Source organism: Rissa tridactyla, chromosome 12 (assembly GCF_028500815.1).
Source record: "Rissa tridactyla isolate bRisTri1 chromosome 12, bRisTri1.patW.cur.20221130, whole genome shotgun sequence".
In the NCBI taxonomy this organism is placed as follows: domain Eukaryota; kingdom Metazoa; phylum Chordata; class Aves; order Charadriiformes; family Laridae; genus Rissa; species Rissa tridactyla.
The window spans coordinates 4,431,059-4,541,944 of record NC_071477.1 but is presented as its reverse complement, the minus strand read 5'-3'; the positions used below and the strand labels follow the sequence as shown (position 1 = coordinate 4,541,944).

Sequence of the window (110,886 nt, the reverse complement as noted above, 5' to 3'; positions counted from 1 at the left end):
CTGCGTTTGGGGGGGGGGGGGTGTTGAGATGGGGGGTTCCAAGCCCTGGCACAGGACCCAGGGTGAAGATGGAGGGGGCCAGGACCCCTGGGGAGGGGGGGTGCTGTGATGCTCTTGCTGCTGCTGCGCAGTCGGGAAAGCTCTTACACGGATGCTCGTCTTCCTCAGAGAGCCACCAAACTCAGGTTTCATTAAATTTTGTCCCGAACTCCAGTTGTGACACTAAAAAGCTCGAGGCCGGGAAGCGGCGGCTTTCAGAGCCGTTTGCAGCGAGACCGGAGGAGGAAAAGCCCCGGCCGGGTGTCGGGGCGCAGCTCCCGGCCCGGGGCTCCCAGCAAACCCCGTCTGTCAAAGCCGGGGCTGCCCCGGGAGGGCTGAGGGCACGGGGCTGCTCCAGCCGGGGCTCGCCGGCACCCACGGGACTGCGGGGACCACCAGCACCTGCCAAACCACCGTCCCCCGTGCAGCGTCCCGGAGCGAAACGTCCCCCGCACCCCCCGGGATGGACCCGCACACCCCGCTGTCCCCCCGGCGCGTCCCAGGCTGCTCCCTGAGCGCTTGGCCTGCCTTAGGCTGCTGCTGGCACCCTGCAGGCGGCAGAAATCCTCCTCCTCCTCCTCCTCCTCCTCTCACCAGCTCTGGGGGCCTCAGCTCAGCCGGTCCCAGCCCCCCCCACTCCTGCCTCAGCACAGCCCCGCTTTTCCAGAGAGGGTTAAAAGTGCTTCCGAGCCGCTCCGGCTGCCTCAGGCTGTGTGTAATCGCCTCTCCTCTAACAGGCTGTTCCTCCCTTTCCTTGCAGTGATTACAGCTGTTATTCCTTCCCTTTTTTCATAATGGGAGAAAAATGTACCTCTAGAGAAAAAAAAAAAAACCCACCCAGCCCCCAGAGCGACCGTCCTGTGTAACCACCAGCTTCAAGGAAGATCAAACTCGGTTTGAGAGACTGAACGTGGCTCTCCAGGATATTTTTAGCTGTCTGCACTGGAGCTGCTGCTAGCACAGCCCTGTGGAGGATGAGGAGGATCAAGGACCTTCGGGTCCTGATGGGATGCTGGTGTCCGGCTTCATGGGCGATGGGCTCGTGGGTGGTTGTGATGGGCTCAGGTGATGGTGAGGGGGACATGGGTGACCCTGATCACTCACAGGTGATGGCAATGGGCTCACGGGTGATGGTGCTCATTCACAGGTGATGGCGATGGGTTTGTGTGTGGTGGTGATGTGCTCAGGTGATGGTGATGGAGTCATAGGCAACACTGATCATTTGTGGCTGATGGCAATGGGCTCTTGGGGGATGGTGATGGCCTCGTGGGTGATGTGATCATTCTCAGGTGATGGGTTTGTGCATGGTGGTGATGTGTTTGGGTGATGGTGATCACTCGTGGGTGATGGTGATGTGCTTGGGCGATGGCAATGGGGTCATGGGTGACACTGATCGCTTGTGGGTGGCGGCAATGGGCTCATGGGTGATAGTGATGGGTTCACAGGTGATGGCAATGGGCTCATGGGTGGTTGTGATGTGCTCGGGTGATGGCAATGGAGCCATGGGTGATGCTGATCACTTGTGGGTGATGGTGATGGACTCACAGGTGATGGTGCTGGGCTCACGGTGATCCCTCATGGCTGATGCTGATCCCTCCCAGGCTGTGGTGGGACGCAACCGCCAACACCAACATCCCGACCAACTCAAGACCCTCTTGCAGGACTGACGGCCAGTCCTTCTGCACCGCGTGCTGCCCCATCCCAGGGGCTGGTCGTGCAACCTCTTTCCTCATCGTGCAGCTGATGGTGGTTTTTCACGTGCACACACGTGTGTCCTCCATGTTCCCGTGGCTGCTGAGTGGTGTGTTTCACGCCTCTCCCGCACAAGGAACGAAGTTCCTTGTGCGGGAGAGGCGTGAAACACACCACTCAGAGCGCTTTATGCCAGTGCCGTTCACCCAGGGATCCATCTGGGATTGCTCCGGTGTTTTTGGGGAGACCTGGTTTGGATCCATGGGTGGTGGTAGGGCCTGAGAAGCTCTGGGAGGGGAAAAGCTGCTGGGTACCCACAGTTGCCGCAACATCTGTACGTCAAAGCGCTCCCAAACCCTGTGTCGGTAAAGGGGATGGATCCAGAGTGCTCAAAATCAGGGATGCTCCATAACTGGCGGGATGGGGGAGCAGAGGAAAGGGTCACCTTTACCAGCCCCGTGGAGGGTTGTAGGGAGGGGGAAAAGCGCAAGAGCACGGCAGCGGGGCAGGTGCGAGGGCGACTTTAATGCACAACAGCGAGAGCAAACATGCGGGATGCAGCGATGGGGACCCCGCCGGGCAAGGCTGGGGGGGTCCCTGGGCACAGCTCCAGCATCCCCCCCTCCCCCCCCCCCGGCTCTTTTCTCCACTCTGCCATGGCCGCTCGCTATGGGGTCGGTCTTTTTCATTTCCCCCCTTCCCCTCCCCCCCAGAACGATCCTTCCTCATTTTCCTATACTCTGCAGCAAGAGCTTATTGCTGAGCGCCTTCTGGGCCAGTCTCTCCTCCCGGGACATCTCCAGGAACTCGCGCAGGAGGTGGAAGGTGAGATCCAGCGAGTTGGGTTTGCCGTCTCGCCTCTTGCCGGTTTGCAGCGCCCGCGGGTTGCGGGGGGCCGGGGTGGGCTCTGCCCCATGGGGTTGGCACAGTCTTTGGGGCAGGGGGCCAGCGGCGGGGACCGGGGGTCGCGGGGCTCCCGGCCAAGGCTCCCAGGTGGGCTGGGGGGCCAGGGTCAGCCTGCGGGACAGGCCCCGGGGCCACTGCAGGGGTGAGCAGGTCTCCGAGGGCAGGAAGAGCAGGACGAGGACGGAGGCAGCCGAAATCATCCTGATCCGCATCGCAGCCGCTCCAGGGCCAGACGCCTGCAAAAGCCCCCATCCCCATCCCAACCCCAGACCCCCACATCCCCCCCGCTGCGGTCAGGGGGCTTCACACCATGGGGAGGATCCCCATCCCAGGGATGAGACCCCCCCGGGGATAGATAGACACACACCCCCCCCGGCACGGGACCCCCGGGCATGGGACCCTCCATCCTCCCCTGTCCCTAGGACAGGGCCCCCCTCCTGGGGACAGGACCCCCCCCCCGGGGGCTGGACACCCTCCCACCCAGGGACGGGACACCCCTACTCCCTGGAAGGGACACACACCCCCCGCCCCCCCTCCGGTCCCGGGATGGGACATCCCTCCCCCCTCCCAGGACGGGACCCCGCGGGATCTGGGACCCTCTGGGACGTGGGACACTCGTACCCCCGGACGGGACGCCCCCGGGGATGGGATACCCCCGACCCCGGGCACGGGACCCCCACTCCCCCGGGACCGGACCCCCCTCCCCGGGCTTGGGACCCCCCTCCCCATGCTGGGGGCCCCGGAGGGGGGGGATGAGTGGCTGTCCCGGTCCCCCGGCCGCGCTCACCGCTCACTGCCGCTCCGCCCGACAGGACGCACCGCACCGCGCCGCCCGCCCGGCACCGCGCTATATAGGGGCGGCGGGGGACCCACGTGACCGCGCTATAGCCGGGCGGCGCGGGGCGGCTCCCCCCCTCCCCGACCCCGGCCCCGCACCCCCGCCACGTGACCCGGAGCGGGGCCGGGGCGGCCGGAGCTGTCCGCGGTGCTGAACAGGCGCGGCGGGCGGGGGGTGCGAGTGCGGGGGGACACGGGGGTACGGGGGAATGAGGGATTGAGGGTCGGGGGGGGGACACGGGGTACATGGGGTTGCAAGTCTGGAGTGACACAAGAGTACGTGCGGGTGAGAGTTTGGGGGGGCACAAGGGGGTACACGGGGCTACGTGGGGGGAGGGAGTGAGGGCCTGGGGGGGACACGCGGTATTGTGGGGGTGCAAGTCTGGGGGGGCATGGGAGTACGCGGGTGTACGTGCGGGTCGGGGGTGGTGAGAATCTGGAGGGGCACAGGGTATGTGGGGGTGCGAGGGTGAGAGGCTGGGGGGGGACATGGGGGTACGAGTCTGGGGGGACATAGGGGTACGTGGGGATGAGAGGTTGAGAGTGTGGAGGGGGGCACAAAGGCATACATGGGGTGACAGGACTGAGAGCCTTGGGAGCCATGGGGAATAGTGGGGGTGAGGGGGGTGAGTGTTTTGGGGGCCGTATGGGGGGACCCACGGGGGTGTGGGGTGCGTGCAGGGGTGTGGGGTGTGTGCAGGGGTGTGTGTGCAAGCGGGCACAAATGGTTTGAGGGGTGTTTCCATGTGTCAGAGGGGTGGGGGTGCTGGGGAGATGAGGGGGAGCCCGGGGGGGGTGAGTGTGTGGGTGTCTGTACGTGTGTGTGTGACAGACCCTCCGTGTGGGACAGGGCCATCGGGGGTGCAGCAGGACCAGCCGGCCAAGCCCCCCCCACTCCAGCATCACACAGGGACATTTTTTCAGGCACTGGGACGCGAATCCAGACTGGAAACCCCCACGGAGCACCGTGGTCCCTGTGGGGCCGTGTGTGCCCATGTCAGGGGACACACCGGGGCGCACGCGCGTGTGCGGGGTCTGCCCGGAGCTCTGCAGCGCTTCATTTCACAGGGAAAGTTTTCCCCACCGGTGACGACGGCTCCTTCAGAAGTTGCCCGGTGAAGGCAGAGAGTGCCCGGTTCCCCCGAGTGATTCATCTCCTGGTATCGTGCAGATGAAAACTTCACTTCAGAAGCATAAATGTGCTTCTGGAGCGCAATTTCCCCTCTTTGGCGGAGTACAAAGGGCACGTTCTTCCCCCGGCCTGATCGCCCGGCACAGACACACACCTCTGGATGCGGATCGGGGTCTGAGGGATTCAGCCACGTGACTCATTTGCCTTTTCGTCCCTCCCTGCTGGAGCTTCCATCATTCGGCACTTGGAGCTCAGCAATCACTTCATCTCGCCAAAGTGCTGCTGTCTCTAAAATTAAAATTCCCTCATGAGGAATAAACATTTCAAGAGAAGGGGAAAAAAACGACCCAACCCACATTAAACAGAACTTGAATGAATGGCACCCCTCCACCCCCCCATCCTCCTCCAGGTCAGGAAACTCCTGAAAAACAAGGGCTCTGCTGCTGTCTGGAGGGTCACCGGGAAGGGCTAAGGGGATTTGTGGGGGCGGCGAGCTGGGGGCTCCCCCCCGCCCCCTCAACTGCAAAATAGCTCCCAGCAGAAGCAAAGTGGCCGTTGGGCGGGTGGGGGGAGCATCCGCCTCCCACTTGCTGCGCGCGGTGCATTGTGTAAGTCCTTTTCTTTACTGAATCATCGAGAGCCGCTGTAATTTCCAGTGCTCCACCTGAGCCTGCTTTTCCCTCTGTCTCCCGGAGCCTCACCCCGAGCCGTGGCCATGCCGGGCGCTGAGCCTGTCCCTGCTGCGCTGACAGGAGCCCGCGGCCGGGGGCTGCCGCTGCCCTGCCCGCAGCTCCCAGGGCACCTCCCAGACCTGGTGGGCGCTGATGGCAAATGTGCCCCCCCCAGATCCCAAGAGGAGAAGGAAGATGGTGGATGAAAAGCTGGCCATGAGCCGGCAATGTGTGCTCACAGCTCAGAAAGCCAACTGCACCCTGGGCTGCATCCCCAGCAGCGTGGGCAGCAAGGTGAGGGGGGGGATTCTGCCCCTCTGCTCCGCTCTGGGGAGACCTCCCTGCAGTGCTGCCTCCAGCTCTGGGGCACCAACAGCAGAAGGACACGGAGCTGTTGGAGTGGGGCCAGAGGAGGCCACAGAGATGCTGGGAGGGCTGGAGCCCCTCTGCTGTGAGGACAGGCTGGGAGAGCTGGGGGGGTTCAACCTGGAGAAGAGAAGGCTCCAGGGAGACCTTAGAGCCCCTTCCAGTCCCTAAAGGGGCTCCAGGAAAGCTGGGGAGGGACTCTGGATCAGGGAGGGGAGCCATGGGATGAGGGGTAATAGCTTTAAGCTGGAAGAGGGGAGATTGAGATGAGATATTAGGGAGAAATTCTTTGCTGTGAGGGTGGTGAGCCCCTGGCCCAGGTTGCCCAGGGAGGTGGGGGCTGCCCGATCCCTGGAAACGTTCAAGGCCAGGTTGGACGGGGCTTGGAGCAGCCTGGTCTAGTTGAAGGTGTCCCTGGTCGCTGCAGGGGCCTTTAAAGGTCCCTTCCAACCCAAACCATTCTATGCTTCTATGATTCTAAGCGGCTCCACCAATGACTGAAGCCCCATCCCCAGAGTCCCAGCACAGGGGAATGGAGCTGGTTCCCCCATGCTGCCTGGCTGCTCGTGGGGGCTCCCAGCATGGTTCTGAGCCTCCTCAAAGTCCGGTCAGACTCGGTGGGCGCTGGTGGGCGCTGCCTACTCAGCTGCTCGCCTGCCTGCCTGGCCGCTCTCTGCCGCAGGGCAGAGCTGGTGCAACGCGTGCAAGTAAATCTGGGGCTTATTTTTCCATAGGCCAAGCACGGGGACAGGTGACCCCAGGTGTCAGGAGCCGAGGCACCGACAGCCAGGGAGCCCTCGCTGCAGGGTTGGCCTGCATTTCGGGGCTGCTCTGCCCGCCGGCTGCAACGGCTGTGCCCAGGTGTCCCAGCGGCAGCGATTTTGGCTGCTCCCCTGCACGTGGGGCTGGGCTCTCTCTGCAAAACTCTCCTTGCCCCGTCTCCTGGGGCTGCTCTGCGGAAGCAGCATTCTGGAGGGCGTGGGGCTGCGGGGGGAGAGCTGCCACGGGAGGGGCTGATGCCCGGAGTACCCCCTGTGGGGTTTTGGGGGCCACCTCGGCTTGGGAGGAGTGAGCCAGCGGCTCTGGCCAGGGAGAGCGGTGCCTGCACTGACACCTTCATGGCCAGGAGCCGACGTGGGGAGACAGAGCTCAGTTCATCTGCCACCCCCACGGCCAGCGCTGGGGCTGGTAACACTTCAGACCGTTTTACTTTCGGTCCGTGTGCTTTAGGATTAGTCATTTAATTGTAGGAAAGACAGTGAATCCGACAAGTGCGTCTTCTACTCGTGTTTTATTTAGGAACCTCAACTTGAAAAACTAAAAAGAAAAAAAAAAAAGTTTTTTTTTTTCTGCTCCCTTCATAAACTACTGACACATTCAGCGCTAAAGGGCCCCGCGTGCTGCCTGGGGATTCATTATCGTCACTTTTAGGGATGTCACTGTCTCTTCCTTTACTCAGGAGTGTGAGGAGCGACGTGTTAATGATGCTTTCAGGGATGCCAAATTCGCAGAGGCATGGATCCGGCGGCCTCGCAGCTGGTGGGAGTCAGAGAGGCTCCTAATTAGGCGCTTTTAGCACTCGGAGCCTTCTGTTTCGGTAACAGCGAGTCGCACATGGCAGCCGCTGCTTCACCAACCGTGACAGCTTCGGCGCTAAAGTGTGGCCAAGCTTCCAGCAACTTCTCCTAAGGAACGTGTGGGATTTGCCGGCCGCTTTGCTCCTTGGGGGCTGGCACCTGCCCCAGCCCTTCCCGATGTCACCAATAGCCATACTGGGGTTCACATGTGTACTCGGTGAAATGCTGCAAAGCTCCAGTGTCCCTCTGCTCCCTGCCGTGCATCCCCACCTGCCCGGTGGAGGGAGCGGCCATGGTGCCGGTGGGGGCCAGCGCTGCCCGTCCCGCTCTGGAGAAGGCGTCTCATGGGCTGACGAACCTGAGATTGACCCTTATGTTTCACCATTCTCAGGTTAGACAGTCCTCGAGGTGCCCCTCACTTGGGCAGGCGCCGCACCCCATGCCCTGTTCCCCACATCCCATGCCCCATGCCATGTGCTCGCCCGAACCCCCCAGCCTTTGAGGAATTTGGAAGAGAAAGGAGAGAAGCAGCCCCTTGGCTCTGTCTTCCCACTGTGGCTCTTCAGCTCCTCTCTCTGTCCCAGCTCGACCCCTGGGCTCTCTGTGGAACAGCCCCTTCCCAAAGAGGTGCCGGAGGGAGGCTGTTTTCCCCTGGGGATGCCTTGATGGCTGGGGCCAAGGCTGCGGCAGAGGGAAAGGGGTGTCTGGCAGGGATGAACCCCTGCACCGGGGGACAGTGCGGCGGCAGCACTGGGCTGGCAGCTCACCTCCATGCTTTTCCCCTTGCCGGGATGGCTCACAACAGCACCCAAGAACGTTTCTGGGCTCAGCATCCTGAAGCGGGTGTTGAGAGGGGCAGGAGGAGGGACGTGTCCCTGGGCGTGCAGCCGTGGGTCAGCTGAATGGCCGTACCCTTGGCTTTAACAGACGGTGGTGGGTTTTTTGTCTGTGTGATCTGGTGGCACTGGGACTCTGGTTTTATGGTGGGGCCCACCTGATCCTCCTAACATCCCTGGCCACCCGTCCCTGCGTGCTCCCATGTAGCCTTGGAGTCACTTGATTGAAATTCCCGCTGGAGCCAAACTGCTGCAGCACACGGGCGTCTCCTTCCCATTCAAACAGGACCAGCCAAAGGGCTTTGCTCCTGTAGGGAACTGGTCAAGGCCCTGCAGGTTTTGCAACTGCAGAGTGCAGGCAGGAGGAGGGCTCGTGCCGCGCACACAAGACTTCTCCATCCCCAGCCACTGAGGTGGAGGGCAGGAGGTACCCGGCTTCAGAGAGAGTGGTCGATGCGAACCTTCTGGGGAGGGACTCTTTATGAGGGAGTGTAGCGATAGGATGCGGGGTAAAGGTTTTAAACTGGAAGAGGGGAGATTGAGATGAGATATTAGGGAGAAATTCTTTGCTGTGAGGGGGGTGAGCCCCTGGCCCAGGTTGCCCAGAGAAGCTGTGGCTGCCCCATCCCTGGAGGGGTTCAAGGCCAGGTTGGATGGGGCTTGGAGCAACCTGGTCTGGTGGGAGGTGTCCCTGCCCAGGGCAGGGGGTTGGAACTGGATGATCTTTAAGGTCCCTTCCAACCCGAACCATTCTATGATTCTATGGTCTCCAGTCAAGCCACATGCATGGGCTTAACAAGGTGGGGAAGGAAAAACACGGATGGTGATGGCCACCGTGACCATCAGCTGGACTGTGCCCACCGTGTGCCATGCTCCGGAGCAGCTCGGGCTGTGCATGGTCCTGGGTTTGGTGGTGGAGGAAAACTTCACCCTTTACCTTGATGGGAGCAGGGAGGAGGGTAACCATGTGAGCGCAGGCCCTTCAAAATCCCAGCCCTACTTCTCTCCTGCGGGGATTTATTTTGCTTTTAAAAGAAAGGAGGTGCACGCCTGGGCGTGCTACAACCTCTCGGTGAGCACACGGCAGGGGCCGTATGGAGCGGGAAGGCTGCGTGCCTGCTCCAACAGGCATCGGCTGCATTTCAACACGTGTAATGAGTTGGGGGCAGCCTTGGAGGGGGACCACGTGGAGCGTGCCGGCTCCCCTGGTGCAGAGGGCTGGATCCGGCTGCGTGGGGCAGGGCACTGGGCTCCATGAGCCTGGAGGGGCTGAAATCACCCAGTGCCGGCGTTAAACAGGGATGTCGGAGCTCAGGGCTGCAGTGCCCTGGGCTGGGAGCGTGCAGAACCACGTATGGGCCCGCAGGGGATGGAGAGGGCTGGGCTCAGGAGGGGTCTGGGCTTGGCAAGGGCTGTGGGGTTAACTCTGCTTTAACCATTTTTGAGAGCTGCCTGTTCCTGGAAACACCACTAACGGGGAGTCTGCCTGCACCCCAGGAAACCCTCTAGCACCTCATTACCTTCAAACCGTCTTCGCCTCTAATGCATTTCCCTCCCCGCGATTCCTCGGGCCACCAGCGTCCGAGGCAGGGCAGAGCAGATCTCCTTCCCTGCCGCAGCAGCCGCTCCCATGCGAATGGCAGAGCGTGTCTCTGCGGGGGCTGCCCTGGATTTTGAAATTCGGTAACACAAAAAGCTTCTGCCCATCTCTGCAGGGAACAGTGGGGTTTCCCAATTCGGCTTCCTAACGCTATGGGATGCTGAAAATTGCTTCTCTGGGGAAGGGCATCTCTGGCTGCCGTTTCTGGCAGCCTCGTGGCAGAGTGATTTGCCGTAAGTGCGAAAAATGAATGTTAAAAGCTCATCAATTATAACGAGCGAACTAACTACAAAATCAAAGGGAAGGATTTTTCAAGTTTGGCAGTGACAAGCTCCATGCAAGATGTCAGAGGGCCTAGAAAACTGTCAGAAAAAGGCACAGAGGAATCTGTGATCCATTTTCAGCCCCTTTCTGGATTTCTTGCTTCGTTTGGGTGCTAACACATTCCCACGTGTACAGTACGGGCTGAGCCAGATGCACCTCTAGGTACCCCACATGCAGCCGAGACAATCTATGTGAACGGAGCGACTCTGGATTTGCCCGGGAGCAAAGGAAAAAAATCTTTCGGGCAGGAGCTAAGGGGATTGCAGAGCCACAGCACGGCTTTAGCTTCTTGAATACCTCTGTGGGAAATCTGTGATTTGCTTTTGGGGGGTTTTTAAGCTTTGCGTTATGGCCTTGCAAAGACCAAAAAAAAAAGAAAAAGGCAAAAAGGCAAATAGAATTAGTTTCCCTGAGCAAGGTTAAGTTTTAGTGAGTTTAGGACAGAGCAATGAAGTAGCGGCAGGCTCCTCCCGACCTTCCCCGTGGCGAGAAGGAGCCGAGCAGAAAGGCGGTGAGGACTTCCAAGAATGATTAGAAATCGCTTCTGGAGAAGGGAGAGAAAAAGAAGGTGCAGGGCAGCGCCTGCCTTACCTGCCAACCCGCGCCGTCCCCGGGGAGGCCTGGCAGAGCCCGGCCCCGGCCCCTCTCGCCTGCTCTCCTCCACCCTGCCACCCCCACACCAGCTTTTATGGCCTTTCTTGTCACTCGGCTGAGTTGAGCCGGGCTACAGCGAATTGCCACACTTTCTGCTGGCTTCCTGTTTGTTCATCGTCAGCGCCTGTGGTAAAATTTCCATTACACGCTGGACAGACAGGGCGGCAAAAAGAAGTGAAGCAAAAAAAAAAAAAAAAAACAAACCAAAAAAAAAAACAATAAAAGAAACCCAACTCTGTGTTATAGTGTTTCTCTCGATTCATTTGAAAATGAGAAAGTGCCTGGGTGCTGTTAGGGGGAGGTGAGGAGGGATGCCCTGGCTGCGGGAGCTGCAGAGCATCCTCCAGTGCCCGGGTCCAGCCTGGGCATGAAACTGCTCTGCGTTCCCCCCTCCCTGGTCCCTGAGGGGATGGGGAGGTCCTGTTCCTCAGTTCAACAAGTAGAAGACCCTCTGTTCCACTCCACTCACCCAAAAAGAAGCGCGTTTCCTAAATGCTGCCTCTCAGAACGGAGCCGGAGCACAAGGCAAAGCTCTGGCCTGCTCTGCCCGAGGGCTGCGGCACATGGCTGCAGCCCCCTCAGCCATAAAGCCACCCCAGCTCAGCCGGCAGAGCCTCCACCGAGGCCAAACCCGGGGTGGAGAGCAGTCTCAAGGCTCTAAGAGAGCAAATCTGGAGGGGAGTGATTTATTTTGATCTTTTGTCAGACCTTGGCATGCCCAGAAAAACCGTTTTGGCTGTAGGACAGGGCAAAACAAAAGAGAAGGTGGAAAACAGGCTGCCATGACAATATGGATCCTACCAAAGGATCCAGGCACATCTGAAGCCGCGTCCCTTGGTCCGGAGGGGCACAGCACATTTCTGCGGGGCTGGAGCAGCGTGTGTACACGGCAGGACACACAGCCGCGGGGCAAGCTGTGCTTGCTCCTCGCCACCTCTGCAAATGGTGATTTCCATCTGCTGTTGCAGAGTCTCCGACAGCTCCTGGTCTGTATTTCTCCCTCAGCCCCACCAGTGCTGCCCCTGTCTTACCCCAGCTCTGTGCTGGGCCCTGCTTCAGAGGCTGTAAAACACCGCGTGTGCTGCTTTCCGAGATGAAATGGGGCTGAGCTGGTGAGCGGTGGTAACGGTGGAGGGAGGCTGAAGGACCTGTGTTTGGTTTGCTGCCTTGGATGGGACATCCCTTGCTCAGCGTCCCTTTCCAGGAGACCCTGCGCGGCGGCAGAGGGGTTGGGGAGCTGCAGCCCAGCTCTTCCCGAGCTCTGTGTGTAAACACCGTGTTATCCCAGGGCAAAGCTGCAACACCGGGAGTTCGCTGTGGCCCTGGCATACGCATCTGCAGCGGATCCCTGTGGTGGGAACCAGCTACAAAACCTCCTCAGCTGCAGCACGCGGCGTGCGTGTCCCTCTGCACCAGCAAAGGCAGTGGTGAGTGTGGGAAATGCCACAGGACCAGCACCAGTGGTCGGTGCCGGCCGTTTGGGGGGTATATTCAGCCAGCTGAGTGACATCCCTCAAACATGGCTCAGAGCAGAGGTCCTGGGTGCAGCAGCTCAGGGTCCTGCCATAGTGAGCGGAGGTCTCCATCTCGCCCCCGCCTGGGCTCGCCTGCAGTCCCCATGGGATGGACACCCACAGGGAAGCTCTGAGCCCATCTCCTTCCCTCCATGATTTCATTTTGGGGTTTTTGTTTTCCTCCCCGTTCGTGTCAGAGGGGGTTACTCCAGCCCGGGCTGCTCAGGGGCTAAGTGTACCCGTAACGAACTCGTTAGCGTGGCTCAGTGAGCTGCTTGGAAAGGCTGTGCTGCTCAAACCCCTCTTTTCTCTTATCACAGCTATTGTTTGCATGAGAAAGGAAGGGAGGGGGACACTTGCATGTTCTTTGCTTTTTTCTTTCAGTTTATTAAAAGCAAAGGAGGAATACTCGGGATCCAAGATTTCTTCCTCTGCTCTGGCCGCCTGTGTTTGAACGCCGGTGCTTTTCCCAGAGCACAGCTATGTCCCTGCCAAACTCGGCAGCGGTGGGATGCATGGCAGATCACGGCATGGCAGAGACCTGTGCCCTTGGCATGAGCCGACCTGCTATGGGACCCCCACGTCTGCAGCCTGCACCCGGGGGTGCTCCATGCAAAACCTCCCCATCCCAGCACAGCTTGGGGCACTACAGAGAAAAAATGATGATTAGTTAAATAACGTGACTCTCTCAATAGCGATCACCCAGCTATAGTGTTCAAGCATGCTGCTGCTTTTGCACCTAAGACTCTGCAATTTATCAGTAATACAAAAATATTATTTCCCATTAATTAATGTTAAAACAGGTGTGGCAACAGGGAAGGTAGAGGAAACAGCACAATTTTGCAAACGTATTTGCTGGGCGCTGGGAAATGAAGCAGCATCTGAAAAACTCCTGAAGTCCTTGGTGCCGCCATTCATGGACGTTGCACAGAGTTTCAAGGCGTGTTGTAATTTTACTGGCTAACGAACCGTATAAAACACTAGGGATAGAGCTTAGGAAAGAAAGCCAGATGAGCTTGGACTGGCTGCTAAAAGCTACCAAATGTGTGTGTGCGAAGCGCTGTGATGGCTGTTTACCAAACCGCTGCATCCCCAGCCCGCCGTGGGCAGACCCCCCCCCGAGATGTGCGATGTGGGGAGCAGCCCCCCGCTGGCGGTTGGCACGGTACCACCGTGGTGGCTTGCTTGGCCGTGGCAGAAATTTGTCACCGAGCACTTCAGGTATTGCTCTCCTCCTGCACGAGGCCAGCGAGAGCAGCAGCGCAATCGCACGCTGCTCTGAACCCCACCGAGACACCTGTATCCACAGGGCTTGAGAAGGATTCCTGAAACAGGGAGGAACTTCCCAAAGTGCCGCACCCTTAAAATCCCAAATTCTGGAAGCTTGAGCCGCGGACGCTGTGCTGGACCCCAGGTGCTTTGAATCTTTTGATTGAACACTTTCACAACCCTTTCCCTTCTTGTTGCTGTTATTCAGTCTGTGGGCTAGCGGGGTCAAAGGAATCTTCAGCGTACATTGGTTGAGGTTGAATAAAGTCTTTTAAACGTCTTTGATTTTTTATAAATGTCTCTGTGGCGAGTGAGCTTGACCAAGCCTTGCTTTCAGCAAGAGGCGGCGTGAATGTAACTTAAGGTGTTGGTGAAAAAGTTTCCAGTGGCACCAGGTAAACACCTTAGTGCATAGCGTGTCGGATGTATTGTCTGATCGCTGCCTCTAATCCTCCTCATACAGCAGCTTAAAAATACCCCATTTTCCATTGATGTTTTGATACCCGCTTCTGAAAAACCGCCTCTGTTAGCAGAGTTGTGTTTTGAATGCAAACCCCACCAGCGGGGTTTTTTTGCGGCAAATTTCCTCATTTATAACACACAAAAATTAAGCATTTTTATATTTTTTTTTTTTTTTTTAACAATTGGCCAAGATTGTACCCTGCAGAGCTGTGGGATGGAGCTGCCAAGTCCGGCGAGGTAGCAGCCAGGTTGCTGCTCGTGCTCGTGAGTGCAGCCCACTCCCGCGATGAATTGCCAAGTTCTCAGATGAGCGGTGGGGCGAGCACGCAAGTTTCAGCCCACAGTTTCTGCCTCTTTCGGTACAAATGGGAAACAAGCGGGTAGCAAGCTCGAAAGGAAAATGAGTCGTTTGTTCTGACCTGATTGATCACTGGGTCACTTTCCAGCCCCACCAAGCCCACGGATGGGGTGGCCACCAGCCCTGGAGATGCCTCAGGCAGTTACCTTGGGCTGGTGGCAATGAGATATTTCACCTATTTCAAAGAAAAACCAAGCCCATCTGCTGCAGAAAGAGAAAATACAACCCGAAAGTTCTCCTCTCAGGTGCTCCTGCCTTGAAATGAGTGTTTTTTCTCTTTGATGGTCAAACAGATATTGTTCTCAGGGTTGGTTTTTTGTCTTTTTTTTTTTTTCTTTTTTAACCGCTCTGGTCTATTTTTAGTGACGAGAGGATGGTGTTCGAGAGCCTCTGCTGCTGGTCAGATCAGCTGCGGTTTGGGTCGCTCCGGATGCCAGGCAAGTCAGGCAAAGCCCATCCTGGTGCTGGGTCTGAAGGTGCTGCCGAGACCGGGGGTCCAGGGGCGGTGGGGTGGGACCCCGACTATGGCGAGGCTGAGCCCGCGGCATGTCACGATAGCCATAAATCAAATGTCTTTGGGAGTATTTTTGGCTACTTCCACGGGAGAGTGGGAAGTGCAGCATTGTCAGCGTGTGTAATGAGAAAAAAGGGATTATTTTTGTTTTTCTCCCCCCTTTCTCCAGCACCCCCATGTTTCTGGGGGACGCTGCGGCTGCCCCAAGGGTGGCTGTCCTGCAAGATGTCCCCGTGTCCTGCACGGTCCTGGCCAGGCTGGTCAACAGAGGTGACAAGATGGAGCTGGAGGGTCCGGGGAGCACAGCGCTCGGCCGCGGCAGCCCGGCACCATGCCACGGCTCAACAAACCACCACGTTCGCTCTTTTTTCCACTTATGAGAAAATGGCGTGACCGCCATTTTTAGGCTGGGGAGGAGAGCGGTGCTGCAGCAGCGGTCACCCCGCTGTGATGCACCCTCATGGCCGGGGCTGTCTAAGAGAGCCTTAGATTGATATCATAGCAAAAAAAAGAGTGTTTTTTTTTTTTTGTTCTCGCTCTCACCACCCCAGCCTGCGAGGGGCCAGCATGGCCGGCGCTGGGGAGCACGCCTGCCTCCCGGCCGGGAGGGCAGACAGGCAGAGGCAGGGAGGGGAGCCGCCTGCCTCCCACGCACTGTTTCCGACCTGGCGTGTTTGCTGCCGGCAGCTTGTCGCAAATAAAAGAAATTCAATCTTGTAGCACTGATAATGGCGGGGTCGGGGAGAGGGGCCTGGCGGATCCTCCAGACCAATGCTGAGGGGATCCAAGATGGCGCCATGGCCTGGGGGTGAGGGCAATGGTGGCAGTGACGAGGCCACCCGGGCTCGGGGCCACCAGACACAGCATTTGCTGCTAAACTCACCATCGCCACCTCAAGCAGGGCGCAGAGAAGGAGGGGAGGGGAAGGCGCCATGTTTTCAAGTGGCGGGAGCAGCCCGCCCTGGGGGAAGCGTTGGTTGTGGGTGCATGGCTGGTTTGCTGAGGCAAAATATGGCTGTGCGGTGGCAAAATCTGGGTTTGCTGGGGTGGAATGTGGATGTGCTGGGGGAAAAATGCGCATCTGCCGAGGGAAAATGTGGATCTACTGAGGTAAAGTGCAGATCTGAGGAAAAATGTAGATCTGCTGAGGGAAAGTGCAAACCTTTTGAGGCAAAACAGGGATCTACCGGGGAATATGCAGATCTGCTGAGGAAAAATGTGGATCTGAGGAAAAATGTGGACCTGCTAAGGAAAAATGCAGATGTTCTGAGGGAAATGATGGAAATACTGGGTTAAAAACAAGAATCATCCTGGATGCAAATGTCTCCAGGATCTTCCTCCACACTGGGGGAATCTAAGGTGCTCTGGTGTGGAAGAAGGTCCTGGAGATCTTTGGTTTGTGTGATCTGTGGCCATGCCCATGGGACAGGGTATGAGTCACCTGGACCTTAATGTGGTGGCAAGGGGGGGCCACATCACACTGCTGTGCCATCATGGGTGTGCCAGCCACCGGCCATGGGTGCCGGGGACTGCCTGGGTGCGTGGGTGGCATTCGGCAGCCTGGAAGTGTTGCAAAACAAGACGTGGCCGTCTGAGGCTTTGGTGATGCCTCTTCTTCCCCACATGGTTCACACCCCAATTTTTGTCTTCCCCCGCCATGGCTGAGTATCCCACAGCTGCTATCTATGCCCCTCACAGGCTCACAGGGGCCACGGGATGGTCCATGAGTGCAGGACACCCTCTGATGCTCTCTACATGGTGGGTCACAGCCCCATTGTGCCCAGTTCTTCTCCACCCACACGCCTCCCTGGGCCACTTCCTACATGTTACCCATCAAGGGCTGTTATCAGGAGCACAGAGAGGCTGCATCCTTCATCTTTGAAGGAGTCTGGGTGTGTGGATTAGGAAGAAGGATGCTGGGAGAGGTGATTTACCCCCTCGTCCCACCCAAGGAAGGGTTGTGGGATCTTCACCCCCATGGTGGACCCTGGGGGCAAACCCTGCTTGAGCTTCACACATGGTTCTGTCTCCCTTGAGGAGGCCAAGGGCACTGTTCAAACAAGGTCTGTTGGAAGCTTTATACATGAAGGATGATGGTGGCATCTAGCATGGTCTAGAAAGAAGACAATGGGCTTCTCTAGCACTGAGCTCCTGCACTGGTGGTTGCAGCCCAAAGGAAGGACTCCGCGTGCAGACATGCTCCTGCATGGACCTGGTGATGCCGCTGTCCCTTGTCCCACCGCTGCTCACCTGGTGCCCCAGCCAAAAACCCCTGTGTCTGCCTATCCTCCTGTGTTTGTTCTTATGAGCTCTCCTTCCACCTACGCAAGGAGCTATTTTTAGCAGACACTAATCAAGTGTCAGTGCTGGCTCTGAGCGTGGCTTTCAAGCTGAGGGCTCATGCTTTCGCCGAGTGCTTGCAGGAACTCGGGCGTGTGTTTTCTTTTAAATTTAGTTGAGAATTTATACAACATGCCGCAAAGTGGTGGCAGTTATTTTGGGCTCATCACACCTGAGCCCACACTGAGTTATCACCAGGCGACTCTCCATTTTGACAAGAGCCTGGCAGAACATTCCCCTCCCAGCCCCGCTCTCCTTGCTGCCGGCAGTGCCTGCCTGTCCTAACCCCTCAGGAGCCGGCTCCGGGCCAGGGACGCCCAGCCAAGGGGTGGGTTTGCTCCTCTTGGCCCATTTATCTCCAGCACAAGGATGTTGCATCGATACTTTGAATCACACAGGAAAGGAAAATACTGTGTTCAGCCACAGGGGTTACAGCCTCCTCTGACTAAATCCACCTCATGGGGCTGGCCGGCCCCTCTTCCGCTGAGGTTACTCTGGCCTGCTAACAGCTTCCTGGAGACCGTTATGAGACCTGCTCCTTGCCACGTCTTGAGCAGCTCTGATTCAGCACGCTGGTGTTCGGGCGAGCTGTGTTTCACTTCGGCTGCTGAACTGAAACAGGGACTTGGTGCTTCTTAAGCTGAAGCGTGATGTGATCTGAGATGAACTTCAGCTTCTGCGCAGACATGAAGACCTGCCTCTCCTCTGGTACCAACCCTTCACTTGGGTCTAGAGCACGGTAGTTCCACCCAGGTGCAAGGCAGGCAGAGGAGGGAGCTGGGGAATTGGAGTGGTGGGTTTTTCTTCTGCTCACAGCCCTGCTGCAGGCAGGAGACCTGGGTGTGGATGGGGGTTACCCAGTCCTTGGAGAGAGGCCACAGGGTGCTCTCTGTCTCCCCCAGCTCCCGTGAGGTGACAGCTCCGTAGCACTGGACAGACAGAGTGCATCCCATAGGGCAGGCTCTCCCTGGGGTGTAGGAGCTTCAGCATTCACCAAAGAGAAACAACAACCAACACACAGTGAGAGACATAAGAACTGCTCCACGGAGCAGGGTCATCCTGCTCCTCAACAGCAGGGTCTCGACCTCCTGCCACCGCTCACGGCATGTCCTCCCCCACGGCAACAGTCCCAAAGGGTTGCAAATCCTTCTGGGCACCCCTGGGGTGTAACAAAGAATGACTCCATTCAAGAAAACCAGAGAAAAAATTTATTATTTTTCTTTATAAAATATCTCCAATAAGTTATATAGGCAAATATTTAAATTAAAATAAATTAACTCCGCTCTATGCTGGGACACGCGACTGTCCACAAAGTCAAACTAGGATTTATGTTTCTTTGAAAAAATATGCCCTAGATCTCCAATGTAAGATTTGAAAAAAATATCTATGCTTGGTGAGGAGGAAGGAGAAATCTCTGCAATGGACAGAAGGGGTTAAGGTGCGGTGCTGAAGCTGCCTGGCGCCAGTGGCATCTCCACATCCAGCTAAGTGCTAAGAGCATCTTCATCGTCGCTCCAGTCGGGAGGAGCATCCGTCCCGAAGTACCGATCGCCAAAGTTCCCTGCGGGGGGAGAGAGAGAGATGCAGTCCTGGTGCAGCTCTGCAGGGAGCCCTGGGACCCATCCTCCAGCCTGCCCTCGTCCCAGCCCGCAAGGAAAGGAAAGCAGGTTGATCCAACAGCTTGAACCGCTCTAAAACTCGTGTAGCAGCAAAACTGGAGCAGGCTGGAGGCTGTTTTAGGACCCGGTGGCAGGGGTGTTTCTTGGCACAGCAGAGGTGAGGACAGAAGAACGGAGCGAGCTTGTTTTGGATGAGCTTGTTTAAGGTGACAGCTTAGGCAATGAGGTGGGCACAGGTCTGCTCCAGATGTCCCAGCCCAGCTTCTCCATCTGGGGCCGGAGGAGGCTCATAGCAGGTGGAATGGCTCCTTCTGCCAACAAGGTTATGGCTGCCTGACAGCTCGCAGAGTGTGCATGTTGATCCCAACACCCGCGTGGCAGCAGGACTCAGGAGAGGCAGTGCGTCCCCGGGTGAAATAAGGCCAGACCTAAGCTGCTGTTGACAACCAGGGCTTCACCTCCTCTGGTGAGTGGGACAGAAGCACCGAAAATTCCCCTGCAACAGCTCATCTCTACCCAGATACTCACCGATGCCGGGGATTATCCGGAAAAGGTCATTCACCTTCTTGTCCACAGCTGTGGTGATGATCTTCACCCGGGGGAAAGCATAGGCGACTGAGTGGACACCCATCTCTGCCATAAGCAGGGAGAGGAGGAATATCTTGTCTTCTGGGACATCATGATCCTATAGGAAAGGCACAGAGACAGCTTGGAGATGCATGGGCTGAGGAGCAGGAGAAAGGGTATCTAAAGTACGTTACAGCCCATGCCTCCAGGCAGCAGCACTCTAAGCACTCAAGGGCCTTCTTGGGGCCACTTTCTCTCCTCCCCTCTTTGCGACCAGCTGGAGTTACTGGGCACAGCATCAAGAAACCAGCTAAATCCAGGCTGTTACTACCCAAGGAAGGAGTGACTTTGTCAACGCCTGGTCACAGAGTCACCCCATCTTGGGCTGGCTCCCACGACACCCTTCTTCACAAGGAAGAGACAATTTCAGTGCAAAGCCCCTCAGCATGGCTGCGGTTGGTGTTTTGCACGTTGTTTGGGGACGAACCACCCGCCCTCTGCAGCGTGCCTGACATCCTCCGTACCAGCAGCACCCGCACGGCCATCATGGCTGCTGCGCCCGTGGAGACCGTGCAGTCCATCAGGATGACGTGGTCTTCGCTGATGTCCTTCGGCAGCCGCAGATAGTGGAGCTGGGCAGGGGGAAGAGAGATCAGCTTAGAGGCTGCAGGCTCAAGGCGAACAGAGCAACCCAAGCCCTTCTCTTAGAGAGGTGAAGCATCTTTCATGCCTCTCTAGCTCTGGGACCCCAGCTGTCAGCTTGGAGCCAGGCACCGGTGCAAACACTTGGACAGCAAACCAGCCCCTGCGTGCACAAACATGCTGGCAAAGCCCACTTCAGAAGCTTTCAAACACTCGCTTTCTGAGCACTCGCCCCCTGCCAAGACCAACTCTCGGATCGCTGAAGAGCCCTCAGGAAATACCCGAGTCACCCCCCACGTGCAAGCTAATGCCAAGACGTGCCCTTGGCAGCCCAGGGCCCTGGGTTTTACCTCCGGCTCGCCCGTGTTGCAGTTGGTTTGGATGAGGATGGTCCCGATGCGGACGTCCTTGCATACCGCTCGCAGCGCTGGCTCCATGGTCTCGCCCGCCCGCAGGATGGACACCCCGGTGATCTGCAGCACACAGCGAGGGTGAACGGGGAGGCGCGGTGCAGGAGAGGCAATGGGCCTCAACAACTGGGGACTCTAATGGGCAACCCCAAAGCACATCCCTTCCAGGAGAGGGTTGTGCTGCTCCCAGTTCAGGCTGCCTCCCTCAATGGGAGGGCAACAGCAGCACGGTGACATTGCTGAGGGCAGCCCTGGCCACCCACCGAGCTGCCGCCTGTCCTGACGATACAGGGTATCGTACTCATGATAGCAGGTGCCAAACCCAGGCCTGGTGGAAGCCCTGAGAAGCCAGGGGTGTCCTTCCCCTGCATCCACAGGGATGGAGCCCCATGGGGCAGGGTTAAATAGTACCTTTTGCGTCCACTTACTTGCTTTCCGCTGTATGTCCTCCCTTCGTAGTCCTGTCCCTGAGGGGTCTGGACTGTGCAACTCTACAAAAACCATGTGAGAAGCATTACCAGGGGCTCTGATGTGGCTCTCAGAGGAGCCCTGGTACCCAGCTGCGGGAAACAAACTGGCCCCTTGGAAACAAAGAGTTGTCACCCAGGGCCACACCATTGCCCCATGGTCTAGGGGAGTCTTGCTCCTTTTTAACCTAGAAAGAAGGGGCTGATACACAGGAAAGGCTGGAGGAGCATCACCAGGACTGTCCCCGCTCCCTGGCAGTTACGGGTTAGGAATCGGAGAGGAAACACAGCGCCTGCTGCCCACCCTCCCAGCTACACCCCCCAAACCCACCTGGAACGGGAGCAAGGAGAGCGCGTGCTCAATCAGCAACCGCATCAGCCTCTTAGAGTAGAAAATGAACTCATCTCTGCTGGTCTCCTTGTTTCTAGAGGGGAGGCAAATGCAATGTAAGACCAAAATGTGCCCCGGGAGATGCTGACGGGGGTCAGAGGCTGCATGGAGGAGGGCAGCCCAGGCCCCTGTCTGGCTGCCAGTGGTTTTTTTTGCATGGGTTCCACCTGCTGAGCCTGGAATTGCAGAGGGAGTTTTAAGGTAAAAGGCAGAAAAATTGTTGGCAAGACCATGGAGCACTCACAGCTCCTGTACCCAAGGCCCACCACCATCTATCCTGTCCCACGTCCCCAGATCACAAGGACAGGGCACAAGTGGGATTTGGGAGGCCAAAGCAAACCGAGTCCACCCCAGCCGGCAGCCAAGCCCCATCCCACCCCAGGAGACGACAGTGGTGGTGGGCTTTACCTGATGATGGTGTGCATGCCCCTCACCTGAGGGGTGCTCTTCAGCACACTGAGGGTCTGCGGAAGCGGGTGGCACTGGTGGGCAGAGGCCAGGGCGGCCCTGAAAACCAAACACACGGTCAGAAGGTCTCTGGGCAAGGCTGCCCGAGGGCTGGTGCACAGCACACGGCCGGAGCCATCCTCCCAGATGTCATTTCACCCTGCGAATGCACACTGAGGCCATCCAGCTGAGCCCTGCCCGGGCCCCTGCGATGGCAAAGGGACCTGCTCCCATGAACGGGGCAGGGGGACCTCGCAGCCCAAGGACCTGCCCTTCCTGCTGGGCCGCTGACCCGTGGTTGGCCCATCTTGGTTTCCATTGGTTGGGAAGCAAGTGGAAAATAAATTCAAACCCTTCTCCTGCTCGGGAGTCTTATCTGATGGTGGATCCTGAACTCATGGGGTGAGGAGGAGCTGTTGTAGTTGTCTCTGTCCTATAAGTGCCAGATGTCACCAGGAACAGGACAGGCAGCCAGGCCTGCGGCACTGGCACACGGCTCAATGCGGAGCCAGGCTGCAACGAGACCGTTTCAGAGAGCACCTGGCCCATTCAAGGATAGTCAGATCGACACCAAATTGGGAACAGCTTCAAGACTTTACAGCTGGACATGACTGGCTTTGTGTGACTCATCTCCACATAACTAATAGGGTTGGGAGCTATTCTTGGATCAAGGGAACACCATTCATGGGGAAGCACACAATGGAGCCCCATTAGTCACCTCTCTCTTTGAGAGCGGCAGTAATGAGATGAAGGTCACATCTATTTGGCTTCCACAAGGCTGGGCAGGATGGACAAGCGACTTTGTCTGGGAGGAGGGCTGGGGTCCGAAAGCCACGCGTCAGATCACACACGTGCCAGCAGCTGCATGTCGGTCAGAGGGATGTTGGGCAGGAGGAAAAGAGAGCAAACAAACAAAAGCACCAGGTGATTAAGATTTCAAATCAAGCAGAAACCTGGATTAAATGCACGCACACACACAGAGGCACGCAAGCGGAGAAGAAGACAGAGAAGATGACTGGGTAGGAATGGAGGAGGGCAGAGCTAGATGACTTGAGGCCTCCATCCACATAGCCATCTCCTGGTCTTGGCCAACCAACACCAAACGAGACATTCCCAAGGCCTGTGGGTACTTAAGGGCTCCTTCTTGCTTTTGCCAGCTCTGGTCCTGTGTAGCAGCAAAGACCCCCTAGGCAGGGAATGCTCCCGAGAGCCGAGACAGCTCATGGCTGTGCAGAGCACGTGGGATGGGTTGTGGTCCATTCACAGACTTGCCCGGTGCCGGCAGAGCCCGGCTGGGTGGTGGCCAAGCCCAGCATGCTCCTGCTGCCCACAGACCCCACTGCCGGTTTGGGACAAGCAGCCCTCAAGGCCCTGGACCTGCCATCAGTGAAGCGAGCTCACTCTTGTTAGTCACGGCAACGCAGGTTAGCTGCCTTCGGAGATGCTCCCATGCCAGGGTTGTGCTACTGGCAGCACCCAGCAGCTCTGCCCCTACAGCCCCCGCTCCTTCCTCCTGCCAGACCTGGCCTGGGGACGGATTCTGGGGGCAGAGTTGCCATCCAGCCCTGTCTGAACCCCTCCTGGCCGCGGGGATGCAGACCCACATGGCGGGTGAGGACCTGAGCCCTGCCTTTGGTGACACTGGTGCCTGCAGAGGGGCTGCCTGCTTGCCTGCTTCTAGGGGGGCAAAGACCAGCCCCCCAACGCAGAGCCACACCCCAACTCTTGGCCCCAGCTGGGTTTGCTAAGGTGACAAACTGCTGTCCCCCAAATGAGAGGAGCCATCAGGGTCGTAGCCCACAGAGCAGTCTCCTACCCACCACGGCCCAGCCAGGGGCACAGGTCTGAGCTTGCCATGGGCACCTCTCCCCTCCATCACTGCCAGCCCCATGCCACAGCATCCCGCCACGCCAGCGGGATGGGCAGACCCTCTCCCGCCCTGGTCTCTGCGGTGCTGCAGGTGAGATGCAGTGTGACCCAGCTCCTGCCCCCTGCCACAGATGCCAGCGAGCTCTCCTACCCCCAAGAGCAGCCCCATGTGCCTGGGAACACCTCCCCTGCACCCCGAGCTGTCAACAGCCCCCCGGGAAATGCCGTCAGCGTTTTGTCACTGAGCTTTCCGCACTTTCCTGCGCAGGGTCTGGTGCTCAGTGCGGGAACGGGGAAGTCTGGATGCAACCCTGCTCGGGCTCATGTCCCTGACAGCCCAGGGAAGCTGCTCAATGCTGTGGGGGTCCCCACGGTGCTTTCTGGGGAGACAGCGGCAGGTCCCATTTTTGGGATTGGGATAAAGATGGTCTCTCCAGTCCCCCCACCCCGGTTTGCCCTGCACAGCCCCAGCAAAGCAGGACGCCGTGAGCTGTCTGGGTTAGTAACGCGGCTCACACTGCACAGCCCTCGTCCCCATTCCCCGGCGTTAGTGTCACAACCCAAACACTGCCGTTAGCGTTTGTCTCCTCACATATCCCAGCGCAGCTTCCTCTGGTCACCAGGTGGGAGGGATGTTCAGGGGAGACAAGACAGGAAACACGAGAGTTTAAGGGCAGAGGGACAAACAAGACATGAAACAAAGGAAAAAGCGCTGTCATTAGTCAAAGGGGGAAAAAAAAGCCCTAATTGATCTATGGCTTTTGGACCTGCCCAGTGCCCGGGCCACCGCCATAAAGACCCCGGTGCTCCTCCCTTGGTGACCAAGTCACGTCACAGCTGCTCTTCATGGCACCAGCTCCACTCCTGGCTCCATGGGAGGAATGTTCCATCCGCTCTCACTGCCCTGAAGTCACAGCAGGGACACCGTAACATCTCCGTCCCAAGTGGTACCACACTGCAACACCAGCAACAGCTCTCGAAGCCCGGAGGGGAATGCCCAGCCCTCGCCCGGGGCTCTGCTGCAATCCCAGAGCAGGTGCAGGTGCTCAAGGCCAAGCTTTCAAAACCTTCATCCAACCTACACCGCACCCAGGCAAACTGCTGTGGGCTCACAGGCGTGCCCATCTCCTGCCACACTGGAGAGAGGATCTGCTCAAGCCTTGGAGACCCTGGAAAGCTGAGAGTACTGGGAACACGTGGAGAAACCCATCTCTGCACTTAACATCACCGTCCGCTGGGAAGACCTTCCTTCCCCCGAGCTGATCGGGACCTGCCCTGGGATCGCCATCCCTTGGAGAGGGGCTGCAGGTTGTGGCAATGGGAAAAGCTCAGTCTCTCCGGCAGCTGCCCCGCTACAGCCGTGTCACTGGCAGTGACAGCCCTTGCCCAGCCCTGCCGGGAAGGATGGAGGGAGCGGGTCTCTGCCGCCAGGACCCGCAGGCAGGCAGGCTGCGAGAGCACTGCTTCCTGTCCCTCCCCCTGCCAGGCAGGACCGCGACGGAAAATTCAGACGGGCAGCACGTCAAGAAAACGTCTCACTTTGCAAACTTATTTTTTTCCCCCCAGAACAAAAGCTTTGAAAGAATTAAAAAAAAAAAAAAAAAAAAAAGAAAGAAGAAGAAGAAAGAAAGAAAGAAAAAGAGAGAGAAAGGGGTGACCATCTCTCAGGAAGGCTTCAGGGAACATCCTCGGCTCTTTGTTGAGCATGCTATCAAGCAGGAAGCAGACAAGAGGCATCCAGCTACAAAGGAGCTAATGCAGTCAAGGCATTTCAAACATGTACAGCGGCTGGCTTTCATGGCTGACATTTCAAACAAGGGCTATTAAACTGCGCTATGGGTTGATATTTAAAGACACAATTGGCAAAGGGCATGCCAAGCTGATCGAGACCTTGGGGGTGGGGAATATTGATTGGTGAGGGGAATCAGCTGAAAAGAGCACCGGCTCCGAGAGCGGGGCTGGTTGCTGAAATAGCCTGACAGAAGGGACGGAAACCAGGCTCGGCTGAGAGCGCTGTGTCCGGCTCCTGCTGCTGGGCTCCAGGAAGAATTACTCACCTGGGCATGGATGGAAAGGAAGCACCTGTACGTAATTACATCTCCAACACGTGCACAATTAAACATGTGGGAAGCTGGACAAGAAATACCCCAACTGCAAGGACACTAAGGTCTGACCTGCGCTCTGAGGGAACACAGAGGAAGGCAACGATGCTACTCGGCAGCCGGCAGTTACAAGAGGGGAAAAAAAGGCTTGGAGGTCCAGGGAATGGCACCGCTTTCTTTAAACTCCTCAGAATTCACCCATTCGATCAGCTGAGAGTCGGGGAGAGGCACTCCCTGCCTGTGCCAGCCACTCTCTGGGTCAGGAGAGGCAGCCCAGGGCCAGCCCGGAGCACAAGGACCCGAGAAGCACCTCGGACTGGGGCCAGATCTAAGCATCCAGGTTTTATTCTACCAGCTACAAAGGCCTCGCTGCGTCCCCACGGCCACCAAAAGGCAGGCGGTGACATCAGAACAACAACTGTGACATTTAGATGAAGCCATTCAAGACGGGAGGACAGGGAATTGTTTTAGATGAAAAGCCCCATATTTGCCGAGCGCATCTCACGCAACAGGCGTCTCTCCATCCACCTCGCTCCTCTTGTGAGCGCAGAGCTGCGGAGAAGCTGACGGGAAACTGCAGCAGCAGTAAAAGCACTGGGACTCCAGGAGTGTAAACAGATTTTTTTTTGGCAGGAAATTTTTTCCAGACTTTCTGGCGAAGGCATAAATGGAAACCGCGAGCCTTAAACCGAACATGTAAATGTCTGTGGCTGGGGTTATCACAGAGTTACTTCTGGAGGTCAGAGTTACCTTTCCAAACTTGTACTAATACTTTCTTGACATATTATTAAATACCTGATTTTTAAGGTGCATAAAAAGATCACCTGTACTGGGTGCCGCTTTGATTAAAGAGGAGAATCGCTGGAGAGAAAGGAAATTTTATATGTGTGCATATATGTATATAAACACATACACATGGGCATATATACGCATATACACACACATGCATTACTCTCTAATGTTATTCCTGCAAATTTTTAAAGCAACAGACTTCTCTCCACGCTAAAGAGCACCTTCCCACCTGACCTCCAGACACACAGGGAAGCTTACGCTGTCTGTATGGAAATGTCAGGCCCCATGGTGTTAAACAAGCAAACAGAAATAAAACAAAACATCTAGCTGCCAAGTCTAGGAAATGAATGGCTTAAACAGAAATAAGTAAAGCAGAGTCTTTTTCCTGTTTATCTTAGGTATTTTAAAAGCTTGTTGTATGCCAAATGTAAATTTTAGGGTTACTTGAGCTAAGTGTCTTCATGCAGCGATGGAAACCTAAATGGAAACCCATTTATAGTAATGCATCCCCTCTGCTTCCTACAAAAATACCTGGAAACTTAGCTGGCTGCTTAATGGAAGCAAGAGAGCTGAAGTCCCACCTGGATCCACACGCTGAAGAGGTTAAATAAGTCAATGTCTACTTTAGAGCATCCACCTGCAGATACTGAGAAATCAGGAATCCTGCTGGATTAGGGCATAAGTATTTTCTTGGTCCCCAAGTAGTTGCTGCGTAGCCTTTAGGTACTGCAGGGAAGCGGGTACCTCTCGCCATGCCGAAGCTGCTGCGCTCCTCCCGGGTGCCATCAGGCTCGCGGCTGAGAGCCTCTGCGGCAGCGAGGGACCCAGGGCTCCCACCACCCTTGAGCCGCTTTGTTTCATTTAATAATTGATGTTTAATGATGTTTAATCATCAGGGATGGAGAGCGGCTCTGAACAATCTTAAGGATGAAGTGAAATAAAAGCGAGTCCCAGGACACAAAGCCTTTTGCAGAGATGGGGGGGGCGGTCCCCAGCTAACAAACCTGGCCCTGCCCCAGCTTCTGCGCTCAAGCTGGGCGAGTCCATCCTTGGGGAACAGCCCTGTCCCAAAGCCAAGGACAAGGTGGCCTTTCGTCAGCTTCGAGCGTGACGAGGCTGTCCGTTACGCGAGCTGTTGGTCTCGACTGCAGGTCAGGGTTAGGGCCAAGCAGTGCCTGGCATTGGAAATGCCTCGGGCTGCACAGACAGGACAGAGTTAGGGGCTCTTACCTGACACTGAGTTCACGCTGCGGCAGCAACACAAAGACACAATGCAACCGGTATTAAGCATTGTCAACACCAGGGTCGTTTCAAGACAAAAGAAAAGGAAAAATAGGAAATATTTTCCTGCATTCACATGTAGCCTTTCCCCCTTTCTTCCCCTCCCCAGGTAAATAAATGAAAGCCCCCGCCCAAGCCAACCCCTCGCCGAGCTCACAGCAGTGCCCTGGGGAGGAGCTGCTGTGTTTGCTCGCCTCAGCGTCCAGCCACGAGCTTCCCTGGCCACATCCCAGGGGCTGGGAGAAACAGCCATTTCCCTGCTCCTGGCCTGCGCCCACAGCTGTGTGCCCTCCTCAGCCCGGCGCTGACGGTGCCAGGGCTCTGATCCTTGCTCCTGTTGGTTTAGAAACTAACTTCCCAACCTGCCAGAGCTTAGTGCTGTAAATCCAGGCAGTCAGAAAGCCCCGACTGCTGCCCTGCGGAGAACGGGGTGCTCCGGGAAGGGGAACCTGCCAACACGCCTTTGCACCAGAGCAGTCGCTCCCGAGCGGCCACGGGAGGCACAACGCCATCGTGTGCCAGCTCACAGCCAGGGGCCAAGCGGCTCCTGCCCTCTGGGAGCTCTGCAAGGCCTGCAGGAATTGAGCCTTTTGCTTTCAAGAACAGCCATCTCCAGGTCATGCTCCTTCCACCTTCCAGGACATCGCTCTGAGCATCTCCACAACTTAAAACATCAAAGCTACAGCCGTGGGGCGGGAGGAGGTTGCGCTGCTCAGGGAGCAGCAACACACAACAGGGGCATTAGATCGAAGGGTTCCAGGTTCAAACCACTGGTCAGGACTGGCCCAGCACACACAGAAGACTGGTTAAACCAAATGATGGGGAAGTGATGGAGTATGTGCCTGGATGGGGGCTCAGGCTGGGCCTCAAACGTGACAAGACTTTGGGTTTTGAAACCCATGGGTTGCAGCCAACATGGAAGTGGAAAAGTGGGCTCTTGACTGGAAAGACTGTGCAGCAGTGGCTGCAAGGGCGTGAAGAGAAGCCAGAGCCAGAGAGTTGAAGTATTGCAGGGTTTGAGGTGATGCCGGCCCCAAGAGGGCTGCAGACGGGGCGGCCACATCACTCAGATCACTGGAGGACAGTTGGTTTGTCCCCAGATGACTTGGTCTCCCAGGGAGGGACAGAAGCTGCTGCTGGACCACAGCCTGCAGAGGAGCCTTGCGCTAACCAGAGCGGAGGGACAAGGCAGTCTCCTTCGCTGAAACGGAGGGAGCGGGGCTGGGAGGAGGTCCCAGGGACAGCCCCGCGGCTCACATGCCCGGAGCACGGAGGGAAGCCAGGCCATTCCCACCTTGGCACCCAGAGCCCTGCTTCCCGCAATGCCACCGCTGCACAGGCAAGGCTGACCCCACCATTAACACCCGGGGGACCGGGCAGCTCTTACCTCTTCCAGCTGACTGTGGACGTGCTGAACGATCAGGTCGATAGCCACTGTGTTTCCACTCCCTGGAGTGAACCAGAAGCAAAAGCGAGAGCCTGCTCAGAACCACGGTGCCAGCAGTGCCCATTTCTTCCCTAAGCTCCCTGCAATGTTCAAAAACACCGTATCCCTGCTTCCCCTTCCCTAGCAAAGCATCATCCAGCAGGAGACGCTGCTGCTATTATTAAATTCTTATTTAGTAACCTATTACTGAATATCCAGAAGTCACCTCTAGCTTTTAAACCACTAAGCTGCAGGAGCTGATAGGGCAGGAGACTGGTTGAGGGAAAAGTGCAGACTTTCCCCTAGGAATCTGCTTTCGGCCAGCGTTTGGAGACACTCGGCTGGAGGTACCTTTGTTTTGGCATGGGACAGCCACTATTCTGTCCTTGCCAGCCAGAGGGTGGTGGCACTGGCCAGCAGAGCTGAGGGCAGAGGGACGGGCTCTCTCATGTCCCATCCAGGACTGAGCCTTGTGGCAGCTCGGGGCAGCCCTGGGCAGGTACCTCGGGGCACGACGATGTCGGCCAGCCTCATGGTGGGCTGGATGTACTGGTCGAAGGCAGGCTTGACAAACTTATTGTACTGCTTGATGACCCCCTCGATGTCACGGCCACGCTCGCTGATGTCCCTGCGCAGGCGACGCACCAAGCGGATGTCCGAGTCCGTGTCCACAAATATCTTCAGATCAAGGAGCTGGAATGAGAGGGGAGGGAACAAACCCCACCAGGTTAGAACCGACCTTCTCCACCAGCCACAACCAGCAGGCTGAGCTCTCTGCGCAGCACAGCGCTGGTTTAACAGAGCTCGGCTCAGCTCTGCTCCAGCCTGGAGGGAGCTTTGCCGCTGCAGCCCCTGAACTTGAACCTGGCTGGCAGTGCAGACGCGGCGGTGAGTCCCTTGCTGCCACCTCCCCCTTGCTCTCATGCCCCCAGAGACCTGTCCTGCTCCAAACCCTGTCTCCACTCCTGCTCCGAACCCTGTCTCCACTCCTAAGCAGCCCCAGCACTTTGGCTGGATGCTATTTAAGAGCGAGGAGGAGACAAGAGAAGTTAATGGTCACGACACAGACCAACAGGCTTAACCCAGGAGCGCTGGCTCATAAATGCTGGCGGGGGCCCAAGCGCAGCAGGTCAGCTCATGCCATCGCCCTTAACTGTCAGGGACAAGAGCAGGAATGCTGAGAGGAAACTCCTGGGGGATTTACCCAGCTGTCCACTGGAGGTCATCGTTGCTCCAGGAATGTGCAACCCAAACGCTCGCTTGGCAGGGAAGAAAACTTTCTAGCCTGCGTTTGGCTAAGTTTCTGCATGGCTCACTCCCTCCTAGAGCATTTATCGTCTATCCAACAAATTCCCGGCAAAGCCTGAAGTGCTGGATGAGTCCACCCGAGAAAAGACCAGGTTTTGCGCAGCAGAAGTACAGCAGACTTTGCTTCTGGCTGTGCAAGCTGCGGCATGCAGTGCGGGAGGGTGGGCTATTTCTAGTCATATTTATACACCACCATTGCCAGGGACCAGGCTGCCACCCGGCTCCAAGCTCCTGGGAACGAAAGGCTGAGATCAAAGTCTTTGCTGAAACGCTTGACCTCTGGCCAGGAGCTCTTCCCCTGCAAGAGTCGAGACCTATTTCCCCTGCACAGTGAAGTGCTGCAGCAGCTGGTGTAAGCTGGAAGAGGTCATCTCCCTGCTGCTGAACCTCAGCAGAAAGCATGTTCCCACCATCTTCCCCCAGCTGGCTACGGGGTGGAGGGCTGGTCTGTAGGGGTGACGCTGAAGCACTGTGGGAGGACAGGGTCCTGTCCAGCGATGCACAGGAGCCCCGGGGCGCCTGGGACTCTCTTTGCGCTGTGATATAAGGCTGCAGAAGAAGGGGCTTGTGCCTGTAAGGCTTCCCCAAAACCGGTTCTAAACCCTTCCTCACCTTCAGAAGCTCCTTGTCTGCAAAAGCCATGATGCCTTCAAAGATAATCACATTGGCGCCATATAGGGTTTTCTGTGGAGTCAAAATGGCTGTGGTTAGACACAGAACATGAGAGGCCCCATCCCGGGAAATCTCTCTGGTTTGTTAGTGACTGCGTCGGCTCACCCAAAAAATGTGCCCTGAGCCAGGCACAGAGCAGAGGGCGACTGCACAACTCTGACTGCAAAAAGCAGGGGCTGGAGGGGTCCAAATGACACCCCCCTCTCCTGCCTTGGCAGTCCCCCCATCTCAGTGTCCCATACCCATTCCTTTTTCCGGCTGTGGGTGGTGAAGTCGTAGATGGGGATCTTCACGCTCTTGCCTTGCTTCAGCTTCTTCAGGGTGGCGATGATGAGGTCAAAGTCGAAGGCATCGGGGTGGTCAAAGTTGAAGTCATTGCTGGCTGCCTGCTCCTGCTGCTGCTTGGTCAACACCTGCCCCCAGAGAAGGGGTTAGTCCATGTGGCCATCCCCACCGGTGGCCTTCCCTCCCCACCACTGTGCCCAGCAACCTCTCCCCCTGACCCAAGAACCACGTGAAAGGGAAACCACGAGGCTGTGGCTAAACCCAAATTGCGTTTCTCCATGACGGGGTTATGCCAAGGGTTCCAGCAGCCCAAGGAACCTGGCCAGGACGATGCACAGACTCACCTTGTAGAAGGAGTCCATGGACAGCAGAACCACCCAAGGGACATCAAGCGCCTCAATGATCATGGTGGCCACCGTGGTCTTCCCAGAGGCACTGCCTCCTCCCAGGCCTGCCAGGGAAAAAGGGATGAAGCCACCAACCCCACAGTCTGCCTTTCCAACCACAGGCTAGAACCCGGTCCTGCCCTGTCGCACTAAGTTGGAGGAACCTCCAAAGAGGGGGCTTGATAGGCACTACAAGAGAGAGATTATCCTTGAAAATGTCAAGTGGAACATACTGTAACTGCCAGCAATGTGCACAGCAAAAGCTGGGAAACCCTTCGTTAGATGGTTGTGTAACAAGGGGAGAGCTGGCGTGAGAACCAGCCTAGACTAAATCCCTGGGAACTCGTGACAACCCAGGCAACAGGAGTTAAGGGAACAACCAGCAAAGATTGTGGACTGCTCAGTTGCCTGCTCTAATCCATCACCCCCATCTGCAAGCTCTCAGCTTCTGCCCAATCCTATGGCTCACCCAGTCAATGCTGGATTAACCATGAGGACGCTCCCTGCTCCTGTCCGGGCTGAGCAGCTCAGAACCTGGAGTCTGGAGCCAACCTCAAGTTTCCAAGGAGGCGGTGGGGCAGGAATGCCCCCAAGATCTCCTGGAGAGCCACTGGGCAGACAGCGCCGACACTGCCCGTGCTAGCCTTCACCAGCTGAAGACATAGGCGGGACAGCCCGGCCATGCGCTGCCTCTGCCTACCTATCACGAAGGCCTCTTTGGACTGCGTCCCATGCTCGTTGTACCACGGTGGCCGGCCAGCTGTGTAGATGGTCCTCTTGCTGGTCCGCAGCAGGGGTGGCTCAGACTTGCACTGGCTAGTGGTCCGCTTTCGGGGTGGCTTGGTGGAGCCCACCGCAGGGTACAGCCGGTCTAGGGATTCGGCACTGCTGTTGCTGGGGATGGGGAGAGGAAGGAGCTCGGTTATCGGTGGTGGGGAGGGACCTGTGTTCCCGGTGAGTGGGAGTGGGGTCTCCGGAGGATCCCACGCTGTATGGATGCAGTGGAAGAGGAAGAGAGGCAACCCCAGCCCTGCTGCAGTGCTACCAGCACCCACACCGCTGCAAGCCCAGGCCATGGCCAACATCAAGACATTCTCACGCAGGACCACATTTTAACCTGGAAAAGCTGCAACGCAAGCATCGCTTCCTACAGCCCTACTGCTTGGGGAATGCCTACGTTAAATAAACACTCCGGTGAGCTCTCAAAAGCACCGAGGGCTGTTATGACAGAGGGCAATAACCTGTCCTGATATGCTGAGGGAACTTTCTGGGGGATGGAAGCCAGGCACATGGGCTACAGCTCAACTGTCCTCGTCCCCCCATGCGCAATCCCTTTCCTCTCCCCACTTTGAGCACTTTCAGCACTTCACTCCCACCCAAACCTCTAGTTCCCCAACCCTTTAGGCCTGAAACCCCTGGGGACAAACCGGCAAGGGGCCAGAACCGGGCAGCGGGGCTGCCAAGCCGTTCGCGTCTGCTTTGCCTTGTGGGCTGAGAGTGAGCACCGAGCTCTGTCGGAGCCCTGGAGCTGCTAAATGCCTCTCTCTTATCTCCCCTCCCGCCGCAGCCCTGGGGAAGGAGAGGAACAAACCACCCTCCGGAGCCCTTTCGGGCTTGGCAGCGGGAGAGCAGCGGCTGGGAGGTGATAAGTGGCCTCTGGCCAGGAGATAAGCTGCAGCCGCGCTGCCCGGCCAGCACGAGGATGGGGAGGATTATTTATACCAGCTCCCGCTCCTCCCCGCTCGCTGTTTTGCCGCCTCGGGAGAGATGTCTCCTCCCTGTGAGAAGGTGCAAAGGGCTCTCCCTGCTCGCGCTTGTTCCTCTTTGGAAATGAGGAAATTTCAAGCTGGAAATGAAACCTCCGCAAGCTCAAAGAGCCCCGGGCACCAAATGCTCCAAACCCGGCACCGTTTGGTACAGCCCAGCCGAGCTGGCGGGGCTTTGCTGCCTCTCTGTTATTTTTTGCTCTTGATAGGGCTTAAACTGCAGGGCTTTACAGATTTTGGGTTGATTTTAAGCTCTTTTGGTATGAAGATTAATTCCCTTCCCTCCCCCACCCCTTTTTAGAACAATTTTAGATAAAGATCAAAATTTGAGACCGGCCATCTGCAACACCCCCCGAGCACGGCGGGATGCCCCCAGTATGCCATCCCTACCTCCTGCACCGGCACATCCCTGCGGAGCGGGCAAGGAGACGGCGATTTGCTGAACCCCTGCTAGCAAAAGGAAGGTTGCAGCTCCTGCCCCGGCGCCAGGACATCCCACGCCGACGCCAACCCTACCAGTGTGCACCCACAGAGTCCCCCCGCAAGAGCCTCAAGCCACCAACACCCCGTCCCTTGCGCGAGCCCATCGGCACGCACAGCCAGCGTCGAGCACCCAGGAGCCATAAAGACCCCAACCGTCACTTTTAAAAAGCAACCTCAGGAGGTGAGACCCGCGGGAAAGCTTTCTGGGGTTTCTTTCTGTACAAGGATGGCTCCCTCCACCAGCGAGGCGGGAGAAGCAAACCCAGACGGGGTATTTCGGTCTCCTCTCCCACCGGCGACGCCGCAGCAGCAATTAGCCACCTCGCGCTATTCCCTGAGCGGGGCTGACATCATCCGACGATGCCGGTGCATAAACAAAGTCATTTTGGCTTGATAAAAGCAGAGATGACAAAACCACAGTTGTTTACCAGAAAATAAAACGGTTCCTTTCATCTGTATCCCAGCCCCTCTCCCGGGACTGCGGTTACTCCAGAGCCGCGCTGCCGGCGCTGCCGCTGAGGGCTGCTCCAACGGTTTTCCTCCCGGGATACACGCCGGTCTCCATGCGACAGGCGAGCGTTTCGGGATGCTCTGCTCTTTGGTGCAACGCAGCACCAAGCCCTCCTGCGCCAACCTCAGCCCGCAGATCCACACGCTGCGATGCTGACCGAGGCCACCATTCCCAAAACAACTCCGAGGTGGGCAAAACTCCAGTTTTCCAAGCTGGAGCAGAACCCGAGCAAAAGGCCGACCTCTGCAAGGCCTGCTACCAGTGTCTTTGATTCGTACCGACAGAACCCAGCTCCTGGTGGGGACGAGGAGGTTTGGACCCCGACGGCTCCAGCAGTGCCCAGGGTTACAGGCTGTGGCCACTGCTGACATCCCGCATTCCCATCTCTCCGCTCCAGCGGGGTGCTGGCACAGAGGGCACCTGCCCAGTAGCTCCCTGATGGAACATTGCCATGGGACGCAGGGACATGCACGGAGATAGGACGGTGCAGGAATGGCCCTTGGTGAGAAGCGGAGCCGTCCTCCCCCCGCACGCCCGGGGCCACTCTTGGATGCAGCATTTTAATCCTGTTCCAAGAGTTGGCCGGCTTTGTCTTTTCTCATCCAAATACTTCTGGACTTTCACCTAAATTCTGTTTCTATAGATATCTGTCTACACTGGCTGTGTCTACAGAAGAGGTAGATACTCTACAGCTCTTAAATCAACATTTCCCATGATTTATCTGAGCGAAGCACGGCCGTGGGGAGGGCTCTGGGACTGCCCAGGAGTTCTGCAAAGGTCATGCATCTTCTCCTTATGTTACACTTCAAGTTTTGTAGATGTTTTCCGCGGCTGCCTCTGCCAGGAGGGGACTCTCCTCCCCTCCGAAGGAATGGCTGATCCCAGCCATCTCGCAGCTCTCTCCTTTTGCCGTTTCTTCCTATCACTTTTTAAAAGCTCCCTGCAGCAGCCGCAAAGCCCGTGCAATGTCCCTTCCCGCAAGGTAAAGCAGCCGGAGGAAAAGGACTCTCTATTTATAGCTGAAGTTAATGCCATCGCTCTAACCAAAGGACAGTCCTTGTCCCACCCAGACCGTCCCCAGCCTTCCTGAGCAGCGTGTATCCCTTGGGTTTCAGTGACTTGACGCCACAACAAGGCAAACATGAAGGGAAACGTCACCCTGGGCTTGGTAACCTCCCTCCTGCAAAGCCGACCTGGAGGACTCAGGTGTCACCAGACTGTCCCCAGCTGTCGGGGACCCTTTGCCTTCCCTGTAGACGGTGCTGGGGTCTGCCTGGGACCATTTGCCAGGAGGGAGCCCGACCGCTCTGCCTTCCCTGGGGGGGGCTCTGCTCCCCGAAAGGGCTCTCCAGCCCCGCAGACGTGCTGGCGCAAACGAAGGAAGCGTTTTGCTCCCGCATATCCCAAGAATGGATTTACTGGGGTGAGAGGGGCAGCCCTGTCCCTTCCCCACCGCCGCTCCCATCCCTGGGCCCTCCATGCTCTCTGCATCCTGCTGCCCTCCGGGATCCCCGGCTATCCCGGATCCACGCTGTGCCAGGAGGGGAAAGGCAGCAGGTCCCAAACAGTTGCCGCAGCCAGCAAGGAAAACTGGCAAAGCCCCAAACCTGAGCCAGCGAGCAAACAGGAGAGCTCGACCTCAGCCCCGCGCCCTGTAAACAACGCGCCGAGCAAGCTCCCAGCCTCCGAACCCACCCGCCGCGTCCCCACAGGCTGCCGTGACAGCGCGGGGCTGGCTTCATCCCGCATCCCGTGGGAAGCTGATCCTTCCCCCGGCTGTTGCCTGCGCTTCCACAGCCCTCAGCTGGGGGACCGGGACCCGAGGGTTCGTCCCAGCAGGCAGGGACTGAAAGCAAAGAGGTGAAAAAAAGTAAAAACCCACCCAAAACCGAAGCAAAGGAGGAACTCACCCGCCGTCCGGCCCGAGGGCCCAGCAGCCCGATATGCGGACGCTGGAGAAGGCCGGGGGGCTGCTCATCTCCACCCGGCCGCGGAGCGGGAGGCGATGCCGGGCAGAGGGTGTCACCCACTGTCCCTGCCCGCGCTTCGGCTCCTGTCCCCCAACCTGACGGCACTACTGCGGCGAGAGGGCGGCCGTGCCAGCGGGGCTGCCCGGGCGAACGCCGGTGCAAGGAGCCATGCACAGGAGCGTCCCCCCTGGCACAGGGACAACGGGGTCCCCAGGGGCTGGGGCAAGCCGCCCCCCCCCACCCCACCCCCCCAGCAGCCCTGGGGGGCTCGGGACGGGAAGATGGAGTCAGGAGAGGAGCGGTGCTGGGGGAGTGTCTTTTGCTGGGAGCTGTGGAGTGGTCAGCAGGCATAAGAGGATAGCTTAACCTAGAGATTACGTTCATTACCTGATATTAATAGCACTGGCTTGATTAAAGAAAAAGCAGGGGGGCTGGGGGGGGGGTGAAGTGACACCTCCCCTCACCGCCCCCGGCATAGGCAATAAACACTGGCCCCCCCGCTGCGCCTCTGCTCCCTGGGACCGGGGCTCGCTCGGTGCCGTGGACGCCGGGGGCTCGGCGGGGCAGCAGGGGGGACAGCTCTGCCGCCCACCCGGTAAGTGCGCGGCCGGGAGCTCGGGGAGGGGGCTGCAGGGGGACGGGAGGGAACAGGCATGGAGGGGGTACCCAGCCAACACCCCGCTTGCCGCCGATGGAGCCGGCTGGGGCTCGGGGCTGGGGCGCTGCCGGCCTTGCCGGGGCTGTCGGTGCAGGATTCGTCCCCCTCCCACAGCTCCCAGCCCTGGGAGGTCCGGCTGCGAGCCCCCCCGGGTGCTCAGCTCCCCGGGGACGAGCTGCCCGTCACCGTCCCCTCGGCCCTGGAGTAAACAAGTGGGTGAAACTCAACACCCCGGGGCTGCGGGCGGCTAAGAATAACGTTCGGGCCCTGCAATCTGCTCTCTCAGCCTTCCCCTTGCCAGCTGCCATTTCGGTTCCTCCGCCGGCTGCCGGCGCCAGCCTCGCCGGGGAGGGCAGGGAGCCCGAGCACCCAGCACCCGGCAGCCCTGGGGAAACACGGGGCAGGACGCGGGGCAGGACAGCCAGCAAGGGGTGGGAGATGGGCAGGGGGGGTCCTGGAGCACAGGGATGGGGTCAGAGCAGTGCCCACTGCGCAGCACTGAGACAGGGAGGAGGCAGTGGAGGTGACACCAGAAGGCCAGGCAGGCAGCAGCGGGCAGGCTCTGCCGGGGACGCGGCTTGTCGCCACGAGGTCCTGGTGTCACCGAGTGACCCCCCAGCCCACCCCGGCACAGTGAGACGAGGGCTCGGCTTCAGCACACCCACCCCCGAGGGGGTACGGGGAGGATGCTCCCCCCACGCTCAGCATGAAGCGGGGCTGAACCTCCGGAGGTGGGGTCAGAGATGGGGAGAAGACCCCTTCCTCCTCCTCCCCAACCCCTTTCTCCTCCTCCCCAACCCTTCCTCCTCCTCTCCAAAGCACCACGGCTATTCCAGAGGGACACATATCCCAATGTCCTCAGCAAACCCCTGCTGAACATGGGGAGCACTGGGTACAGCCACACCAGCCCCCTCCTGCTCGTGTCCAGCCATGGGACCCACAGCGGAGAGCATCACCCCAAAACATGTCTTGAGTGACCACGACGTGGAAACCAGGGACAAGGGGCTGGTCCCCAAACAGGGGCTGCAGGAGGAGCAGGACGGGGACAGGAGGGTTTCAGAGGTGACCTGTCCCCATCTTGAGCCGCAGCTGCTGCCCCAACGCCAGGGAAGCGAGGGATGATCAAAGGAACCTTTTCCATCCTGCGATTTCAGCATGGGCTCCCCTGTCTCTGCAAAAGCTGTTTCAGAAGTTTAAAAATAAAATTCTCTTCCGCCGTGATTTCTATTCTCTCTCATTAAAGAAGCAAAAAAGAAAAGAAAGCAAGGGGACCAGGAACTTGGCGGTGAGGAGCCCGAGCCCTCCCCAAGGCAACATTGTTCCTTATCGCATGCTCCCTGCTGCCTTTTTTCCTGCCTTTGTTTGGAACGTCCAAGCGATGGGAGCAGCTCTCCCAGCGGCTCACCCAACATCCCAGCCAGGCTCCCAGGTGGGATGGGGATCGCCTGCCCTGGCTCTGAACCCCGGCAGCGGCCAAACCTTCCTCCTGGCACACACTGCTCCGCAAACCTCCTCCACATCCCGATTCTCTTCCCAGTTTCTAAGCTCTTGCACAGGCCGAAACTCCTGAGTTTTGGACTGTTTTCCTTCTAGATGACTTTTAAGCGCAAATCCCTCCTCTAATCACAACCTCCAGGAGCTGGACTTAAAACTGGGAGAAAGAGCAGATCCCATGAAGGCTGGGGTCCCCTTTTCCTTCCAGGGATGGAAAGCTGCTCAGCGGGTTTTCCTTGGGATTTAAGGATGGAAGCTGAATTGCATGTGGCTTTCCCTGGTTTGGCTGCTGTAACCCGAATATTGTCACCGGATCCAAGTAAAAGCTCAGGACACACCAAATCCACCATGGAAGGTGGTCCCTCTCCCAACTCCCACCCCTGCGAGTAGCACCCATGGGTGCGTGGAGGCCAAACCTGCTTCCCTCCATCTCCCAGCGTGGTCTTTCTTCGTCCTGACATGCCCAGGCCAGCCCTGAGCTGGACCTTTCGTGTCCTACGGCATCTTTAACTTAAGCTGAAAGCAGTTGCCCTGCAACAGCCTGGCGTAAAAACCCGGGGCCATGTGGGGCAGCCCCACACCAGGAACCCCCTTGTCCAGCGACCAGAGTGACACACAGCTGGATCACACCACCCTGAGAGCAAGCCAGGCCAGAAGATGAGTTTTGTGCAGGAAGCACACAAGGAAAGGCTTCAGGAAGCCCTAAGCATTGGGACAGAGGAACCCATCCAAGGGATGGAGGAACCTGCCCAAGGGATGGACCTACCCAAGGAATGGAGGAATCCAGCCAAGGGATGGACCTGCCCAAGGAATGGAGGAACCAGCCCCATGGATGAAGGAATCTGCCCAAGGGATAGAGAAACCTGCCCAAGAGATGGTGAAACTCATCCAAGGGACGAAGGGACCCATTCAAGGGATAGAGGAACCTACCCAAGGGATGGAGGAACCTACCCAAGGGATGAACTCATCCAAGTGATGGAGTAACTTGTCCAAGGGATGAAGGAACCTGCCCAAGGGATGGAGGGACCTACTCAAGGGATGAAGGACCCTGTCCAAGGGATGGAGGACCCTATCCAAGGGATGGAGGAACTCGTCCAAGGGATGGAGGGACCCACCTGCCACCTCACTGCCAAAAGCTCCAGGGGTGCCAAGATGCTGCCCAGCGGCCCCGCCGCGCCGTGCCTCTCCTGCAAACCCATCGAACACCGTGCCTGTTTTTCCCCAGCCTCACCCCAAGCTCTGCCATCACCCTGGCCCCAGCCACCCTGGAGCAGGACGGAGCATCCCCGGGCAGCTCCAGATGCGCGCGTAGACACACACACACTCTCTTCCAGCTCTATTAAGGACTCCGATTCCTAACGACAAAAGGACAACATTTCCCTCTTCAAACCCAATTATCTCGCTGCTATTTATACGGAGCGAGGGCCGCGGGAACAGGGCTGTCAGCCCAGCCGGCGGTGGAAGGGGCTCGGTTATACAACCCCGTTACTCATCTCCCGCCCGGCCGGCGTTCCCTGGGGCGGCTCCTTCCTCCCCTGGCTCATCCTCAGCCTCCCGGCGACCCACCGCTGACTCACAGGAAGGGCAAAGGCAACGCCGGCACAGCCGGCTCCGTGTTTCGTTGCCAAAACACGCTGGCATGGACTCAGGGGTCGGTCGGTGCCGCGGGGGCACCCGTACCCAACAACCAGGGATGCTCGCGTCCCTGTAACCTGGCTTAGCAGCATTCCGGGGATGCTCCGGAGCCAATTCCGAGGTATTCGGTGTTTGGGAGCGGTCAAGCTCCCCTGTGCCTGAGGACTGTGGAGTGGAAAACATAGGGAAAACCTGAGTAGGGAGGGGAAAAGAACCTCATTCTGCGTGTTTTTTTGGTAGGAAATTTTGTTTTTTTTGGTAGGAAGTTGTTTTTTTTTTTTTGGTACGAAATTTTGGGGGGTTTTTTTGGGAGGAAATTTGTGGGTTTTCCCTGCTCCGCCGGCGCCTCGCGCCCGCTGGAGCCGACGCACGTGCCGTCTCGCTCGCGACCGGGCGCTGCCGTTCACCCGCTGCGAAATTAAGGCTGAAAAAAATAAAATAAAAAAAACAAAAACAAAAAACCCCATCGAAAAAAAAACGGGGGGGGGGGGGGGGTAAGGGGAAAAAAAGAGAAGAAAAAAAAATGGGGGGGGAAAGGGGAAAAAACAAAAACAAAAACAAAACCCCAAAGCAACAAATAGAGAAGAAATAAGCCCGGTTTGGCAAAAAGATTGGATAAACCGTTGCCTGCGTGATGGGAAGCGTGGGTGGCGCCGCTTGCTGGGATGGGCAAAGGGGGTTTTTAGGGGGAAAAAAATGGGAAGAACGATGGGATCGGGGAGGCCCCACTCGCGGAAGTGGCATCGTGGGACGGGACCGGCACCGCAACGCCCCGGAGCCGCCGGGAACCGGCGGCTCCGGGGCGTTGCGGTACCGGTCCCGTCCCGGGAGGGGTTTTAAGGGGATGGAGGAGGTGGGGGGGGTCCTTACCTGTCGTGCGGCTCCGCCGGAGCCCCCTCGGCCACCGGGGCCGCGGCCATGGTGGTGGCGGGGAGAGGGAGGACCGGGCGGGCGGGGAGCCGGGAGGAGGCGGTGCCGCCGCCGCGGGGCTCCCCGGGACTTGTAGTGCGGGGATAGGGACGGGAAAGGGGGGGAGGTGTCCGGGGTGGTGGTGGTGGTGGTGGTGGTTTGGGGTGTAGGTGGGTGCTGGGAGTGAGGGTGGGTGCTGGAAGGGGGGGGGAAAGATCGGTGGTGGGGGTGTAGGTGGGTGCCATGGGGGGCAGGTGGGTGCTGGGGGCACTGGTGGATGCTCTGGGGCAGCTTCGCAGGAGCACCCATGCCCAAGCAGCTGAGGGGTGCAACATACAGCAGCCCCCACACCCCCCCACAGCTGCCAGCAGAGCTGGGGGGCAGCGGGGGTCTGGGTGGCCCCGGGCTCTGGAATGGTCACTGGGTGCTGGGGGGGGGGGCCCGGCCCTGTGGGGGTCCCAGGATGCCGGGCCCTTGGGGGGGATGCGGTTTTGCTCGGCATCACGCTCCCTTCTCGCACCCGGGCTCCCCCAGGCCGGGGTTTGTGGTGCCGGGAGTCGGGGGGGGGGGGCCGGGGCCAGCGCCCCTCCCCGCCGTCCCCATCCCACCCTTGGGGCCCGTCCATCGGGAAACGCGGGGTTAACGGTCAGCAACGGGGAGATTGGCCTAAATCTGGTGCTTATTTGGGTTCGGTGCCAAAAAAGACATTAGGAAGCGGAAGAGGATTTATTCCCACGCTGGGGTGGCCGGGGGGGGTGCCCCGGGTCCTGCTGAGCTCCCTGGGGAGGAGAGGCCCCGCGCTGCATGTGGCCCCCGGGGCTGGGAGATGCTGGGAGATGCTGGAAGACACTGGGAGACACTGGGAGATGCTGGAGATGCTGGGAGATGCTGGAAGACACTGGGAGACACTGGGAGATGCTGGAGACGCTGGGAGATGCTGGAAGATGCTGCGAGATGCTGGGAGATGCTGGGAGACACTGGGAGATGCTGGAAGACACTGGGAGACGCTGGGAGACACTGGAAGATGCTCGGAGACACTGGGAGACGCTGTGGGATGCTGGGAGATGCTGGAAGACACTGGGAGACGCTGGGGGATGCTGGAAGACACTGGGAGACACTGGGAGATGCTGGAGATGCTGGGAGACACTGGGGGATGCTGGGAGACACTGGAAGATGCTGGAAGACACTGGGGGACGCTGGGGGATGCTGGAAGATGCTGGGAGACGCTGGGAGACACTGGAAGATGCTGGGAGACACTGGGAGACGTTGTGGGATGCTGGAAGACGCTGGGAGACACTGGGAGATGCCGGGAGATGCTGGAAGACACTGGGAGACGCTGGGGGATGCTGGAAGACACTGGGAGACACTGGGAGATGCTGGAGATGCTGGGAGACACTGGGGGATGCTGGGAGACACTGGGAGATGCTGGAAGACACTGGGGGACGCTGGGGGACGCTGGAAGATGTTGGGAGATGCTGGGAGACACTGGAAGATGCTGGGAGACACTGGGAGACGCTGTGGGATGCCGGAAGACGCTGGGACACACTGGGAGATGCCGGGAGATGCCGGGAGATGCTGGGAGATGCTGGGAGACACTGGGAGACACTGGGGGATGCCAGGAGATGCTGGGAGATGCTGGAAGACACTGGGAGACGTTGGGGGACACTGGGAGATGCTGGAAGATGCTGGGAGACGCTGGGAGACGCTGGGTGCTGGGAGCGGGAGGGCAGATTGGGGCAGATTTGGAGGGATTTGTGCTGTGGGAGCGGGGGCGGCCGGGCATTGGGCTGTGGGCACCGGGATTCTCCTGGCACTGGGGATTCCTGGCTGTGCCGAGCGTCGGTGTGGGGAGCATCACTGATCCTCGCCCCCCCGCCCCCTAAACTCCCCATCCCAATTTTGGGGGCACCACCGGGATGAAGACCGCGTGCTCCATCCCCACCATCCCGGGGAGGGGGGGGGTTCCCTCGGCCCCCACCGGCCCACAAAGGACAAACCCGGCTGATCCCGCATCAAACCCTCCCACCGAACTGCGAAATAACGAGGATAATAGTAATAATAAAAAATCAATAAACATTTATTCGATACAGCTGTTTTTAATACATACAGTACATCGAGTTACCCTCCGCGGTGCTCGGCGGCGCGGCTGTTAAGAGCTGCTGTTACAGTACTCTCCAACTGAGGATTTTGCAATGATTAACAAAAGGAACAGATCGTCACAAATCGGGAGTTTATTATAAGATAGTTTACTGTTAAAACAATTTTATTTTTTGCAAATAAACACTTTTTAATATATATATTTATATATTTATATATATGGTTACAAGTGATAAATTGAAAATTCTTTTTTTTTTTAAATTTTTTTTTTTTTTTCCATTTTCTTTTTTTCCCCAAAATACACTTATGCACTAATAACTGGCATCGACGAGAAACATTCGGATATGCCGTGGGATGGGTGTCACCAGGAGAGAAAGAAAAGAACAAAACGCTCCCAACGTTCCTGGGTGCGAGCGATGCCGCGGGCCGGGGCAGCTCCACCGCGGCCTCCCCCCGTCCCGGGGGGGTGACGGTGCCACAGCCCTCCCTCGCCAGAGCATGGGGGTGGCAGGGAGGGTTTCTGCCATCGAAGCTTTCGGGGATGGCTCTGCGAGGTTTCCCGTGGGGTCGCAGTGCTCCCCGTCCCAACGTTTAGCCCTTTCCTGGGGGGGTGTGGGGGGGACGGTGGGTCTCTGCAGCAGTGGAGGTGTGGGGGGGTGTGGGACCATGGCGTCACGGTCCCCAGGGTGCTGCAGAGGCAGGTGCCACCCGGGGACACACGGGGCTGCAGCTGTAGAGCTGCCACGCAGCCTCCCATGCTCTGAGCCCCCCCACACCCCCAATGACTTACCACGAGTGACCCCCCGGGCAGCAGGTGGGGACTGGGGGGGAAACGCTGCTCCCCAGCACCCCCTTCGTGGGGCTTTACATTAACTGTAGGTTACTCCCCGCTGCCGGAGGGGACGACCCTATGGCTCAGTCCCTGGTGCCAGCGCCAGGGCCGGGGGGGTCCCGCGCTGTCACACCTGAGGGTCCCCGAACCCCCGCGCGTGATGGGATGGAAGGGGAGAGGACGCGCTCGTCCCCACCTCACCCCGCAGCCCCTCTCGGCCGCCCCTCTGGGCTCAGAGGGGTTTCTCCCGTCGGCCGCTGCCTCGCCAGGAGCACCTGGATGGGCACAACCCAACGGGGACAACCCAACGGGGACAACCCGCGCTGGCACCGCCGTTGTGTGACGCAGGGCTGGCAGCTGCCCACATTCCCGGTATCGCTCCAGAGCCTTCCCTGGACAAGCCGGAGAGTAAAGGAAGTCTCATGGAGAAGGCGACGGTGGGAGAACATATTCCTCTTGAGTGATGACTACTGGGGGAAAAACACCTCTTAAGGGGAAAAAATGAAAACCCTGAAGATTTCACTTTCTCATAAAAATTTCCATTTGAGCGTGGTGCTGCCGTCACAGGAGCGTCTCCCAGCTCTGAGGGTGACGGGGACAGCCCCAGCACCGGGACCGCTGTCCCCACCGCCCTGAGCCCATCGCCTGCCCCGAGACCCCAGACCGTCCCCGGGGTCCCCTCTGGGATGGTGCCACCCCTGCGAGGCCACCGCGGCTGTCCCCGCTCCAGTCCCTCGCTCCCAGTCCGCTCGTTTGGAGACACTCCGTTAATGAAGCAGGGGGACGGGTTTCCAGCCGGACCCCACAACGACCCCCCCAAGGTGGCCCTTCCCCAGGGCTCCCCCACCTCGAGCAGCTCCCAGTCGCATGGGAGCACAGTGCTGCCTGTTAATTTCATTAATGAGAAGCCAATTAATTGCATGTTAATGAGACTCCAGCCCTGTGCTATCCCCAACGGGAGGCGGTGGGGATCAGAAGGTGAAGGTCCAAACCAGCGGCCGGGGTGACGCGGGTCCCCGCTCCCTGGGCCAGGGCACGGAGCTCTGCCGGGGGCATTCCCCTGCGGTGGGACAGGATTTCGGGATCCAGCGGCTCCCTCCACCCCTTGGCAGAGATTTCGGTGCCAAACTCTGCACCGTGTCCCCAGCTCTGCCCGTTCTTCCCTCCCTGCCGCTGCCGACACCCGCCGAGCATGGCCCGAGCACCCTCCCCGGGTGCAGGGTCCCTCCCCACCACCCCTCCAGTGGTTATTGCTTTGGTGAGCCGCTACAGGGCTCTGCGGCAGCCGGCGCCGTCCCTCGGGTCCAGCACGGCAAAACGCCATGGCCCAGGACGGTGTCCCCACGTCCCCGTCATGACAAACACCGAGACGGCTCCGAGAGCGCAGGTCCTACAGTTCCCAAAGTTCTCCTCCCTTCCCCAGGGAGGCAGGATTTGTACCAGCGACACCATCAAAACAAAGATTGGATGAAACGCAAGTGGCAAACAGGCTAATTAAGCTTTCTCACTAATTGCTTCGAAGCCCGGCGCAACCAGCAGCGCTCAGGCGGGTTCCCTCGCCCGCAGGCAGGTGCCCAGCCCCGGGCTGAGCCACCAGCTGATGGGGATGGTGGCATCCAGCTGCCGGCAGCCATGGACGGAGCAGGAGCACTGGCTCCTCCGAGAAGCCGCCCCGGCTTCAGACACCGCCATCTCCTCCCTGCCTCCGTGGCCCTAATGACCTGCCAGTGGAGAAAGATGTTAATTATTACTAAGCAGCTCCTCGGAGCAGGGAAATGATACTGAGCCTCCAGCGGGTGGTGAAGAGCAGTGAAGGAAACCGAGGGTTGAGGTTTTAATTGATTAAAGTAAAAGCAGAAGCTCTCCTCCTCCCGACGCCACCTGCCCGGCTCTGCACAGGGGGGAAAAAAAAAATCAAATTAAGGTTTTCTGTTCTGTTACCGAGAGAAAACGTGCCCGTTTCCCAAGGACCGAGGTAGCCTGGTTTTTGTCTGGAGACAGACACATCCCGGTCCGGGGATGGTTCCCCCCAGGCCGGAGCGAGGTGTTACGACGGTATTAGTACAGACGCAAAGAAAAGCCCGGGGAAAGAGAAGAAGCGAGGGACAGCCCGCCGTGCAGGGACTCCTGTCCCCGAGGAAGATGGCTGGGGGCTTGGATGCATCTGGGGGGAGCCGAGACTCACCCCGCGGTGGGTCCCAGCCCGGAGGGACGAGGCGAGTGCAATGTGCCCGAAAGCAGGATCCATGATTGTCACTTGATGCTGCCCCCCCTGTCACCATTACACACCTCCCGCAGGCGCAGCTGGGAGACTGAAAACCCCGCTCCTCCTTCCTGGGCAATCAGCACCGTTGGGATGGGACGCGATGGGGACCCTTGAATTGCCCTTTCCACCAGCTGGACCCCCTCGTGCTGGCTGGCTGCCATCGCCGCTGTAGGGCTCCATGTCCAGCTACATTTGCAGACACCTGGAGCACCGGGGCGCAGCTTCCCCCGTTGCACCCCCCCACCACGCTCTCACCACAATGCTCCATGGCGCTCACAGCGTTCCCGCAACTTTCGGTTCAACCTTCCAACCTGACCCGTCCTACAGCATCCTTCTCCTCTCCCATTGACTTCCAGGGGTGCTGACAGCTCCTGCACCCCCTCCGGCAGCTGCAGCCACCCCCGCCACCTCAGGATGATGCTCTGCCAGCTCCGTGCCACGCTCCCTGCTCCTTCCTCTGCCCACCTTGTGCTGCCCAGACAAACCCCGGCACCGCGCCGGCCACAAGCACCACGGAGCCCGTCCCTGCCGAAGGACGTTCCCTCTCGCCCCGAGGCTGCGGGGAAAGCGCGACCAGGACCCCCACGGCGTCCACTGCCAGACCCTACTGTCCCCGGCTGCTTGCACGGGTCAAACATCTTTGGAAACATCACCCTGGGTGCAGGGATGCGGGCGCTGCCCGCAGCGGGAGGCTGGAGCCCGCCGGGGGCTGCCGGACAGGCAGGGAGCAGGCAGCACGGCGGCAGGCAGTCCCCCCACCCCAGCAGGCAGCCGCAGAGAGAGCCCGTCCGAGGGGGCCCCGCTGCTATTGCACTTTTCTTTCGCTCAAGCGTCACCAGTTTGGCGCAGGGAGTAAGAAGGGAAGTCCCGGGCAGGGCAGGGGGGACGGCGGCAGGGTCCCGGGCAGGGGGGTATGTACATGGGCAGGGGGTGCAGAACGGTCCAGCTTGCTTGATCCGGTTTGTTTTCCAGTGTGAAACAAGGTCCGTGACTTGTTTAAAGTGGTTAATTGGTATTTTCTGTCTCTTTTTTTTTTTTCTTTTTTTTTTCTTTTCTTTTTTGTAAAAAGGGGGTGAGTGGAGGGTGGGGGGGGGGAGGTGGGACGGGGGGCACAGAAAACTGGGAGAGACCCCCACCCTGTTACCCTGGGCTGTAAACGAATCCTCGGAGACGAGTCTCTGAGCTGCTCATTTCTCGGGCATCTTGCTGGCTCCCCCCTTCCGCTGGCTCGGGGGCTTGGGGACGCGCTCGTCCCTGTCGGGGCTGCCTCGGGAGCTTTCCCAGTGCTCGAGCGTTTTCTTGTGATTAGTCTTTGCTGCCACGCTCTCTCTGCCCTTCGGGGACGGTTCTGGAGGCCTCTCCTTGGGTTTCCTCCCCCTTTTCTTCCCGCTTGTGCTTTTCTTTTTCTCCTCTTTGCTAGAAGAAAGCTGTTCCCTGCTTTTCTTTTTCCGGCTGGCCTCTGCGGAGGTTCGGAACCAGTTCTGTCCATGGGGTGACACAGGGGTTAGTGACCATCCTGGGGCTGGCCACCGGCACGCACAGCCCATGCCTCGTCTGCCCAAGCCTGGACCACCCCACGTCCCACCGGCATCGCCTCCCCAAGGATAAGCTGGCCGGCACTGAGCAGCTTCAACCAGCCCAAGGGTGTCAGGGACCAGAAGGGGGACAGGGAGGTGTCCCCTAGACTGTCACAGCGATGCTGATGCTGCTGGGAGCTGCTGTGCTCTGCTCTTGGCAGACAGGGATGGATGGAGCGGGACAATGTGAGAACGGGCGTGTTGGAGCGGGGACCAGCCTGGACCATCCCCAGCCGTTTCCTTACCTCCGAGTGAGCCTTGATGATGTGGTACTTGACCCCGCTTTCGGAGCTGAACTCCTTCTGGCACAGGAGGCAGCGGTACTTGCCCACTGAGTGGTCCCCCTGCAAGACAAAGCATCCTCCTGCAGCCCCAGGCAGAGCCGAAAATGCCCTGGGGGGGTGGCTCCCCCTGCCCTGCTCCCCCCGCAGTGAAGGGAGGTCGATGCTTGAACTTCAAAGCAACAGAAAATAAATACTGATTTCTAAACCACCAGATCTCCGCCGGCCCTCGGTCCCAGGCCAGGAGCTCACAACCGCATCTTCTGCTCTGATTTTCGGCCCGTGCTGGTCATGCAGCCGGCTGTCGTGGCACTGGTGCCAGGCATCAAAGCGCCAGGTCCTGTGAGCTCAGAGGGCAGCGAGCGGCAGGTTTTGCTGCCTGTGCATCCCCACCACCGGTTGTTACGTTGCTACCGACACCGTGTGTGTCCCCGGGCGCGTGGGAGGCTGACGGGGCTGATCGCCCCATTTCCTCGCTGTCAGCAGATTTGTGATCTCCTGGGGCTGAACCGCCACCTAATTTATGTCCAACAGACTCACCTAATTTTCCTTTTACGCTGTCAAAGAGACACAGCGACTGCTGGATTTCTGTCATTAGAGCCCTTGTGGGGATGACTGATCTCCTGGCTCTGGCGCAGTTCAAGGCACAGGGGAGATAATGTGCTCTCTATTGACGAGGGGTTTATGGATGGGCCCCTCCAGGCAATGTATATGCTCCCTGGGAATTTCTCCGTAGCTGGCTCCGTGCTGTAAATCTGGAGTTAGACAGGTCTTTCATTGCAGGGACAGGCAGGACGCGGGCAGGCCCAGCCCCGCTGCTGGCTGGTTTCAGAAATACTCACGCAAAAATTCCCCTCAGCGCATCAATCCCCGCCGAGGCCGGGGCACTGCCTGGCAGCACCCTCCGCTCTCGATGAGGCTGGATGCGTTTCAAGCAGTTCTGCAGGATTTTACAGCGGAGATCGCAGGCCAGCTCAGGAGGGGCTGTGCAAGTTACACCAGATTTGGTGGCACACGTATCCATGGCAAAACTAAATCGCCTGGGAGGGCAAGAGTCCTGCTGACAGCAGTGCCTGGGGGACACGAAGCAGCAAACTCAACCCCAAGCACTTGGCCCCGGCTATGCTGGACTCGCTGGACCTTGAGGGTGCAGCTCTGCTGTTAAAGAAAACGCTCCTGCAAATGCCTGGCTGCTTTCTGTGCATGGTACCAGCCAGAAAACGGCTCCATTTTCTCTCAGAGACCGTGCTGCAGGCTAGCAAAGGAACTGCCCTGGTCTCCTGTGTTTGCACTTTTATCCTGCCTAAATAGCGCTTCTTCTGCCGGATCTCTGCAGCCCATTTTCTAAATGATCTCATTAGGGGTTGATGTTCCAGCTAGTGTTGGAGGAGCGCGGGAATTCGTGTTTTTAATAACCACGGGGTATTGGAGCTGCCTCCTGGAAGCTCCATTCAATGGAAGCTGCAGCTGGAAACGTTTCAGGGTATAAAGCTTTACCAGCTCTTACTCAGTTCCAATTTGAGGGACCTACGCTGAGCCGACCCCTCCCCCGTGGCGGCTGCAGGCCACCGGAGCTCACTGCAGCCAGCAGCGTTGCTGCTCTGTCGAGCGAGCGGGCACTGGTCTCTGCACGGAGCATCCGGCTCCCCCAGCCTCAGCTCCATCCCCGACAGGCACCGCACCAGCCTCCCTCCAGCTGGGGAAGCTGCTGGCCTTCCAGAGGGGCTGCAGGGCTGCTCAAATCAACGGAGAAAGACTCCCCGATTCCCACCTGCCTTGGGAAACCTTCAGCTTCCGACGCCCTGCTCCCTGGCTCTGAGCTGCTGCGGCCGATGTGTGGCTGCCTGCGAGGTGCTGGCCGCACTGGGTAGCCGAGGGCTCATGAACGACTCGGGGGGCTGCAAGAACCAAGCTGGGGGACGGGGACACCGAGGCGGGAGGATGCGAGGCTGGCGGGCTCGCTCCCACTGCCCCATCTCCGAGGCACTCGGTATGTCGGAGGTCTGGGCCCTTGGGTGAGACATTTGTGTTGCAGGACCTCTCCTCCAAGGCTGGGGCTGTGGCTAAAGCGCCTCCATCACGTCTGCTCAGCTCCAGCCTCTCCGCCTTTGGCTACGGGTTTGATCCTGCCCAGGAGGACGGTGCTGAGGGCGAGTGGCTGGACCGGGATGGTGTGACAATGGGTGGGCTGTGCTGTGACAACTCGATGGGCAGCGGCATTGCTTCGCCAGCCCTCCCAGCGGTCATGATTCTTTAATCTGTGCTGTTGTCCCTTGCTCTGTTGCTTCCGAACGAGCCAGAGGGGAGAGAAAACCAAAACTCAACTCCACCTTCAAGCCAAGACTGTAAAAGCAGGGACCTACCTTGTTGCAGTTGGCCAGGTGAGCTTTCAGCCCCGAGACGCTGGAGTAAATGGCTTCACAGCACTGTGGGAAGAAACAAAGCAGGGTTTGCCATGACTCCCTCCCGTCTCCCTGCCTTCCTCCGTGCCGGGGCCAGCAGCCTGCTGTGTCAAGGCCACCGGTCCAGGCTAAGCAGCGTGAGGTTAATGCTCTGCGAGACGCGGAGGGCTCTGGTCACACGTTTCCTATTAGTGCTGATGGGAGTCATGTGGCCACATCCCTCTGCAACAGGCTGAAAAATGTCTCCCCTAAATGTCTCTGTGGAAAACGTACATTTGTGAGGAGTCGGGAGGTCCTGCTGGGCTACAGGAGTTCTTGGAGCCACAGCAGACGCTTAACGGAGAAGAGAAATCACCCGGGCAGCAGCATGACCAGTTTCTGAGCAATGTCTTTTCAAAGTGTCTGTGTATGACATTAATTAGCCAGCGCGTCTCCCCCGGCCTTGCGGTAACAGCCCCGTTCAAAACTCCCATTAGCAAGGCTTTGTTTCAGATGATAAATCAACGGCCCCAGCACGAGGGTGGAGTTCACCTCCCTGTGAGCTCAGGCCAAGGCTGCGTTTTACAGCAAGATGAAGCGCACGCACCATGTCGCTGAGGTCTTTGCCTGTCCCAGGGCTTTAAAAAGAATGGCTCAAAACCAGCCCCGGCTTTACTCTGGGAAAAGCAGGTTCTCAGCATAAAAAGGCTCTCAAGCACAGACCGTGCAGCCTTCGTCCCGTCCGCACCTCGGGAGCTTCCCAAAGGCAGCTCCAGAGTCCAAACAGGACAATGCTGAACCATCAGCCCAAGGGCACCTGGGGAGAAGGTGGCCCGGTCCCCAAGCCTGGTAGCTCCAGCACACCAGGAGGGTTCCAAAGCTGGGACACGCTTCAACCAGGCGCGGCAGCAACCCGAGGGAGAGGAGGTGAAACAAGGGTCCGAGCATCGCTGCCAGCTTCATCTGGGGCCCAACAAGAACCTGGCTTTGGTGGGTTTCTGCCCCCAAAACCCCCCCTTCCTCCTGCAGACTGAGACCGGCCGGCCCGGAAAAGAATAGATACGGTCCTTACGTTGTTGGGACAGTTGATGCGGCCCTTCTCCTTCACTTCGTTCTTCCAGTTTTCCAGCAGCCTCGGATTGAGCTTTGGAAGCCCCGGTCGAGTGTAATTGAGCTGCAAACAATAGAAGACGATTAGCAGAGCGGCACACACCAGTCCGGTCCTTGGTGGAGTCCCCGCTCTTCACATGGGGCTCATTCCCCCCCCCAGGAAAAGTGAATCGGAGCTGAAAACTAGTTGGGAGACTTTCCCCGGAGATGTCATCTCTCCCCCCTGGGCACCACATAGCAGGGGGGTGGCTCTGCCCGCTGCTGTGCCACCGGCAAGGCGGCAGCCGGGCTGGGGGGTGGCTGTGGGCGAGGAGCATGGCTGGAGCCCCCGGTGCTGCAGCCACCTCCATGTGGCCCTGGCACATGGGAGAAGGGAGGCTCCTGTTCCCAATCCCGGGTCCATTCCCCATCGCGGGGCCAGGCCCGGACCCGGGGTTCTTGGTGCATCGTGTTGGCGTGGCCCTTCTGCCGCGTTTCATAACCCGGAGAATAAACAACCCTGCACGCTGGGCAGAGGGGACGGACGCCAAGAGCCTCCGTGGCTGCCTTCCACCGATGAATGGGCACAACCCGTTAAACAATGAAAGGCTCTTGTGTCTCTGCCTCTCCTTCTGGCAGGGCTGCTCTTCCCAAGTGCTTTTAATTACCACTTTATTAGCGACTTTGAGGTTTAGCATAGCGGACCGGCCTTCCCAACTCCATTTCTGCATGTTCAGCACAAGCAAACACGGCTGCGGCATCTCTGTGCCTCGCAGACGCCGCCCTTGGCCCTACCTGCAGGGCTGGTCTCTGCTTGCCACCGCGGCAAGGTCCGCAGGGGACACGGGGCTGCTGCACCGGCCACCTGAGCTGCCTGCCCGCCCGCTGCACGACCACACCAGCACGACTCCAAGCCCAACCTAGGACGGATGGACGTTACTTGGGTGCCAAGCCTCAAAAACTCACCCCGAGTCGAAGCAGGGCTGGGTGAGCTCACGGGGGGACAGTAGAGGTGGGGGTACCCCAGCAAGTGCTGCTCTCCGTGGGCACCTCCGAGCATGGGACACAGCTGCATCTGTGCATCCATGCTGACCAGGGAGGATGCACGGACAAGAGGTGCAAACCCAGGCTCTGTTTTTGAAACGTGCCCTTAGGACCCCTAGGAGCTCGCGGTTCCGATGTGGCAGGGAAGTGGCTGGCTGTATTTCTTTTCCAGCTGTGATTTTTCCTCAACGTGCTGATAAAGCTGCAAATTTGCCTTTGTCCGGCTCCCCTGAACAGGCTGCTCCCAAACCTCCCTGCAAAGGGAGCTCCCACTGAGAGCTCAGACACCAACCACTTGTTTCCACCCAAATTTAAGTGATCTGCAAGCCCCCGCAGCGCCCACCTCGGCACGTGGCGGGGCACAGCCGGAGGAGAAGGCAGCCCAGGGAGAGCCGGGCTCCGCGCGAGGGGCAGGGGCAAAGGGCCTTGCGAAACGGCGCTACGAATGCTCCTAAGGACGGATGCGGAAAAATCCCCCGAGCCCCAGTGCGCTGCTATTCTGTCGTGCTTCGCAGCCGGGGGAGATGCCAGCAGAGCCCTTTGAAGCACTGGGATGGTGCATCTACCAACCGCTTGGTCCCCCGCCCAGGGAAGGCAATGCCACCTCCGGGGGAGAACACAGGAGTCCCTTTTTGTCATTGATACTGAGAGCTGGGATGCCAAACGGCCTCCTTAATTAAAAACCAATCAATCCCATGAATGAGCAAACATTAACGGTAACCGCACACAGCCCCAGCAACAACCTCTCCCTCCGCGCGTCCCCGGGGAAGAGACGAGGGGGGATGTTCAGAGATGTGGACTCCGCTGCTCCAGCTTCCCATTCCAGAGAAAAATCCCTCCCCGCTCTCCTCCAACAGCCCTGCACAATAACATGCAAATCCCATGTCTTCCCGGGGCGCTGCGGTTCGGGGAATGTCAAAGTCATCTTTATGTCTCTATTAAGAGGGAGCCCCAGGCATGGAATATTTTATTTTTTTTTTCCATTTATTTTCCTCAAACAGCCTGTAAGTGAAAATCTTCATGGCCAAATCATTAAATGACTACAACTGGTTTTGGCCGCAGCCCATCTCTTCTGAACAGTCGAAGGATGCTGGGGTGGGAAGGCTTGTTTTCTTTGACTGACAGTTTTATTTAATTAAACTTTCATATTTCAATCCTCTCCGCTCCCTAGACAGCTCTCCCCTTCCCCAAAATATATCGCAGTAAATGAGAACCATGCAGGCTGCCTCAGCCCTGGCCAACAAACTCCCCTGGAAGCTTTACCGAGGTCCCCAGCGCGAGGCACGGCTCTCCCATCGCCCCGCGGAAACCACGGCTGATGCCGTCCGTGAGGCGAAGCCAAAACACACCCAGGGGCGCTGGCGGGCAGCTGGGTCCCATACGTGGCTCCGGGCGGCTGGGTGACACCATGTTGGAGCTGCCGAGCAAGGGGAGGAAAGACGGACTCAGCCCTGCCAACCTCTGGGTCCACAGCCGGAGCTGGGATCCGGTTTGGCCCACCAGTGACATGAATCGGCAGGGCTCAGCCTGGCTCCCGCCCGCATCGCAGGGCCATTGTTTTGGGGGACAAACCCAAGCCAGGCTCTTCTGCTCTGGAATTCACCCTTGTTCCAGGACAGGGCTTTCTTAAAAACTCAAGCTTGGAGACAACTCTTCCCCTTTAGCTTTATGACTGGCCCCTGGCAGCCCTTTGCTCCGGACCTCCATCACCCTGCCACACAGCACCCAGGCTCCACAGGGATGTGCAGCCTCCGTGACTGTCCCCAGCCCTGCAGCGACACCCAGACCCTGAGCCGTGGGGACGCAAACCGGGTGCCCTTGCACCCCACTGACCCAGACAAGCTCTGCATTACCCCCTCCGCACAGCCCAGGGGCTGCCTGGGCTGCAGGAACCCACCACCACCCCCGGCACAGAGCTGGTGGCACTTTGAAAGATGCCACCCCACCTCAAGCTCCACAGGGAAAGCATCACACCATGAAACTGTGGGAGTTCCATGGTGTTTTCTTCCCTCTTGCCTCTTAGATACCTCTTCCTTCTGCTTGACGAGGCTGTTTCTCTCAGTCCAGCCTCCAAAATGCGTAAAGGCATCACCCCCCGCCAGATCCCGGAGCCCACCACTGCCTGCCTACACCATCGAGCTGGGAATCTGCCGGCATCTCACTCCTTCTGCAGCAGCCCAGAGACCGCGCACGGGCAGGTGATGGCCCCAGCGAAGGCCGGAGGAGGGTCGGAAGATCGGCATCATCTTCATGGAGCTTCTGGAAAGGGGATTTTTTCCCAGAAAAGCAGCAGGGGTTTGCCCTTCCCCATCTGACATCCCCAGCAAGCGGCCGTTGTGAAACACCCATCTGTTTCAGCTTATCCAGAGGCAAATAAAGATCGGAGCGAGAAAATAAGACTCCAGTGTATATTTAGAAATGCTGGATTTGGTTAGCGCAGAATGAAGGCAGCACAGGGCCTGGGATCGAGCAGCAATCGTTTATTCTAATGCCATTGCTTTGGTGCGAAGGAATCCATCCTCCCGGGAAAGGCAAATGCATCCCACCATGGGCCACCAACGGGATCCAAACCCAAAGCCCCTCTCCCCAGCTGGGACCAGCTGCCACGTGGCCGCGAGGGCAAGCCATGGCTGCAGCGGGGCCATGGCTGCGAATTGCCGTATCCCTTCGGCTTGCTGAGGAGCTGCTTGCCTTCCCCTGGGGAAAAGCTTTGCTGCCTGGAGAAGAGATGGAGAGGAGGGGTGGCTTTCTTCTTCTGCTCCCTTGAAATCCACGTTGACTGCTGGCACTGTGGCAGGTAACTGGAGAGCTTGGGGATGGAGCGGGTCCTGCAAAGCAGCAAGTCCGGGTGCATCCAGCCATCACCAGTTACAGACCAGAGCTGGGAAGCATCCGTCCCTCTGGGACCTCGGAAATCCCCAGGTCTTGCTGAGATGATGCAGGAGCAGTTGAAATCTGCCACCGATCCCTGACATCCCACCTCTCTCCAAGTTCAAGCCAGCGAGGGGTCCTGCGGGCCTGGCAGCGCACTCCTAAAAGCTGGATACGGACCGTGGGAAGAAGAGGCGGTGGCGCAGCTGCTCTTCTGGGAGCCATCAGCCCTACCACCCCGGTCCCGGTTAACTGGTGTTTGTCTTTCTGCTGCTCTGGTGGCTCCGGGTTGTCAGCTCCCTCGGAGGGACGGCCACCACATGCGCTCGACGGGGCGGTGGCACGGGGACATGGGGATGCTGCCCGCTCTTCCGAGCCTCCCGTGCTGCCTGGGGCTGGACCCGCCACAGAGCTGTCCTGCCAGCACAGCCCAAGCCAGTTCTGAGGGAAGGGCTATTTTGGGGGCTGTAACAGGGTCAAACTGGGCGCTGGCAGGCGTGTTTGAGTCGCTTGCAGTTGGGAGGGTTTTTTTTCCACACCCTGAACTGAAGCAACTTGTAAACGTAGAGCAGTCCTGAGCGAAGCAAGACGCTGCTCAGCGGAGTGGCACAGAGCGTGCGGAAGTCAGCAAGCTCCCACCAGCCTCCCCAGGCAGAACCTGCCTCCCACCTCCTTCCAGCATCACACGTCGAGAAAAAAATGTCATAGACTGAACAGATTATATTTTAGAGTGTTGTCAAGGGAACGTGACAGTCACTGCAAGACGCACCCGCGGGCCCACTCACAGCTACATACGTATTCGCCCACTGCGCTGACCTCCTCCGAAATCCATCTGTGCGACACACGGCCAGCACAGCCAGAGAGAGCAGCCCTTGCAGGGCCTGAGGTCTGATCCTCCAGCCCAAGAGCCTTGTTTTGGCACCTGGGAGCTGGTCCAACTCCCCCCTCACTCATCTTCAAGGCAAACCTGTTTCTGCCAACCTCACAGCAATTCTTTTTGTTCCTTAGTGCAGAGATGGGGCTCAATTAAACTTAAACAATTAGACTCTGAGCACAAGAAATGTCTCATAAAAAAACCCAAAAACGCACCACCACAAATAGCATTTCACGGAGCATTTATGCCAGCGGCTGAGACCTTTATGATGCCTCTGTATGTCAGTTTCCACATGGGCCCCTTGTCCAGGCCTGGGATTCTGGGCTGCTCCCTCAGTTCAAACAGAAAATACCCAAAGTCAAGAGTACGGGGAGTAATTCAAAAGGAAAACAGAGGAATGCAAGTGCTGAGGCTGGAGAGGGGAGAAGAGAGCACCACACTTCTCCTCCCACAGTATTTGAAATGAAACAGCTACTTTGGGCTTGATTTTTTTACATTATAAATGCATTGCAGCTGAAGTCATCTGGAAACCAACACCACCACCAAGCATTGGGGAAACAAAAAGTTCGCAACCAGTTCTGGCCCAAAACCCCCCAGCTCTGCTCCAAGGTGGACGGCAGCACTGTGGCCAGACCCCCTTCTGCGCCAGTCGCCTCACCGGGATGCCAGGGTGGGTAAAGAAGATGCTGGTTTGTTTGTGTGCTGGTTTTTCACCTGCCCACCGCGTGCAGACTGGGAGCTGAGCCAGGCTGAGTTCCTCCAGGTCTCTGCAGGATGACGGTGGCACTTCTGCTGAGAACACACAGGTGCCAGGACAGCGCGGGACAGGCTGTGTCAGCGGGACGGCATTTCGGCTAAAGCTCTGCTGTTTTGCCACCCACTTTCCTGGGGCAAGCTGTGTCGCTTCTCGAGGCTGGCTCTGGGACTTGGGCTGTTTTCCTGGCTTGAGGAAGGTCCTTTGGGCTGGGGCTGTCCCGCGCTCTCTGCACGCTCATGGCAGAGGCACCGCCACATCCCTGCTGCAGCAAAGCTTCCTCTGCTCCTCACTCCCGCCTTTGCGATGTGCCCGATATCCTGCCCAGGGTGAATTTTGGAGCACTGGGCAAGAAATGCTCAACCATTCAGAGCAAGGCAAAGACCTGGTACCCAACTGCAGCATTATTTGCTCCAGAAACAGGCTGCAGCCTGCGCCGAGACTCGCAGGACGGCTCTGCATTGAGTCGCAGTGCTGGCCAAAAAGTATTGACCACAGGATTAAAAAAAACTCCGAATCCCTCTCTTTTTTTCCTTTTACACTGAAAAGGTTTATGATTTACTGCTGCTTCCTTCCTTTTATGGTCCAGAAGGAGCGTTCCTGGAGGGAATTTCAGCTTTGGCACATTCCTAGGAATCGCCCCCTCCTACAGCCGGGAGGGACGTTTGATTTAACACATTGCTCCAATGCCTCCCCGAAGCTCCAGACCGCCAGGGCACCAACTTTCGCTGCACAGATCCCACAGCACCAGGCCACGCGTGCATCGCCGCTGGGGACCGCACGGCTCAGCCCTTCCGCCACGCTCTGCCTTCCTCCACTCGCAGGAGCGGTGCTCCAGCGATGCTGCAGGCCCTTCCCCTCTAGGGAAGCCCAGAAAAAAGAGATGTGGAAGGGAGGAAATTCTGCCTGGGGCATCTTTGCTCTCTGACAGTGCAAAGGAGATAGTTCCAGATCTGATCTCTGCTCTCCTCACGTGCTCCTCTTGGCTGCCAGCCCCAGCTTCACTGCTGAGCACGGACCAGAACTGACCTCCCTCCACAACATCCTCCTGCCTGGACTCTGATCTCTCCACTGCCCACGAAGCACCACCTTTTGCTTCATTTAGATTTGTGTCCTGGCAGTGGCAAGGGCAAAGCTGCCTGCTGCCGGGCTTGTACGGAGCCTCCAGACCACTGGGGCTCAGCCTGTGCTGGGTGGGCTCTTCAGCAATAAATCTGCCATCACAGCTAATTGATTTAAGGCACAGCAAACGAGACACATGAGCCCTCAGCCAGCTGGGGCCATGCTGGCATCCCAGGATCACTGTGTACAGTGAGTGTAAAAAAAAGAAAAAAAAAAGGAGAAATTAAGGCTTCTCACCCGCTTTGTTTCAGGCACCAGGTCATCCTTCATCCTCCGCTTGGTCCAATCCCTGGCGAGCTCATCCTCCGCTATCTCCTGAAGGTGGAAGACGGCTACTTGGGCCGATGTCCGACGGATGCGGCCGCTTGGGGTCCTTTCGAAATCTTCTATGGGGCCAGGCTCTGGTTTCACCTCTGGCTCCTCCGGCGGCTGCAAGAGAGACAGAGTCAGGAGGGGCACGAGGAGGGGAGAAGAGGTGAGCTCTGAGGGAGAAGAGGCAAGCTCTGAGGGGAGAAGAGGCGAGCTCTCCCGCCCCGGGACGGGGAGGGGATGCTGGGGCTTGGGATGCGCGTTTGCAGACCTGCTTTGTGCAGGCGGGGGCTGCAGTGACACCAGTGTGCCTCTGCCCCCGAGCATGGGAACAAGGGGAGCACCCCCGCCTCCCTCAGCCCAGCAGACAGCCAGGCGTTAGACTGATTGCGTCCTTTCACGCTCCCACGTGTATAAACGTCTCCATTTATTAAGAGTTAGGGAATTATTAGCGTTGGATGCGCTGTCAGTAGGGATCAACAGAACAGAAAAGGATGCTCCCTAGGGACAGATCCTGCCACCCCAGCGCTGGCAAGCAGCCGACGTGCGCTTGCTGCCTAGGGAGCGGCCTGAGCTCTGTTTTTATTCCCTGCAGAGCATGGATGCAGGGTGGGCTGGAGCACAGCCCCGCAGACATCAGGGAAGGGGAACGCTGCCGACCGCTCCGCTCCCATAAACGCAGCATCCTGCTTTTCCGGAGGGGTGGAGGGGGCTGTAGCCCTTTCCCCCCAAACACTGCAGGGTACAACACACACGCGTGGTGATGAGGGGGAGAAAAAGAACATCGGTCCGATGTCTGCACCTGCCTTGCCCGGCCCGGCCCTGCCCGGCTCTGTCCTGCCCGCCGGCTCTGCAGCTCTGCAGTCACCCCCGGGGGGGGATGGCCCCGCTCCTCGGGCTGCGGAGGCGTCCGGGGGGCTCACCGAGGCCGTGTGTTCTGACCGCACATGGTAATCGTGACCGGCCTTGGATTTGTACTTCTTGCTGCAGTGTGGACAGCTGAAGACAGGCTTGTCAGCCTCGGCGAGCTGCTTCCCACACCGCTTCTGGTGGTACTGGTAGCCCATCAGGCTGGAGAAGTTGGCCACGCAGCCCTACGGAGATGGGGAGAAGGGGAGGGTTAAGGAAGGCTGGGGCTTCATCTGCCCTTATCAAAAATGTTCCAGGTGCCATCGCTCTAGGGAGAAACACATCCCAAGGAGCTCCCCCTCTGCAGAGCAGCTCTGCCAACCCGTCCCCTCTAAGCGATGCGGGGGGGTCATTGGCCAGCCCCTCTGCCCCAAAAGCCACACACAGGCAAAACAGCGCTGCAGAGGGACAGGGGGAGCAGTGCCCATCCCTACCTGCCCCAACACACTGACAGAGCTCCCCGGACAGATGCACAGCGGGCAGCAGGAGGGGAAGGCGTTGGGAGAGGCGCTGCCAGCACAGAGGGTAAAGCATCCAGGGGGACAAACCTCTGCCACACGCCCCCGTTACCTGTTCGTGACTTGTCTGCAACCAGCTCATGACCGTTTTTTGGTGTGGTTTGGTTCAGTTTTACACTGTGCCCGGGCCAGCGCCAGCTGTGCCCCTTCCTGAGTTCAGGAGGCAGAACCCGCCCTTCAGCGCTCCTCAACCTGCCCTACGCCCACCCTCCTGCCGGGAATACCTGTCACCGGAGCGCATGGAGCCAGGGATGGGGACCGGGATGACTGAGCTAAGGCGGAAAAGTCAAGAGCGTGCCAAGGGATGCCTGGAGAGCGCAGGTCCCCCTCTGCATTGGGACTCGCTCCTTTCACCTTTTCACAGAACGAGAAACAGGAATCGTTCTCGTACCTCATTGGGGCATTTCAGTTTTCCCATCTGCTTTAGCACTTTCCTCAGCCTTTCCCGCTCTTCCTGTTCACCAAGTCCAGCGGTTTCCACAGGAACAGGCTGGAAACAAGGAAGTAACAGAAGCGACAGAGTCAGCCATTTACTCATGTCCTCTGTGCCAGGAGTGGGTGGTAAACCTCTGCCTCGCAGGAGCTGCCCTTGGCTGGGGGAACCTCTCGTTAGAAGAGCTGGATCTCCCACTGCTTTACCGCATACCAACGCTTTTGCTGTTACGTGCCAGATCTGCTCATGCCTTTCCTGTGTTTGCACCCAAAGGGCCAGCTGAGAGACCCCGGAGCAGTTCCTGCATGGAGGATTCACCAGCCAAACTGAGGAGCAGGAGGTTAACGCACAGGTAAAAGACAAGTCACAACTGGTAAGCACGGGACATGGAGAAATGTGGTTATGCCTTGCTCTGGTATCTCAGAGACGTATGCAACTGGATTTTTAAGAACAGCACCTAAACTGGCGCCTGCTGGATTTTATTCATGATAAATTTTGCGGTTCCTTCTCACATGCGTGGTGGAGAGTTAGAGACTGGATTTTGAGATTCGTGCAAGGCAGAACCCATCAGTCCCAGATTTGTGGGCACAGTTTTGGAGGCAGAGCTTTGCCATTCAAAATCTGCCTCACCGTACTCACCAAATCTTCCCCCATTCTGAGATTTGAAATCGGGGGTTGAACATGAGCCTAACCAGCTGCCTGGGAAGGAATGGCTTTGCTCGGCAGGGAAGGGCAATGGCTACCATCTGTATTGAGCAGCACGTGAAATGCCGCAAAGATGGTGTTGTGAATCCCTCCTTTGCAAAGACAAAGGAAAGCGGACTGCCGATTTCTTCGTCTTCCGCATCTGCATCAAGAAACGAGGCGCGGGCCGGAAGCAGCCCAGCTCTCTTACCTTGCTGACGTGTTCAGCCATGGTGTGGTAATTCAGCCCAGCTTTGGACTTGAACTGTTTTTTGCAGTGCTGACACTTCAAGGCATCCTGCAGCTGAAGGAATTAGAGGCAAGTCACCACGGAGGCCACGGTTCACCGTTCATTTTTCCAATGGCTGTTGCTGCTCATCAATAAGCCCCGTGGGCAGCTGTTGCTGCAGCAGTACCCAGCGGTGGGATCCAGCAGGCAACACAGCGTCCCTGTCCCCCATCCCAATCCCAGCCTGCAGCTCAAGAGTTTTCTCTCTGTTGTCCTGGATACTGTTATCAAACCCACATGCCCAATTTTTGGAAAACATTCCATTTTGGATGTAGATTTAAAGCCCCACTGGCTGGAAACATCTGGACCTGGTGTCTTAGTCTTCCTGTTAAAGGGTTAGGAAAGAGAAGAAGCTTTGATCTACCAATATGTTAGTGGACTGTGCTCTGCAGCCCTATTAACTATGACAGATGCTGGCGTACGATACGCTTTCTGGGCGCCTGGGCTGTTTGGAATTAAGACGCTGCTGGACACGATCACAGCAGAAGACTTCCCGCCTCATACTGCTCTGTCGTTTGACCCGACTTGGCCTCCTGAGTGACTGGGGGGACGCATTAAATGCACACACCGATGTACAAGGGGAACTTGCAAAGCGAGTAAGCAAATCGTGACTTTTGCTGGGGCAGGTACCAGAATTTATTGACTCAGGAGGTGAATGGTCTGAGCACCAAAAGACAGGATGTCTCGGCAGGGAGCCGGTGCCTGGACGGCTGTGGCCATTCCTGCTCCTTCTGCCTGGCTGATGCTCCACCTTCACCACTTCCCCTTCAATCAAGCCTGGGCTAGAAGCCGGAGAGGGAACGAAGATGGAGCTGCAAATTCCTCCTCATCCTGGAGCTCTGGGGAGATGAAGAATAAACTCACTGCACCAGTTGGGAATGTCTCACTTGTACCTGTGCTCCCATGGGCTAATCTTATTCCAGACCCAAGCGCTGATCCTAACAAGGTGGATGCTAAAAGCTCCGTGACTCATCAGATGCCAATGCCAGCCAATTTGGGGTTTACTCCTCTGATCAACGCTGAAGAACAAGCCACGTCCATATTCTAACAAGTCCTCCCACCTGGGACACCAGTGGGATATACCTGCCCTCATCTCCTTCAGGCCCAAGCATATTGCAACCATTCCCATCCATTACTTCCTTTCCAAAACCAAAGGAAACACAGCAGACCGCTCAGTGACAAGTAAGGAATGAAGAAAAACAATTTCCGTTGTTTTATAGGAGTTTTGGGAGCCTGCATATCCTTTTCCCATTGTCCAGCTAAGAAATACTTCAGTCGTTAAAGCAGAGAGCAAGCTGAGAGGGTGCCTGCACTACAGGGTCACTTCTGATGGGGGAACACCGTGCCTGTAGCAGCGGGGCTTCGCTAAGGACGTGCCATAGCTTCATCTCTGAGATGAAATGCTGAGACCTGTGGTTCATGCACCCAGAATTTGGGGATTGTCCTCCCTGGGCCACAGGCTGCTCTGGTAGGGATGGTGCAAAGCAGCCCAGGTCCCAGTGCGGCACAGCCAGGCCTGGCAAGGACCGTGCCTCCCGGGGAAGGGTGACAAAACACCCTCTCTTCGTGCTGCAGCCCCGATTCCTCGGCTGAACACCCACTGGCCTATTTATAGTGGAGAAGACAGGCCTGATTGCTCTGGCAGAGTCCCGCTCAGCAGGCCGGCCGGCCGTGCAGCCCGCGCGGAGCCTGCCTGGCTTGGGACACGCTCCAAAGCACAGGAGATAGGAGCAGTGGTGGCCAAGATCCCCACTCCACTGAAGCCAGGAGGACGTCAGAGGAGGCAGGATTCTGCCCGGCATCGATGTAGTACAGGGTCTGAAAGGGAGAGCAGCCTCCCACTGCTGTATAAATAGCACGGCAAAGGCTGAGGAGGCATTTACAGAAAATGAATGTGGAATCAAAGCCGAGCCACATATTTTCAAAGCGGAAGGCATCGATCCCATGTCGGCTTTCTGTGGGGATGGCTCTGCACCACGCCAGGTGACGGATGAAGACGTAATCTTGTGCTCTGATGGATGGCAGTGTGGCAGAGAGACAATTTTTCACTGCACCATTACTGAACTCCTGCGTCTTGACAGCCCGCCTGAGCACATCCAAGCTCGGTGTCTCCCCGAGACGTGCTCTCATTCAACCACAATTTATCTGGCCTGATGCAAGGCATGGCACACAGCGAAATCCCGCAGCCAGAACTCTGGAGGAGGCCAGATTAGAAACAACCCCAACAATCTCTCCAGCCTTAAAACTATTCGTTTAGCTACTAGAAATACCCAGCTCTGCTGGAGACATTAGGGCAATGGGCCCAGACCACAAAGGGCTTCAGAATCGCTGGGAATTAGGTGTCCAAATCCCTCTGAATTGATGCGAGGCTGCCAGCTCTCTGAAGATGACTAGCAGGCGCTCTATCAAACACAGCCCAGAACTGGTTTTAGGAGCACCAATGTGCATTTATGAGTGGCACGTGTACACGTCCATTCCCCTCCAAAATCCATATATGCCTGATTGAATAAAGCAAGTCCTTACTTTCTGGCAGACATCCATGTGCTTTTTGAGCCCCACAATAGTTTTCCTGGTTATAACGCTGCAGGTTGGACAGGCGACTTCTCCCTTCTCGCTGATCTCTCGCTGCCACTGGTCCTCGGGGTTTGCTGGCGAGGGAGAGGGGAGAGGTGTTACACCCAGCCGCAGAGACAGCAACCTGCCTGGGCTGCTCGGCAGAGGACAGGCCTGTCGTAAGCTTTGCTTTGCTATGTTAAAAAGCACGCAACCGGGAAAAGTTCCTGATGTTAAAACAAGAAAAATATTCTCCCATGCACAGGCCAAGCTGGGCGCAAACCATGCAGGCACTTACAGCTCTGCCTGCCCCACGCCTCCTGCAGCTGCCTGAGCAAACTGGGTCACTGGGACAATTTACGTGGCATTTCATTACCTGCCGGCATTTTATGGGGACAAGGAGGTTCACCTTTCCAACCCCGCTGGCATCCTGCATGCTAAGAGTTAAAACATGATGATGCCCTCAGCCATCTCATCTTGCCCTTGTGTAGAATAACTACCCCCTGCCAAACAAAACAATTAGCGGGAGTGAAACAAAGGTGAGTGTCTAGGCTCCATCCGGACGTGTGCCTGGAAAGCTTCCCTGGCACTCCTCTTCCCGGCAGACACACAGGCAGCTAGGGGAGTGCTAGCTTCCAGGCATCTGTTTATTTGAATGGCTGTGACTGGCTTAAAAAACACCCGAAATAAGAGATACGTGGGGCCAAAACCTGCTCCCAGGTCCAGAGTTCACGTCGTGTTCTCAGCAGAACGGTGCTGGGCTTCCAGCAAGGGAAGCCCAGTCTGAATAAAATCCGCCAAGTCTGTTTATTTGGATGCTTTTGCACGGCTGTGAGATCAGAGAGTCGTTTATTTGAATTTGAAAGCAGTGTAAGGAATTGCAGCTGTGTTTATCTTGCACATCCTGCATTCCTCCCGCTGCCAGAGCTCCCAAGAAAAGTCAGCAACCTGTGCTAGGGTGTAGGCTGCACCTCGGAGAAGGCAAAACTATGCACAGAGTTATGCGCTGGTGTCATTCATGGAGATGATCTTAGAAAAATGCCATCATCCCAGACGCTGACCCAAATTGCGGTCACACTGAAGCCAAGTGGAAGCAGGATTTGGCTACCATCTCCCCACACTTGCAGTAGTCTGTCCTGCCAGTGAAGCAAAGGTAGGGTATCCCTTTCAGGATGTCAATTATGGCTGCACCAGTATTTTATGAGCAGCGGCTGTCCCCATGTCTGTGACAAACTCTGAAAGGGCAGGAGCTGTGTGCTCCTACTTTTGATTTTGGGCTGCTTTTGCTCACAAACCTGCTAGAAAACTCACCCAGCAAAGAGCCCGCTGGGCCAGGAGGGGTGAGGGGACCACTGCCTGTGGGTGAAGGTGGGGCCCATGGTGTGAAGGTGGGGCCCATGCAGGCTCGGAGCAGAGCACGGGACTGAGCCGGTGCACAGCTAAGCTGCATGCAGAGCTGCTGCCTGTGCTTTGCCTCCAGCAGCCTCACCTGCCGGTAGATGCACAGCCACTTCCTTCTTCACACCAGCTCCTGGGGATTTCTTTTTCAGGTCCTCCATGTTGGTGCTCCCCTCCAGCTTCTTAGCTCGATGGGCTTTCGCCTTGTCCTCCGCTTTGACAAGACCTGTAGAGGGAGGGGATTTTTATTCAGTACTTGCTTTAATACCCTCAGACCAACTTGCATTTAGCAGGTAAAAAGTCTCAACCTCTGACCTGAGCTGGCTGTAGGTCTGCCAAGGCTGTATATGTAGGATCAAGTCCATAACTACAAGCAATATCATAACAGCTTGTGGTATTTTGTAAACAGAATCATTTCCCCCAACCCAGACAGTTTATGAACTAAGGAAACACCACAGCAAATCGGGGTAGGATGCTTTGAGCAAGGCAGACTGTGCGGAAGACAGGCTGGGGAGGAGGTAAAAGGACATTTTGCAAGAAATTAAAAGTTGAAATCGGAACAGCAAATTCAGGATATAAAACTGATGCTCCTGCTGATGAATCTGCACCGGAAAGGCTGTCTAACTGCATAGACCAAGGAACTGGGGTCCCTCTTGGCTAATTCTGGGATCTCACAGCAGATCCCACAGGACCTTTTCTCCCTGGACCTGTACACAATTGTCACAATAAACATAGGTCTCTCCTGGTCCCGCCAGGTGCTGCAAAAGGTCAGGAGGAAACAGAAGGAGAGGAGGGGTGACCAGGCAACAGGCACATGGGGAAAAGGAAACCTGGCGTGGCTCCCCTGGGTTGCTGGTGACCGTCATCAAGCCTGCCTGCAAAGCGGAGAGGAACTCAAAGGCTCTCAGCCAGCATCTCCCGAGTGCATCCACCCTCCCACCTTGTCTGTGCCTCATCCCCGCGCAGCTGCTCGGGCAAAGCGTGTGCTCCCCATTCAGCCTAAAGGCGTGGGTGCCAATCACCGAAGCACCCTCCCTGCACCAGCAGGGCCAAGCGAGCAGGAGGAGGCTCAGCACACGCTGAGGACATGCTGACAGTGGCAGTACTGCCCGATCCCCCTCTGCTGCGCAGAATCCCTCGGCAGTTCAAACACAACTTGCAAAGTTGCTCTGGAAAGGCTAGCGAAGAGAGGAGGGAGGCTCTACCCTGGGTCCACCCCCCACCCCCCCCCAAATTCACGTGCTGTTCAGCCCTGTGCCTGTGCTTCCACAGAAGGTGCTGGAGGCAACACAGTGAGTGCCAGGGTCAGATCCACACCCGCCCTGCAAGGGTCCACATGTCCCTGCATTTGTGGGACGTGGCTCTTGTAAACCCACGGTCTGAATGGAGACATCATCCCATGACAGGCTGGTGGCACCCGTGTCTTTGGGGAGCAAACCGCTGTGTTCAACCCAGGGGATGTAGGCAAATGCCTGCCCCATCTTCACTCTCCATTTGAGGCAGCGGGTCACCGGAGAGACTAGCTTATTCTCGAGGAACCCACAGCAGACATTTCAGTCTGTGGCAGTGCCTCTGTGGGGAAGTTAAGGGAAACAACCCCAGACTTTCCAGGAGCCAGGAAATTGCAGAGACGACATCCAGCCTGCTCTTCGGTAAGTGTTTAATTCCTTCAAAGCCATTAGTGTCTTTCCCCCGAGTGCCTCTTGTACTGGAAGGTGCTGCCTCCTGCAGTGCCTGGAAATCCACTTTTTATTTCCCTGGTTGAATGAATTTCATAGCCAGTCTGAATCCAGCTGCTCTTGTGCCAGGGATGCTCCAGGTTTCCTCCCTCCTGTCCAGCCCAGCCAGCTGTATTTATGGAGCATGACCACAGTCCCACTCGCTCTTGCTTTGTCACACTGAAGCAGACAACTCCTAAGCCTCCTCTCAGAAAACGTCCCAGGAACACGTCTCTTCCCCCTTGAATTCATTTTCTTGAAAGTGGGTGACCAGCATTGGAGCCAATGTCTGAGGGACGGATGCATCACCCAGCCCTTCTACGCAGCAGAAATCCTTCTCGATGCCATTGGAAACACTGTGATGTCCCAGGACTGTGGGATGACGATGACATGATGTTTCGCATGTCTCACTTGTGTCAGCAGCTTGTTACTCTTGTGTTAGAGCTGGACATACCCAGGTCCTTTCCTCTCTTCCCTCATTTCCCAACAACAGGCTCCCGAGCAGAGCAGACAGGGTTGTTACCAGTGCCAGCTCTGCTGCTGCCTTTTCATCCCCTTCATGACACTCTTATGGTAAGACACCACCTCCTCCAGCACGATATCCCCAGGCTCCAGGTGGCCATCTCGTTATCTCCACCACAGGTAAGGCTCCTGGGGAAGTGGCTTCCCCAAAATGCCCCAGGGGGAAGCTACAACCCTACAGCTGACCAGAGTCGTCCCTGTATTACCTTTCAGTCCAAACGTCCCCGAGATGGATGGCTGCTCCCCCGTAAATTTCTTAGGAGTTTTCTGTTTCCTTCCTGACTCAAAAGAGAGAAACAGAGAGAGAGATTTGGTCAAATAACTGTACTGCCAGGGCGGCTTCAGCAGTCCCAGGGCACGGGGTGGGCACACGCTCCGTGTCAGGAGTGGATCACCTTGAGGAGGCCTTTACCACTGTGAAATATAGGGGCTGTTGAAGCAAGCACCCACCCACCGAACAGTCACGGGATTCTGCTCCCCACCCCACAAAACCAGGAGAAATAATGGTATCCAGGGCTAATTCAACTAGTGGAAGTGGTGGCTCTGTCTAGTGCCAAAAGCCACGTGGTTTCCACAGCCGCGGCAGCTAAGGTGGCTGGTGGTGGTTCACTTCGGTGCTGCAAGCAGTGTAATGCCATGCCATGATGGGGACAACCGTCCCTGCCAGCCCTGCAGTGGTAATGGGCAGAGTGAGGCTCCTTACCCCGTCCCAATATTTAGAAAAACGGGTTTGCCAGAACCACCCTGGTTTAAACTGCTACACTCAGTGAGGGCAGACAGGCTGACAAAGCAGCTCGCTGTGCTGCCGGGAATTCAATCCATTTCCAATCCTACAGGTCCTACAGAAACACCCCTACCACAGCTGCAACCGTTTTTTAACTCCCAGTGGAACTCACTGCTGCAAGAAACTTGGGGGGATAAATTATCAGCACGTTGAAACAAGACTTGGACACGCTCAGAGAGACACTTGCAGCAGCGCTGGTTGGAGCGGAGCCCCTTCCTGCGGGATACCCCTCTCTGGGCTCCTGAACCAGTGTAGCCCCGGGCTCTAATCTTACTGTGCTTCATCCTCTCGGGGTCTTCCTCCTGCAGCGAGGCCTGGCTGCCCCCCTGCTGCACGGCATCCTTGCCGCTCGAGGACTTTGCCGTGGGGGTGGCGGCTGCCATTGCCTCGGCTGCTGCGATCTGAAACTCCTTGCTCTCCCGGCTCTCCGCCAGGCACTCGCCATTCTCGGCATGGTCCTGGGCCACGGCTTTTTCCGTCTTTGCCTGTTTGGGATGGATGGTGGGGCAAGCTGAACTCTCAGCAGCTCTAGGGCAAAGCACAGAGGGCTTGTTTAAAGAGGGCTTGTTAGACAAATGTCCTGACACCTCTCCCCCCCTCGCCAGCCCAGATCATGGGAATGGAGGCAGGCACGTTCCCCTTCTCCCAGCCATCCCTACGCTGCCACCACCACGCAGCCCAGCCACAGCCTGATACCTTTTCTTGCCACTGCTCTTCCCAATGGCCTTCGGCACTTTGTTTTCTGCTTTGCTGGTTGGCACTGGACGGTCCAAGTGATTCCAGAGCCGATGCTTTTCTAGCTGGGTTTTGGAGGTGAAGGCAGCTTCGCAGTACGAGCATGAATACGTCAGCTTCTCAGAGATTGCACCCTGTGTGGGGAGAGACAGGTGAAGACGGACATTAGATCATAAAAGGGAGGGTTTTTTTTGATGCAGGCACAAACACAAATCATGTGTAACACCCTTCCACCCCTCCAAACAGTTACCAATGGTCCATAATCCCCCAGGCCAGACCTCACACTGAGCTGGCGAGATCCCAGTCCCTCTCGTACACACCTCACAAACTGCCCCTGGCCCATCTGTGCCCTCTCCATTTTCATCTCACATTTCTTGTGGGGTTTAAGGCTCAAGAGGGGTTTTACCCTGTAGATGGTAGAGCTGGCCACCGGAAAGGGCAGACAGCCTTCCAGTCTCCTTACCCCTTGGCAACGCTGATAGTGGTACTTCAAGCCATAGATGCTGGGGAACTCCAGCCAGCAGCCTGAATTGGGACATTTCACCCTGGAGTGGGCTTTGAATTCGTCCTTCCACTGGTTCATCAAGGGGAGCTGGGAACAGGAGAGACAAGAGGCATAGCTGAGCGAAAGCATCGCGTGCCTGGGTGCGTGCTGGTGCATCCCGAGGGGGCCGGGGGGACACATGGGACCTCCGATCATTCCTGTCTACCCCTTCCCACCGCGCAGCAGCAAAGTGGACCCCAGGGCTGTGTTTCAGTGCAGCGGTGCTCTGTAAGAGGTGCTGGGACAGATGCTGTAGGCTCTACAGGCTAATGATTCCTCCCGAGAATTTACCTTGCCGTGCCTCCCAGAGCACACGCACGCTCCCAGCCAGCCTGGGTAATAAATCAGGCCAGAATTCACCCAGGTGATTTAACCACCCCACATTTCATCTAGTCAGTAAATCACCCCATGCCCACGCTCTCATGACAAACTGCTCTGTGTGTTGTCCACGCTACCACGCAGGATTAAACTGCACAACTCTGCAGGGAATAAATCACTCCCTCGCCAGTGCTGACGGATCAATAGCGAAACCTGACATGGCTGCGAGAGAATACAGCTCATCTGGGAATGGGCCCGCAAAGGAGAGGCTGAAGGGGGGTACTGTTGCCCACCAGGGTTTTGGAAGATGCTGGGTGCTGGCATGGAGGGGATTCAGGGGCCAAGATCTTGCCGATCCCAAGACAAGGCTGCTCTGAAGGTTAAGCCACCGGGAAGGCAGGTTTAACCCCACAGTGGGGCTGGCTGGAGCGTGTGGTGCAGCAAGATGCAAAGGGCAAGTCAAAGGGAGCAAGGCAAGGAGGGTATCGGGGATCAGAGCGCGCGGGGTCTTACAGGGATGTCTTTCAGCGCCTGGTTCTCAGCCTTGGGTCGTCCTTTCTTCCTGCCTTCGGTTTTGTCACTGGTTGCATTTCCTGCAAAGAGATGCAGCACATGTCTCCCGCTGTCCGGCCAGCCGTGCCAGAGGAGCCACTGTCCCGGCAATCCTGCTGTCCGTCCGGCTCCCTCGCTCTGGATGGGGTCCACCTCCGCCCTGGGCTACTGTGCCCCAGCCCTGACAAAGTCTGAGTTTCTCCTTTGGAAGGCAATGCCAGCTCCCCTGCAAGTCAGCGCACAGCCCCTACACCCGCAGGTACCTGCACGGGAGATGGCTGCTTCTCTGGTGTTTGCTGATGACCCCTCTCCTTTCATTTACAGAGTGGTTTCAGCACAGCTGGGCCTTGCTTTGGAGAACCATCCTTTCATTTGGGTTGGAAGAGATCCTTCAACAACTATGCTACTTAGCAAAAGAAATCTGCGTCCTAGGTCAGCAAGCTGGACCCCGGGCAGGGTGTCGAGGACAGAAATGCCCCATTCCCTTTGCTCGGCCAGTGCGGTTGAGCAGCCCCGGGGCTGCAGGAGGACACTGGCCCAGGGGATGTGACAAGCACATGGAGAGCAGCAGGGATGGAGATGGCCCCAGACCAGACACTTCGGCTCACAACGGCCCCCAACTCCTTGATTTCACACCCAAAGCGGATTGAGCAAAGCAGTACAAAAATCACAACTTTCACATGGGTTTGCGTGCATGGGCTGAGGATCCAAATCAACCAAATCAACCCACTTTCACATCCAACCTTCAATCTCTCCAAGAAGAAACAGAGCACCCTGGTCACCCCACAGGTCTGGGGAACCTTGCGAGACCCCACTTCCTTCGCCCACACCATCTCCCCTCGGCTCTGAGCTCCTGGCAGGCCTTAAGCTGAATTTTGAGGACTAACCTGTAATATTAAGTGATGCTGGGAGTCAGTGTAACCCAAAGACGAGCTGGACGGACGCGAGTGGCCAGTGGGAAATACTGTGTACAGAAAACTCAGGCTGAAATCTGGGAGGCCTCAATCAATAAACTGGGAATAAAAGCCATTTGCTACAAGAATAGAAACAAGCCAAAAAGGATCCCTGAGAAGGAAACCCCCAGAACAGCTAGGAAAAGATAAATGAGACTGAAAAAACTAAACTCAACCTGTAAAACACTCTTCTCTGGAGAAAATCGGGTAAGAAGAAGAGATTGGACGCTGAGCCGGCAATCCCTCCAGCTCCTGAGAAACCAGAGCTCAGCTCCAAGCCTGGCACTAGCTGTACTCAGAAGCCAATCCAGAATTTTTTTTGGAACAAGGGAGAGAGATCAAACAGAAAGCCAACCAGTTACCTACAAGGCACTGCCAAAACCACCTTTTCATGCCTTCTGCCCCAGCAGCCAGGGGTAAAATAGCAAACAAGACAGTCAGCTCATTTATTTTGAGTCCCCTGAAGTCACGCCAGCTGGTTTGCTCCACTTTGACACCTGTGAAAGCATCCCTCGGTGATGTAGCATCCTTTGGGAATCCCTCGAGCCCAGAAGGCCCCGTCTACAGGACGTGGTGATCTTTATGGATGATAAAAAAAAGTCCTTAAACCGTCACTTACCCGCTCCCCCCTGCAAGGCAGCCTCTAAGGTGTCCTGAAAACACCCCGCTGGGTTTGGACTCCTACCTGCCTGGCTCCTGCTCCAAAGCAGCACGTGGCCCTAAGGAGAGGGGAGGGTTTTCCAAGCACGGCCCGAAACCGTGCTAGCTCTGGAGCAACAGTGCAGGCTTCATTTCAAAATTCTGAGTGAGTGCCCAAGAAGGATGTCTGTGCATCGCAGCTGCCCCCTGCATTTTGTATTTTCTCCACCGCTCCTAAATGCACACTTAGACCAGGCTTTTCCCCCACACTCGTGTAAGCGAGGGCCTCACCCTACGCATGAAACGGAGCTATGTTTCTTGCACATCAAAGGACTCCACGAGCTGGGATTTTATGAAAAAACACCGAATTATACAGGATTTGCAGCAAAAGCTCACAACACTGCAGTTACCTGCTTATTGTTCTGTTTTCCCTTTCTCTCCTAAACACTTCCAAATATTCCAAATTCGGTATGTCCCACAACAGCTTATCCCTGCCCCTCCAGAGCAGCTGGCACGTCTGGGGTCCCGGCTTGCGTGAAAGCTCTCCTCTCGTTTTCACAACTTACACCAACTTTCAAAACTTTTGGGGGCGTTTCGTGCCAAACACAAGAGCTCCCCAGTCTAGCCACCCCTCAACGCCCTCACTGCTCAGCTGCCAGCTGGGGACAGCAAGGACAGGGATGGGAGGAGCAGAAAACACGTCTCCTCTCCCAACATCCCACTCCTGGCTACCAACCACTGTCTGTGCTAAACGCCGACCCTTACAGGCGCTCGTAGGGGACAAGAACCCAGTGGTGCTCAGTGTTGTGGCTGGCACCATGGCTGCGTGCCACTGCAGTTTTGGGCTGAGTCAGACAGGTGGAAACATCACGCTCTTTAGAAACAGGCACCAGGGATGGCCTTGAGGCTTCTCCGGACCAAGACCTGGCTTGGAAAGGATGCTCCCTGCCCCAACCAGTCAGCTCCATCTGAAGGGGGGCCAGCAAAGCAACCACAGGAGAGGCCCCGGTCTCCCCAGTCCACATCAAGCCCAATTCACCCCGATGAAGTGAACCCTGGCAGACATTTCCACCTCCAGCACTTTCCCAGGGGGAGCAATGAAACATCCTCATCACGGAGTGTCCTTCACTCCACTTCATCACTTTCTGTCCACCTAAACCAGAAGGAATGGCTAAAAAAAAAAATAATAAAAAAGCTTTTCTGCTTTTGAAGGTGCTGATAAAATGTGGCACAGGGAAAAACACTCTCCCAAACACAGGTATGTTCACACTGCTGACAGTTGGAGTTCATTCCCCTTAGCAATAAGTTACACGCCTCTGCTAGCAATTATGGCTTCAACCGCCTCAAGGAAAGAGCGGCATTTGGGAAACATTTAGGGCACACGCGTTTCCCTGCGAGGCCACTGATTTTGGGTGCCTGGTCTGAGTTACCTCTCTGGGTTCCGACCCTCGCCCTGGGCGCAGGCACCCTCAGTGACCAGAGCTGCCATTAGCAAGGTAAAGGCAGGGAGAGCCTCTCGTGCCCGCAGAGGGGATCTGCCCAGCATAAGCAGACAGGAGGAAAAAAAAAAAAAAATCTCCTTGGGCCTGGAGGTTCCTGGATAGAGAAATCAGCTATCCATCAGAGTGACAGCCCTAAGCAAGCGGGTCCCCCGGGGCTCGTACGCTCGCAAGCCTCCATCCCGGGGGCCACGACACAGGAGACAGCAGATGGTCTGAACTCATTTAAGCCTTCCCGTCCTTTGATGTAACACTTAGCTACCAACACGATAAATAGGTGGCGAGACACCCATCTCGTTAAGCCAGACACGCGCCCCGCGAAAGGGAGAGGCCGTCTCCATCCCTCCCCTCCCGTTCCCAGGGACCGGCTCTCTGCAGCTCCGGGTCCTGGGGCTTTTTTGGCCCAGCACAGCCATTGCCGGTGGGTCTAAGCGAGGAGTGGAGGCTCGCTGAAACCCGATGCACTCACACCCCCTCCTTTTGGCAGCCGCCCCCCAAAACGCCTGCCGCTGGGCTCGTCCCTTCTGCCCCATCCGCCTCCGCGGAAATCAAAAACCAGTTCCTTACCAAGCTTGGGCAGCTCTGCCGGCGGGTTTATCCTTGTCTCCGTCCTGCTTTCTTTGCTGGCAGCGGGTTTGTTAGAGCCTGCAGTTTTCCTTCCACCTTTACAGGCATAGGAATCCGCCATCTCTGAAAGAAGCAGGGGAGGCGTTAAAATTCACTCCTCGGAGCTGGGAGCAACACATGCTGAAAGCAAGGAGAGCTGCTGGGGAGGGAGGGAGGGAAATGAGAAAACTATCATGCAGCTTAAAGGTTCCCCACAAAGCGAAGAAACGGGATGTGTTTCCGAGTATTTGTTCTACGATCGAGCAACGCCACAGACATGGCTGAAAAGCTGCTTTCATTATAGGCTGCTTTCCCCTCCACGTATATAACAGCAAAGACTTTATTAAAAATTATGGGCTGACTTTGCCCAGAGAACTAGCGAATAAATGGCTTTTCCTCTTCGTTTATTTCTCTGCTTTCATTTAAGACACCAAAAGAAAGAAAAAAATAGTGAGTTTTAATGAACAGATGTAGTGATAAATTTCCAATTTTCCTTATTAATGGGAAACTGTTATAAACTGAGAATTGCTAATGTTATCTGAATTTTCCGTATTAATAATTCAATTTGGCTTCTCTATAAATAATGAACATCAGGAATTATCGCAGAAGGCCCAATCTCGCTCCTGACGGAAGCGGGCAGCAGGACACCCCTCCACCTCGGAGGTGCCAGGCCGAAGCCCACGGTGCAGCTGGCTCTGCTCCCGGATGGTTTCAAGTACCTTCCTCCCCTCCCGACAGCACAAGCAAAGACACGTCTGGGGACGGGGGCTGCGTCGGGAGATGGCCCGGGGGGAAAGGAGTCCTCCAAGCTTCCGTAACGAGAGCATTAGGCCCTTGGGAGGTGATTCCCTGAACCACCACGGCCTTAAGACCTTGGTCGGGATGCCATGCTGAAGCTCAGCCAGGCACCGGCAGCGTGATAAGGGAAGCGCCTGTTGGTGCCTTCCTTCTTCACCTTTGCTCGACACTTCTCTCCCCCACACATGGGTTTTGTAAAACACGGATTTGACTCGTCAACCCCAGTTCCTCGCAGGAGATCATGTTTGCATCGCTTAACTCAGAGTTGATGCATCCAGACTCATCCCGCCTGTCCTTGTGCCCAGAGGGACGGCAGAGGTCGGGAGAGCATCTCCTGTGATCGTCAGCCATGCCATCAACATGTGAGACACGAGGGTCCAACAGTCCTTTCTGAGATGCCCCCGGGGACTTTCTGCGTGGGATCAGGCACTGCACATCGTGTGCAGCCCAGATGCTCCAAGAAGAAGTGGCAAAAGCTTCCGGCATGCGTTCGGCTGGTGACACATATGTGGTTGTTTGCACAGACACAAAGGTTAATCGGATCAAGTGAGAAATTCCAGCCTTGGCAACAGGTTCTCTGGCACTTGGTGCTGAACACAGCGATCATTTATTCAGCTAATTTGGGCTCTTTTGGTGGGAAACCTGGGCAGGACCTGCAGCCTGAGTGCTGGTGGCTCCTTCCCAGGGATGGCTGGTCTCCGGAGCAGGCAGAGAGAGGGGTCCCTGTGGCCCCTTCCCAAATCGTGGCTCCACTCTCACCCGCCTGGGCACTGCTACAGTCTCTGATCCTCTGGGTACAAAAATGTGATTTTCCCCTTCCTTCTTGTACTGCCTCCTGGCACCTCTGCTCCTCCGAGCGATCCTCACTCAAGTTGCTCAAAGAAAAAAGGGAAAACCAAAAAGACTGACGAATGACCAGAGAACTGAAAGCTGAAGACGACGAGATCTCCCTGCCTTACAAGAGGGCGAAAACCAAGGTGAAGCCCAGGCAGCTGACGCGTCTACCCAACCTGGGCTAGTGCCGAAATGCAACCGTGCCGTAGCTTCACCCCTTGGGCTGCGCACACATCCCAGCGGGAGAGGGGAGGGAGAGCCAGTGCCGGGGCCCACCACACCGACCGGCGCCCACCGGCATGCTCGCACCCCGCATGGCAAGACACCTCGGTGCAGGCAGGCAGGGCCACACGGGTGACAGGCCACAAAACCTCTGTGTCCTCCTCGCTGGGCAGGTCGAGGACGATTCACAAAGGGTGACACGCAGGGCAGACCCCATCGATGGCCCAGGTACTCATCTCCTGCCTCCTGAACACGCCGCGGCAGCGCACACCAAACCATGGGAGCTGGGGTGGTGCCCAGCAACACCCCCAGTGCTCCCTTCCCGAAACCACCGCCGTGTTCCAGGTGCCTGGTTCAGCCCCGCTCCCGCAGCCGGACGCTTCTTGTTCCCCTTAACACATCTGTCCCCTCAAAGGGATCCTTTCCGGCCAGCTTAGGACGTTTTGAATGTCTTTTGTTTTCCCACACCAAATACTTCTTTGAATTTTTTTCCTCTTCTTATTTTTCAGCTAAATAAAAACTTAAAAATCCCATAAACCACTTAGCGAGAGCCAAACTCTGCTCCCTGGCCACCGATACAACCCCAGGGATCCCAGAGGAATTGCCCCGGAGCCAGAGAGCAGAAATCAGCCCATTGTATATTTTTTTGTAATGTCCAAACTTGTCACTCGTTTTTGAGTAACACATGCTGCAACTGGGCAACAGGCTGCGCCCTTCCACGCTTTCGTTATGTTTTGGTGAAAAACCGTTTTGCAACCGGCCACAGGAGGAGAAGATATCGGCAGGTCCTGCCTGTGAGCAGGGTTAGGACGTGGCGCAGGAAGGTCAGGGCTGGCAGCATCGTCGCTGATGAAGCCTCCAGCTCAGCTCTAGGTACCGTTTTAGAAGTTCATGGCAGCATTTTCAAAGCATCCCACTCCAGCTCCAGGAAAAAAAAAAACCTGTATCAACACAGGAGCCAGGATCCTGTGATGCCCGTCTATCGCAGGATGAGCGGAGGCCGAGCCAGTGGTGCCAGGAGGAAGCCTATGGCTGCGGGAACAGGGGAGCGAAGCCTGGGAACCCACCACGTGCTCCTGAGCCACCGGCAGCCCTGCCTGGCCAGCACGGCCACACACTCCTCTGCCAGGTTTGACAAGGGACGGCAACGTCCTGTCCACTCGTTCCTCTGCCAGGTTTGACAAGGGACGGCAACGTCCCAGCCACTCGCAGCCCCAACAGGCTCTTTCCCTCTGTGACAGACCCTTCCTGCAGAGCTGTCAGGCTCTGCGGGCCGGGCACAGCCTGGAAACTGGGCACAAACTGGAGAAGGGGAAAGAATTCTATCTATATATGCCCGTCCGTGACCTTGGCGGGTCCGCAGGAGCACGCACACAGCCAGGGATGCCTGCAACCCTCTCGGCCCCACGACGTCATTACGGCTACAAGCAGGAAATGTCACCTGTGGGTCCTGGACACAAATTCTCCTGCCGGGACTCCCACCCCGGTCCCATTGCTATGGATGCACCATGCGCCGACCGGCCCGGTCACCCCTCGATCTGGGGGTGCTGGGAAGAGATGGGACGAGGCCGGTGCGGATGATGGACGCCAAAGGGCACTGCCGTCCCCCAGCTGCTGGAGGAGCCACGCTCCCTCCCGGGAACTCCAGGCCGAACTGGAGCTGCGGCCATGCGCTGGGAGAAACTTCCCGGGAATACAGACGAGGAAGCACACAACAAGGAGACCTCACTGTGCCGAGGTGGGGACTGGGCTGTCCCCCTGTCCCAGCCATCCCTGGCCATGGACACCTCTGCCCTGCCTGGTCCCGCTGTCACCTCCCCGGGCATGGCACCGTCCCCTCCTCTGCCCCACCTCGCTGTCACCCCTGCTGCCACCCGCCCGTCACCGTGCAGGCAGGGCCGCCCCGGGCCTGTCACCTCCCCGGGCCTCAGCGGGGGCCGCACCGCCGCCTGTCAGCACGGTCGGGCCGCCCCGCGGCCTGTCGCCTCCCCGGGCCCGGCAGCCCCTTCCCCGGGAGGCGGCCGGGGCCCAGCCAGGGCCGGCGGGGAGGGCCCGGTCGGGCCGCGCCGCCGGGAGGGGAAAAGCGAGCGGCAAAATGGCGACGCGGCGGCGGGCGGAGCGGAGCGGGGCGCGGGGGGTTCCCCGCCGCGGCGGGGCCGGGCGGTGGGAGCGGGGGGGAGAGGTGCCGGGCCGGGCCGCAGCTCGGTGCTTACCTCGGCGGCGGCGGGCCGCGGTGCGGGGCGCGCAGGGCCGGGCGCCCCCCCCGGCCGGCGAGGCGGTGCCGCCCGCCGCCCCCGGCTGCGGGCCGCCGTGCGGGGCTCCCCGGCGCGCCCACACCCGCGGCGGCGCCGCGCTCCGCTGCCGCGCTCCCGCCCGCCGCCGCGGCTCATGCGCGCTCCCCGGCCCGCCCCGCCCGGCCCGGCCCGCCCCGCGCCCCGCCGCCGCCGCCGCCGCCGCCGGCCCGCGCCGGCCCCGCGCCGATCTCGCGTGGCTCCGCCGAACGGGGCCGGGGCCGGGGCCGGGGCCGGGCGGCAGCGCCGGGCGGGGGCGGCGCCCCGGGAGGGCGGGACCGGGCAGTGCCCCCCGGCACGGCACGGCCTGACCCGGCACGGCCCCGGTGCGGGCAGGGACGGGCAGGGCAGGGCGGGTCAGCCCTCCTGTCCGCTCCCCCCCATCCCGCCGGCGGGCGGGCAGCGCTGCCCAGCCTGTCCGGGGTGCGGGCACGTGTCCTACCTGTCAGCCGCCCCTCTGGGGTGTCCTGCCTGTCATCCTCCCCTCCAGGATGCCGTGGCCATCGTCCCACCCTCCAGGGAGTCCTACCTGTCATCCCCCCCTCCAGAGTGCAGGCAGGGTGTCCTGCCTGCCATCCTCCCCTCCAAGATGCCCTGCCTGTTGCCCTCTCCTCCAGGGTGCCATGCCCATCATCCTGCCCTCCAGGGTGCAGGCAGGGTGCCCTGTCTGTCATCCTGCCCTCCAGGGTATCCTGCCCATTATCCTACGCTCCAGGGTATAGGCAGGTGACCTGCCTGTCATCCTGCCCTGCAAGGTGCCCTAGCCATTATCCTGTCCTCCAGGGTACAGGCAGGATACCCCACCTGTTGTCCTGCTCTGGAGGGTGCAGGCAGGGGACCCTGCCTGCCATCCTCCCCTCCAGGGTGTCCTGACTGTTGTCCTGCCCTCCAGGGTGCCATGACCATCATCCTGCCTTCCAGGGTGCAGGCAGAGTGTCCTACCTGTCATCCTCCCTTCCAGGGAGTCCTGCCTGTCATCCTTCCCTGCAGGATGCCCTGCCCATCCATCCCTTGTGTAGCCCCTGTACTGCAGGCAGGCAGAAGGATGGTCCATATTCCTTTGCAAAGCCACCCTGGCTCCCAGGGACAAGGCTGGGTGCGAGGCCAGTGCGGTGCCCGTGGGACAATTCAGTTTTTCCAGCTCCCGACCTCGAGGTGTCAACCCCACAGAGCCGGTGGTACCCAGGATTGTGCCACAGGGCAGAGCCAGCTTCGGTTACTGGCAGAGCTGCGCTGGAATCCAGCACCACCATCCGAGTGGCGGTGGCTGCCCAGAAATTAGGGAAAAACAGATGAAATTTGCCGCGTGAGAGCAAAACCCAGGTCGACCGTCGCTGTCGGGGCTGCCCTACACCACCATCACCAGCACGTGGCTCACGCGGTGCCACCGGGAACTGGGAGGCCCCGTGGTGCGGCCGCGCAAAATCAAAGGAAAAAAAAAAAACCCAACCCAAGTTGGGAATTTCCCCGCAGCTCCCCTCTTTGTCTCCATTGTGGGGAGAGAGCTTAATTAACGTCTGCAGAGAGCTTGGAAAGCTTTGTGTAATTGCTAGGTATTATTATCGGTGGAGCAGAGGGTGATCAGCAGGGTGGGAGGGACAGGCACAGCCCACCTTCTTTGTATAAAATGAGGCATATCCGAGGCGGCTTTGCTTCCCAGCCAACGCGCTGCCTGCCGGGAGAGCCGCTAACCTGCAGCGGGCAAGGAGGCACTGCCTGTTCAGGCTGTCGGGCAGCTTCATGTGCCCGCTGGGACCAGGCAGCATCTTCAAAGTCTCCTCCTCGTTATAAAGCTGCCCAGACACCTTCGCTCATCCCTGCAACATCCCGACAGCCACCCTGGCCACGCGTGCGTGCATGCACACGTGTGTGCAAAAGTGCCACCGCTTTCATTTTCTCCATCTGCAAAGCGCAGTTTTGCATCTCAAGGAGCGGGGTGAGGGTGAGAGGGACATGCCGGGGAGCTTAGCCACCCCTGGGGTTATAAAGAGACTTGGAGAGTGGCTGGCAGTGGGCTGGTTGAGGTACCAAAACTCTGAAATAATGCAATATAAAGTCAGCCACAATTGCTATTTTCAGGCCCGTCTGAGTGGAGGGGAGGGGGCCAAGGAATGGACTTGAAAAGAACAGCAAATGTAGAACAGATGCTGAGGAGTGCTTTGTTTCACGTGCAGAGCTGTACCGGTGTGGAAGAGCTGTGCTGGGAAGGGCAGGAGGAGGAGGAGGAGGAGGAGGAAGAGGAAGAGCGGTGGGGGCAGTGGTGCTGCCTTTCTCCACATGCTTGCAAGAAACCATTGCACTTCCTCTCACATCGCGGCTTCATCGCAGAGGCGGGTCGTGGACGAGAGCTTGTCCCTGCAGACTGGCAGGATGCTGTGGGAAACTGGGGACTGAGCATGCCTGGTGTTCCCAGGTCAGCGTTCCCACCGTTCCCACCATTCCCACCTCGCAGGGCAGGAGGAGGCAGAGGAGAGGCAGCCCGGCTCATGCTACAGCTGTAAATGCCTGAGAAGCTGTCGGTTGATGGGGCACTTACATGGCGAGCAACTTTAAAACACACATTAACCCGACTGGCGGCAGCAGCACCTTCCAGACCCTTAACTCTGTTAGAATGAAAGGGATGCTGGGTTTGCAGAGCCTCTTCCACACACCGCTGGCTCTGCAGGCATCTCAAAAACTCCTGCTAACTGCTGTGCATGTGGGGCTGTGCGGGGCCAGCACCAGCATCCCCACCGGGGGGGTGGTGGGATGCTCAGTGCGTAGGACTGGAAGGGACTGGGAGGGACTGGGAACCCAAATTTCATCCCATATCTGCTGAGCCTTACGCACCGGGCGCAGGGACAGGCGAGGGAAAGGACACGACCGTGATACCCAGATCCAGGCTGGGCGACCCAGCACTTCCACCTCTCCCAGGTCTTTATCCCTGGATCGCAGCTGGGTCCAGATCCAGCTCAGTGCCTGCTGCATCCCCTATTATCCTTGGAGAGCTGGGAGGGACAAAGCCGCTCAGACCGGCTCACGCATACGCCGGCCGGGTGGTGTGGTGGCTGTTTTGGTTGAAGCAGAGCGATCCCAGAACAAAGAGAAAATCGCTGCTGGTTTGTGAAGCAGAATCCGGGCCAGCCCCAGCCCTCCTCCCCGGCACGCTGGCTCCGCAGCCCGGGCCTCTGATTGGAAACTGGAGCCCGCGATGACTGTGCGAGCCATGAATTATGCTGATGGCTTTTTTTTATTATTTTTTTTTTCCCTTCCCCGTGCTTGAATGCACTCAGCAAATATAAGCAAACGGGGAAAAAAAAAAAAAAAAGAGCGGGAGAAAATCCTAACAGATTTAATTTTAGATATGGCGAGAAAGCAAAATGGCTGCAGTGCAAAGAGGGAAGGTTAACGGAGGAAATGCTCCTGCCTGCGGAGAGAAACGAAGCTCCCGGCAGCCCTGAGGCTGCTATTTATTATTTACAGAGCCGTATCGGCGTGGGCGGCATCTCCCACAGGGAGCCAGCCCTGAGCTGGGGGGGCCGGGTCACCGGGGCACCCGCAGCCCCATGGAGGGCAGTGGGAGACGCAGAGACGTGGGGCGGGACAGAGGGACAGCGGGCTTGGTCACGAAGCTGCAAAACAATCCCACAAACCCCCAAATCCTCCCTGGTTTTAAAAAACGCATCCTCCGATGGGAAGCGAAGTGGCTCGTCTCGGTTTGGGGGTTTGAAGGTTTTTACTGGAGCCCCCTGTGCAGACACATGGCCTAGAAACGTTGTGTCAAAACCAAGTCTGAAACTTTCCCTTCCAAAAAAAAGGCCCAAGTGAAACGCTGGGAGTATTTCAACATGTTTCTGCAGGGCTTGTTTTCGCAGCAAAGCCACTCCTGCGTCCAGGCTGGGGAACAACCCAAATAATACTAATTTCAGGACAAATTATTTATCTCAGCCCCTCTGCCTGCCCTGGGCTGAGCTTCACGCAGCCGCTGCTGCCCTGCGGGGCTGCCTGGCTCCTGACACTCGCTGCGCCGGCGCTGAGCTGACTGCGCTCCCTTGGGTCATCCCTTGGGAATTCCCAGCCTGCGAATGCCATCTCCCCCTTCCTCCAGCCCTGCCAGACCCCTGGCCCCGTGCCGGGCTGCTCTGCGTGCCATTGAGCCTGGCATGAGTGGCGGGGGACCCGTGCCAACCCTGCCTGGATGCCCAGCGTTGCCGCAAGCGTGGCGCTGCCCCGGTGAAAGCGGCAGCTCTGCAACCATACCTGCATCCATCTCTCTCCATCCTCCCTGGCTCTGCATCCCACTTGCTGGCCCTGGGAGCGTTTCTGGCTCGGGTGGAGGCAGGGCTCCCGGTGGGCATCCAGGAGCTGAGGATGAGGACACAAAAGTGAAGGATGTAATATAAGGGAAAAAAATGAAACGAAGTAATTATCCCTATTCCGATACTTTCTAATTAAGGGAACTGTCACCCTTATTAAGAGGCCATTAATTCATTGTCAGAAGGCACCACCAGGGTGCAAGTACCAAAAATGTGCCTGGTCCATCGGAGCGGAGCAGCATCCCTTCCTCCCCACTGAACGAGAGCTGCTTCTCGAGGCCATGGGGCTGCTCTCAGCCTTCTTCTCCCCACGCCGTGCCTTTAGGTGCTTTAGGAAGCCATAAGCTCTTCCACGGAGCTCAGCCTGTCCCGGGCAGGGATGAGCCCCTCCATCTCCACCTGCATCCCTGTGCCTGCGCTCTCTGTCCTGTGCGGTCCAAACACATTTGTGGTGCAGAGGATGTGGTGATTCCTCAGCAGAGATCAGCTCTTGGCTGCTCTGGGGCAACCAAACTCCTGAAGAGTTGCCAAAATGTCCCCAGCCCTGTGGTTAAGGTCAATGTTTCTCCCAGCATCACCTCCCGCTAATAGCCAGCTCTGTCTCTGGCAGCCTCTCATTATGCATTCTGCGTGGAGGGCCCCACATCAGCTTAATTAACAAGGTAAGAAAGACGGGACCTTTGAGGAAATCTTAATTATATTATCCATCTCACCCTGAGCGGCACCTGATCCATCCCAACACTCTTCTCAAGTTCATTAGCAATGAGTCAAGATTGATTAGTCCTGGATGTGCAGTGAGGACACTCTGGGGCAGAAGGTTTCTGCTGGGTCACCACGAGACCCTGCGTGTCCCCAAGCCCTGTCTTGACCAGGCAGCTGGGATGGGGACCAGGGCTCCGGGATAAAGCAGATGGAGGTTTGCCAGTGACGGGCTGTGGCTGCCGGAGCATCCCAGGAGGAGCCGTTCCGCTGTGCCCCCGCCACGTGTCGGTGTCTCCCCCAGCTCACGCCTCCCTGGGATGCTCCGATTTATGCCAGCGCCCTGCAGCCCTGCCAGGCTGCTGTGCCCCCCTCCACCCGCACCCTCTTCTCCTTCCCTGGGACACCTCGACACACAGCACGTGCCACCAGCGACCGGGATTCCTCCTTTTTTCTTGCCTGCTGTGATGCATTCAGGTGCCCGCAGGTCTCCAGTGCAAGAAACTTCATAGGGAGCTGCCTGACCCCCCCCAGACACCTGATGGGAGGACAGCTCCTAATTAGATCAGGCATGTAATCTACTGCGGACTGGTGTTCAGATTCAAACCGGTCTCAGTTCAGCAGAGCCCGGGGCAGGTGCTGCCATCCCTCTCTGCTCAGCAAATCGTGTCCTCGAACCCCACGCAGCCGGGGAAATCACAGGCTGTGCTCGCAGCCGAGCACGAATTTCAATGCTCGGGGAACAGGGACGGTTTCCTGAATGAGAGACGCAATCAGCGGTGTTTCAGAGCTGGAGGTATCTCGATCATCAAGCTGGGCTCAGTAATTACTCGGACAAATTAGGCATGCATTTTCTATGTGCAGCCGCGTTGGCTTTTTTTTTCCCCCTGCTTGAAAACCTTGCTGGAGTCTGCAAACTGCCTCTACCACTGGGAAGGGATTGCTGGATTTTTCCTTTATAAGACAAGAGGACGCTGGCCATTATTTCTGATGCCAGAAGCACATCGTCCTGCTCATTGCGAGAAATCACCATAAGCAGAAAAAGATAATCAGAGGAGGCAAAGTCGTGTGCTCTCCGGTAGCTGCCGTTGCCTGCCCCTTCGCCCTGGTGCCGCTGCCTGCATCCTCCTGCCTGCTGCATGGGACTGATTTATGTCCGCTGGTGTTTTCTGTTTGCTTTCATTGTTGTCTGGTTTCAATATTGCATGGATTTGCATCCGATTCAGCTGTGTTTCATTGCCTGGTGCTGTTTGTTCCAGGGCAATACCTGAAATACCACTGGCAGATAAATGGTAGTTAAATATAAGGTATTTTTCTTGCTCGGCAGAAGCTGAGGAGTGACCGAGCTGTCCCTCAGTCCGGAGAGGAGCTTGAGCACCCATCTCTCTGCAGCACCCGGGGGTCCTGGTGCAGCACCCACCAGCCCAGGCACTCACTCAGGAGCCCGTGGGGAGGATGGTGCTTCCTCAGGGACAACGTGCAGGTGGATTTTGCTGCGTGCCCAGAGCCATGGAAGGCAAAGCCATCCTCAGGGCTGCTCCAGAGGCGTTCCTGCTGCCCTGGGCAGAGTCTGGCCTGGGTGCCCCTCGGATGGTGACACCAGACACTGCTCCAGAGCCAGCCTGGAAGGATGCTCCACTCTCACCATCACCATCCTCGCTGGGATGAAGGCGCAGCTGGTGCAGACCACACTGGGGCAGGGGGCTGGGGGGGAGGATGGCCCGGTGGGTCTCAGAGGGACACCCCCACAGGGCTGTGCTTCGGGCTCCGGCCGAGCATACTGGTGGGGTCTCTGCTTTCTTCTGTCTCTCCTTTCTTCTGTGAGGATGAGGAGTCGGAGACAGCTGGAGCAGAGCCTGGCACGGGTGGACACAGCACACGATGGGGGGTGTCCCATGGCCACCCACACCCTTGGGAGCACAGCAAGGGGCAGCCGGGCTTTGGGGCAGGACCTGGGGGGGGACCCTGCCTTTGCTCCCTGCATCTCAGCTGCATTTTAAGCAAAGCCACCACCAACTTACTGCGTAAGCACAGCCCGGAGCCTAGAGAAGCCATTTCTCCCCCCGCACAGCTCCGAAGCTCTGGAGAGAAGCTCAGCATCTCCCTCTAACGATGCTCCTCACCCGCAGCCAGACACCCAGCACCCGCCGCCTGCTCTCGGGGATGCTCCCTGCTCCCCGGGCACCCCGCAGCCCCCTGTGCCCCCACCACTGCTCCTGCTGCCCCCAGCATCATCCACACCACCCCTTCACCAGCACCCACCGCTGGGCAGAAACTAAACCCAGGGTGGCGGAGTCAGGCTGGCTCTTGGCCATGTGTTGTCTCGCTTGGGCTTTATTCAGCTGTGATCCAGCCAGGGCTGAAGGTTTGACAGTGTCCTACATGGCTGCATCAGGAGGGGATGGGGCCGCATCCTGCATGGCGCTCTGCTCGCCCCATAAAGGGGTAACAAGGAGCAAACCCGGATCCTGCTCCGGCCGGGACAGGTGCGTGGCTCCATCGCGGCTGTCGGTGCAGAGCCCATGACTGAGAACGCTGGTGCTGCAGAAGAGATGTTTTTTTTTTTTCCTGATTGTTTTCTTTCCTTTTTTTTTAAATTCAATAAATTCCCCCAGCTTTGTTGCTTGTGAGGTTCTAGCGAGGTGAGAAGAGCCAATTTTGCTGCATTTTTGAAAAGGTCAGTGTGGGCAGAGGAGGAAATTCCGATTTCTTTGTCCTGGGGGGCGGCGGGGGCTGCACACGGCAAAGCCCCAGAGCCGGTTCCCCACCCTCTGCCCCCGCCACAGCAAAGCTCCAATGGGAATTACCTGCTGGTGAAGTCCGGCCGAGCCGACCCACAGGAGGAGAGGAGAGGGACCGGCCGCTGTGGTCTGGGTCACTCCGTTGCAGGCTTCGAGCAACCAGGCGATGTCTTTCTCTGAGTTGGAGGAAATTTGGATTTTTGGAAATACGGAAGAAATTTGAATTTGGGAAATGTGGAGAAAACTTGGATTTGGGAAATGTGGAGGCTTTGCCTTCTGCCCAGCACCACACCTCTGCTCTGAGGGTGACAGACGGGAGTTACAAACTCCTTTGGCAATGCTGGTGTTGTGGAAATGACCCTGGTGCTGGAGAGAGAATTCACCCGCTTGGACCCGAGTACCGTTTGGTGAATCTGTTATCCAAACCAAAATGTCTTGAGAACCAGATTTTTTTTTGAGACCTTTCCATCACCCTGGCCTCATACAAACTCCCCCGGCAACCCAGCATGGCCACCGCAGCTGGAGCCCGAGGATGCTCCGTGCATCCCGCTTCCCGCCCGGGCCCCACTGCATCCTTCCCCAAGCCCCGAGCCAATTGACACCCCCCATCCAGCCTCAGTTGGTGCTCAGGGGGTCTGAGCGCTGGGCGATTCCTGCCCTCCAAATCCTGGAGGCAAATCCCTGGGCGTTACCTCTCCTCCCGCCTCGCTGACACCTCAAAACCACCTGGAGGGCTCTGGGGACAGCTTTCCTTGGCAATTTCAGGGGGGAGACTAAAAATCTTTGGGCGCAATCACAATTTTTGCTAGCTGTGGGCAAACAGCTCGTTTTCAGCTCGTCTTTGATCCCACCCCTTGAGGAGCAGTGTCACCGCGATAGGACAGGGATGGCACCGGGCTGGCGCTGCCCTGCACCAGCCCCAGGCTCCACTGATGGATCCCTTAACCCTGCCCACATCCTTGCACCCTCCATCCCACACTCTCCATCCCGCTTAGCATGGCTCGTTAGCCAGGGTAACACCGCTCACAGACGAGCTTTGGAGACCTTTGCTTTGCCACAAGCCATTATCTGTGCCAGAGTGGTAACCATGCCCCCAAATCCCCCTAAATCCCCGCCCGCCCCGCTACCCCCGTCCAGCCACCCGCTGGCAAAGATTAGCAGCTTCTTAATTTTTAGTGGTTCCGTGGAGCTGGGGAGGGATTTAATACTGGCAAAACCCCCAGGCTGAGGCTTGTTCCCACAGAGACGTCCATTGGGATCCCTGTCCCCCGTGGAGGTGCTTGTCCCAGGGGGATTTAGGGCTGTAGGCATCCCCTGAGCGTCCCCGGGAAGGGCTGGAGGGACTAAAGCCACGGTGCAGGTTCAGGAGTGGGAAGAGTCAGAAGAGCAGCAAGTTAAAATAACAGTCTCTTATTTTATTACCAGCAGAGGAGCAGGTGGGTGGTGAGTGGGCACCCGGCTGGGGGGGCCACCACGACCTGCATCCGCATCCCTGCCAGCTCCGATGCCTCGGGGGCTTTGGGGTGCTGCTGTTTCGGGAGCCCCCCTGCCCTGCAGCCCTGCCCTTGTCACCGGAGGGGGAATGTGGGGAGGTGACAGCATCCACCCTGCCCTTAAACCCTCGGTTGTTCCTTACCTGCCCACATGAGCGGTCTGTGGCTCTGGACAGGGGGGGTTGAGTGGGGGGTGTAACAGTTGCTTCATCTTAACGACGAGCTGGGTCATCGGGATGGTGCCTGGGTTTGGCGGCACCGTCACCAGCCCCTGGGCAGGAGGTCGGGATGAGCATTTGCAAATTCCCAGAGGAGCAGAGCTCTGCAAAGAGCTGGTAGGATGCAGATGGTGGGGGAGGGCGTATGACAGAGCACCGGGGCTGGTGGGGACCTGGCACCCAGGAATCTCCATCCTCGCCCCAGGCGTCCCCCGGCACTGCCCGGCGGCATCCCTGGCTTCTCCCACCCAGCCCCTGCGCCAGCTCCCCCGTCTGCCTGCAAACGAGGACCGATGAAGGACGAGCTCCTGGCACGGCTTCCGCCAGGCCACAGCACCCTGGCGGCACATCCACCCTCCCTTTGCTCCCGGATTTTCCAGCTCCGATGACTCAGCTCCCTTTTTAACTCCCCAAGTGGAGCCGGGTGCTGCTGACTTGGCCCTGCTTTTAAGTTTGTTTTTTTTTTTTTTTGGCTGGTCAGGTCATCTTATTTGCTACCAATAACGTTACGTCCTAGGATGCTGGAATACAGCCCAGTCTGAAGAGAAAACTAAAACTCCCTAAATACGCCCCGAGGTACGGACATGAGCTGCCGAGTGCTGGGATGTCGCCCATGTCCATAAGGCTTCACCGTCCTGCGTGTGGCTCTGAGCTGTCCCGGGAACAACGGTGCTCCGTTTGTCCGTGATGCTGGGCGCTGCCTGTCGCCATCTCCTTTTTCCCATCTCTTTCCCTCTGAACCCTCAGGCTCAGGTGGGCAAAAGTTCATCTGTCCCAGCGGCTGTTTTGCTAATTTTCCTCCAGCCAAGAGCCACGTCTGCTGGAGGAAACCTCCCATCTCTGCACAGAAACGCGTTCATCAAAAAGAAAGAGAAAGAAGAAGAAGGAGAGAAGCCCCGGAGTGGCTGGGAAGCTGTCTCTTCGTATTCCGAGCGTGCGGTTCAGGTCTCGTACCGGCGGTGCACAGCCCATCCCAGAGGTGCTCGGTTCACAGTGTTGGTACAATCTGCCAAACAGACGGATCAGCTAGGAGACATTTCCAAAAGAAGCTGGAACAAGGTGGGAGAGGAAGGAATAAACAGCCTGCAGGGTGGCATCTTCCAGCTCACCCACTGCCAGCCCCGGAGAATCCCATCCTGTCCATGCAAAATGCCACTAATGGATTTTGGGTTGTGCATTGCAGCCTGGCTTTGTGCACTATAACCTGAGTACCGTAACCCATCCCCGTGCACCATAACTCATCCCCGTGCACCATAACCCATCCCTGTGCACCGTAACCCATCCCCGTGCACCATAACCCATCCCCGTGCACCATAACCCATCCCCGTGCACCATAACCCATCCCCGTGCACTATAACCACTGCACCACAGCCTGTCCCTGTGTGCCACAACCAGTGCATCACAACTCTTCCTTGTGCACCATGGCCCATCCCAGGGCACCACAACCTGTGCACCACAGCCTGTCCTCGTGCACCACAGCCCTGTGCACCAAAACCTGTGCACCACGGCCCAGGCCTGTGCACCACAGCTCATCCCTGTGCACCACAGCCCATCCCAGTGCACTATAACCTGTATGCCACAGCCTGTCCTCATCCATCCCAGCCCAGTGTACCACAACCGGTGCATCACAACTCACCCCCATGCACCACAACCAGTGCATCACAGCCCACCCCAGTGCACCCCAACCCATGCACCACAGCCTGTCCTCATCCACCCCAACCCATGCACCACAACCAGTGCACCCCAACCCATCCCAGTGCACCACAGCCTGTCTTCGTGCACCACAGCCCCGTGCACCATAACCTGTGCACCACAACCCGTCCCGGTGCACCACAGCCTGTCCTCATCCACCTCAACCTGTGCAACACCACCAGTGCATCACAGCCCATCCCAGTGCACCCCAACCCATCCCAGTGCACCCCAACCTGTGGACCACAGCCTGTCCTCATCCACCCCAACCCGTGCACCACGAGTGCATCCCAACTCATCCCCATGTACCACAACCAGCGCATCACAGCCCACACCAGTGCACCCCAACCCATCCCAGTGCACCCCAACCCGTGCACCACAGCCTGTCCTCATCCACCCCAGCCCTGTGCACCACAACCTGCACACCACAACCCATCCCTGTGCACCACAGCCTGTCCTCAACCACCTCAACTTATGCACCACCACCAGCGCATCACAGCCCATCCCAGTGCACCACAACCCATCCCAGTGCACTCCAACCCATCCCAGTGCACCCCAACCCATGCACCACAGCCTGTCCTCATCCACCCCAACCCGTGCACCACAACCCCTCTCCTTGCACCCCAGCCCAGCCGCAGCGGGGGCTGCGTTTTCACCAGTGACATGCAGGTGGGTGCCTCCAACTTTGGCAGCCACCCAGCCACTGCTCTCCTTGTCCGGACGGCTGCAGGAGGGGCACAACCTCCCCGGGGTTGGGCTTCGTGGCCTCTTCTCCCCGCTCGGCCTCCCGCCGGCCCTACCTTGGCTGAGCAGCTGCAGGTTTCGGACCTCCTCGCGCACCTGGAGCTGCAGGACCTGCTGCAGGACCTCCTGCCGCTGCGCCTCGTGAGCGATGCCCATGCGCTGCAGCTTCTCCCCGTTCAGCCGCAGCAGCGCCCGACCTGCAAACACGGTACCGCTCAGCGCCCGGCCGGGGTCACCGTGTGGCGGGGACATCCTGAAAGTGCAACTCAAATGGCAGCCCGTCTTCATGTGGGAACAAGGAGGGGGAAAGGGGAGAAATCCTAAAACGCTCTTTCACCGCCTTGACCCACAGGGATGGAGGAGCCCCGCAGGTGGCCCCGCTTTTGGAGGGCGCCGGGGTGGCAGCTCGATGTCCCCAGCCTCGGGACAGGTACTGGCTGTCACGTAACCCATCCCCGCAGGCAGGAGCATTCCACTTCTCCGCTCCACCTCTCGCATCAGGAGATGTTTTTCCGAGCGCATGGTCTCTGCGCGGGCCGGCCGTCCTGGGGGAATGGGGGTACCCATCAAAACGCATTAGCATTGCCGCCACCGTCCCCGGCCAGCCACTCTCCTCCAGTCCGGGGGCTATTAAACGAGGGATTTGCAACCAGCTTTTGTCCTTGTTTCCCGGCGTACATTTGCTAATGCTGCCTTTGTTTCCTGTGCAAGGGCCGGCTGAGCTCCTGCATTAGGGTTTGCATCCCTCCCGGGCAGCTCCAGCGCTCCCTTCCCCGCTGCTTTCTTCTGGCCCTGGCAGAGCTCTGCCCGGTCACACACACGTCACGGTTGGACCGGGATGATGCTCCTACGTAGGGGTCAAAGCCAGAGTCCCCAAGGGGGAAGGGAGCAGGTCCTAGAGGTTATTCTCCTCTGAGGACTTGGCTGGAGGACCTGGAGGAAGACATTTGCAACTCGGACTCCAGCTGGGCAGAGATCTTTCCTCTTCTGCAAAAATTTTCAGGATTTAAAAAACGATGAAAATATTCTTATTATACTAATCTAGGCGTGGAGAGGACTGTTCCCTGACTTCTAAACCACAGCCTCCCCTGGGCAATTTATGCTCATTTTATACAACCTCCAGCCTGTCCTGGAGCTCACCCCGGTGGCGGATGCCGCCTGCCCAGCCCGGTTGGGTGTCCCCATGCCCAGTGCCGTGGGGTGACTCTCACCCCAGATGCATCTCGGTGGGGAGAGGGGGCAGAAATGCAGGGTACATCTGCCTTCCGAACCACGAACCTCCAAACAGCTATTTCTCAGGAGCACGTGCCAGTGGCAATTAGTAATGGTGATTAAGTGGGGGGTGTCTACCGTACCTGTGATGGCGTGGTGGGAGAACGCCTCGACGTAGACGAGATAGTTGTGCGGGCAGTGCTTCTTCAGCCATTTGCACACATCCTGCTGGGTCCAGAGCACCACCGGCTTGGCCAGGCTGCCCAGCGTGGGGCTGGTGTGGTAGATGCCATAGTGGTCACAGGCACGGCCCTGCAGGGAGCGGGAGGGGAAGGGGTTAGCAGGATTTGGCCCTGGGAGGAGGAAAATGCCTTGGCTGGAAAGCCAGCCCACGGGGACGGGAGAGATGCTGGCTGGTGGCACGGGACTGCGGTGATGGTGGCAGACTTTGGCTTTGCACCTTCTGGCATCTCTGGGGTCACCATGAAATAGAAGCATCAGAGGAAGCGGTGATGGAGGCAGGGAGAATGGGGCTGGGAGGCCAAGGTGGGGGTCCTGCCCTACATAGACCCCACACTCGGGAGCTCCCCAGCCCTCCTGCTGCTGCCAGGAGCCCCAGTCCCCTTCCCCTACACATCTCCCAGCCCAGCAGAGCATCGCACGGGCTTGGGAGATGTCCTGGGGTCCCCAGGGTCCCCCCTCACCAGGCAGACAAGGGTGCTTACTGGCAGCAATCAGTTGGGATGGAGTTAGTGAGGCCCTGGGGGGCAGCGGAAACTGGTGCAAAGCCATCCCCACTATAAGTCGGTACTGGTACAAAGCCATCCCCACCAGAAGTCCCCAGGGAAGCAGCCAGCAGCCAGCTGGTGCCCTGGAGCAGGAGGGGCTCTCCGTTTCTCTCCACCTCAGCCTCCATCAACCCTGAGCTGAGCAGCCACGACGGGGTCCTGCAGCCTCGCAGGCATCTAAAGCCACCTCCGAACCCCACAGCTCTTTCTTAGGGTGCTGCCATGCCCGGAGACACCCGGGATGAACTGAGGTCACAGTCCTCAGTGCCCTGGCATGCCCTGGCCCCCCTCCACCTCCTGGAGACCCCTGCCACCCACCCTCGCCCCCTTGCCCGGACTGCCCTGGCCCCAGGGAGGAACAGTGCCCATGGGGAGATGGGGCTTGTCCGACAGCATCCCTCCCTTCCTCCATCCCTCCCTCCAGCTGCCTGCTGGTGTAGCTGGTCTCGCCCCAAGCCACCCGGTAGCTCCATTTCCTCATCCACGTCACAGCGACTCCGGCCTTGCGAGGTCGTTGCAGCCTGGATTTATCTCAGTACGGAGCAAATCAAATGCTTTGAGCCGTAACAGCGCAGGGGGATGAGCCTGCTTCTCCCTGGGGGAAATCCTCAAGGCTGGCTGGGAAATGGGGCTGGGGGATGCAGAAATCCACTGTTTCCTGGTTTTTAGCACTCAGGGGAGACTAGTGAGGTCTCCGCTGCTGGTGATGCCAATTCTTCATCCTCGAGCAGCACCAGCAAACGTCGCTCCTCCAAAGCATCTCCCTTGCGCCAGAGCTGCCGGGGCTGTCCTGGGATGAACCTTGGGCAGGTGGGGATGGAAAAGGGGTCCCTGCTGCCTGTAACATTGCCAGGGTCCCTGCCGGCATGGTCCTCACCCATGTACGGGACACGGCAGGGACATGGCAGAGGCAGCATCCGATATGGGAACATGCTGGCATGGGAAAGGTCGGCAGCGCTTGGACCGTGGTACGCCAATGTCGACCTCCATGTAAGAACATTGCATAATTAAGCATGCCTAATAGAGGAGCAGTGATAATTAGTGTAACAGGGACTCCAGACATCCTGCAGTTACTGAAACTAATGACACGTCCCTGAGAGATGCCAGAGAGGAGGCAGTGGAGGGCGGTGGGGTCCAGGACGTGTTCCCTGGCCCCGTGCCGGGCATCGCTTACCCCCTGGAGCCTGGAGAGCCTGGAAGGGGCTGCTGCTGCGTCCAGGGGAGCATTTGGGCTTGGAAAGGGACCTTGCCTCAAGGAGGGGACATTCCTCTCCTGGAAGGACATTCCCCCCGACTGGGGACATTCCAGTGAGAGAGAAGGCAGCAAAGTTGGGAGGCTGTAAATTAATAACCAAGGAGTCCATCTCCAAAGCAGATGGAAAACGTGATTGATAATGCGCATGATTCGGTTTCTCAATCCATCCCCCACCTTTGGTGGATCCCCCAGCAGCAGCCTGGCCCCCCCGCCCAGTCCCATCCCGGGAGCCGCCTGCCAGCGGGAGCATCCCCAGTGCCGGCCGCTTGCCTCCTTCACACTCGGCTGAGCGCGCCGGAGAGCGTGCCGTGGGGAGGAGGCGGCGATTCGCTCTGGATTCACTAACGAGCGATGATGAGAAGCGGAGGGGCTGGGGGAAATCACGGCGAGCTTCCCGCGAGCTTCCCGCAGCTATTATCCGACTAACCCTCCGAGGCACGGGGGAAGAGGTGACAAACAACCGGCAGTTTCCCTGGGCACGCTCACGTCTGCGAGCGCTTCGCCCGTCGCACGCAGCCCATCTCAGCATCCCGAAATCCTGCGCTGCCGGCTCGGGGTGCATCACCCCCCATGGCTGGTGAAGCCCCCCCCAGATGGGTCCCCGAGCGAGCTCCTGCGCTCGCTGGGTGGGAAGGGGACGTGTAATGAATCGCGGGCTCGTTTTCCAGCCGGTTGAGCTGCGCTGTCTCTCTGATAAACTCTCAGCAGTGAATATCGAGGGCCGGTGTGGAGGAGAGCAGGCAGGAGGGCTCGGAGGCTGCTCCGGCGGGGAGGCAGGAGGTGGCCGGGGGGACTCAGGTGGTGGGAGCCGCCGCCTGGGAGCTGCAAGGAGCAGCTCATGTCCCTTCCCTTCTCTCGTGTGTTTTCCCTTGCTTACAGCAAAATTAAAGCCTTTCTCCCTTCCCCAAATCCCTCTGGGAGGCACGTAGAGGCAGATGAGGGAGAGCCATGATGAACGCCGCTGGCACCCGGAGAATGACTGGCGTGTCCCCGAGCAGCGCTGTGCAGGCAGCACTGTCCCCATGTCCCCGTGCTTTTCACAGAGGTGTGAGAGGGAAGGAGCCATCGGGGGTGCCTGGAGGGGTGATGGGGAGAAGAGGCACAGCGCTGCCAGGACAGGGGGACCCGAGGGGCTGCCGCTCCTGTGCGCATCACAGCGTGATGGTGGGACTGTACCCACTGCTGCAGGGACCAGCCAGGCCCTCGGGATGCAAAAGCATCTCCACGTTGGAGTGTGGAAGCTGGGCAGTTCAATTTTCCCTGTTTTCTTTCCAGCAGGTTGGATGTGCTGCCTCCGATCACGGCTCCCAGGGCAGTACGAAGGGGTTAGGAAGCACCAGGAGCCGCTCACTTGGGAAGATGCTCCTTCCCATGGCCGTGCAGAGGCAGGGCAGCAGGCAAATGGCTGGAAACCTTCAACTCACAGCCTCGTTAATGCAATAAAGTTCAGAATTTTAGGAGGTCAATGGCTCAGACCTGGCTAAGAGACACATCCAAGCGCTCAGGGATTTTAAGGCATTACAAGGAATTTGGTTCTGGCACATTTACTGCAAAATTGTGTTAAGTCTGTGCTCCAGGTGTGGAGAGGAGGTGACGCACGGAGCTCACCTCAGCACAGCCCCCAGCCTGATGGTAATAATTGCATTATTATATTTCTGTATATCACTATCATTAAACGCCCCATAATGACGAGGGCTTTCCGCAAAAGGGGATCTGAAGGCCTGGTGCTGCAGAGAAAGGAGGGGTGGTCCCGCGAGGAATGGATGGGCTGGGGGGGACACATGAGGAGCTGCATTCCCCTGGGCAGCCCCGGGGGGGTGCGGAGGAGCCCGACGGGTACCTGCGAGCCCTCGGTGCCCGGCTGCCGCAGGAGCTTGACCGTCCGGCCGCCGTCGGTCCGCTGGCTCCGGCCGTCGTGCCAGGTGAGGCTGCTGCCCGGGTTCCTCTGCAGGCGGTAGCTGAGGTTCTCAGCCGAGACCGTGTGCTCCAGGAGGCTGCGGCAGAAGCTGAAGTGAGCGGCGGTGGCTGCGGAGGGAAGCGGGGTGAGAGATGGCCATGGTGCCCCTCCACCCTATGCTTGGGCACCCAAAAATGCCTCTTCTACCCCAAGGGACCCACCAAGCTCAGCTGAAATCTCCCCCCTCCTGCCTTCCCTTCCCATTGCCAGGGAGAAAACCCAGCAGCCCACGAACGCGCCGGCTGGCGCCGGGAGCCGGCAGGCGCCGGGGAGATGTTTGCCCACACAAACCCCTCGCGAGCGATGCTTGTTTTGACACCCGCCTGCCGAGCAGACGTGGGGACCCGCCGCTGCTCTGCATCGCTCGGTTATCACCGTCTGCCGGGTGAGACGCTGGGAGGGGGCAAAGGGGAAGAGCCTTTTCCCATGGACCAGGCTGACACTAAACTGCCACCACCGAGGGAGGGGGAGCAGATAAACCCCACCCGATGGAGAAGGGGATGTAGGTTGGTCCACCCCCAACACAGACCATGGTTGCTTGGGAATGGCTGATGCCCCACAGGCACACAAACACCCAAATGATGGCCAAACATGTGCCAGCCATCTACGATGGCCCACGAAGAGCCATTTACCCACGACAAGTTGTTGTTGTCCCTCACCCCTTGTGTTTTAATAAGCTGGGGGTATTCAGGATGTAATGAGGACGCAAAGCTCTCCTTTGGAGGGGGCTGAAGGGACCCAGCTGTGGTGGGAGGAGGAGACGTGGGTATTAGGGGCTCATGTGCTCGTCTGCTCTGGATAAAAGCCAGCTGGCTTGACATAAGCAGCGCTGATCCGCAGAAGCAAAGACCGGAGCATCCCCCCCAGCTTACCTGCTCCCACCACAGCAAGCTGGGAAAATCAAGGAACCACCGAAATCAGAGCAGCAACCGAAGGAGATCCACCTCCGGGGATAACCCACTCTGGGAGGGCAGAAGGGCTGGAGAAAACCCGCTGCAGCTCATTTCCATAATTAGTGGGTTTTAAGAGGGGAAGAGGTTTCAAAGAGATCTCTCAAGCACGCCTTTGTGCAAGAGGAGACAAACCAGCCAAAAGATGTTAAAATGGAGCAGGAAACATTTGTTGATGTGTCCGCATGTCCCAGGTTACCCAGACCATGTCACACCACCTTGCTCCTTAAACACACCCAGTGACAAGCATTGCCACGGGGAAACTGAGGCAGGGCACCTGACCGACGGCTGGGGATGCAAGGGGATTTACGGAAAACAAGCTGAAGGGAGATCCATGGAGAGGCTTTGAGCAGGGGCAGGGTGTTCTCTGCGCCTATCTTGGGTGATGGAGATATCTCTGATGGCTTTCTACAGCCTCCGACACCCCGGACCCGGCAGGTGAGGGCTGGGCTCCCTCCAGCCAAGGATGCCTGAGATGCTCCCAGCTGTCCTGCCCCCAGCACCCTGAGCACAGCCCTGCCGTGGCCATGCTGGGCTACCTCCGAGCGGAAAAACTCCCGTCCCGCCGGATATTGGGGGTAGATATGGACCTGGCAGGTGTGGAGATGACGGAGTTGCGTCCTTCGGCTGTGCCGGGGCTTCCCCAGGACTTGCTGCAGAAAGGCTCAGTGAAGGAGAGGAAGGGAGCAGGGGTCTGGCCAACATCAGGACCTATATCCATAGGGGACTATAGAGCATCTGCCACCAGCAGCAGGACGTGGGGATCCACAGTCCCTCAGCAAACATGGCTGGAGGCAAGAGGACGGAGAGCAGATGGGAAAGAGGGGGGAAAGACGAAGGGAAAAACAATCCAAGAAGAAAGGCAGGGCTGGGAACACTGGCGGCACCGCTCCTGTTGGGGACAGACAGCTGCCTCCCCAGAGCCCGGAGCCCCTGGCAGCTCCCCCGGCAGCTCCCCAGAAGCCGCCTGCTCCCCCAGCCCCTGGGTCCCAACTTTCCCATCGCCCGGCAGCACTCGGCGTGCGTGAGGGTAAGGGGTGCTGAGCCAGGGCACACGTTTTGGAGCAAGGGAAGGACAGTGTCAGCCCCTGAGCTGGGTCCAAGCAGGGACACGGGTTCTCCTCTCCTTCCCGAGCCCTGCACCGGAGCAACGCCGCAAGCACCCAGCCGCCCTTCATCCCCTCTGCTCCTCTTTCTGCCGAGCCGGAGGCTGTGCCCTCCAGCTGGGGATGCACATGCAGCATCTCCCCCCGACCCTGCTGGCCCCATAGCACCCCCCCCCCTCCCCGAGCTGTGCCCTGCAGCCCCCTGGCCATGCCCTGCAGCCCCCCTCACCTGGCTCGGGTGCACCCTGCGAGCTGCGGATGGTGGAGACGCAGCAGAGGGATGGCCGGCCCTGCTGCATCTCGGCGGGAGGAGGGATGCGTGCGAGCGCTCGGCAGCACCGGCTGTCACGAGTGCAGCTCCATCCCTGCCTCCCCTCATACCTCGTCCACACCTGACTGACTCCCCCGATCGCCTCCCTCCCGCTGCCAATAAATGGTGGCTGCACGCTCACCCCGGCTCCGGTGCCGGGCAGCCCCCAGCTGGCCTCACACGGTGAGGGGGGGTGAATTACACCCCCTCCCTGCTGCCCTGTGGGCGTTTGATCCGGAGAGATGCTTGGTGCTTTCCCTGTGCGCTCCCGCCTAATCCCGCGGCAGGGCCAGCTGGCACCAGGATGGACGGGAAGCCCTGGGGGACTGCCGCGGGGGACACCAGACCCGCCGGGCGCCAAAGCCTGTGGCAAGCTCGTGTATGGCAGCACCGGGGTCACTGGTGGCTCGAGGCATTTGGGATGCAGGAGGAAAAGAAAAGAGGGAGCACGGTGACGAGCATCCTTCCCAGGCAGGGGCTGCAGGGCTGAGTGTGGTCTGATCCTGCACCCGGCCAAAGCTGTCACGGTTATGGCCATGTCTGGGGTCTGGGCAGAAGGTGGGTGCCTGCGGCGTGGGTTGGTGAGCAAACGCTGTGCTGAACCTTGAAATGGGGCTGCAGGAGCCTTCAGGCTGTCTGAGCCTGAGCTGGAGCAGAGAGGGGAGAGCTCGGCTCTGGTCCCCAAATGACTGCTGTGACCCCAGCTTTCCATGTCCCCCATGGGCTGGTCCACGGTCCCTGTGCCTTGTCTGGCAGCCCCGTGTGATGGACACCCCACCGCCCGCTCCCTGGCTGGGGAATTGTTGCTGGCTCATTTTCTCTCGGTGGCTCTTTTGTCCATTTTGGGCACCTCTCCAGCCACACAGGACAGGCGAAGGGGGTGGCCAGGGGCCAGGTCACCGCAGGGGGACCAGCAGCCGCCTGGCTCGGGTGGTGGGACAGGGTCTGCGGCGGCAGCAGGGACAGACACCACTCCCTCCCCTCACCCGGCACGCCGCCACTCCTTTCCTTCTCCAGACACTTTTATGGCTGGTGAAACGTGAGCACTGGGGAGGCTCAGAGCAGCAGCAGTCACTGCTGGGGAGAGGGACGGGAAACCTCCCCAGGGGCGGAGACCTTGGGGCAGAACGTGGCAGCAGGCACCGGCGAAAGCATCCCCAGGTCCATCCTGAGGTGGGCACTGGCCGACTGCTACCAGCAAACCAGCTTCCAGCTGACTTTCCACAGGCTCACAGGTGTCCGGGACCTGCCCCGGGAGAGGCGGCGGCAGGCAGCTGAGCTGCAGGAGGAGCTGCCAGGGGTACGGAGAGGCGAACCCAGCGCCTGGACACTGACTGCATCCGTCTCCCTCCTCTGCCACCGCTTCCCAGCATGGCCTTGGACACCTCCCTGTGTCTTTGATGCCATTGCACACGTGGCTGTCCCACAGACCTGCCCTCCCGCTGGGGACATGTCTGCAGGCAGCTGCCATGGAGGGCAGCCAGGCTTCCCCGGGGTCAGTCAGGCTTTCCGGGATTAACAGCAGGCCCTGGGAGAAGCTTGGAACAAGCTCCGCAAGGAACAAAATCCCTTTGTCGGTTTGCCTGGCTCCCGGTGTCTGGGAGGGAACGCGAGGTTTAGCACCAAAAGGGGTGAGGGATTTGCCGACAGGCGGAGAGGGATCCGCGGGAAGCCGGTCGTCCCTCTTGTGTTCCTCCAGGCAGGTGAAGGGTGGATGAGACCAGAGCTCTCCAGGGACTCCTAGGATGGGGAATCCACTCTGCTCACGGAGCAGCTTTGCGAGAGACTCATTTCGCTTTCAGCAGCATCTGCATGAGCCATGAGCCCAGCCGGCACTGCCATTGCCCGGGTCCCCTCTGTCCCTTTCACGCAGCTTCACCCCGGTGCAGGGCAGAGCTGCTGCTGGCACTGGTGGAGCCCCTGCGGAGACAGTGATGCTCTCTGGGACGCCCCATGTAATCTTTGAAGGATGTAATCTTTGAAGCCGTACCCATAGGATGTCCTTATGGACATCCCTGACCCATTCCCTCAGACCTGCTGGTCCCGAGGAGGATGAGACCACATTCAGAGAGGACTGACACCCCCTTAAGTGCCTCCAGGTTCCCCTGGCCCATACTTGGCCGTGATGAGCATCGCCACAACGTTCCCCTCCGAATTCTCTGCTCGCAGAGGTGAGATGGGAGCCCTGTGCAGGGATGGAGCTCAGGCTGGCAGCTGCTCATCACTGGTGCCTCCCAAGGAAGGAGGAGGAAGGGAACAAAAGGCAGATGCCCTTTCCATCCTCCCGGTGCAGCACGGTGCCCGGGGTGCCCACTGGGGGAGCAGGCATGGGTGCTGCCTGCCTGCCTGCACACAGGCAGCCCTGCAACAGAGGGCCCTGGGGGGGACTATGTATGTTTTTGGGGGTGTCTGTTCTCCTGAGGCCCCTGTGGGTGCTGCCAGGAGGTCCCTGTGCATCCCAGGACAGGGGATCTCTGCAGGGTTGGGCACCCAAGAGAGCATGGGGTGAGGGCAGCAGGCAGGACGTATCTGGGCAGGGCAGGGTCTCCTGGCAGAAGGGGACATCCCTGCCTGCAGCGAGCCCCCTTCCACGTCGACATGCTCTTCCCGGGGTCCTGTCCTGCTCCAGCACCCCTTGCCCTGCCCTCACACCTGCACCCCCTCGCTCCAGCCACATTTCCCAGTCCGTTTCACTGGTACCCCATGATACTGGGGGTCGGGAATGGGGACAGACCCTTCACGGGATGTTGAGGGCAGCAAAGGGGGATGTGGAGGGGCACATCCCCGGGATGGAGGGAGCAGGACCGCGGGGGGGAATGAAGGGCAGACCCCCGGGATGGAGGGGACAGCACCGGGGAGGGGATGGGGGGCAGAGCCCCGGGATGGAGGGGACAGCACCGGGGAGGGGATGTGGGGCAGACCCCCGGGATGGAGGGGCAGCCCCCCAGAGACGTGACCGCCGCGTTTGGGGCTGGGGGAGGCGCGTCCCGCCGTGCACCTGAGCCCACCCCCGCCCGCGCCCGGTACCTTCCATGTCCTTGGACTGGCCGCAGCTCATCCTCCGCGCAGCGGGGCCGCGCTCAGGCGGGGACGGAGCCCCGCGCCCCCCAGCGCCGCCGCCGGCACCGGGCGCTCCCGGCCCGCCCCGCCCCGGTACCCGCGCCGGGGGCGGTGCCGCGCTCCGCCATCCCCGGGCGCTCCGCCCGCCGCGCCGCCAGCCCGCCCCGTGCTGCCGCCTTCTCCCTTCCCCGAGGATGCCCTGGGCATCATCCCCCCGGGTCCCTGCCCGGGGATCACCGGGCATCATTCCCCCGGGGGCCGCGGAACATCGTCTCCCCTGCATCCCTGCCTGGGGGCCACCGGGCATCATTCCCCAGGATCCCTGCCCAGAGGAAGCTGGGCATCATCTCCCCTGCATCGCTGCCTGGGGGCCACTGAGTATCATCCCCCTGGATCCCTGCCAAGGCCATTGGGCGTCATTCCTTTGGGAGCTGCTGGAAATCATTCCCTCAGAGGCACCAAACAGCATCCCCCTGGATCCCTGCCCATGCCACCAGGCATAAGCCCCAGATCCTTCCCCAGCTAGAGGAACAGGTTCTGGGGACGCCAGGGTGCAGTGAGCACCGTGCACAGGTTTTTGCTCATCTTTGTGGTGGGCACAGAGCAGAGAACAACACCTGGTTGGTCCCTCCTCCCCAAATATCCCTTCTCCCCCAGAGCTGCCGCTCCCCGGATGGGTGCCAGAAGGGCGGGTGAAGGAGGGTGCTCATCCCCCTGTTGGCAACATGGGCTCTGGTGGGTGGCTGCAGCACAGTGGGCACGTGGCGAACCTTGCTGGAGCACGGCGTGCTGGTATGGAGCAGAACAGCATCACCAGCACCCATCACTCCCCCGGGATGGCAACCCCATGAATATTTTTGGAGGTGCCTGCCTTCAGCTATCGCACCTGACTCCCAGCCAGCGACCGTCACTGTCAGCCTGGGGAGCCGCAGAGGGGCTGGGGGTCTGGCTGTGGTTATCCCGTGCTGGGATGGGACAGGGACACTGCTGGGTGCCCAGGATGAGGACAAGGGGATGCCTGCACCATGATGCTTCACCTTTGCAAGGTGCTTTCCATCACAGACCTACTGCAGCACCGAGCAGCACCCGCACCCTTGTTTTAAGATGAGGAAAACTCAGGCTTGCGTGATGCTGCTTCCAAAACCACACTCCCTTCTTAGCGGGTGGCTCCCATGGTGTTCAGCCGCCCTGGAGCTGATCTGGGCTGGAGCTGTGAAAGTGCAGTGGGTGGTAGTGACCTCGCATGTGACCTTGTGCCAGGCGTTGTGTGGCTGTTCACCATGCTACTATAGCTATAGCATAAAACCCACTCGCATCTGGGCTACGCAGCCTTCTCTGTGTGTGTGCAGCACACGTAAAAATTAAATTCCGCTCCCCAAATCAATACGAGCTTTCCAAAATTTAGGGTGCTCACTCAGGAACTGCTTTGGATGGGGCGGAATCGCCTGACCAGACTCAGCTCCATGCCATGCCTGGGGCTGTCACGCTGGGTGAGCCAACCATGCTGCCATGCGGGGACATGGGGACATGACCCGTGCGTGGAGCCCTCAAACAGGCTACTACTAAAATACCCCCAGCCCTGGGGTTAGCATTCCTCCCCCTACTGCAGCAAGGTAGTGGTCAGGGCAATATTGCTCATTGCAGGCATCCAATTCCGTCAAATAAAGAAAGAACCAATTTTCCATTACTCTGGAATTCCCAGTTCTCCCCCAGTCTCTGTCTACACACGCAGCTTTCAAGCCATGGCAGAAATCTTCCAAGAGAAATATGGTTAAAGACGGGCCTTGGCAGGAAAAGGCTAACGTCGCTAGAAAAATGTGTGCAGATTATGCCAAGCTGTTATTAAAAATAAGTGCTGCACTGTTCCCAGCCTCTGTTTTCCCTGATTTTTCTGGTAGTAATTGCACTTCTCCAGGAAAGGTTTCATGTGTCCGGGGAAGGAATTTGTTTCCTCATCATCCTCTGCAAAGAGGTCCAGTGCCAACGTAACATCCTGACGATGCCCAGTGATGCTGTGGTGGGTTCTGGGTGCACAAGGAAGACCAGACTGCTCAACCATCTGGAATTCCAAGGGATTTTTGGAAAAACCTCAAGCCTTGGGGCTGTCTGGGGAGGACTGGGGAGGTGACACGGTCCCACGCATCCCTGCACCTTCTCCACGCTCCGTCTGTCCTTGGCTGTTACAGCATCCAGCATCATTCTTGGGTTATCAACACAATCCCTTCCAAGCTGGAGCATCTCTTAACCAGTGCCAGCTGCTCTGTCTTGGGTTTTGGTCTGCCTTTGGGTCTTTTAATGTCCGATTGAGGGGCTTCTGCAGTCAAACAGAAGTTAAATAACAGTAAGCGAAAGCCTGTGTGTTGAACTCAAACCCAGAATATAGCTCTGGAAACTCAAAGCACTGGTCAGGGGCCTCTTTCCCCAGCACGTTGGTGGGATGGGAAGGGGACAAGCCAGGGACACTGGCTCGGAAGAGCCCTGGACCTACAGGTTTCTCCTCCACTTGCATATGGGTTTGGGTAGGGAGAGCACCAATGTCACCACGGGCCCCGTCCCTCCCCTCCGCCAGCCTCCGGAGAGGATGCAAGGGTGGGATGATTCAGCACGTTCGTTTATCTGAGAATAAAGGAAGTAATTAAACAGCAGCTTTCCTCCCGCCGCAGCCCTGCGAGGATGAGAGGGAGGAGATAAAAAGCCTTCAGACGGAAGTTATTTGTCTAAGGAGAAAAGTGGCTAATTTCTCTTTTGCTTCACTTGTCTGCTCGTTAATGAAAACCGCTCGTCAGCAGGAAAAGGGAGCACCCAGCGAGGGGGGAGGAACCGCACCATCCATCGGTTCCTCCGGTGGGTGGGCAGGTGTCCGTCGGTGGCCTCAGGATGTCCCTTCCCCATTGGGATGTCACCTCCGCCTTCGCAGAGCCCCCCGCGGACGCTGAGCTGGGGGCTGCGGATGCAGGTGGGTGTCGGGGAGTGCCTCCCCCCTCACCGCAGCCCCACGGGCTGGGGACCAGCGCTCGCAAGCCAAACGCCACAGAGGGGTTTTTCCCAATTCCCCCGGTGAATTTTTGCACAAAGAGTTTAAAAGGAGTTTGTGAAGGCGCTTGCAGGGAGACAGAATAGAAAACAGCTTCGTGCCTGAAGCCTCCTGCCTGGCGCAGGGTGATGGATGGCGCTCGGCTCGGCCGGGCGTGGGAATATTTAGTGTTATGAAAAACTCTCCCTGAAGATAATTTATTTTCGCGCTGATAATAAAGCACCCAGCCTCATTGCTGCAGGGTGGGGGGTGCTGCAGGTGGCATCAGAGCTCCGAGTGGTGCCCACGGTCTCCGTCCATCCCTGGCCATGCAGGACACCCCCTCGCTGCCCGCAGCGCGAGATCCGCACCTTCCCGAGGACGGTGATTTCCTGGCAGAGGATGGACGAAGCATCGCTCCCTGTTTTCTGCTCCCTGGGACACGAGTGGGAGCTTGAGACTATGGAAGATTTTTCATTTGGAGGTTTATATAGACATATTTCTGATTGGATTTTGGCATGCCACGGCTATTTTCAAAGCAGCCGGTAATTATTTGAGAGCGTAGCCCAGATCGCTTCCTTTCTCTCTGCACAGAGGTCTTTTTGGTTGTGTTTTTTTTTTTTTAAATATTGTTTCCCAAAATGAAATTGTGAATTTGCAACTTAATCCAATGAGAGGCCACACGCGATGCCATCATCCGCAAGGGCACAGCGAGGCAGCCTGATTCATGTTTCCCCGCCTCGTAATCAATTCACAGCTAGAATAAATAAGGCAAAGCAATATTTTAATTCTTTCCAGTATGGGGAAAAAAAAAAAGTACTTATATTCTAAGAAGCTGCTCATGGATATTTTATGATCTGGGGAGGTTTTGCTGGTCCTGTCGTGTCTCCGCCTGCCCTGGGCATTGATGCTGAGCACCGGGAGATGCACCCGGCATCGGGGCAGCCCGGGCATCGTCTTGGCACGGACGAATCTCCCAGCAAACCCAGGGCCGTGCCAGAGGAAAGCGGTCGGACGCTGTTCTCAGGTTTTTTCTCTCCCAACTTGATGAAATTACCATTAGTTTTTGGGTTGTTTGTTTGCTGTTTGTTTTTGTTTTTTTTTTAACATGTTGCAATTTTTTGTTTGGCCAAAATAATTTCATCCAGCTCCATCTGCTCTCCACTAGGTAACTGAAACCTGAGCAGGTCGCATCCCACCGACCTCACTGGTGATACCCCCCTGCCCCAGGCTGGGCATCGCCATCACCCCAACGCTGCAGTTGTTATTTCCGTGCCCAGAACAGGCACAAATGAAAACCATCACCTGGGAAAGGTTTTCCAGCATCTAGCTGCTAACCAGCGTGAACAAGTTAACGACCGTACCACGGCCTCCTTACGTCTTAACAGCCTGAAGTTCTGAGTTGTCTTCGAGCCCAATTTCAGGGCTCGCTACCCGTATTCAATTGCTTACAGAATCCGATTTATTATTTACGTTGCAAGGTAAAGCCGGGCTTGAATTGATTTGCCGTGCTCTGATTGCTGCTGCCTGCTGGTGTGGGATCTGGAAACTGGCTGCTCAGGCAGTCAAGCTGCAAAATCAGGGATTCAACAGTTAGGGAACGCCAGGCTTAAAAATGCCCCTGCATCCCGGTGCTCCACCTTCGGTCACATCCCTTAGGGTGCAGGGAGAGCTGACCCTGGGGGGGCAGAGGGATGGATTAGCTGGTGTCCCCCCAACGGCCGTCACCCCATTGCTGTGGGGGAGATCAAGCGGTCGCAATGTGTCACTCCTTGTTTAAGCAGCCCAGGTCTGGGGAATGGGAGGGCGCAAAGTGACATTGTTTTTTTTTTTAAAGGAGACGTGGATGGGCGTGCAGAGCAGCCGGGGAGAGAAGAAGGGATGGGAAATAACAGAACTGGGAAAACACTGGGAGCCCTGGTGTTTCAGGGGATGCTTAGCAGCCCTTCACCTTCACCTTCCCCATCACCTTCACCTTCCCCATCACCTTCACTTTCACCATCACCTTCACCATCCCATCACCTTCACCTTCACATTCATCTTCTCCTTCCCCATCACCTTCACCATCATCTTCACCTTCCCCTACCCCTTCCCCATCACCTTCCCCTTCCCCATCACCTTCCCCTTCACCATCATCTTCACCTTCATCTTTGCCTCCACCATCACCTTCACCTTCACTCCTTACCCTGCCCATGCTCAGAGCATGCAATACCTTGGGTGGCAGGAACGAGTGAAAACCCCACAAACCTGAGCCCGTTGCTCCGGGGTGGTGGAGCCCAGAGGCAGCAGTGGCTTGGGTGGGCTTACTGATGGCTGAGCCCTTGGAGATGGGCCAGGACCGGCCTCCAGCACGGTGAACCAGTAAGCACGGGCTGCTCTCGGCACGGGGACCCTCTGCACCCGCCTCATCCACCCACCCAAACCACCAGGCACTTTGGAAAAATGTTGGTCCATCTCCAAGAGCTCTTGACTTTAGATATCCCTGCATTAAAAGGCGATTTTAACGAATGCCGTTGGGGTAGCATCATTAGCATGCTGCTGGCAAGCAACCCGCGCCCTTGAGCTTTCTCCCACGTGGGGATTATTCCCGGCAAACCTCCGGCTGACGCCAGCTCCGCTCTCTCGATTGCCAAGGGTGCGAGCTCCGTGTCGAAGACCCTTTAGTGGCCTCCGCTAATTGTCTCTGAGATCTAAGACGGCTTCGGGGCAGACATTGAAAGGCACCTGGCTCCCTCCCAGCTGCAGTGGGAGCTCGGCACCTGCCTGCTGCCGGCTCCGGCGAAGCTCCCCATCGTGCGTCGGTGCTCGGCTCGGCACGCGGAGAGGAGCAGATGCTGCAGACGCATCCTCGGGGCCCCTGCGCATCATTGCATGGGACTAATTAAAATTTCAGGAAGTATATTTACCTAATGCAGGGTTGATTTCGCTAAGTAGGACATCCTGCCTTCAGAGGATTTCACGGCACGGGGTGATAATCAAGTGAGAACAGGCTCCAAAAGTGTTAATTTAGTAGCTGAGCCGACAGGGATTAAAAACAAGCCCCTGTTTTAGTCTTTTCTCACACTTCCACATCTGAAATCCAAGTAATCATCCCATTCGTGAGCACAAAGCAGAGGCATCTCCGCCCAGCAAGCACTGCACCGACTGCAGGTGCAAACGTGCCCGGGGCTGTGGTGGCCGAATTTGGTCTCTTTTGCCTTCCAGGGCTCAGCCAAGGAGCTTGCACAGCTCCGGGTACCCCCGATACCACCGGCTATCCCGGGATGCCCCGTCCCCACTCATGGCACCGGCAGACGGGGAGGCGATGCTGGCATGGGGCTGGGTTTCTGCTCCGGGCTTGCAGGCAGGAGATTTGCAGGCTGGAGTTTTTTACAGGCAGGGATTTTTCCAGGCAGGCGCCCGGAAACCGGTGCTTGGGAACGAGCACCCACGGACCCGGTCCCGCCGCCGCGTTTTTGCTGCGCTACGTGATATTTAAAAACATGAATTTCCAGCCTGGGGAGAGCCCTGGGGTTTGTTTTCCCGTTGTCCCGGGAGAAGCCGCTGCCGCCCCCGCTCTCCCCGGGGACACAGAGGTGGCTTTGTGCGAGTGACCCCTCTGCAGCAGCCCCGGCCGCGGGCTGGGCAGCTCCTCGCTCGGCTTTGGGCCAGATCCCGAACTGGCCGGCCCCCAGCGGGATCCGCAGTAAATGAGCTCAGCCTCGCGCTCCCATCTAAGTGATTATTTCTCACTTTCAAGCCTTTGTGAGTGATTACGCGCGTGTCTGGGCCGACGTGCCCAGCATCCCCTGCCCACCCTCGCTTTTCTTAGCGAAGCGTGCAGAAACTGAGCTCGGAAAGTCCCAAATCAGAAGCTGGGTGACACTGCGCATCCAGGAGAGAAGAGTGACCGACGGCGGCTGCCGATGGTGTCTCTGTTCCTCCGGGCTTTCATTCCCCGTCCACAGAAATGCCATTGAGGAGATATGATGTGCTGTGCCAACACACAGACCCGCAGCACGTCCATGCCTGTGGTGTGTCATATTTGCACGTTTACCCCTTTGACCCTTCAGATTTTGTCACACTGGGGAGAAAGTGTCTCCTCCCGGCTTCTCGCCCCGTTTCAAGGTGGTTTTGCAGGGCAGAGCGACGTCGGCAGCACACGCACCGCAGACACCCGGCTCTTTCCCACCATGGCACCGCGGGGACCGGCCACCTCTCGCTTGATGCCCACGGCCACTTTGCTGCGACCCGAGGAGGAGCTCAGGGCTTTCTCCTCTCCCTGGATTCCCACCCCGCCACCCCCCGGCTGCATTCATCAGAATAACCGCTGATTAATAACCCCCATGGGGCTTTCGGTCACATCCCTGCAGCAGCCCCGTGCCAGGGCTCGGGAAACCCCAGGAGAAACCCATAGGGGTGTCCAAAGAGCAAGACCTTGACTGATGAGGCTGCTCGAGGGCCAGATCCTGAACCACTCATCCCTGCCATGCTCCAACACTGTTGGAAGATTAAACCAGAGCTCCCAGTACCTTCGGCGCAGGGGGTCAGCAGGATGCACAGCCGGGGCCTGGGTTCTGGCTCTCCCCGGCACTCGCCAGTACATAGAAAACCCCAGGTCCATGCAGAGAGATGATTAAAAATCATTTACGATTGATTTTACTCATCCTATAAATTATTCTGAGTTTTCCCCTCGGTTGGAGCGTGCCTGTGCTGCGAACGCCGGCCAGCTGTGGGAGAGGGGAAACCTTCCTGCATATGGAAAGGCTGGATTTGTGCCAGCGAGACCTACAGCCCTAACACCAGCCCTGCGCTGGGGTCACTCTGCTGCTGTCCCTCACCTCAGCTCTGTTTTTCCTTCAAAAATCCCCCCAGAATCCCCCCCAGAGTGGAATTCCTGCCGCTTCCACAGCCTCAGCAGAGACCGGGCACTTCCCTGCTCTCCCCATCCCGGCTACAGCTTCTCCCCTGGGACTGGGGAGGTTCCAGATGGCTGCTGACAGGTGGGACGGGCTCCCTTTGCCCCCATGTCATGCCAGGGACATGGATTTATCCACCCCCCAGTGAAGACCTGATGGGTTTCACCCAGTGCTCAATAACACGGGATGTGCTGGAGCATGGATGCAGCATAAAGTTGCTCAGGATACATAGAGGAGGCCGGACTTGCTGGGACAGCAGTATCTTTTATTAGCCCCACCATAAAAGCCGCAAGAGCTGGTGAGAGCCGACAGGCCCTTTTCCTGCAGCCAAATCCCGCCCCAATGAGGAAACAGTCCCCGGCTGTCTGGTTTCATGGAGGGGCTTTGCAAAACCGGTGGTGCCGGGTTTTCCTGCAATGGGGAGCGTTTGCAGAGCAGCCTCTGAGGGGTCGGGGGCTCGGGGGGTCCCGCACCCTTCCCTGGCGCTGGGGATGCTCCTGTGGGATACCCAGGGTGCCCAGCCAGGAGAGCTGGGATGCTGCAGCCTCCCTCCCTTCTCCCTCACCCCAACTGTTTGGCAAAAGTGATTTTTTTTTTATTTATTTTTTTTTTTCCTCCAGCGAAACCCAAAAATAGATTGATGGGAAGCGGCTGGGGGCTGGGTTGCCATTAGCATGCAAAATGGGGCTATTTGTCTTTCCCGCAGCTGGTTTCTGCTCTAAGGTTTGGAGCTTGGAAACCTAGCAGGGGCTGGCAGCGGGAGGCAGGGCTGGGTGCTGGGAGGGGGCTGCGGGATGGGGGCAGCCCCCAAACCAGCCCCAGGCCCTTCACGCCCCTCTTGCTCCCCCTTGTCCTTGTGATCCGTGAGCCTGAGCCTCTCCTGAAGGACAAGGACCCTTTGGCTCTCGGTTTCAGCTGGGTATGAACGTCAGCGTCACCTGGACACTTTGCAAATGGCAGCTAATTAATCCTCACACCCCCGGTGCAGGTGGGCGAGAGAAACCTGCTCGGTGCTGCTGGATGGGGAAACTGAGGCAGGAGCCCCTGGGACATCCCCAGGTCCCCTGGGAGGACAGATAGTGCAGGCAAAGGGGCGGCTGTACCCCAAGGGGACGGATCCCCAAACCCCAGGGGACGGATCCCCACACCCCGAGGGGCTGGACCTGTGCCCCCCGTCCCTGCGGAGTGTCTTGGCCCCTCAGCACGGCCATCCCCACTGCTGCCACGCTGCAAAGCCGGGGGCGAGAGCCCCCTGGGCTGGCGAAATGATGAACACAAAACTGGCTCGTGCTCACAGAGATAATTTGTCTTGGAAATCATCAGTGGGTGGGAAGCGGAGGGGAAAGGGGGAAAGCAAGGCTCGGGTGTCACAGCCCTGCAAGCAAGGGCTGGGGACGGATGAAGTTGAGCAGCGCTGGGGGCTTCATCCCACGCCAGGCCCTGCTGGGACATTTTTGGCCCATTTTGCCCCTTTTTTGCCCCTGGACTGGCTGGAGGTTGCTAAATATGGGGTGTCAATTCTGCTCCCCAGCAGGGACACCTCCTGGGACTGTTCTAAGCCATCCTCAGTGGCTACTTGTTTCCTAGTAATAATCGCCATAAATTCTAGATGTTGTAATAGTGCAGCTTCAGCATCCCCATCATCCCCATCATCCATATCATCCCCATCATCCCCATCCTCATCATCCCCATCCCCAGCAGACCCCGCTGCCGGCAGAGCCCCAGCAGCCCAAGGCGCCGCTGGCTGTACACGAACGGCGCACCATCTGCTCCGTGAATTACAAATGCAAAAGGAGAAGGATCGCGTTTGTAATTAATCAGCAAAAAGATCCCAGTTGTTCAACGCCCGTGCAGGCGTTTCGCCGGTGGCGTTTCAACCGGGTGGTGGCTCCTGGCACACGCGTGCGTGCGGGGTTGCAGGGGTGCAGATGGGGTGGTGGTTCCTTGCACATGCATGTGTGGGAGGTCGCAGGGGTGCAAA

General features: G+C 58.0%; 4 protein-coding genes and 2 long non-coding RNA genes across 13 annotated transcripts; 1 reads left to right on the top strand and 5 right to left on the bottom strand.

The window, feature by feature from the left end:
- Nucleotides 1–2,456: 2,456 nt before the first annotated feature.
- On the bottom strand, nucleotides 2,457–3,445 carry LOC128916805 (corticoliberin-like). Its single transcript, XM_054218863.1, has 2 exons — nucleotides 3,425–3,445; nucleotides 2,457–2,873 (listed from the first exon to the last, which is right to left on the bottom strand). The coding sequence occupies exon 2, from the start codon at nucleotides 2,847–2,849 to the stop codon at nucleotides 2,457–2,459; it is 393 nt and encodes a 130-aa protein (XP_054074838.1). The 5' UTR covers nucleotides 2,850–2,873; nucleotides 3,425–3,445.
- An 891-nt stretch (nucleotides 3,446–4,336) lies between these two features.
- On the bottom strand, nucleotides 4,337–10,644 carry LOC128916690 (uncharacterized). The gene is made up of 3 exons (XR_008469036.1): nucleotides 10,572–10,644; nucleotides 4,761–4,894; nucleotides 4,337–4,631 (listed from the first exon to the last, which is right to left on the bottom strand). It is a non-coding gene; the product is annotated as an uncharacterized LOC128916690 (long non-coding RNA).
- A 7,632-nt stretch (nucleotides 10,645–18,276) lies between these two features.
- Nucleotides 18,277–41,230, bottom strand: UCKL1 (uridine-cytidine kinase 1 like 1). Of its 4 annotated transcripts, none has more exons than XM_054218008.1 (15): nucleotides 41,143–41,230; nucleotides 32,456–32,649; nucleotides 31,714–31,820; nucleotides 31,327–31,497; nucleotides 31,025–31,096; nucleotides 29,608–29,797; nucleotides 29,066–29,127; nucleotides 24,096–24,115; nucleotides 21,596–21,694; nucleotides 21,128–21,221; nucleotides 20,758–20,820; nucleotides 20,270–20,392; nucleotides 19,802–19,909; nucleotides 19,239–19,395; nucleotides 18,277–18,652 (listed from the first exon to the last, which is right to left on the bottom strand). In XM_054218008.1, the coding sequence occupies exons 1-15, from the start codon at nucleotides 41,190–41,192 to the stop codon at nucleotides 18,576–18,578; spliced, it is 1,587 nt and encodes a 528-aa protein (XP_054073983.1). In that variant the 5' UTR covers nucleotides 41,193–41,230; the 3' UTR covers nucleotides 18,277–18,575. The 4 variants fall into 4 exon arrangements, with proteins under 4 accessions (XP_054073983.1, XP_054073982.1, XP_054073981.1 ...); XM_054218007.1 differs by lacking the exons at nucleotides 24,096–24,115; nucleotides 41,143–41,230 and adding exons at nucleotides 27,628–27,644; nucleotides 36,426–36,753; XM_054218006.1 differs by lacking the exon at nucleotides 41,143–41,230 and adding an exon at nucleotides 36,426–36,752.
- On the top strand, nucleotides 36,957–40,733 carry LOC128916408 (uncharacterized). Its single transcript, XR_008468956.1, has 2 exons — nucleotides 36,957–37,080; nucleotides 37,963–40,733. It is a non-coding gene; the product is annotated as an uncharacterized LOC128916408 (long non-coding RNA).
- A 5,949-nt stretch (nucleotides 41,231–47,179) lies between the features above and the next one.
- On the bottom strand, nucleotides 47,180–78,468 carry ZNF512B (zinc finger protein 512B). Of its 3 annotated transcripts, XM_054218003.1 has the most exons (17): nucleotides 78,400–78,468; nucleotides 74,294–74,416; nucleotides 70,597–70,676; nucleotides 69,685–69,813; nucleotides 69,183–69,355; nucleotides 68,761–69,014; nucleotides 67,909–67,980; nucleotides 65,554–65,688; nucleotides 64,035–64,159; nucleotides 61,434–61,526; nucleotides 60,497–60,595; nucleotides 59,485–59,772; nucleotides 58,607–58,798; nucleotides 51,688–51,789; nucleotides 50,598–50,660; nucleotides 48,199–48,297; nucleotides 47,180–47,857 (listed from the first exon to the last, which is right to left on the bottom strand). In XM_054218003.1, the coding sequence occupies exons 2-17, from the start codon at nucleotides 74,412–74,414 to the stop codon at nucleotides 47,564–47,566; spliced, it is 2,319 nt and encodes a 772-aa protein (XP_054073978.1). In that variant the 5' UTR covers nucleotides 74,415–74,416; nucleotides 78,400–78,468; the 3' UTR covers nucleotides 47,180–47,563. The 3 variants fall into 3 exon arrangements, with proteins under 3 accessions (XP_054073978.1, XP_054073980.1, XP_054073979.1); XM_054218005.1 differs by lacking the exon at nucleotides 78,400–78,468 and having other exon boundaries at nucleotides 59,602–59,772; nucleotides 74,294–78,157; XM_054218004.1 differs by lacking the exons at nucleotides 60,497–60,595; nucleotides 78,400–78,468 and having other exon boundaries at nucleotides 74,294–78,159.
- A 9,162-nt stretch (nucleotides 78,469–87,630) lies between these two features.
- SAMD10 (sterile alpha motif domain containing 10) lies at nucleotides 87,631–101,069 on the bottom strand. Of its 3 annotated transcripts, none has more exons than XM_054218414.1 (5): nucleotides 100,962–101,069; nucleotides 95,452–95,636; nucleotides 91,712–91,880; nucleotides 90,413–90,553; nucleotides 87,631–88,972 (listed from the first exon to the last, which is right to left on the bottom strand). In XM_054218414.1, the coding sequence occupies exons 1-5, from the start codon at nucleotides 100,990–100,992 to the stop codon at nucleotides 88,950–88,952; spliced, it is 549 nt and encodes a 182-aa protein (XP_054074389.1). In that variant the 5' UTR covers nucleotides 100,993–101,069; the 3' UTR covers nucleotides 87,631–88,949. The 3 variants fall into 3 exon arrangements, with proteins under 3 accessions (XP_054074389.1, XP_054074388.1, XP_054074390.1); XM_054218413.1 differs by having other exon boundaries at nucleotides 87,631–88,929; XM_054218415.1 differs by having other exon boundaries at nucleotides 90,453–90,553.
- Nucleotides 101,070–110,886: the final 9,817 nt, after the last annotated feature.

Coding starts and splice junctions, on each gene's coding strand:
- UCKL1 (XM_054218006.1), bottom strand. CDS start 36,493: ATGAGCAGCCCCCCGGCCTTCTCCAGCGTCCGCATATCGGGCTGCTGG. Junction 29,798..31,024: donor CAGACAAGGAGCTTCTGAAG/GTGAGGAAGGGT, acceptor CTCTCATTCCAG/CTCCTTGATCTGAAGATATT. Junction 29,128..29,607: donor CGACATCGTCGTGCCCCGAG/GTACCTGCCCAG, acceptor GGTTCACTCCAG/GGAGTGGAAACACAGTGGCT.
- SAMD10 (XM_054218413.1), bottom strand. CDS start 100,992: ATGAGCTGCGGCCAGTCCAAGGACATGGAAG. Junction 91,881..95,451: donor CGGGCACCGAGGGCTCGCAG/GTACCCGTCGGG, acceptor CGCTCCCTGCAG/GGCCGTGCCTGTGACCACTA. Junction 90,554..91,711: donor CTCCCACCACGCCATCACAG/GTACGGTAGACA, acceptor CCGTGTTTGCAG/GTCGGGCGCTGCTGCGGCTG.
- ZNF512B (XM_054218003.1), bottom strand. CDS start 74,414: ATGGCGGATTCCTATGCCTGTAAAGGTGGAAGGAAAACTGCAGGCTCT. Junction 64,160..65,553: donor GGCTGTGCATCTACCGGCAG/GTGAGGCTGCTG, acceptor CTCCCTCGCCAG/CAAACCCCGAGGACCAGTGG. Junction 60,596..61,433: donor TGGCTGAACACGTCAGCAAG/GTAAGAGAGCTG, acceptor CCTTGTTTCCAG/CCTGTTCCTGTGGAAACCGC.
- LOC128916805 (XM_054218863.1), bottom strand. CDS start 2,849: ATGCGGATCAGGATGATTTCGGCTGCCTCCGTCCTCGTCCTGCTCTTC.